Below are 144,179 nucleotides of genomic sequence, written 5' to 3'. Positions count from 1 at the left end.
TTATTTCAATAGATGCTCTATTAGTTTCAGATTTAATTATTTCACAATTTATTTATTTTGGCATGCTGGTTCCCGTCATGAAGTAAATCTCAATCATGTCGTCCTCTCTCATCAAGCTCAGTGGGTGGGAATAGCCCTAACCCAGCACCAATGAAATTGCTTGTTGCAGCATCAACTCTTCTGTGAGTTAATGACAGTATTTAGGAGATGTTATGACTGTTGGAGCGTTAACGTGTAGTTTGTGAAACAAAGCAATATTTGTTAACAATTTCATTCTGAAACAGAATTGTTTGTGAACGGGGTGGTTGTGTGCCGAGGTTCCATAACAAGGGTCTACTTCACCTTGTACTCTACACTTTACTTTTCAGTGGAAGTTATAAATTGTTAAAATGGGAAGATACCCTAAACAAATTCCTGTCCTGTACTTATTTGCGGCGCATTTACAATTGAAACCTGAAATGTACATACAAACACCGTCTAAAAAGAAACATTCCCTTCTTTCCTCACTGTCTGACATAAAATCAGACCAAATCAGACAAACTTTGCGATTCTAGGTAAATTAGTATCGTCAAAATTATTTCTATTTGCTAAATGCCAGGATATTTTTATTTTTTTTATTTTTATTATTATTATTTTTTTAACTCATTGACTCCCAGCCATTTTCACAAAAGCAATCCCGTTCGCTCCCGGCTGTTTTACTGGATTTTGACTGATTTTGCAAGGCCCACAGAATATTGTGTTCTATTGCTATAAAAGCATGGAACATATCAAAAGAAAGATTAAAGTCTCTTCTTTCATCAGGGAAAAAGGTATTTTTCTATCTGTTTCCGTTTTGCAGCAATTAACATTAGAAGAGAGCTAAGTTTCATCAGTTTTCACAAATCTATTTAAAATTGTAAGTAATTTAGCTTTTTATCTACGTGCCCTGGTTGATCTCCTTTGCTCTGCTGCCACCTGCTGGCCGTTTGTGTAAAAACTACCATTTCTGCAACCATTCTTTGCAGTTGGTAGACTGCATCAAAGCCTTCTGTATGCTCTAGCATAAAAAAAAAAACAAAAAAACGGATAAATATGTCTTTGGGACACTTAAAACATAAAAAAAAAACGTATTTACACGTTATTGGGAGAAAATGAGTTAATTGAGTTTTTCATTACATTCAAAATCAAAAGTTTACATTCCGGTACATTTCATACAAAGTAGCACTATTGTCTTTAAACTTAATTTCTTGGGTAAAACGGTTTGGATATGATTCCACATGTATGTTAGTATAGTTGTCATCCATTTTAGCGCTATCCTTTTGACAGAACTTGTGTAACTGAGCCAGGTTCGTAGGTCTCCTGACTTGCACATGCATGTTCAGGGCTAGCCATACATTTCCAATAGGATTGAAATCAGGACATGATGGCCACTCCAAAGCCTTGACTTTGGCCGTGTCTGAATGTGCACACTACTCCCCATATAGTACACTACTAAGGGGTCACGCCATTTGGTAAGGGTGTCCAAATGTCCAAAAATAAATAAATAAATAAATAATGTGGAGCAGTCAGTTACCCACAATGCACTTGGAATAGTAGTGAACATCGATAGTCACTCAACCAGTTAATATCGACCACAATGCATTGCGAGCAGGAAAACAAAAAGGTGCAAATGCGAGCATTAAAGCAGGCATTACCCATACACTATGGAAATAATTAATGTGTTCTAAATGAAAATATGTACAACAAAGGAAATAAAATGCAGTTTAAACACATTTTTATTCACAAATTATCTGAGATCTTTCACGCCGTTGCATCATGACACATGCAGTGGCCAGGTGATATGCGACGAGGAGCAAGTAGTTAGCTGACTGTCCAAATCGCCTAACAGTTTGAGGGCACTATATATAGTGCGGGCTATATAGTGAATGACGGGTTAGGGGATAAGGGTGGACATTCGGACACGGCCCTTGTTATCCTTAAAAGTGCATTGCGGAGTTTGACACCTTTTTGCTCGCGACTGCCACCTCTGGCCTGAAGCATAACTGTAGCCTCTGTTTCAAGCTTGTGCATGGTTCGCAAGCGAGTAGGTGCGCTCCAATAAACTCTTCGTATGTGCAGTTTTCTTGGAGTCTTAGCTCTGGAATATGGCCTGTGCTCGAAGCCAGCCTCATGTTTTTGTTTTTCCCAGTTTGCGTCCCAATTGTGTTGTACGCTAGCTAACACAACACTACATATCAGCAGGGACGAGCGTGACGCCATCATCCACCCCTCCCCACCCCCAAGAAACTGTCAAGTGTTCGCCCCAAACACTCCACACTGAAGGGAAGATACAAGCTGATAGGCGCAGTAAAAAAGTCGGGGCTATTTGTACTTATGTGTTGTTGGAACATACATGATGTGGAAAAATCTTTTAACATTTTAAACTCCGCAATGCGTCTTCAAGCCACTTTGCAACAAGTTGGCATTATGTCTCGGGCCCTTATCCATTTGGAAGACCCCTTTGTGCCCAAGTTTGAACATCCTGGCTAATGTTTTGATTTGCTTCAGTATTTCCAGATAATGTTCTTTTATCATGATGTCATTAATGTATTTTGTGAAGTGCACCAATCCCTCCTGTAGCAAAACCACCGCACAACATGCTGCTGCCACTCGCCTATTTTACAGTTGGGATAGTGTTTGCAGCCTTCAACACATTTCCCTTCAAACATAACGAAGCTCATTATAGCCAAACAGTTCAATTTTAATTTCATCAGACCACAATAAATGTCTTGATAAATCTTGAAAATTTCCCTGCAGAGCAGTACTACATTAAGCCTTTTATCAGGCCACCATGAGCCATGTTGTGGTGGCCCTGCCAGAACCGGTACTGGCGCTGTTTATTCTATTATTGAATAATTAAATACATCAGGAATTATAAATTTGACATCTTAACTCTTTATTCTTCAAAGTGGCATTCCTGATGCTTATCCAAACTGACCAGGTAGTATCTCCTACATTTGAGCTGTTTTTAGATGCTCCCGCATGCCAACTTTGTATTTGAGCTAATTACTTGACACCTCACGCCTCAGAAACCTGGGCAAGAACGGTCTGTCGACAAGCAACATCATCTTGGACAAGTGCCCGCCGCCACGACCCCCAAGCACACCCTCACCTCCCCTGCCAAAGGACAAGCTCAACCCGCCAACGCCCAGTATTTATGTGAGTCAAAGTCCCCGTTGACAAAGACATATGCGCATGATATTGTGCTGTAATATTGGTGAAACGGTTCCTCATTAGCCTCCCTGGAAGGTATCTTAAGTGCTGATTAATCTGTGTGCTTCCTCTCCGGCACAGTTGGAAAACAAGAGGGACGCCTTCTACCCTCCTCTCCATCAGTTCTGCACCAACCCTGCCAACCCTGTGACCGTTATCAGGGGCCTGGCAGGATCCCTCAAACTGGGTAAAAAAACAAACAAAAACAAAACAAAAAACACCTAATAAATCTTCTAACTTGTTTTACTTTTCACATAATTTATTTTCTTCCTGTACAGTTGGCAACAGTACCACCTGCAGGCATTAAATGTTACTGCAATATACACACACACGCATCTCGCACGCACACACACAGTCTCCTGCTATAATGTTCCTGACAGAATTTTAATATAAAATTTCAGGTAAATTGTTCTGTAAGCAAATTTCTATATGTTGGTACCAGGCAGCTCTGCTTAAGCAATGAGACATTATCCCCCTTATTTTATTCTTCTTTTTTATTTTATTTTTTTAGATGTACAACTCGGGTTGTGCGCACCTTTTTTTGTATTTTTTTTTTTATTTTATTTTAACCAGGAAGATTTACCTTTCCTGCCCATAAAGTAATGTGTTCAAATCAATGTATGACACAATAAATTAAAAATAATAATGACAATGTTGTACAAAAGCAGTGTCAGTCAAACATCAAACTCTGTGTTTAAAAACTCAACCATGCAGACATCAGTGCCTGACCGTGCTTTCATGTTCGTCCTGTTCTGTGCAGACTTGGGCCTTTTCTCAACCAAGACACTGGTGGAGGCCAATCCCGACCATCTGGTGGAAGTGCGCACCCAGCTGGCCCAGCCCACCGACGAGAACTGGGACCTCAGCGGCAGCCGCAAGATGTGGCGCTGTGAGAGCAGCCGCTCACACACCACTATTATCAAGTATGCCCAGTACCAGGCCTCATCCTTCCAGGAGTCACTGCGGGTCAGTAATAACGAGGACGTCCAAATTATCTTCCATTTTAATTTTCTATAGATGCAATGGCCATGTGTTAGGACACATACGTTTGTCCACTCAGTGTACATTCAAGTTGATACTGATTTCTGAAATAGGAGGAGAATGAGAAGAAGAAGGAGATGGAAGCAGAGGCAGCCTCATCTGACAGGTGACTTTCCTTTGGCTGCCTTGATGCAATCAACCATTTTCTTATTGCTGTTGCTAACGCTGATGCTCTTGTGTTAGTCGGCGGAGGAAATGTCCATTCAAGCACATCAAATTCGGCACCAACATAGACCTCTCGGATGAAAAGAAGTACGTGGACCATTGTATACATGAAAACAAGGAAATTAAGTTGTTAATTTATTGTATCACACTGGAATACAGAAACTTGTTTTTTCATCTATGTAATAGGTAAGTTTTATTTTGATCATATTCAAATTGTAGGTCTCGGTAACTACAGTACCTTATTACCTTATCTGAGTGTGAGTGATTGTCTATATGTGCCCTGCCATTGGCTGATGACCAGTCTAGGAAATGAATAAAAATATATGACCTTCCATTTGTGATCAATTATGACATTATGCCAGGAATTGAATAAACTAAAATTCGCTTTGACAGCTACTATTTTTTTTTTTTTTTTTTTTTTTTTTTTTAAAAGATAAATCATCCACCTTGAAAACATTGACATAGAATTAGTTACCAAGTGGGCTTTCTTTCGCTTGTATAGCCACAAGTTCTTTTGTGAAGATCTTAAAGATGTCCAGTGAGATACATTGTGGTTGTCTCTAGACATGTGTTTGTAGTTGTCTCATGCTCTTTGCAATGTTCTCCTCACTTATAGGTGGAAGCAGCAGCTCCAGGAGCTGACCAAGCTGCCGGCCTTCGCCCGGGTAGTATCAGCCGGCAACCTGCTCAGCCACGTGGGACACACCATCCTGGGAATGAACACAGTGCAGCTCTACATGAAGGTTCCCGGTTCCAGGACACCAGGTAAACCTGGGACTAGCATAATAGATCATGACTTGTCATTTTTGGTCACTTTCACTACTAATAAGGACTTGTGTGGTTATTTAGGTCACCAAGAGAACAATAACTTCTGTTCGGTGAACATTAACATCGGCCCTGGCGACTGCGAGTGGTTTGCTGTGCCTGAACCATACTGGGGCGTCATCAACAGCTTCTGCGAAAAGTGTGTGAGAAGCTAACATACTGCATGCTAGGTTGATCTACAGTTTTGATGCTGACTTTTGGTTGATTGTATGACAGGAACAACATCAACTTCCTGATGGGCTCCTGGTGGCCAAACCTTGAAGACCTGTATGCGACCAATGTGCCTGTGTACCGCTTCATCCAACGTCCCGGGGACCTGGTGTGGCTCAACATGGGTGCCATACATTGGGTGCAAGCTATTGGCTGGTGCAACAACATTGCGTGGAATGTGGGACCACTCACAGGTAATGACAACACTCTCAAAAGGACTGGTCATTCTTTCCCGATGTTGTTTTGAAGTGTTTTATCTGTTGATATCACCAGCCCATCAGTACAAGCTGGCAGTAGAGCGCTACGAGTGGAACAAACTGCAGAGTGTCAAGTCCATTGTTCCCATGATCCATCTCTCTTGGAACCTGGCCAGGAACATCAAAGTGTCTGACCACAAGCTGTTTGAGATGATCAAGTGAGAACTTGCTTCTCCTTTCAATTAAATTTCCTTCCCCTTTTAGCTCATGTCGATATTTACATGGCTGAGATGTAATTACCGCACTGCCTGCGGTGTCTTATGGTGCTTGGAATTCATTCGTTCCTTGCAAGGTTTGAATAGCGCTTGAATTCTCGGTTGCTTAAAATGCTGTTAATTGAACTATTGTGCTAGTTTGTATCAAGACAGTCATGCAAGGAAGGTTTTACCTGCAGACATTTATTTGCCATTGATGTAACCATGTGCCTTTAATTTTTTTTTATCGTAAAGTAGCCTGTACCATGGTGCTCCCTCCACCATGTCTGATGTTGGTGTGCTGTGCCAATTTTTCTCCAAACTTGGCAGTGTGTACCCCCCCCCCCCCCCCCCCCCCCCAGTCAGCCACTCTCTCTCCTTTGTTGTCGCTCTCAAAAACAAAAACAACCTCTCGTCCTCTTCGTCAGCGTCAGAATCGAACAGGTCGATTGACTTTAACTTAAATGCAGCGTCTTTATGCACTTCTCTGTTTCTTTTCCTTAATGAAGGCGTAAACTGTCGTTCTCTCCTACTGTATTTGGGCTCACTGGTTTGTTTTGCTCTGCCTGGCGCTCTTGCGCTTCCTTTATAGTGCACCCCCTCGTGACCTTGTGGATAAGCCGCACCGTTGTATTAGCCACAGGGTCAAATGCAAGTGAAAAAAGTAGCGGCTTATAGACCGGAAGTTACGGTGCTCATATATAGGGGGGGAAATAAATCCAATTTGGTTTGCATTTGCCTGCAACCTGGATGTAGCCTTAGATTGAAAATTTAGATGGTCAGCCTATGTTTTATGGTGAATTTATGCAGAAATTTAAGAAATTACAAATGATTCACAATACTTTTCCTTCTCACTAGTATGTACATGCACAATGTACAATTGTGCTTGTAAGTTATGAACATAACTATTTATTGTGAAAATAAGTCGTCATAAGCGCTTTCACTGTGAGATCTGAGCACTTTTCAATCCTTGAAAATGTTCAATAATGAGGAAAAAGAACAAATTGAGCGCAGCCACAGTCATTTTCAGGTTTCATCCAATTTTTTTTGGTATTGCTGCATAGAGTTGTGCTCATTTGCTAGACATATAGCTATGTGTGCCTGTGTGTGTTGGGTTGGGAGAATTATAATTACTGTATTCCGGAATTTTATTTAATACTATTGTGATAAATAATGGTTGTTGAATGTTCATGCATTTTAACTCAAACTCTTTCACTGTCATTCATCAATCAGGGATACCAAATATGTGTTGTAACTAGGAAAGTTTTCTTTTTTTGTCATCCTACAATTTACCTTTATCATGTAATTGCTTCTAAAAGAGAAGATATTCATAATCAAATAAATTGGATAGTAATTTAAAATTTAGAATAAATGTGTCATAACTGTTTGTTACAACATATATGAAACACCTTTTATTTTATTTTATTCAACTCTGCAAATCCTTTTCCTGTAAATCTATCCATTCCAGAGTGTTTTTCTGCTATATATAGCTGAAGAAAAATTTGAAATCTGGGTCATATATCATTGGGACTGTATTTTTTAAGATTTATGAAATTTGTAACCCAAACCAATGCGTCCATGTTAGGTATTGCTTGCTGCGGACTCTGAAGCAGTGTCAGATGCAGAGAGAGCTTCTGTTGGCTGCCGGGAAGGAGTTAGTATGGCACGGACGCACCCAGAACGAGCCTGCGCACTACTGCAGTATTTGTGAGGTAAACCACATGGACCATAATGTATCTCATCCTCCACCTGCAGTATCTGCTTTTCTCATACTGTCGTGTCTTGTCCACACAGGTGGAGGTGTACGACCTGCTTTTCGTGACCAGCGAGAGCAACAGCAGGAAAACCTACGTGGTGCACTGCCAGGACTGTGCCCGCAGGGGGAGCCCTAACCTGGACAACTTTGTGGTGCTGGAACAGTACAAGATTGAAGAGCTCATGCAGGTGTATGACCACTTCACTCTGGTAAGTGTCTCACACAGAGAGACGTGCATAATATCCTTTTCCATTCCAGTGGAACCATTCCTCCAACCTGTGATACCACTTTCATCTGATACAGAGGGAGAGAGAGAGAGGGGGCACATATAAATACTGCACATATAAATGTGTAGTTTGTATTTTCAACTTGATATTACTCTACTTATAACTAATAGTAGGCTATAATTTAGTGTTTCTTGTAACTGCATATTGGGAAATGACATTCTATTAGTCACGTGACCACCCATAAGACTGAATGAGACAAAATGGCCAGTTGGCAGTTGCGACTTGCAACTCAAGCGCATTGGGCACCCGCAAAAAAAAATAAAAAAATGCAACTAATGAAATTTGGCAACATTTTGGCCTCAGGCCTGATGGCAGGAATGAGCACGTCATTGAGGCCTGTATGCAAAATCTGTGTGAAGACTGTAATGGCGAGACATGGAAATACTCAAAATCTCCTGACTCCTCTGAGGAACAAGCCCACTGTAAGATGCTGTGCTTTTGATTTCTGTTGATTAAGCTGGAAGTGCACTTTAACAAACATAAAACATATCACAAATCATGCTTACCAAATACAGCCAATAAGAAAGTGTAGGTGGTCCCTGGACCAAAAATCCCAAATTTTGTTCTACTCTCCTGCACCTGTGCACTTTAGACAGCACGCCGTTGAGCATTCAAGTGATGATTTGCCATTTTCTCCTCACAGGCGAGTCCCTTGCCTTCCTCGTCGTGATGATATGCTTAAAGACGTTTTTCAACCACAACGGACTCTCCACGCATTTTTCGTTGTCATCATTTAGGAAGTAAGCCGTCAGTCCTCTTAAAGCACACTCTGTAGCGTTCCCCCAAGGCAGCTAGCTGTGCGTAAGCTGCGCGTCTATGCAACTCGCCTCCCCCCGGTGGACTGGAGGGGGAAGGCGGCTCCAAGGGATGCTTGACTCATTGAGCCATTTTCAGCAGTAAAAATGTAATATTTTGTCCGGAATGAATTTGATAACTTCATTGTTTTTTCATATACAATTAATACCTTTAAAAACAATTTTTTCCACTTGCTGTCAACTGAAGATGACATAACCTGTACTGAGGAAGTAGGTGACGACCAATCATGGCTCAGTTTTCTGACCAAACCCAGAAAACAGGTGAGCCAAAATTGGTCATTATCAACTTCCTCAGCACAGGCGATGTCATCTTCAGTCGACAGCAAGTGGAAAAATTAACGCCCAATCATGGTTCACCTGTTTTCTGGGTTTGGTCAGAAAACTGGGCCATTATTGGTCGTTACTTACTTCCTCCCTCCTCACAGGTGATGTCATCTTCAGTCGATAGCAAGTAGAAAAATTTGTATTTAAAGGTATTAATTGTACATGAAAAATAATGAAGTGACCAAATTCATTCTGGACAAAATATTAACTTTTTGCTGCCGAAAATGGCTCAATGAGTCAAGTATCCCCTTAAAGACTGTTCCATTGCTTGACTCCCTACATGACTTCATGAAATCTAACCGTTGTACATATATGGTTTCAAATCACCTGACTACTGACTCTTTTGTTCTCAGTTATTTTTTGTGACATTTGCCATCATGTAGTTGGTCTTTTGTACGTTAGTTAAGACAAAAGAACATGTTTGTAATGTGAACAGTTGAGTGATGCAGTCTTTGCAACATTTCCCTTTTTTATATATATTATATAATTTTGCTGGAACAATGTTGATAAATCATTGTAGACATAAGGCCACGTCACCAATAAAAAGGGTTGCACATAGTTAATTAGTGTTTTTGTTGATGTAAATGCACACTATTTATAAATGCATATTTATTGCTTGGAAATATTTGTTGATGGAATGCTGTCTTTTTTTTTCTTCTCCAGAATACCTGCCATTACATTTAATGGAGCCTTGTGATTTTTGAGCAGAGCTCTTAATATGTTTTGTATAGAAATAAAAGTGCTTATTAAGCATTGTGCAGAGACCTGATCTTCAATTGGGTTTGTTGTTTGAAGGATGTTTTATGCGTCAATAAATGAATTGTCTCTATTTATACCTGAGGTTTTTTTGAGTTATTACAATTGCAGGTGGAGCACATTGAAGTAGTGGTTGTCCCCTCTTCCTCACTTTTGATGGGTCTGAATGAGTTTGACAGTTGTGCTCTTAATTTTCAATATTGGTTTGAACAGGTCAGTTTCAATCGGTTCCACTCGGGCCCTGCCTCACACGGTCACACCACACCACATTGTTATAGACACGTCTTAAAGGGATCCCAAAAGATATCTAATCCAAAGCAATATTTTTTTTTAAAAAGTCAGTAAATAGCCATCTTTAGTACAACATATTTTCAGTCACTGACTTTACCTTCATACATTTTTTTTATACAGACACCAATCAAGATGATTAAAGTGCACCTTTCATAAAAATAGAATTTTCTATTAAATTATTTCTATTGTATGTGGTTTCCTAATTTTTGCAGGGTCTCAAAAGTATCATTGTGAATACAATTGTCTGAATACTTCTAGACAACAAAGTACATGATTTCCAAAAGAAACTGCTCTCACTAATATGTGTTGCATTACAGGTATATGACAATTATGATCCTCTTGGAAACGTCAATAGAGGGCGCTATGGTGGCAGCCTACTTCACAGCTGAGTCACAATGAGCAAGCCAAAAAATATATACCGGTACATTATTAACTGCCAAACATTACGAACATTTACTGTCTATGGTCAGCATATGGTTGTACTGTATTTTCATTTTATGAAAAATACACACACACACACACGAGAACGGTATCCAGGAGATGAAATGAGGAAGTCAAACAAGTGACAGTTTGGAAAAGAGGAACATATTTCCTACCTTTTAAATCATGAATATAGATGACATGAATAAACCAGTAAATTCATGCACATGTACTTGTATCATTTAATAAAATAGTTTCCATAAAATCTGTGACCCTAGTGAGGAAATGTGATATAGAAAAAGAATGGATTCAACAAATAGGAACCTCAGTAGCATGTGAACCATTTACAGCAGCGATATGTTTTTGCTCATCACTCTCCCATCTTCCTCCTGTTTTCTGTTTTTCATGTATACAATTCTGAGTGCTAATTAGCGAACTGCCAGGCTTCCCTTTGTTTGCCTCTGTTGGTCATTATTTTTTCATGTTTTGTGAACTGGTTGTGACTCAAGAAAAAATCTTCACGTGTTTTTAAATACTTGGCCATTAAATCTGATTCCGATAAACCAAGACTTAATATGGAAGACAGTTTATTTATCGACTTCAATTAGACCTGTGTCCTTCATAATCACTTTGGCTTGCAGTCTTTTACGTGTTCGCTTCGACAATTCTCAAAACTCTACCAAACAAGTGTGGCGTAAACATAAATCAGTAAGTCATCAGTCAGATTTCAACAATAATGCATAGAAATCTGTGGCTTTATCACCTCAGCTTTTCATTTTTCATTTGGGCTGCTTTCCATTAAATAATGGTAAACCACCACAGCAGCAACTCAATTTTGTGACGATTACATTGCATTGTTTAAATCACTCCACCATTTCATCCAACAAGAAAAGTACAAAAGAGGCATCACATGTTATGTTTGACGCGTCTTTTATATGAGCACCTGAGTGCAAATCTGCATGCATAATGATGTTTGGATTGATTGACTGACTTATTGTAATTTCTTCACAGGAGCGTTGAGCGCTACATCCCACGCTTCCATTTCCTTTCTCTCCAAACTTAAGGTGTGAATTTTTGTGGACATGCATTGTTCCCGCGTTCATTGTGCTGCGGCTTAAAAAAAAAAAAAAAAAAATGTAACGTGTGGGATGGTTGGCTGTTCGGCGAGCACGGCACTTGACAGTTAATTTATTAGCACGCCTGCCAACAGGTGAGGTGACAGACTGAAAAGCACCTTGACTTAAATGGATGTATGACCCCATTTGAATGTTCCTTTTTTTCTCCTTTTAAGTAATTCCCCATTAAAAGGACATTAGAAAGAAGACTGACATTTTAAAACTTATCAGCTCAGAAACTTTGACAGTTTAGAGTTTGATGAGCAGCCGCTGGGCCACATCCAGCCCATAAGTGCAAAAACAAAATATAAACATTTAACATATACACTCTATATGCTTATAATTAGGGATGTTTGATACCACTTTTCTTTTTTTTTTACGGGTACGAGTACTCTTTAGTAGCCACCGATACTAAGTACCAATACCAGTAGTCGTTTTCATAACCGATACTTCCCCAAAAAAACAATGACGGGCCATTTTAAAGAAAGACCTACACCATATGTTGCATATCCCAATATAGCATTTTCCTTAAAATTGCCTGAAACTAATGGCAATTATTATTGGGGGTGAATAAAAAAAAAAAAAAAAAAAAGTTAAACTCCACAAAGCACCTTCAACATGGGAGTCTTGTGGCGGGTGACCAATTAGGTTGAACAAAAACAAAAAATGTGGAACTGTAAAATACAACTTTGTGGGAAAGTCGCTCCCGCCCATATGGGGTAAATTGTCCCCACATGACCTTCCCCAAGCCAGTTTATCATCATTTGTTTTATGAAAACAAAGTTGTAGTCTTATGTGCTTTAATTACCCTACAGTTGACTCAATTTTTTCTTAAAGTGACACCTTAACAAGATCTTCCTGCTGTCTATATAATAATAATAATAATAATAATAATAATAATAATGATGATGATGATGATAATAATAATAATAATAATGCTACCATATGCTCGTGCTAGCTGATCAATGTAATGCTACTAATGTGAGGCAGAGTTAGTAGTACTTGTGGCTACATAAGATAACAAAGCTAGCTACATTCTCCTGGCGACATTATTGTCGGCTTATTGTTTGTTTGTTTGTTGCTTCTTAAAATATAGGGAAATGCTGCATTTTTTTTCTTTTCTTTCCAAAATTAAAAGTAACCCAACTACTAAGAACGCAAGTGCTGGATAAAGCTATGAGGTCATCTGCATGGTCAGTTCAATCCCCTCAAAGGCTGGTACAGTATACTGTTGTTAGCTTGTTAACTAAAATGCTAATGTAATGGTCTTGACTGTGAGGCTTAGTTTCTGGCTCTAGCTACAAATCCAGCTACGTGCTAAAATCTTGGTAAATGCCTTTTGTTTTAGCTGTTTTTGTTTGTTTGTTTGTTTGTTTGTTTAGATATGATTGAAATGCTAAATAAATTAGGAATGTGCTAGCTAGCTAGCTATAGTGGTGTCCACCTTCAGGCTATGCTTTAGCATTCACTTCGATCTTGATTTGTTTTACGCGAGTGTTCCCCCACCTTTTCACATCTTTTTGGTGAACCTATCCACCTTTATTTGCTGAAAAACACACATATTTGCTGTTTTGTGCTCAGGCCTAAGCCCTGTTTCACAAAAATACTGCTTTTGCACCATCTTCTAGCATCTTGGTCCAAAGGAACTATGTTGAAATGCTCTTCTACCATCTTGAAGCATCTATAGGTAATTATAAATCTATTTTGAGTAGCCTGTGGGCCTGTTATAAAAATAACTCGCCAGTGAGGGGCATTGTGATTTTCTCTGAATGTTGTAGAAGTGAACATTTGAAAAGGTACACATTGAGAAAGATTTATAGAAATAATGTTGCATTTGTTATTTATTTGTTTGCCAATATCAGAAATGTGAGTCGTGCATGTTTTTAAATGTAAAGGTGGGAGTTTTTCTTACAGGAAACAGATTGTGAAGGTGTGTCCTGACAGGTGAAGGCCACATGTAGAATACCCCAGGAACCAGGAAGTGATGAGCGCCAATACAAACATGCCCTAATTGATAACAGAAAGTACACATAATGGGCCGTAGAGCCAGCAGATGTCACTGTAGTTATTAAGGAGATGCCACACACACTCACAATCGCACCCATCTCAAGGTGTGTATTCCAGTTGTGTTAGTCACTCATTTGACTCATGTGGTGTGTCTTCCTCTTCAATTTGTTTTCACTCAAAGTGTATGAGTCAGGCAGGATTTGACCAATAAGAAGAAAAAAAACATGCGGTTTGATTTTAGAAGAGGAAATACAAAGTTATCATTCTTAAGTCGCACGCCGTCAAGTGCTTCTTTTCATTTATTTGTATTTTTTTTCCCTTCTTTTTCATCCGAGGAAACCACAGTCAAAGTTGTGGAAGTGATGGATCGCGCAGGAATGCGCGTCTGGATCCACCACCGCTCTTACATATTCTGACTCATTCTTGCAAAGTGCAAACTTGAGACCATTATTATGACAGCCAGGTCATGCTACAATTTGGTTGTATTTTGGAACGACTCAGCCCACAATCTATTTATCATAGCACCTAGTGAATATTTCATACAGATTGTTAATCACTACTGGTTATGTAATATGACGTACTCCCGACAAGTTCAACATCCAATCTATGGTTATCAGCGCACTCTTTTTCTTTTACCTTTCCGTGGTGGCACCACAGAATGCAAAAAAAAAAAAAAAAAAAAAAGGACACTTGTGGAGTTTGTCCTTTAGTTCACTGAGCTGAAGTGTCACGGAGGATTTTCTGAAGCCAAACAGCAGCATGTGTCACCGGCTTGACTGCCAACATGGCTTCAAAGTATCCCTCTCAGCCACCCTCATTGTTTGCATGTGCGCGCGTGTGCCAATGAAGCGCGGACATCGGTAAAAGTCCCCCAAATTCCTTACGGATGAGTCCAAGAGCTGTTGGAGCTGTGAGTCACAGGAAGCATGGCGTTATTTTGATGAACATCTTGTGATCTTCTTACACGCACACTCACATGCCTTCGCACACACATACACATGTTTGTCAGCATTAATCATAATAGAGAATGTAAAGTAATAACCTGATTCTATGAAATCTAATTCTGCAAACTGAAGTACTGTGTTGGATGCGTTTTCTTAAGGGGTGTGGCTTAGTGAGTGACATCAGGAGCTGGAGTCAGGTGTCAGTTTCATGTTTCAATTATTTGCATGAATAATATCATTTGGATTTCTGCTCTCGTTTACTTTTTAAGAATATATATTTTTAATTAAAAAAGAAAAAAGTATGAATAATTGCAGTTGAAAGTTGAGTTGATGCATTATTGAGTTGAGGAAATGTGAGTCATGTGATGAAAACACGCAGAAGGAAAGTGCATTTGTGGTCGTCTGCTTGCAATCAAACTGCATTGTTTTATTTTGAAATCCTCTCATGTTTTCTCCCTTTTCACCTGCATCTATAATTCAAAAGTCTGCATCTGCTTGTCCCACAGCCAATAATTATCATTGATCTGTTTTTCCCTTTTCACACTGTTTTTAATTTAATTTGATATTTTGACTGATGTTCCATCTTCGCCTACACGGCACCTTTAAAAACATAACACGGCATATCAATTACATCCACATCGTTTTGCATAATAGCAACCTGCTTTTAGATGGGAAGACAAATCTTTAAACGCCGTGTCTTTTTGTCAAAAATAAATAAATGGCTGTTTCTATTCAACCGGTAGGTAAATAAGCTCATTTATATGCCAGTGAGTACAAGCACCTTTGGCTAAAGAAAATTGGCAGGATTTTTACTTTCTGGATAATAATTATTGTTGTTACTATTATTGTTGTTGTGGCAGGATTATGCATAAAGTAAAAATCCTGCCACAGCAACAATAACAGTAATAATAATTATTATTATTGTTGTTATTATTATGTCTCAGCATAGGCGTACATAGTTGAGCAGTCATTGTTTGTCATACCATCCACAGTCGGGGTTTCATATCATTTATAATAAATGCTGAAAACACGACTATGAGGGAGTGACAGCCTCCTGGAGCAGAGCCACATGTTGGCAGTGACATGCTGTGTGATCACATGACTAACAAATGCAGGTTTCCGTGTCCTAAATCCTCCATGTCCGTCTAAAAGACTTCCTGACTCATTCATTCAGCAGCCTCATCTTGCTCATTTGAATCAGTGCAGGTTTTTTTTTTTTTTTTTTTTGACATGTCTGTTTAGTTCAGAACTTGGCACCAGCACCAAAGCAGGGGAAAGTTCACGATGAGGGATAATGAAGATAATGACTAGAATGTGACTCACAAGTATATTTAATTTGAAAAATACACATTGTTGACATGAGCCAGTAACGGAAACGTGCTGGGCAGGTGCTGCTGCGGTGGGACTGCCAGGGAAACTCCACTACTCCAACGACTCACTGACACATTGTAGTAATGAAACATAACTCATAACCACGGTGGGCTGTGGAGGTCAATGCAGGATGCACCTCAAGCAAAACTGTTTCATTTTTACATTTGTGTTTCGTTTTTTTTTTTTTTTTTTCATCGCCCACTTTCAGACGTCCACACTCGGACCACACACATCTGTCAATGCACCTTTCAAGCAAAATATTACAGGTTTTCATGCAACTTTAAAGACGATTAGAATCTACAACAGCGTTATTGGTTAATTAATGACAACTAACACAGTAACTAAAATCCAAAAACTTTTTTTCCTGAAATAAAACCAAAAATGCTAAAAAAAGAAAATAATTGAAACTACATTTTACATTTATAAAAGTAACTTCTATTACTATAATTACGGTGAAAATATCTTTCATCTTCGTCAATATCATGCATGAGCTTTGAGCTTTCAGTGTTGCACTCGACAAATACTCCATATATTAAAATAATAATAATACTTAAAAACTAAACTAAAACGAAGTATATCAAAGAACTATAACTTTTTTCTTTTTTCTTTTTTGCTTCTCACATGTATCACTACATTTCAATTTATTTGAGACTTCAATTATCCTAGTTGTTTTTGCAGTGTAGCACACGTTTTTTGTAAATATCCAAGATGATTCCTAATGTACAATGAACCTAATTAACAAATTTGTCATTCTAACGTGATTTTGTAAACATCAAAGGAAATTCATAGACAGAATCTTTCTAACCTATTTAGTTTGTTGGTAAAAATCCAATAAAATTTGGAGTCTTTATACCTATGGCTTTTATAACTTGGAAAAAACTTTCATCAAATACTAAATACCATTAAATCATTACATTGATGAGTCAGGGTTTCAGCAAGAGCCTTGTAACCAATCTCGAAGACATTTCTACATCATACTATCTCATTTTCAGCGTCATCTCGTTATCTGGCATTGCTTCAAGATTCAAGAGCATCATACAAGAAGCAATACGCGACAAATACTGTCACACTCTTAAAATAATTACCTGTCCTTTTTGGGGGATTTTTTATTTTTTTGCTAAAATCATCTCATGATGCAAATGCTTCCATTTTTTTGTGTTTCCTGTTAAATCTAAAAAAATGACTTTGTCAACGTTGCCGTGCAATAGTCACATATTTTTTTAAGTTAATCTGCAAGGTTTGTGTGTGTGGCATCGTGAAAGATGGCATGATATATTAAAAATAAATATGTAAAATGTAAAAAGTTCTTTATTCATAAATGGAATAATCTAACGCCATCATTGTTATTGTACGTTAAATTTGTTTCCTTACAATTGGTTTATTAGTTTCAAGGCTCAAAATAAGTTTACAGTATGTTTTGCAATCGTGTGTGCTTTCCCAGAAAGCTTGCTCTTCGTCCTTTCATGAAAATGCCATTTGCACATAGTTAGAGGCACTGTTGTTGTCACACCTTGTCACAATATAGGTGTCTAGACAGATGAAACGCGTAATGACTTTTATTTTGTAGGCGCCGCAGGAAGCCTGTCACGACGGTCTTCCTTCAAAATGAACTTATTAGCTAGCATTTAGCAAGAAGCCATGCCGGTAGCCTAGAATTGATTCGGGGTTTTGTTGGTCAAAATACTATAACGTTTCGTAAAAACGCCACCAGCAATGTAGGTTGGGATGTCACCCGTTTATTCCTCTAAAGAAAAACGCCACTTTTGGCAGTGCCGACGCCAGATAACAGAGGACAAACTCTCGAGTCTAGCAGTCCGAACAAACAGGAAAAAAAAGCCACAACAAACAAGACGAACGTCTCCTCCCCTCCCTGCTGCGAGTCATGTGTTGCGTTCACGAACAGTCAGTACTTAAAATAAATGGCAACCACAGAACACACAACTACTTAGTTTGTTACAATACATTGAGATGTGCCAAAAAATATATATATGTGCCACAAATCACCATATAGCAAGTATTTTTATTTTTAAAATTATTATTATGATTTCTGTAGTAATTGGCAGTGGATGAACATATATGATATCTGTCATTATGGAGTAAGATATTTGTGGGACAAATAATCACAAAAATCCATGAAAATACCCTATATAACCTGGACACAATTTGAATTTCTCATGTATATATGTATCCGAATTATTTAATATAAAACATTTTTATTAAGTAGTGTGAATAGTTCCTTGCCTGGTAACAAATATTGTGAAGGAATTCAATTACTAACTCAGTTACTTTTGTGAGCAAGTAATGAGTTACTATAACTAATTACTTTATAAAGTAACATTCCCAACATTGTTTACACCTACCGGTCTAGGAAAATATCAAAAGAAAGAAAACTCCACATATGTAAACAGCTAGACTACCATCAACCATTTGACTACCATTTGAACCCATTTCATACAGAAAAGAAAACACAACAGCGACAGTGCATCCGCATTATTGGATTATATTATTGCATTATAAAGTAAGCACTATCAGCAGGGTTGTAATAATAAATGCCGCCGCCCTCCCCCCACCTATCACGGAATGGCTGACCCTTACGTGGTCTACTTCTGACAGATGTTGTTTGGTCATTGGGGTTGAGCCAGACCGTTGCCGTTGACCTGTTGTTGTCCTCTCTGACGCACGTGTTGCACAACATTTTCCTCACTCATGGTGGCGTGACATCATCAGGAGCTACCCGTGATGCACTCTCCAACAACTACACTGTTTTGTGTAAATAAACAACACACATACACACACATGAATCCTGTTTAGCTCATGCCTCGCTCTATCTCCACCGGCACCTGTCACATGTGACGTCACATGAGAGTCAGGTGCATGCATGCATGCGTGCGTGTGCGTGCTGGATGTGGGCTGTTTGCATAATCAGCACAGCAGCACACCTTTGTCACAAAGTAAACTTTCCACTGACCTCACACGTAAAAGCTTGTCCGGAACATGGTCCACTTTTCTTTGAGACAGAAGAGAGCTTTTATTTTTTATTCATGGTTGTGTTACATAATTCAGAAAGGACATTTTTTTTCCGTCAAAGAATCTTCTATGACATAAGTTTTTGTTTGTTTTTGTGAACATCATAGACTAGCCGTCAATAAAACTATCATAAAGGTTTTTGCTTTTGTAAATGATTTCATAAACATATAAAGTTCATTGTTTTCTTTTTTGTTTTTTAATATTGAAGAAAATCCAGACAATGTTTCCATGGAAATGTGTTTAAGTGTATCCGCAAAGAATTATCATTTCTGTATTTAGTCCACTTGGAACTGTAAATGAGGCTTCAGTCAGTGATCCTAACAGTTTTTAAATTGTATAGCTTATGTTTTCATAAACACAATTTAGCGTTTAATAAAACTAACAGATACATTTTTGTAAAAATCACTTGAGGTCCGTGTTTTCTTAGTTCATTTGGAAGTTCATGTCCATTCCAGTTCAAAATTGTCATGCATCATGCAATTAAATTAATACAAGCTCCATCAATGAACCTAGGAAGTGTTTTCTTGCGTTTCAAACACCATTTCATCTTCAACTAGACCAATTATTGTCTGTCATGCCCCCCCCCCCCCCCCCCCCAGTAAAAAGAGTAAAAAAAGAAAAAGAAAATATGGACCAACTTACAACAAAGAATAGCTTTATTAACTGTAACAGAAAATATTTAAAGTGCATCTGAAATTCAAAAATAAAATGAAATCCTTAATTAAACTATAAACAGTTTTTGACTGACCATGTCAAACCATATGATACGGAAAAGTAAAATTACATAAAATCAATAAATAATAATGCATTCAAACTGATCACCAGCATTAACTCAGGAGCACAATATTAAAAAAAAAAAACCTTTAACCTGCAAAACAAAAATATATAAAATAATTTGTGTTGATTTTTTTTTTGCTGTGTGCAAAGCACGCATGCTCAGTGCCAGCGAGCGAATGCTCCCTGCGCACACTCTGCCAATAATGAGAGCGCCACTGCCCCTAATGTAGTGGAGGGGCAATTGCACATTATTCTAGGACAGTAAAAACAAATCAAAATAAAAAAGCATGTTCCCCGAGGTCAAACGCGCCCCCCGCCCACTATTTGAGAAGCACTGAACTAGACTAAGTACAATTTCTGGAGAAATTGTGTGGGAAAGCAGAAAGATGAATGCTAAGATTTGAATGCATGTGGAATTCTTATGAAGTAAATTGAGAGCTAAATTATGAAATTCTAACCTCCTGGTTACTGGACAATGTGCTTTACCAACTGTGCCACTGAGCAGTATCAGACACCTGGTAATGATAAGTTATATGTATGGAAGTGGGCGTGGAAAGTGATACTTGTAAAAAGTTCAACGTCTGTCCCATTGAAAATGAATGGGAAAAAAGTTGATATTACAAGTTAAATTGTGCAAATTCTGTAAGTAATGTGGAATCAGACGATATATACCCCAGGAGGCGGAAGTTAGTTGAAATTTGAACAATGTAAATTGGAAGTATTATGTGGGAATTGTTATGCGGCAAAAAACTGTGGAGCATAAAAATCACAATAACATGTAATGCTTCACAATGAATGTAATGATTTGTTATTCATAAACAATTGATTCATTGAAGACTACTTGCATGTTTTCAAAAATATCAAAAACAGTTTAAAAGTTATCCATAAACACAACTTTCAATTTAGAATCATTTCCAGGTAAGCTGACCTTAAAGTATCGCAATCAATGTATCAATGCGCCTCATTGTACATTAACTATTTGAGTGTTCTGTTTGTGTGCTTTCCAATGAAGGCCGCACTCAAGTTCACTCGCTGGACGTGGACGGCGTGTCGCTTGTTTGCCGGTGCGACGCAACAGAGAGCCATCTGTTGCCGCTCTATGAATGATCATCAGGTCAGACGGAAGCTAAATATAGCAGGCCGGCACAAATTAAATGCAAATGACTCAGTCGCTCGATGACCGCGACGAGTGACTGATTCCCCCTCCTTTTACCGCGACGCTTCGCTCCGCTGGCCGTCGGTCCGTCAGCAAACAAGCGGGAGTCACTTGTTCCACTCCGGGTCGCCTCGTGAACTGTTTGAGGAAGGAAGTCAGGCGGGGGAGTGAGAGAGAGAGTGAGAGAGAGAGGGAGGAAGGGAGGAAGGGAGAGAGAGCGAGAGAGAGAGAGAGAGAAGCTAAATCAGTTGGCAGGCGAGAGGAAGCGCTGTCATGTCCAGGAGGAAGTGTGAGTCAGTGCTCGTACATTCTTGGTGGCTGATTCAGCGCAGTGCAGGAAGTGGGAATGCTTACTCCTGGGCTTTAAAACAGCGCCGGGGAAAGAAGCTCGTCTGAAGCGGTAGCGGTGTAACCGTAAAATCAGTCGTGGGTAAAAAATTAAACAGCAGAACGTTGCCGCTGGCGTGCATTTGGTAATGGGACGTTAGCGGGACTTACCACCAAGCATATCGACACACTCACGAATATCAGTTTCGGACTACGCGCAAAAAGTATTGCAATCTGCGCTCACGCTAGAGCATTTGATTGAAAATATCCAGACTATATTCAAGTAAATATACAAAGACAACAAACAAACAGCACCTGTGTTTTGACGAGACAGCAATTTTGCCTGCTGGAGTGGTGTGGGGATCAATATACTTTTGCCTGCTTCTGATGCCACTAAAATTCTCAGACTTTTATAATGATACTTTTGAGTCATTTGAGGCAGTACCAGAAAGGGAAGCGGAAGCCAGTACAGTGTTCCCTCGTCCTCGTTTTCCGCTGGGGTTAGGTTCCAAAAAATACCCGCAATAAATGAAATCCACGAAGTAGTTAGCTTTATGTTTTACAACTCTTATAAATGTTTTAAGGCTCTAAAATCCCCGACCGCACAATTTATGCACTTTTCTCATTGAGGCATTTACATGTTCTCACATTTCTCTCTTGTTCAAACATTGACAATGTTCACACCTTCATAAATTTTATAAAATGGGTATATTACTGTAAAAAAATATGCAAAATTGCACTTAAAAAAAATCCGCGATACAGCGAGACCGCGAAAAGTGAACCGCGTTATAGTGAGGGAAGACTGTATGGCTGATTATGAAGGCCATGGGCAAATTAAATAGAGATTTCATGCCTGAAATTTGCCAGGACAAAAAACACCCCATAAAAAAACAGTGATAAGAAAAAAAAAAAAAAAGAGAATGTAAACAAATGATTTGTAAAGCGTAATTAAGCCATAGTGACACACATTCACACACATGCGCACAGCCACACACTACAGTGTTTGTCTGTTAGTGTCTTAATTCAGTTTTAAGCCCAATTCACACTGACTGCGGAAAGGACGCTGTGCGTTTTCCATACGGCTTCCGCAAGGACAGAATGGTGTGAATTGACACGTAGACTTGAATGTGTTCTATCCTTGCGGCGTCCGTACGGCCACCGTAGGGAAAATGCACCGCATCCGTTCTGCAGCCAGTGCGAATTGGGCTTTAGTCTGCACCATGCACCTTGCAAGTACTTTCATTTTGCCCAGTGTTTGTCCTGTTCAAATGGCTAAAAGTGCATCAGTGACGGCCACTCCTTTTTTTTGTCACTTCACTTGAAAATAGGTGTGTTTGAAGCTTGCTTGAAAACAAACATCAACCAAGAGGCGGCTCTGAACTTGAAAAAGTCAGAAAATGGTACATTTGTAAGTCAAAGTACCACTTTATTGGAATGACATTTATAAATGCATGCCTGGAAATGCCTCATCTCCAGCCAAATGAAAATGCTCTCAACCTGGGGGCGGCACAGTGGATGACTGGTTAGCGCGTCCGCTTCCCAGTACTGAGGACTCGGGTTGGAGTCCAGGCTCAAGTCTTCCTGGGTGGAGTTTGCATGTTCTCCCCGTGCCTGTGTGGGTCTTCTCCGGGGCGCTCTGAATTGTCCTTAGGTGTGCTTGCTTATGAGTGTGGATTGTTGTTTGTCTCTGTGTGCCCTGCGATTGGCTGGCAACCAGGCCAGGGTGTACCCCGCCTTCTGCCCAAAGCCAGCTGAGATCGGCTCCAACTCCCCCCACGACCCTTGTGAGGAATAAGCGGTCAAGAAAATGGATGGATGGATGCATTGCCCGGATAAATAAAGCTGAATAAAACAAACAAACAAACAAATATATGTCAGTGGTTCTGATCGGCCAGTAGAGACCTTGCTGACCCAGACGCACCACCCACTAGCGTGTGCACTCATGAATGAAAGCAACTCGGTTAGGAAGTGAGAAGTGAGAGCAAAGGCTTTGTGCCAAAAGATGGACATGTTGGTCAAAATGGGAGCACATAAGGAATTAATGCTCTGGACCTTCCTCTTTTCACATTTAACCTTTTCCTTTCTGTCACACATGCATTAACAAATGCAAAAAGGGAGAAACAGCTTTAGTCTTAGCTATTAACTTCGCATGTCTGCTTGAAAAGACAATTTGGAGATTTGATCCAAATTTATATTTGCGACAATTCTAGTCAGGTTGGCTTGCATACTGCAAAAGTCAAACCATTATTAAATTACATTTATTTATCACAAATCAAAACAAAATGAGTTTTTCTGTGTAAGCGCATTTCACTTGCATCACGTGTTTTTTCCTTCAAAAACTTAATAATGTATTATAACTTTTCATTGAGATTTAATTCCTGTTTATGAATATTTTTTTCTCTCAAAAATACCATAATTATACTCGTGAGTGGAGTGTTTTTTAAATGTAAATTAGTCCCTCTTTTACTTAACATTGTGGTAGAAGTGCTTCCTCAGACACATTTTCAGGAAGAGGCAGATTACGAAGGACTTACTTGGTTGTTAAATTTCACACTTGATGGGTGGCTCGGCACATCTCTTTGCATACAAGCAATTAAAAAGTCCATTTTCCTTCCACACACACAAAAAAACATGGGTCACTGAAGGCTAAATTGTCTTCAGCATTTACAAATACATGTAAGCCATGTTCAGTGAAGTCTTTAAATTGCCTTTGAAGTTGACAAAAATGTACTTTATGTACATTGAACAATTTAAAAATGTCTTTGATGTTGAGAAAAAGTGGTCTTTCCCTGGTAATTGAAGACCCGATGACTACGAACACGGTATGTGAATTGAATAGTCATTAAGTCATCTTGGAAGGTTTGGTCATGTGACTTTTGCAAAATGAAGTGTAATTGGTTGTTAACTGAGCCCTGAGCAACTGTGATGTCATTTTCAGTCAACAACAAGTGGCAAAATGGCCGACCCCTGAGATGGACAAAAATGTAATGTTTATTTATTTTATTTTATTTTACTATAAGCAAGAGGATCCCTGTGAACTGAAGAAAACAGACTATTAGGAATAAACTAATAGCCTATTTCACTTTCAAGGAACAAATATTAGAATGTGGTTTGTAAATGCAGGTCAGCAGAGAAAGCCTTGCTGGTCCTGACCATTCACCGATGAAGACAGCAGCCTCCGAGTGGGGCTGCTGTGCTAACAGGATGTGTTTTCCCCGTTTGAACTCTCGTGGAACCTTCATGGTCACTGAATGTGTCCCTGTGACACGACAGCCAAATGCTTATCACCACTTTCCATTCAGCTTCTTCATCTAATGCAACGTCAGGAAGCGCTGTCCTCTGTGAATGAAGAATTTACACTATGTGTGTATTTGTGCTGTGCGTGACAGGTTTCCACGTGACAGTAAAGCAAATGTACAACAGTGGAAAAAGCGTGCTCAGCTTATTAGTGGGCACGCACTGACGCAAACGCATACACGCGTTCATACACTTGTGTACATCACTCTCACTGTTTCGGTGTCTGCACAAAAGCATGTTGAATTGTGCGCCTTGTTGCTAGGCGACCAATTCCAAACCAAAGACACGCACACAAAGGCGAGGCCGCACTCGTTTGGAAGCCGTTAAAGAAAAAGCGTGAACAATAATAGTGGACATCGTCATCAAATCGGGTTCCATGGATTGACGTGATTAAAAGTTCAGACAAATCGTAGCATAGTTACATTGGCATATTTTGATTAAATGTGTATTTATTTATTTATTTGTTAATAGTAAATTTAACCTGTGCTGATAGTACATCATTTTTGTCTGTTTTCTGGGCTTACAGTGTTGGGACACGTTTTGTTGTGATTGTCTATGTTGACTGATTTTGGTATTATGAAGCGATATAAATCCTATTTTCAATACATCTTGTGTTTGGTTAATTTCCCATGCTGTACATTCGCACATTCTCGTGTACTTCTGTTACAGTAATCTGATACATAACTCTGCGATTGGCTGGCAACCAGTTAAGGGTGTCCCCCGCCTACTACCCAAAGCCAGCTGGGATAGGATCCAGCACCTCCCGCGACCCTTGTGAGGAATAAGCGGTCAAGAAAATGTATGGATGGATGATACATAACTGAGAGGTAGTTTGCTAGATGTGTTTTAAATTTAACACAGCAGTGTGTAACTGGAGTTATACCTTATGAAACGTGAATGTGTCATATGGTAATATAAGATGGTTTATTGTGCATATACTAGTTTTTACTAGAGTGTTTAATTTTGGACAGGGTGTAAGATGTTTGGCATTTTGTGTGCACGGTTGTGCTAATTGCAAGTAGTGTTTTGAAAATCCAAGCCCTGTTTTCTAATTTGTTCATAAGCAATCATTTAAAAACAAAAACAAAAAAAAACTATTATATTCACTTGATGCTGAACTATGTAATGTTTAGCATACAAAAGGGGGAAAAATACTAATATCACAAAAGAAAGCATAACATTTGAAGTATATGAAAAAAATGTCACATTGACTAGTTGTAATCTTATGCAAATCACGTAATTAGCAGACAAACATTAGCTAAATGCTAGAGTAAGGCAATGCTGCAAAGAAAAAAAAAATCCTAAACTACTTTTCCCCCCTCATAACATTATGACTTAATTTTTGACAAATAATTACAATTCATTCCCATTTAAAGATTTTTTTTCCCCCTCATAAATTATTATTTAAGTTGCAACATTAATCAGGTCAAATTACATGACTAAATTAAGCAAGCTAACAATAATATTCAGTTTTATCATTGCTATCAACCAGTGACGTTCTTAATCGTAGCAGCTAACAGACAATGTCCCATGCATCAGCACACACATACTGTATAGTATCATGTGCTCTCCATTTCCATCTTCTCATTGCTCAGTCGATGCATTGCGTCCCCATGACGACCCGATGGTGTCACATGTCACATGACATGAGGTCATGGCTGTCCGTCCATCTGTCTAACATTGACAGCTGACGTGCAGCCTGCTTTTCTTTCTCTCTCTCTCTTCCCGCGGCATCAGCACTTTCGACGTGATCCAAGGAGCGTGGTGTTGACCTCAGCGGTCGGGAGGGTCGCGGTCCCGCCGGGAAGCTTTCGGGAGGCTGACATAAAGCAGTAACGCTTAACCTTTGCAGAAATACCTCGAGGTCACCTGGCCGGTTTCACACGGCCATGTTCACTCGCATGACAACATGACATTTATAGGGCTGCAAGCTGCAGTTATCAAATATTTTGGTATTCAATATCCTACTGAAAATGATATAGAATAATCAAGTATTTGGATAAATAAAAACATGTTTGCCTAGTAAAAGAACAATTATGAATACGCAAGAGAAAATAAGACATTTCACGTAATGAACGACCTCTGTGTATTGGTATGTGAGATTTTGGGCGATGGGACAAAGTGACCAGAACGAAGTGAGTTTGTCAGCTAAAACAGCAAAAGAGTAAGCGTGGTCTTAGTAATCATTAAGTAAGTAAGTAAGTAATCATTCCAAACTGTCATGCTGGTAGCATCAAAGTGTGTCAAGTCACTTTCGCCTATTAAACTTCCTTTGAAAAGTCAGATGGACCTGCCAACCTATATGGGGCACTCACTTTAGCTGCTAGCCGCTAACGCTTGGAACAAATGCTACATTTTACAATGTCAGTGTAATTAAGGCTGTTTTTTTTTGGGTTTTTTGTTTTTTTTTAGTGTCCTTAATTAGTTAGCAATCGAACATAAGTATTCGGAAAAAAATCATTTTGAAGCTGGCCTTCGCACCATGTTGGCGGCGTGTTCCGTCGTACATATTGCTACAGCTAGCTTGACTGGCTTCCTGACCATGCTCACCAAATAAAGAAGCACCCGAGGCAGAAACAATTCCCTTAATTTTTTTTTTAATCGAGGTGCTCAAATTACTTGAGGACTCATTTCACCCCAAGACATTTCTCATTTTAGCATCAGTCAGAAAAGATGTTCCAATTAACGAATATAATAATGTCAAATTGAAAACATTTGATGGATTCTTGTCAGAGAAGTACAGAAGAACATGCAAACTCTACACAGGGAGGCTGGAGCCTGGATTCAAACCCCCAACCCCAGCATTGTGAGGCAGTGTGCTAATTACTAAATCACTGTGGCACCATTAAAGTACAGATACAAAGTATCGTCAGTTGTTGAGTAATAACAAAATCAGAATGAGGCTGGGATCTGGTGCTTTTGTTTTCATACGAAGCTTTTGTCATCTTGGGTCAAGATTGTTGGACGCTCGTAAAGGCGAGTCAGCGTGTTGGGTACGAGACGTGCCGTGGTCTGGTTTTCTTGCCACGCGTTTGCCGTTGCTGGTGAAAATCAATGGAAGAGCAGCAGATGCATGCCTATGATTATCTGGAAATTTTCATTCGAAGTAATGTTTAGTCACCTCAACGTTTGATGAGTCATTGCGCGTCAGCAATGTACCACACTCACTAAGTGAAAGGGATGATTGTTTAGATAAGGATGTGGTCAACCCTGTTTATTATTTTTAGCACACACATTTTCCCCCTTTATTTGCTGAATCATTTTCAGGACAGGAGCAGGACCTGGCCTAACTTCGTAACCCTGTATTGCCACTCAACTATTCGTTCAGCAGCCATGCAGTTTCGAGCTGTTAAAGGGATACTTTATTTAGCCATTTTTGGCAGTCAAACATTAATATTTTGCCTATAATAAATTTGATATTTTAATTATTTTTCATGTACAATTAGTACCTTTAAAAACACATTTTGCAACATGCCGTCGACTGAAAATGACATCACAAGGACTCAGGTAACCAATCACAGCTCACCTGTTTTCGAGGTTTGGTCATGTGACATTCACAAGCTGAACTGTGATTGGTTACCTGAGCCCTTGTGATGTAATTTTCAGTTGACAGCAAGTTGCAAAATGTGTTTTTAAAGGTACTAATTGTACGTGAAAAATAATGAAAGTTTCAAATTAATTATAGACAAAATCTCAACTTTTTATTGCTACAATGGGCTAAATAAATAAAGTATCCCTTTAAATGCAAATTCAAGTTTCCTGAAAACTAAACAAAGACAATTTCCTGTTGTGTATGTAAAACAACCAGCTTTGCCTTTCGTACACTAGCTTAATGCTAATCCTAGCACATAATGAGAAACGCATATATTTGAACACAAACGGTGGAGCAACACATTTAGAAATCCAATATAACGGCACTCATAGCCAAATATTCTTTATCTTCTGTGAGGAGCTGAGACGAGTTGAGAGAAGCTAAGATGTCTACACTGTACAGTAGTAGTACAGTACAGTATAGCAATCTGTCGGACTTGTACTGCCCCCAGGTGGCCAAGGCGAGCAGCACTAGCACTACAATGGCCATTCAAATGATACAAAATGCAACAAAAACGGTTTCATTCTTTTTAATTCGATTTGATCATGAAATTTACAATTTCATAGCGTGTTTTCATAGCAGACATTTTGTTTTGTCTTTGGGGAAGAGGCTGGAACATATTAATGGTGTTTCAATCATTTGGGGAAATTTGGGAGATGAGTTATTTCAGTTAAGAGTCTGATCACTGTACAAATTAAAGTCATCTCAAAGCACCACTTCAATTAAATAAATAAACTATGCGACCAATTAAAATTCCATACAACCTAACAAATACATACTGCACTATTATTATTTTTTTCAATTCAACCATTCACAACATTATTTTTGAGATCCAAGACAATACAATACAACTTCGGCCTTGACAAAAACAATAATGCACAGTTGTTATTAGCTCTGTCAGAGAACTATTCATTTATTAATACTTTTTTATTTATATATTCTTCTTCCCATTGTTTCTGAAAAAGTTTGACTTGTAATACATTTTTTTTATTGAAAGGAAATCACACTTAATTATACATATTCAAAATATTTCATCATGTTATATATAGTATATATGGGGAGAGCAAAGGTAGTTTTTTTAAAATTATTATTATTTAACTAATTTACTACTACAATTTCACTATATGCATATATTTCTTTTCAGGTAACCAAGTATTATGATTTAGAACTCATCCATCATAGATGATTTGAACGCCACGTAACCATAGTAACAACATCAATGTAAAAGTGACACTTTGTCAAAAGACCTTGAGTGTACAAACATGAATTCAACGCCAACATGGTTGTGTTGTTTCAACGCGTGGCCTTGACGGCGGCGCACATCTGAAACAAAATGGCCTCCAAATGCTGTCACACTTCACACACGCGTCACAAAGACAAACCACCTACCAGAAAGCCTTCACCATCATCATCATCATCATCATCATCATCATCATCATCATCATCATCATCATCATCATCATCATCATCAAAAGAAGTATAAGTATAGTAGAAAGACAAGGACATGTGTAAGTGAGAGTTTTTGGGTGTGTATGACTTTTTTGGTGTGAATTTCAGTGTATTTGATTGTTTATTGGCCAAGATGAGAGTTTTTATGGTGAGTGAGAGATTTTTTATTTATTTTTATTTTTATTTTTATTTTTTTTGGTGTGTATAAAACTTGCCTGAAACAGTTTTGTGTGTGAGTTTCATTGGTGAGTGAGAGTCTTGATTTTGGTGGATGTGAGAGGCTTTTGTTGACTGTAAGGGTTTTATTGGGGTCTATGTGTGAGTTTGGTGAGTGTGAGAATGTTTTTTGGCGGTGAAACTGGGAGTTTTTTTTAGTTTTGTTTTTTTAGTGTATGTGAGAGGATCTCTCTCTCACTTGCTACCCCCCCCTCTCTCTCTCTCTCTCCCAATTCTCCCGGGCACTTTGAGGGCTCACAAGGAAGAGATGACAATGGAAATTTGTACTTGAGCTGCCACCGTAACGGTCCTTCTATTTGTATTTAATAAAGGACAGCAGCTGTTATGAGAATTAAAAGTAAGAAATTTTAGGTTGACAATTAAACCCCAATTTTAAAGGAATACTTTACCAATTTAGCCATTTTCAGCAAGAAAAAGTTAATATTTTGTCTGTAATGAATTTAATAACATTTCATGTACAATTAATACTTTAAGAACACATTTTGCCACTTGCTGTCGACTGAAAATGACATCACGTGTGCAGGGCTCATGTAACGGCCAATCACAGCTCAGGACGATGATTAATTGTACATGAAAAATAATGAAGTGATCAAATTAATTATAGCGAAAGATTTACTGCTGAAAATGGCAAAATTAAGTAAAGTATCCCTTTAAATTTGCCAGTTTGTGAGTGGCTTGGTACAATAACACTCATTGCTATCAATATTAGCTTCTTAGGTTAAAACCATACCTTGTCTTAAAATACTAATTTGAAACCCTGACCCTGGTTTGATACCTTATACATTAAAAGTCTAAGCTAAGCTTGTTTATTCATATTCCTAAAGCAGACATCAAATTTACAACACATCATCATTGGTCCAGTATGAATCAGCATTAAATGTCGTTACTGTCTTGACATATTAAAAAAAATAAAAATAAAAATAAAAAATATTTAATCTGTGATATCCAAAGCACCAATTAGCGTTTTATCAGCTGTAAGCCTGCAAGGGAAAAAAAAAAAAAAATCATGTATTGAATATTAATTCTTTGCAAATGAATGCATGATTTGCTTTATTAGAGAAAGGTCCAAGACACAGACATACAAGATACACAATAATGATATGCAAATATACACACACATCATACAAGAGGCAGTCTACCAATGCTTCCAGATCTGGGACATGCAGGTATTGTGCAGTGCTTAAGACGATGTTTGATAAATATGCAATTATTTCATTATTTGAGTCATTCAGCTTTTAAATAAATTTGTACATCACAGGGATTGACCTTTTCACTCGCACTGGTCCATCTCGCTGTATCGAGAAATAATCTTAGGTCATCATTATTGGAGAAGTTTACTCTGAACAAAGGCGTGCATGAAATTTGCGTCCAAACATGTTGGCTTTTGATATACTGTGCATTGTGTTATCCATCCCTCCATTTTCTATACTCGATCAGGGTGTCGGGTGAGCTGGAACCGAGTCCAGATGACTTTGGGGGAGAGGCGGTGGACATCCTGGACTGTTCCAGGCTCATTTTCACAACCAAGCATTCACACTATATAACAATGGACAATTGCAAATTCAATGAAGCTAATATGCATGTTTTTGGAATGTGAGAGCATGCCGGAGAGAAGGTGGTAATTCTATAAGCACCTTTTAATGCCACAAGCCACCCCAAATTCATCTTTTCGGTTTGCGATAACATGATTCCCGAATCCTCAAATGCAAAACAATGTTTCAATGAAACAACATTTTCAGGTGAGTTCTTTTTGGGGAATTGAAGGTCTTATAACCTTTCCTTTTGTTTGCAGTCTCCATTTTCTAAATAAAAGACTTCCAAGCTTCCACATCTCAAAATTGTTATCCTTATTTTGTTTTCTTGGCTGTGTTGCAATAAATCTATATTTTGTCGCTGGCAGAGCGCTGACACAACTCCCCGCTGATTTGACTCATTTTCATCCTCTCTCCTTCTTTCGCTGACTTTTATTGCTCCGTGGCCAACAGCGCACGTGCCCTCGGCTTGTTGTCTTGTGGGTTTGTTTGGTTTTTTTTGGGTGGGGGGGGGAATTAAATCCGGTGTCGTCGGTTGTCAACATCAGTGTAATACAATGAAACAAACACCAGAATTATATTGGCATGGAAGTAAAATTGTAAGTTTCTATTTTTAAGGAGAAAAGGCAGACTTCCATAAGTTTCATGTCAGGAAATATGTGACAAAAGCTTGTGATTTATAATGTCTGCATGTGTGAGTGTGTGCAGGCAAGACATTGTCACGGTGTTAATAAGCAGCCAACGTGACAGCAGTCTGGCAACCGCCTTTGTGCTCCTTATTTGCCACACTTCTCTCTATTCCGTCTGCCATCTTTGTCTGGCATGTGAAACCATTTTAAGATTAGTGGTCGCCAACCTATGGATTGTCGGCCATACGTGTGGCAAACATGCAATTAAAAAAAATCCTAAGCTAAGTATGGTTTGTGAAATATCTCTATTGAATGAAATGCATTTGTAATTACCAAAATAGTTTAATTGTTAATACATTATGTAGAAGCGCCTTCAAACAGAATTATATTTTCAATACTAAAAAAATTACAGTATAATCATTATCTATCAATTTACATATGCATTTTTTAAATTTTGATTTTCCTGAATAGAAAATACTTTGAAATGCCTCATTCCTGTTCAAAATCGTGTTTTGACATGTTATTTTGTATGAGAACAAAATAAGCAGTTTGTTAGATCTATCTATCTATCTATCTATCTATCTATCTATCTATCTATCTATCTATCTATCTATCTATCTATCTATCTATCTATCTATCTATCCATCCATCCATCCATCCATCCATCCATCCATCCATCCATCCATCCATCCATCCATCCATCCATCCATCCATCAAAATAACCTTGCACCTCAGAAATAGTCACTCTTCAAGACACCCCAAAAATGGCATGTTTGTTCAACCATTAAAATCATCATCATCATCATCATCATCATCAAAGAGAGTAAGCCATTTTCAGCACTTTATATTGATCAATAATTTGTGAAAATTAACACCCACATCTGTGGCCTGACCAGTAGTATAGATTTTTTATTTATTTATTTTTTTAAATATGAATTTAACCAAATTGTGACTTGTGAGGTTTCGGGCCCATGCCAGCGATATATGCGTTCTTATCATGCTGAAAAAATACATAAAGTAAATATGCAAAATGAAATAAGCAAATGCAAATTCTGATATTACCCATCACTATCACTTTAACTAAAACAATATGATAAATCTGTATATAAAAAAACAACTCAATTCCTGATTCCACAGAAATGAATTCTTCAAATCCATAAATAAATCATAAGCAAGACATTCACTCGAACAAATGAAACCAGCAACAATTAATGTGCAAAATTGTATTTTTATTGTAGGAATGTTTTGGTTTTGTTACATCACAGCTAGCTTACCTTCTTCCTACTGAGGCTCATGAATCAGTTGCCGATTATATTGCTAGCCAGAAACCCAGCAGACAATGTAGCTGTAGAATTGTAGCACACAGAAATCTACATTGTATGCCAGGTTCAGGACAAAGCAAATCGATGAGTTTCCAAACAGGAAGCCTTTAAAGAAGGATGGTGGATACAGACACAAGGGCCCCTTGTGGAGATGTGACAGAGAACATCCTGTCTGCGGGAGGTCACAGGATGGAGCGCCCCTCGCCACCGCCTCTCCAATCAGGAGGCTGGCGCCCAATGCGAATGGAACGTAGCGGGAAGCAGGCCGAGCCGCCAGAGACCCAGTAGCCAGATGTAGCTGCTGATTGCTACACAGGATCTACACTGCCTACTGAGCAAGTGACGGCCGGCCGCCGTGCGCAACCGGATCCGGGGGAGAGTCCCGTCTGCGGGGGGAAGAGCAGGGAACATCCCTTTAATACAACTCATGGGGCGCAGCCCGAGGGCGGGGAAGGATATGGGAGATTATCCGCTGACGAACATCTCCAAGCGTGGCATTATCAGTCGCCAGATTCCTGTCATTCTTTCACATTAGCCCCGAGGCTAATGTGGCCGGCTCCAGCGACGACGCATAATGGAGCCACTGAGCCGGTTTGAGTAAAATGTCACGTATAGGTGAAGAGCCCAACGCCGCATACCTGAGAGCTCGTGACCGCCACGTTGATCAAATAGATGGCGGCCAGCTGACGGTCACTTGACTCCAATGTTGCTTTTATTAAGGACCAAATGCGCTGGGCTTCTCCCCAAACGACACACATTCCAGCCATTAAGGCTCTTCCTCCGTCACATTGTCATTGTCACGCTGCAATTTTGTGCCACAATCATGCCAAATGCTGGAATGTCCGAAAGGCTTTCAAGGCTTATAATGGAATGCTATAAGAGGCTAAGCTAACACCGTCAACATTAGCCCCTATAGGAACTCTCCTGTTGTTTTTGTTGTTTTTTGTTTTTTGTTTTTTTTGTTAATTTTCAAATAATTGCTGTGGGAGATACAGTGAACTCTCGCTGTATCACAGATTTTTAAGCAAAAGTTGTTTTTCCACAGTATACATGCAAATACAAATTTAGCGATCAGATCAGAGATTTAAGGTAGCAAAATGTTTGTTCTTGGTCGAACATTTTGTCAAGAAGCATGCACGCTTGACCTCTTATTTGGAGCACGGTGGGAGTGAGAGTGGATTTTTGTTCCTTCAAAATGATATTTGAAGTTTCTTGAATGCGTGACAGTGACATGAGGTGCTCAGTAATACTTTTAAAAACATACATGGGGTTTCACTGGAAATGCTTCTTATTGAAAAATTAGGATTTATTTTCATGTCACTCAAAACAACTTTATTTTTAATCCAAAAACTAGTTTTTGGCATTTTCTAGATGAAAAGAAACATGCAGCATTTGGACATATATATATATATATATATATATATATATATATATATATATATATATATATATATATATATATATATATATATATATATATATATATATATATATATATATATATATATAGCGACCCGACCTCGGATAAGCGGTAGTAAATGGATAGATGGATGGATGGATAATAATAATAATAATATCATTTTTATATATCTATATATAATTTTTTACCGAATAAATATTTGTCAATCTACTGTGGAAAAATAAAAAACTATTGAAGATACATTCTTTTAATTGATGCAATTATAATGTGACGCAGTGAAAATTATGTTGCTAAAAAAAAATGTTTTTTGTTTTTCTCTTTATGTTTTAGACACAAAAAAGAACCTTTGGCGATACATGCTTCTTCTTTTTGATCAGTATTGCTATGAAAGTTGGTATCTATTGCATCGCTGTGGGATAAAAAATCAAATAAAATGTGGGTCTTTAAATGTAGTTTTTAACGTAAAAACAACATTTGACTTTATGGTATGGGAAATAAAACGATTCATGCATTTTAGGTTGGCCATCATGCATTGCAAAGCCAATTATTTTTTTTCTTCAGGTTTTGGATGAAAAGAAAAACAATACAAAACTTGGAAGATACTTATTTGGACCCTAAAAAAATAATTCTTCATCGACAAAATGAGGACACAGGTGGATATTTACCTCTCTTGAAGGCTGTGTTCAACTAACGGCTCTGGGGGGAAAAGCTTCACTGTCTTGCGTGACCTGAAACGAAAAAATAAATAAATAAATACATAAATCAGCCACAATAGGCTCCATTTTTTGTAACGGTTGTAAATCCTGCACGGCACGTGGCGTAACTGAGCGAAGACGAGTGAAATCCGATGTTGCTAATTTTGTCGGTAGATCTCTGAGAGGGAAGCTGCACCGTTGTGGAAATGATTACAGTGAGTTCAATCATGGCCAGTCAAAGTGGCTCCCTTCATTCCCTTGGAATCTCACACGCAAGTTGCGCACGGGTCTTGACATAATGGAAGCACATCTACAGTACTCCATGAAGTGGACAGGTGGAGACCGCCCCGCCACCCCAAATTGTTTGTGTGCCCAACCCACCCCATAGCTGTGCCAGCCAGTGGGATAACAGTGATTCAGAGGCTTTGATGCCCTCGTGTTACATTGACTTTCTGCCACCAAATTGTCATTCCATCAGGCACATCTTCACCCAGCTAGCCTTGCACTCATACGAAAATCAGGATGAGGAAAATAGAGCCCAGTGTGCTAGCATTTGTTAGCAGCATTGCACCAAAACTACTTTGGGCCAAAGAAGAAACTAACTAACTAATTTCCAACATGACTGACATGGCTACTTGTCCTTCAGCAGTGAACTAGAAGAAAATGAATACTGAATGGGATACAACTGAACTTGGTGCTTGTCTGTTTCTTTTGTTAGCATCAAACGTTTACAGATTCTCACTGTCAAATGAATAGAAACAATCTCCATTTTCTTTTGTCTACAAATGTATTCTTGTTGACAGTTGTAAACATTTGATGTTTCCCAAACACTGTTTTGCTCGTCTCCCCTAAAAACACGTTTTTTGTCAATGTTTTCAATAAAAAGAAAAAAGAAGTCACAAACTATGGCTACGTATGCCTTACAATGTTGTATTAAACATGTCGTCAGCGTTACAGGTTCAGGTGTGATATTAACTCGACCAGATCGTCACGGTTGAGTTTGCTCTCAGGAATGAGAGAGATAAGTTTCTAATCTCTGAGCTGCGTCTTATCTCGGACTTTTCTTTCCATGCTTTGGTGATGCTGACACCTTTGCCGTGCCGGCACATGAAACTATCCCGTTTTTTTCCACTGGAAGTGCGGAGTGGAGTCGCGATAGCGGCCTGAGGTCAAGGTTCAACGGGAGAAGAGAGGAACTAATACAAACATGTATTTCTAAATACTTAAATACGTTTATTTATTTATTTATTTATTTTTTTAGCTGAAATGCATAGATAGTATTGTTACAGTTTTAGGATATACATTAAAAATAATACATTAAATAACATATACATATACATTATTAATAATAATAAGAAGAAGAATTATTTCTCTCTCTCTCTCTCTCTCTCTCTCTCTCTCTCTCTCTCTCTCTATATATATATATATATATATATATATATATATATATATATGTTTATATATTTAGATATCAGGCAACCAGTTCAGGGTGCACCCTGCCTACTATTTTTTTTTTAAAACTATTTTTCCTGCTTCATCAAAAATATTTTTCTTAATTTATCCAATAATTTTAGGGGTGAAAAAGATGAAAAAGGAGATGTTTTCTTTTTCTTTTTCTTGTTCTTCTTCTTCTTCTTTTTTTTTTTTTACAATTCACAGCTATTTCTTTCATATAGTCATACTATTGTGTGCTTCTAATATCAATTTTGTTTCACTGCTGTAAAAACAGGAGATTAACAAATGCTTATTTTATGAAAGCAATAATGTCAAATTATTAACTCATTATCCTAAATTTTCTGAAATATAAGTGGATAAAAAAGGATAAATTTTGTATTGACTTTTTTTGCCCCCCTGAATAGCCAGTTTAAAAATAAAATAGTTGATACATATTTCTGGACTGGCCAGCTACTGTCCATTTTGTTTATGAGACCAGCATTTTTTCAGGCTACCCTGCAAACATTTTTTAGAAAAATAAATGCAAGAAAGAAGGAATGAAAGAAAAAAAAACAAAAAACTTTTTTTTAGGTTAAAAAACAACAACAACCTGCAAATACTTGGAGATTCCATTGGACAGTGGTGATATTCCATCCCAGACTTATTTATTTATTTATTTTTGGTAACATGAATAAGCTACTCGAGACGATCAAAAACAATAGGAACAGCTTTTGTGATGCACTGCAAGCTGTACACTGGGGAGGGGCGGGGCCAGGCGTGCCATTCCATTCCTGCCTGCACTGGGCAAGTCTATTCCTAGAGTGTGGTGAATGGCAGTTGATGTGGCTTTCCTCTGAGCTGCCTGGAAGATGACTGGGCCTGACCACATCCACATTCGCACACGCAGACACACATGCATTCACAAAGTGACAACTGCTGCGAACACGCACACACACGCACGCACACGCGCGCGCGCACACACACACAAGAGCAGCACATTGTGGGGGAAGTGAAGAGGAAGTGAATCAGTACCCTGCCTAAGCCTCAAAGTAGGGGGTGACCGCTGGACAAGAATGCGTGTGTGCAAGCGTACGTTGCATTTTTGTTACAAGTGACACTGGTTGGTGTGTGTGCGTGTGTGTGTGTGGGTGCGTGGGTGTGTAGGATGTGTGAGCTGGGTGTGGATGCATTCCCTTTCTCTCTACTGCGTGCGGTACACATATAACTCCGCTGTTTAATCTAATGGGAGGTAACCGACAATCGGGAGACACGATTGTGGAGTTACAATAATACCACGTGGCATTCTATTCAATGCATTGAATAATGACACATCTACTATTCATTCATTATTTTTAGGGAATGTTCTTAACTCCTTTTTTTTTCACGCCAGTGTTTTATATCTACTTGTATATGAGAGTAATTTAACAATACCTGTGCAGATTGCAGATACAAGATGCACTCCATTTTGACAGAACTGTTTCACAGTGCGATCAATTCCACACCATCAACCACTTAATCATACAGAAGTCCATCCTTCCATTTTCTTAACCGCTTGTCCTCACAATCGTCGCGGGGGTGCTGGAGCCTATCCCAGCTGGCTTCAGGCAGTAGGCGGGGGACAGCCTGAATTGGTTGCCAGCCAATCGCAGGGCATAATCATAAAGAAGAGAAAAATATAACAGTAAGCTTAATACATTTATATTGTTTGCATTTAAAATGTGTGAATATAGGATGTAACAATTCATATAGTTTCATAGTTGCTACTATACAATTGCGTCACAGCTTTGTTTGCGTCTCAGCCCTCTGAAATGCTTCAGACAACTGAGACAGACACACTACACACTCGCACCGTCGCTGGAAACACGCAACCGAGTGGGCACAAAGGCGAAAGCGCAAGTACTGGCCCAGAGGTCACAAACAGAACCGGAAACAAAGCTGTTGTGTGAAACCCGGAATTCGGAAGTCCCGCCTCCTCCACTGCATATAGCCCATTACAAACCATCATAAAGTGCCAAGGTTGAGAATATTCTCAGTCATCCTGCTCATATTATTCTCAGGGCATTGATTCGGTTGCAACTGGACTGTTCTGGTTGTCTTAGAAAACGTTTCGCCTCTCACCAGAGCAGGCTTCATCAGTTCATGTACATAAGCCAGATAGGATTTCTTTATGAGCAAGGTGTCAATAGGCCAGTGCTCTCCCAATCCACATAAAGAAGACCTAAGTGTAACGTACCATTGTGTACTTCATAAAATTATACCTGAATGGGGTAGACAGTGTTCCCTCGTTTTCCGCTGAGGTTAGGTTCCAAAAAATACCCGCAATAAATGAAATTCTCACATTTCTCTCTTGTTTAAACATTCTCAATGTTCAAACCTTAATAGTAATAAATAATAAAATAATAATTGTTATTGGTGGTATCGTGGAAGCATTTGTAACACAAGACTTGGTTTTGGGGAACAGCACAACGAGTCCAAAATACAAATGTGGTTTTCACTGTTGAATGACATGACAATAACCCATTTGAGACCTCCAAATCGCAGACATTCAAATTTGACTCAGGATTGATATTTTTTGGATAACAGTTTCTCTCTATACACTAAAAGTGGGTACATGTTAAAGTGTGAGTTTTAAGTGTGGAGTTTGAATGAGACAGTAATGATGGAACACAGCGTGCAGACACACGCTTCATAACATTTACTACACAATTTATGCATTGTTAGCCGCAGCCATAGAATATTTGCTAACTAAAATGCTAAATTAAAATATATCTTCGTGTGACACAATGACACATCAGCGCAGACCCGTAACCAGAAAGAAATTGTAGGGGGGGCATTACCTTTTTTTTGGGGGGGGGCACACTTTCTCAACCTAAATCAAATGTTCATCAGGTTGAACAGCGGCAACTGCAAAAGTGTTCAGAAATATTTTCTGTCACTTAAAAGCGGCAGTTCATTCTGAAATCTCAAAGACAAACTGAAAAAAAAATGTGTAGTTCATTTTGCATTTATTCAACTCAAAAGTTCATTTGAAACAAATCCACTCTTCACTTCTGTAAACAACTATGTCCGAATGAATGACTCTGTGACCCAGCCCCTTCTATCTGGAATTGGCTAGCAGTTGCCTTCATTTGCGTGTTGGATTAGGGCTGTACGATATGGACAAAATTTCCTTTCATTTTTGCCAGACATCTCTCTTCTTTGATCTTTGACTCAGCATGAGACTTCACATCATTTTACTTTTTTTTATGGTGCCTTCTGTATTTTGTGTTATTTTATTTATATACTTATAAAGAATATTTTTTTTTTAGTATTTTATTTGCGTGTATACTTATCTACTTATATTTACTCGAATTAATTGTATTTTGTGTTATTTTTAGGGCTGTCAAAGTTAAAGCATTAATAGATTAATTAATCACAGAAAATTGTCGCATTAATCACGTATTAACGCAGATTAATCGCACTATTTTTTTTTTTACCGCACTTGAGCCTTGAACGTAACCGCGGATGGTTACATTGAAGGCTGCGCAGGTCCGTGATTAGGTCAATGCACGGCATTTCCTACGCCTGTTGTTCCAAAATGAGCGGAGTAACTCCAGTTGGTGTGCTCGGTGGTAAATTTCGCTTTAAAAAACACCCCAATAGATAGATTTAGATAAAACAAAAGTAATTTCCGTTTAATTAATAATTGCTTAATTGCACCCAATTGATATGATGCTGTTACGTTTTGAACAATACACGCATGCATGCAATTGCGTACATGCATTTAATCAATGTTTGCAAATGACATTCAGATAATAAAATGCGTTAATGTCAAAATATTACGGTATTTTGTATTTATTTTATATTAAGCAAATAATTTAGCTGATTAATCGTGATTAATCAAAATTAAAAAGTGTGATTAATCAGATTAAAAATTTGAATCGTTTGACAGCACTAATTATTTTATTTCACTTGTGTCTACTAAAAGACTAATTTCTATTCCATGCACAGCACTTTGTATGCAGCAATGGCTGTTTTAAAGTGATTTAGAAATAAGGTTGAGTTATGTCGATGATATACAGAAACAACATATAGGTTCAGTGAAAAACTAAGCAGAATATCAATCCAAAAGGATGTGTAAAGTGCTGTTTTTTTAATTAGAACTTAGTGACATTCATCAACTTGAACAAACTTGGCAATAAAAAAAGAGAATTCAACTCACATTGTACTGCAACTGCTTTAGTGATAAATAATTTTATGCTCCATAGTTGTTGTTGTGTATGTGTGACTGCTTGGGTCTGTTAACAGCATACTGTGTATTGCTACAATTCATCCGTGCCGTGTGGCTTGACTAATTAAAATAAAAGTTTGACACTCACTTGTAAACGTAACCAGTGGACTCAGGATTCCCATTGATATCAACTGTGTCATCCTGGATCAAGGTTTGGCATTTGGTGGCTTCCATTAAAGCGGCACGACGTGCTCACTGCTCAGTCTTTGTGCCAGCGCCAGCCGACAAATGCGCACTATCTACCCGGAAGTAGATTTGGCTAAGGCACGTCTGCAGAGCGCGCGTCTCCCCCCCGCCCCACCCCATCCCTCCTGATCCTGATTGTCATTGGCTCGCTTAGTTGTCAATCACAGCCAAACTTGAAAGGAGGTATGTGGTTGGCTGGCACGCCATGCTTTACTTAAAACAGAAGGCACAAGTTTACGTGACTGATAGGACGAATAGTTGGTGAGTCATCTTGCTAGGGCGGGCACGGCTGACTGACAGGGCGGGCACGGACCCCCAAGGCCCGCCCATGGCGACGGGTCCGCGTCAGCGTTAATGTTGGTTAAACTGAGAGTCAATTCTACAAAGTGCTCTCAAGGACTCCCACCAGGCCAGTAACCAATAAATCAGATATATCAACAATGAGATATTCAGGTCCACTAGAAGCCGACTGGTAGAAAAAGTATTACAAAGCCCTTTTCTGTTGCCCAGCCAAAGAGTTTTAGCTAGTATAGTCGATCAAGCAGATGGTTGCTGCCACACAGGCTGGTGAAGTCTGTTTTCCTTCTCTCTTGTGACACTGCTTTTAAATGCCTCGCAGTAAAACTGAACCCAGAATGCTTCCAAGTGGTGGTCTTGAGAGTCTCACATCAGGCCAGAGCCAAGGAGAGTCTCCAGAGGGAGCCCCTTCCTCGTACCCCGGACTGCAGATACCCCTTTCCGGGCCCTTCCAGTGGGCTGGACTGATGGGAAGGAGCTGGCACGTAGACTGAGGAAAAGCAAACTTCTTCCTTTAGCTGCTTCAGGCCTGGCAAACGCGAAAGGAAGCCGAGTGAGGGCAGGAGCAGGGATAGAAACACACGCTGAGACGAGCGATGGTCAGATCGGCAGTCACGAGAAACTCCTGTGTTCCCCGTCACCTTTTGGGGGGGGGGTCACAGTATTTTACGCTGGGACCAGCAGTGCACTATGGCAGCTATAAATCTGCTTGATTAGGCTCAACACAAGGCATCGTGGAGGCTTTAATGCTATAATGCACGCTCTGTTTGCAGCGCCATAACCTGGCTGCCCATGCCTGACCTGCCCCCACCCGGAATGCTAACACCACACTGATAAATGCACCTTAGAGAACCTGGACAGTCGGTCCGTTTACATGGGTACTTTATTCGAGCTATGACAGCGCAGTGGCCACAGAACGTGAATGTCACTGTAAAGCTTGTCAATCTTTGCTGATCTACGTCAACATAAATATCTTAGATGAACTATGACATCTTGACTATCTTGCTCAAGCTAAGATAATGTAAAAAGTCAATCAGTAGAACTATGACAATACAAACATCTTTGTTGCATTAGCAAGGCTACGACAAAGTGAATGAAATTTCTTTCCAAGCTACAATAACATGAATTTCTTACTTGAGCTTTAAACTACGTTAACGTCTTATGTGAGTTACAAACACATGACACTACGACAGCATGTTTGTTTTACTGATCTTCATCAACAGATATCGCTAATGCTAAATGTTATCTGACAGTTCAGCAGCGCTAAACAAGTCAATGCACTCTCCATTATCCAACGTTTTTTGCTCTGTCCCAATAGCTATTGGAAGCTGGCTGTGTCGTATACCTTCACATTGTAACACTGGAAATATATGGAAATATATATGGAAATATAGGCTATATATAATATGGGAGCTTGCGTTGTCGGACCGGCAAGTGATGACTGTGGTAGATAGTAGGACTACATTTCCCATGATTCTTAGATGCAAAAGCAGGAAGTAGTTCTGGTCAATGTCTGGTCGCGTTTAGGTGCAGATGTGAATGAGAATGCAAATGTGAATTTGGAAGTAAGTAGGAAGGATTTTAACAGTTAAATTCTCCCTTAATGGGTTCTCCTATAAATCGCTATGACAACTGTTTGACTGACATGCACATGGAAAAAACGGGGCCTGTGTAATATTGGGACAACACAATGAGGTTGGCGAACTCCACATCATGTGGGACCCAAGGTTCAGAAAGGAGACTGTCCCGGTCAAATTGGACGTCTGGTCACCTTAATTTACCCATCCCATCAGGTGGTCTTGAACCTTATGACATCATTGCAACATTATTTCAGCTCGAGTGCACGGCACGTCTCTCTGCAATCACCCTTCTTGCGTACTGCGACGCGACACGACGTTCTGTCCTCGTGCCCCTGCAGCACTTATACAATGAATAGTCAATAGTGAACTGAGCATTACTAAGTGCAGTGTGAAAAGGCCTTTACTTGAACTACAATAACACAAACGCTTTAGTTAAGATCCAACAATTTAAATGTCGACCAAACAAAATGTCTTAGTGACAGTGTAAATATCTTCAAAGTGGACCTCTTTGATCTGAACGGAATAACGGCAATGATACGCATGAATACCTTTAAAATATAACATAAATCTGTTCTGTTCAAATCTGAGCCACGGACAGTTTCATTTCCTGTCCTTCAAGGTCTACAGGACTACAACTTTTAACTTGTGCAAAGAAGTTGGGGAAAAAAAATCTTTGGAAGCAATCTTTAAGAACATTAATGGGGCTTGAGGAAAAACATTAAACTCACTCATATCGGCATGTTCGCTCATGCCCGGTTAATTGTTGAGGAGAAAGAGGAGAATAATCCATGACTGCTCATATTGTGCTTTTGTTAGACTCAGCTGTAGCCTCACAAGCTTTTTGGGTCGTTTTGAGTGACAAATTGCACCCGTGTCAGCTGGCCTGCTTGTGCCGGTAGACAGGTATAGGTGGTTGTCAGTTTCCAAATAGATGTGATGGGAAGCTATGTTCCATTTTAGCTTCCTTGTAAAGGGCCTTGATGGTATCAAGTTAGACTACTGGACTGACAACTTTGATTTTTCAGACTAACGCCTTCATTTGCATCGTAAATTGGTTTTACATTACGTGAGCCAATTTATTTATTTCGTTATGTGATCCAATTGGGACTTACATGGAATTAAATATCCAATGATCTGAATCAAGCCTCAATTATATGTGGCTAAAAATTAGATATGATTTGGAGTTCTACCCATGTGAGTGCATTGCAAACGGACAGATCGCATTGTCCGTGTCAGCTGGATTGTTGAGTGTAATTTTTCATTTGAAAGGGAAATTGGGTGTTTTTTGGGGGGAGGAGCTGGAACATATTAATTGCATTTCCATTGTTTTTAATGGGGAAAGATGATTTGCCATACAAGCTGGTCACAAACCAAATAAATGTCTATCTTAAGGCACCACTGTCACATTTTCTAATCCCATAATCCAAGTTTTTCAGTCCCCAAGAAATTCTTTTTTTTTTTTTTTTTTGCATCACGTGCAACAGTCTGTAACAGCCCAGGTGCCAGTGTGAACCTGATCAGCAGGCATCACAGCTTGGTGGCGACGTTCCGGTCGTCTCGTATGCTATCTAGGTGAGTGCAGTATCACGACTGACATGCTTCCACTTTGTATAATCAACCTGGCTGAGTCACGCCGTTCACTGATTACCTTCAGAAAACAAAAGGAACACCTTAAGAACAGGCCGCCCATTTATCCTACTTTTCCATGACGTGCATCCGCCATGGACACACACACACTTGAACGCACCGCTTATTGGAATTCAGAGTGGGGACCAGGTAGGGGAAGCTATGCCCATATATGAGCATAGGAGGAACCGGGCCAGGTGTGTGCGCACACACAGACAAAGTGTAACCGTGACGTCGCCGCTGAGCTCTTAACTCCAGCCTGAGAACGGCGTCCTGCTTTGTTGCTGTATAAACAAATGCGGCGTTACGCGGCCAGCGAAGTGAGAGAAAGTAACGAGGGAAGGAATGAGCACCAGTTGACATTGTTCTGCTGCTGAGCACACTTTTACTTGCATAACTACACTGGGGGGGGGGGCTTTTTGGCACGTCTGGAAGACATGACCTCCGTGACATCCTTCAGCGCTTGCGTGTGTCAATGAGAGGAAAAATGTGGGTCAGATGAAAGGCTGCCACAGGTAAATTATGGCTTGATTGTTGAAATGCGATGACTCAACAAAGTCAACATAGCAAAATGAGTATGTTTAACAACGCCGTAGTTAAAACAAAGAAGTCATTAAAACATAACAGGACTGCTTAGATGTCTTCAGAAAAATTCACAGGAAACTTCCTTTTTACGTTTTCAACTTGGTCATCTTGTGTCTGCCTTTAAAACTTAAAATTGCATGTGAACGCTGTTGCTAGCCAAAACAGCAGCACCTACTGAGGTGTGTAAACAGTCTTCCAGACAAATTATGAATTAAAGTGTGGAAGTTTGTGAGTCCGTACACATTATTAAAGTATTAAATATTTTCCAGTAGACTCTTATGTTTTGGTCACTCCACAATGTTGTGTAACACTTATTTGTTTCATCCAGAATGCCTTAATTTTTTTCCCCCATAACAGTCATTTTATTTTATTTATATATAAATATCATACACATAGATATTGTTTAATATTATTCTAATACATTACATTCAGTATTACTCCCACTAGACTCCACGCATTTGTATTTGAGGAACTAAATTCCCTGTCCACTATATTTCTGGACGGAGTGTCCTTTTAAAAAAAATAAAAAAATAAAAAAATGCATAATAATTCAATAAAGTATAAATCATATTATTATTAATCCTAGGAATGCGTCATACCAGGTATTGGTATCGGGCCGATACTCAGCCTAATTTCAAGGCATTGGTTCTCGTGACCCTCTTGTGGCCGTTGTACAATCACTAACTAGAAGAAAAGAAAATTGTTATTAATTTCATGCAATTTTACGGAAAAATGCTATATTGGCAGACATAAATCTTTCTTTAATTAAAATGATCTGTCATTGTATTTCGGGGGGGGGGGGGGGGGGGGGTTATGTATCAAGATATAGTGGTATTGGTGCTTGGTATCAGTGACTACTGAAGAGTTGAGTATTCGTACTGGAATTGATTTTTAAAAAAGTGGCATTGAACATCAATACACACACATGCACATTAGTCAAAGCCAAAATTCATCGCACTGTGGTCACACTTTGAATTAAAGTCTTTTTTCTATTGCTTTGTAAAATGTAGGCCTATTCACTGTGGTCAACATCTGAATTTTAAATGATCATTTTATCATCATTTTTGAGGAACTGCTTTTCATTTATGTCCTCAGAGGGCCATAATAAATTCACAAAATATAATATGATACAACCATATAATCATGCATGTTTTGGGACTTTTTGTGGTTTTATTTGTTTTTTAGAATTGTGTGGCTGTGGCTTTCCCACTTTTGATCTCAAGCATTCGCACAGCTTTATTGTCAAAATGTGCAAAATGAAGAAATGAGCAAATACTGCATCACCTAACATGTAATAATAATTTTTCCTTCGTTTCATTTCTTGCTGTAAAATTATTAATTATTTTTGCATATTTTAGAGCCATTACGACAAAATAATCCAAGTGTATAAATTGATATTTTCCTCACCCCTTGCACCTCCCTGAATGTGACTGCAGGAAGGCGTCAGTCCTGCTTCCTGCCTAGTAGGACAGGGCAGGGTTCATTCCATAAGGCAGTGTTGATAAGGCGAAGGAGAGGAGGGAAGGAACAGGGGACAGATTCCACACTAATCTCATTGAAATTCCCGCGAAGCATCTCACCGCCAATTTCCATCGACGTGGACGCTTATCAAAGTGCTTAGACCGTAGATCACACACATGACAACGCAATGTGTGGAATTCCAATGATAGCCTGACGTGAGCTATATTGACAAAACCGTAACATTCCGACTCCATTGAAAGTTTGCGGGAACGAAGTAAACACATTTTAAAATGAGAAATAATATTTACCCATCTAAAGAATTGCTGAGATTAGGATTTAATATTGAAGACAACATCTGTTTGTTCTGTAACAGAGATATGAAACGACCATGTCCAATAGTTAAACTATTCTGGGAGATCACTCCTATGTTCACTTCATTTCCAGCCTCTTTATCCAGAGATCACATAACTTTTGGACTCAAAACAAGAATGAGGAAATATCTACGAACCTCATTTTATGTAAGGCAAAATACTTTATTCATAAGAAAAAGTTTTAAAGATCTAACCCCATTTTTCAAAATTTTGCAAACGAATTTGAATATTAAGTCTTGAAAATTGATTAAAAGACCTAAAGTACAAATCATACGCAATATTTTGAAGAAATTCCCTTTTGTGTTGAGTTGAATATGTCCTGATTTCATTTCTGTAATGTCATTTAATTATTATTATTTTATTTATCGTTTTATGTCGGCCTATATAATTTACAATTGTATGTAAACATTGTATGTTTGATGTTTGGATTTTTTTGTGAACTACTGTTCCCATGGCAGTTATTGTTGATTTGGATTGAAAATTGATTTTTGCCAAGCGTGTATGTCTTAGTGCAAATAAATAGTGAAAAAAAAAGCGACAACTCGCGATTAATTGCAGTTGTCGGAGTCACTATGAGTGTGAGACGTTTGCAAGAACAACATCAGAGAGCATGCAAACACATAAATAGACACACAGTGGTGGTCAGCTGATGATTAAGCCCCCCGCTGACCCTCACAAAACAAAGCCCAAACACAAGCACGTCAAACCTCGGCATAGCCAATCAAGAGCCGCGTCCATTCATAGAGCCCGCGCTGTGCGATATGACAAGCCCTCCTCCTCCCTTCCGCCTCCTACTCCAGCCGCTTCATTCATGCCGCCACCGCCGGCGAGCAGAATGAACGCTATGTGTGTCAAACCAAGGCAAGAATGAGAGAGGGGAGGGCGGGGGGTGGGGGCTGTTTCAGCATGACCGAGAGAGGAAGCGGCACCTCCATCTGTGGCGCGTCGAAAGCCGGAATCAGCTCGAGCGCTCAATGTCACCCACTACACCGGTCATATGATTAACTAGAATCAAAACGCGATTGTGCCAACCGGAGAAAAAAAAAAAATGACAGCTGAACCATTCTTGGCCCCCCAACCCTCAATTTGGAGACCAATGTAAAGTTTAACTTAGAACATATGATAGCCATCAACAGCAGCATGCACACGCAAGTCTGGGAACTTTTTAACCCCCTCCCCTCATTTTTTTTTTTTTTTTTTTTTTTTTACTTACCCACGCTTCTGCCTCTTGGCCACTTGCGGAATGAAGGGGGGACCCCCCCACATCCTCCTCCCCTCCTCCTCTTCCCCAGTCTCCTCCGAGAGTCCTTCATTTCATACTGTCCCGGTGCTGTCCCGTGCTCCTCTGCCTCCGATCGGGATTCCGGCGTCACTCTTTAAACTTTTGCCTGGTCCATCAGTGGGCGAGAGAGGAGGAGGAGGAGGAGGAGAGAGAAAAAGAGAGAGAGAGAGGAAAGACGCGATTGGGTAACAAGTTCTCACCCACATCCTCGCTTGGACAAATCACACACTCTCACTTTCTAAAAAAAAAAAAAAAAAAAAATTCTTCACTCGTCCGCCTTTTATTCCTGCTGTTGCATTCTTCTCAGTGTAATCAGTAACAGGCCAGTGACACACACACACACATATATATATCAATATATGGTAGCGTGTGCGCATGCGCGCGTTTGTGTGTTCCGCGTGTCCCTCTGGGCTAAAGGTGCTTTCCCAGCGCTCTGGAGTCATCACAGCCGTTAGAACTCCACGAGCCAAAGTAGCGCTATCACATGTTTCCTCTCTATCTCCCTTGCTCGGCCCCCCAACACACACTGTCTCTCCACACACACATACTCAGGATCAGTGCTGCAGCACTCTCTTTATAGCGTGGCTCTTCAAATGAAGGGGAAAAAATGGAAATGGGGGTGGGGGTGGGGGGTGTTGAGGGGGTTCTGTGAGCAAGCGAAGGGGAGTGTCTTGTTACACAGCTCTCAATTGAGGTTAGAGAGAGGACATCCATTGAGAAAAAAAAAGACAGAAGGGAAGACGAAGGAGGAGGAAGAAGAAAAAGAGGGGAGGGGGTAAATTGTGTGAGTGCGTTTGTGTATCGTCAGGAAACCCCCGGCAAAGAGCTGGGACGCCTGTGGAAATGGACCTGAAGGGTGGAGAGCGACATAAGAGGCTGGGGTCTTCAGCCACTAGAACGACACATTAGTAGAGATCTCCACCAAGGCCAAATGATCCCGAGATTTAAATCAGCACCAAATTGTACAAGATGAACATCTTCACTGATGACCAGCTCCTGAATTTTGTCATTTGGATTAATGAGATTTTGAAGTATTCGAAGTAGTTGTGCTACATAAAATGGCACTATTGCTGCTGCTGCTTTTCAAACTCGCGAATGCAATATAGTCTCACTGCCAGATGTTGTGAAAATCTTCATTGATTTGTGACATCTGTCTACTGATGTAAAACTGGAATTTCCCCATTGCGGGACTTATGAAGTATATTGTATATTATTCTATTGTAGGACAAAAAGTTACAGCATGTTAACTGTCTTTCAACAGATTTTGACTGTTTACATTCAGGTTTAAATCAAAATTCCTGTTTACGTTTGTGAGCGTACCACTTATATAGATATCCCGATCTAAACCCTGACACACGGATAACGTCATTATGCAAATAGACACATTTTTGTTTTTAACATTCTATAGAATACATTATATTCATGTCACTCACCACATTAATAAATTAGTCAATTTCCTCCTTGCTTCAATAGTGTCATTCTGCCCTGCGTCGCCATGTTTGTTTACCTCTGCTTGTGTATTTCCAGTGGGTTGCGTGCCAGATACACAGACTAATATGCAGGCACACATATATGTGTGTATATACACACACATTTTGGCATTTTCATAAATAACGTGAAAACGCAACAGAGTAATTGGTTGTCAATGTAAGGCTCGCTTCGTGAGTGGCAACATAAGATGGCTGCTGCGTACAAATACTTGTATATATATAATATAAGAATCTAAACTCTAAAATATTTGTTTTTGTAATGTTGCCAAACAAACAAACAAACAAACAAACAAACAAACAAACAAACAAACAAACAAACAAACAAACAAACAAACAAACAAACAAACAAACAAACGCTAAACAGTTGGACTCCAAGCCACACTTCTTACTTGATCCGAGTAAAGTAGTGACATCATTAAAAGACACACGAGGCGACCACAGCGCCTGAATAGGAAGTAGCTTACAACACGGGCGGAGGTCCCTGCCATGTGTTGACCTGAGTACAACCCTGGTCCTCGCCTCTGTTGTGGCCCCCCCATCCTCCGCCAGCCTTCACTTACTTCCTGCCATTGTACCCCCACGCACGCCGTGGCTGCCAACCACACCTATCGAATAGTGCGGACCCTCTCCACACCCTTACCCACCCTTCTCCACCCACTCGCTGGCTCTTGGGGGTTCAGGGCGGAGGGCGGGAGTTTCAAACCTCCAGGAATGACATAGCAAGTCGCTTACTCACAGGAGGTCGTGTGACTCATCAAAGGCAATGCTGCTGCACCCATGTTACACACACATTGCCACACATACACACTTCATTCATAACTTTTAAATACACTCCCTGACTCACTTCCCAGGACATTTGACCCAAATAGCCGGAGTTCTTTTCCAGCTAAAAGAACAAGTCCCAAGCTATGAATTCCATCCGAATGTTTACACCTCACCCAATTGAGACAGATTTTTTTTTTTCAAAGAGAGAATTACGCTTGTTTCCCACCCTGGCTACGATGAGCTCATGTGGCTGTGGAGGTCCCGACCCAATGTGTAGCATCATGATCTTATATCATCTTTGTCGCCCAGAATAACAACAATGTGACATAATGCTTCTCACAAACACCCCCCCACTCTTTCCCAATAATGCTAGTGTAATCTTCGGCTACGCGATAATCACACATCACAGAACTGGAAGAATCTACTCCAATTGAGTTGGTCTAAATCTTATTTTGGCTTGGTCTAAGGCTCAGCAAAGTGTTGTTGGTCGAGATCTTGTTAAAGGGGAAGTCAACCCCCCCAAAATTTCTTATCATATGTTCCATTCAGCCCCACTAGTCTAATATAGTATTCTGGTTAATATTGTGTTAGTGTAATATGAGTTAAGCAGCAAAATCCAGTAGTTTATTTATTTATTTTTTTAATCTATCAGAAAGTGGTCATTTTGCCAATTGTTGTCAAGTGAAAATGACATCACAGTTGCTCAGGTCTCAGGTAACAACAACCAATCACAGCTCAGATTCAGAAAACAGGTGAGCTGTGATTGGTCATTGCCTGAGCCCTGAGCAACTTTAGTCGACAGCAAGTGGAGCAAAATTGCCCTGAGATGGATAAAACCGGCTGGATTTTGCTGCATAACACATATTCCACAAATGTAATATTAATCAGCATGTCATGTTTAGACTAGTGAGGTCACATATCGACAACGCCTTCTTAAAATAATATTGCCTAAGTCTTTTTTCAAAATTTTCAGGAAACACAAAATTAAACCATCATTTTTTTTATTTTTTTTTTGCAAAAAAATGACAATTATTTTAAGAGGGTGACAATATAACATATTACTGTAAAGAAATGTTTAAGTTTAACTTCATCTTTAAAGGTTGTTCTTTCTAAGCCAGAATGCAGGATAACATTTCAGTGGGTGTGTAACCTTGCATCTATTATTACTTATGTGATACCACTTTTGTAGTAGTTGAAAATATTGAAGATGTGCGTAACATAGATAGGTTTAGCAACTGCTGGTCGATAATACTGTTATGGTGTTCAAAATGTGGTCTATGGATTGGTCAAAACAAAGTCTTCGACTGGTCTAAACCTAGTTCAGGTTTGGTCTAAGCAAAGTTTGACTTGATCTTGGGGTTCCTAACTGGCAAAGGAGATAACATTACAGGCGGTATTGGTTTGGCACTTTTCAAATGTGGTATGAATTCATTAAAATGTTTCATTAAATTGGTCTTCCTCATAAAAAAAGTACATATATTACTTTTTGGGATAGAAACAGGTAAATATGGACTAGTAAAGAAAAGGTTGCTTTGTTCAAAATATCATCTATAGATGAACATCAACAGTCATCATTTGGCCACATTTGGTCTAAACTGCAGTTCGCATGTAACATTTCTAGTTTTGTGAATTTAGTATCAATGTGCACCCAATATCTTTGAATAACATAGTAAGGGGAGAGATAAAGATTCCTTTAAATGACTTAATGTACAGCACAATAATGGTGAGCTTCGCATGCATGCACTTTGCACCCCCAAAGAAGAGTGCCCAGAAGTATTTTTGTACCATTTACAGTTATGAGCAGGAAGCACAAAGATCTACAATGCGGGGTGTCATGTGCACTTCAAAGACTCCGTGGTTGGGACTCGGCAGTGATCCGATTTTGGCTAAAAGCCTGAGCCTCCGGCGCGGCGCTGGCTCGTTGTGACGACAGAGCGAGTGGGTGTGCGTGAAGTGAATCACGGCCTGTCGCGTGTCGATGCGATGAATGAACGGGTTTGTGTTTGCATGTTGCTCGGCGTCGGGTCCGACGGGCGCTGCTGAGCTGCGGCGGCAGGCAACGCTCGAACGACAGATGAGTCAAGACCGCAGTGGCGCAAATGATTCCAGAGCTGCCAAAAAACATCAGGAGTCACATAAACGCCGGTCATTCGTCAGCATTCTGTCACAAGCAGATCGGATCTGGTGCAAAACAGCACCTACTAATAGGAAATTTAGACTTTCTTCTTTCTAAGTATTTTAGTGGTGTTAAATGTGGTGGTTTCAGCATAGAATGGCCGCCACGCTTGTGGAGTGTCAGCATGTCTGCCATGTTTATAGTTTCGGTTGTGGCACAATTCAGACACATAATTCATCCATTCACTGGTATGAGACCATTAGAGTGAGTGTGCAAATGACAAATGTGCATGTGGGGGTGTTCGTATCCAAGCAATGTCTTTTTCATGCTTATTTCAGCAAGACAATGCCAAGCAACATTCTGCACTTGTCACAACAGTGTGGTGTCATAGCAAAAGAGTGTGAGTACTCGACTAGCCTGCCAGCAGTCCAGACCGGTTTCCCAAACGGAGACCCTGGACTGCTTTGCAACTGAAGGTGTACATCAAGCAAGAATGGGAAATAATTCCACTTATGAAGCTTTAACAGTTTTAATGTCCTCAGTTTCCAAACGCTTAATGAGTGTTGTTAAAGGGATAGGTAATTAAACACTGTGGTAAACATGAATTTAATTGGTACACATTGCGGGCGTCAAATTTGAAACGAGTGGACATTTGCGCAAGAACAAAGGGGCCTATTCACTAAAGGTTTGCGTCGCCTTTTCACAGCGCTAAAAATTGAGCAATCTGGGAGCGCCTAATTCACTAAACACGCGCAGATGGGGAAATCCGTCACTAAGTACGCTGCCAAACAGATTGCGTCACGGTGCGCCGGTGTTATTTGCACGTATGTAAATTAGGTAATTTGCCTACATTTGATGCAAAATATGCCCACCCCAATGCAAATGAGCCTCATTGATATGCAGCGTCTAATTCACTAACGGCAGCGCAAATAGCCACACCTCGTTTGCATGACGCAAATATCGTTTTTGGATAGCATGTATTAACCTGCTGCAACCTCAATCCTGGGATCATGACAGCAGTGCATGGCATGGTGCATGCCGCTCTCTGGCTGTTCACGCAGAGAGGAGAGAGAGAGAGAGAGAGAGAGAGAGAGAGAGAGAGAGAGAGAGAGAGAGAGAGAGAGAGAGAGAGAGAGAGAGAGAGAGAGAGAGAGAGAGAGAGAGAGAGAGAGAGAGAGAGAGAGAGAGAGAGAAAGAGAGAGAGAGAGCGAGAAGGGTACATTTCTCAATGTCGGTTTAGTACACATAACGTAACACCACTACTACTTTTGAGACATAACATTTCTATTAAAGTAATATCATTTTAAGTATGACATTTATGAAGTGGAAAAATAGGGCTGGGGAATATGGCTGAAATATATATCCCAATATAAGAGGAAAAATACCATTCATAGTACAAGTACAAAAAAACGGAGACAACAGGTGGTTATAGCTCTCTGTGTATATACACGAGTAAGTAAATGCTCTAAATTGCTTGTACTGCATACAACAGGAAAATGTTCATCCACATTGATGCCCATGAATGTTGAAGTACAAATTATGAGCAAAATGCTCATCAATTTTTTCCAAACTTTGATTGTTTGTTGTTTTGAAATTTCCATGTAAAAACACAAATTGACATCTTATAATAATGCAGAAATAATATTTGGGTTATTTGTGCTACAGGCCTCTATCAGCATGGAAAACTGAATCACCTGGAGCTCTTTGGATCTCGACATTAAAAGTGACATTTAAAATTACGATGAGGTTTGTTGCAAAAAAAAAAAAAAAGTTTTTGTTCTAGCATAAATGAGCAGTTTTTGCCATTTGAGAATGTGACTCAGCCTATTGTGAGAATAGAACTGCCTGCTGGCTTGTGGATACAAGGGCGGAGATGTGCATTTCAACAGGCGGGGGCCCTTCCTTCATGTTGCCACACACACACAATGGAAAGGAAGCTGGGGATTCCTGAGATTCCTGTGGACCAAAAAGGTGTGAACTCGGGCAGCCGAGCAGCCTGGGAATTCTACTGCGGCGCGCTCGGGTAGCAGTTTAATGGCCGACAGAGGTGCTGGTGACACAGCCGCAGATAAACACGACTTGCACAGATAAGACTCGAAGAATTCAAACAACAGAGCAAAAGTAAAGGAGGAGTGGGCGGGATGCAACAGATAACAAAGACGACGTTAAAATATTTGGGATATTTGGGAAGCTAGCTTTTAAGATATTGCTAATCACTTCTCAGTCTTGCTGCCTTGTCTTCTTCTCATGCCTGATTGACAAACTGCGCAATATTGAAGAAACACCAAGGGAGCAACGTCATCTGAAGGTGCTTTTCGATTGGCTGCTGCTAGATGACGTCACTTCTGTGTGACACACTTTCAAACCTCTTTATTCCGGTTAATATAAAAAATAAATCTACTTAAAATCACATTTAAAATCATCCCCAAAGGCTCATGCATGAAATTAATTACCAAAGACTAAAGCGAAGGACATTTTTGCTATAATTATAGTATGCTTGTAAACATTAAATGTAGTTTCGGTTAGTTTTCGTTTTTATTTTATTTAGTTAAAGAAATTGTTTATTGAAATTTATTTTTATTTTTTTTTGTTAGTTTTAGTTACCTAAAATAACCTTGCTTGCCCCATTCGATCAATGACAATGTGACGTCCCCTAATCTGAATAAAGTCGCTAACACAGAGAAAAGTGAAATGAAAATATTTAATGATTTAATGTTCCCCCAACCTAACCAGACATTTGTGACAAAAGTGTTGTTTCTACGTAAAATGGCTTTCATTAAAAATTCAGCACTTGGTTCAGCGTTTTTTTGCTGGGCAGATTTCGAAGAAACTCCAGAGAGGGCTGCCGGATCTTCCAAATAGGATCCATTATGCATTTCTACATTTTTTTTTGTTACTGTCTACTTTAATTGGGGCCAAGTGGTGCAGTAATTAACCCCATACAGCAGAAGGAGGACTGAAGTGAAAAAAAAAATATCGTCATATGATCCATGAATATGAATCTGCGATTGGTTGGCAACCAGTCCAGGGTGTCCCCCGCCTACTGCCCAAAGCCAGCTGAGATAGGCTCCAGCACCCCCAGCGACCCTTGTGAGGAATAAGCGGTCAAGAAAATGGATGAATGGATGAATCTGAATATATATTTTTTAATTATTCATTCAAATATTCCACAGAAAATAACAGACATAGAACCTTAGAAACTACCAAACCGCTTATTGATCATTGTGGACTATTCATATATTGCACAGATTCTTCATGTGTTTTGCCGTTAGCAACTAATTAGTAATGCACATGATTGCTACCTACATTTGCAGAATAGTTGCTTATCTAGCATTATGTGTTTATTTATTTATTTTAAGATATTGTTCCACCAACTGCAGAAGGTTCGTTTTCCGCTGAGTGCCATTTGAGTTAAACAAGTCACTGTGGTGTTAACTTCACAAGGGGCTTGGGGGGGCATGCCCGAAGGAACCACGCTGACTATATTAGGCCAGTATGTTTGTAGCAAGCACCCAGTCCAACTGTGATGTCATGGTCACGCTGGCGAGGCATGACTGCATGTCTTATCTGTGCCCACTGGGGTTGCGCTCCATTCGCTGTCTGTCTGACCCTGACTCCCCCAGTGTGTGTGTGAGTGAGTGCATTACCCGATAGTAACCCCGCTGAAACAGGTAAACCTCTGCAGCTTTACCCGTGATGCGTTTGGGTAACACAGGAATTTTCCATGATTATGGGAAGAGTGACACACAGGCTTCTATTTTCATGCCGCAAAAACAGTGAAACTATTTAAGGCAAGCGTATCGAACATCTGGCCCGGGGGCTATTTGGGGTCCAGGTATTATTGGCCAACAAAGCTTCCTGCATGGGCCTATTTGTTGAGATCTGGCTCTGGACCAATCCTTTTCTGCCCAGCAACAAGTTACATTCATTTGCAGGTATGCTGTCACCAATACGGTACCTTCAGAAGATTACAAAAAAAGATTGAACATACAATAATCTCTAATTGCTACTGCAAATGTCAGCCGAATCTGTTGTCATTATTATTATTGTATCACATCATCATCATCATCATCATTATTAATATTAGTATTACTACGACTATCATAAACTTGGTTTATGATCCAACAACGAGCAATACTGTTCTTTATAAATTGACTTTCTACTTGATTTTGTTGTTGCCCAAGAACATAACTAATATTCTAACATTTATTTTACACATGTCCACTTTTTTTTTTTTTTTTTTTTTTTAACATCCTGTTCGGGCGTCATGGAGGGATAAATAACTGAAAACACGTTTTATATAATAGATTCTTCCCAATAACCATCCATACTCTTGGCACTCTTACCTCTGGGAACTCCTTACAGACTGTTGGAAAACCATTTCAGGTGACGACCATTTGAAGCTCACCGAAAGAATGCCAAGAATGTGCCAAAAAGTAAACAGAGAAAAGGGTGGCTATTTATTTATGTAGGTTATGTAATTTATTATTTTCAACTTTTTTTGTTAACTACATAACTCCGTATGTGTTCGTTAGTTGACATAGTTGTCGTCAGTTTTTTTTTAGTGAGAATCTACAATGTACATAGTCATGAAAATAAAGTAAATGTATTGATGTATGATTATATCTTTTACACCTGCTAAATGGCATTTAAGTTAGAATGAAAAAATAATCAGATGATAAATTTTGAATTTATCAGATGATACATTTTTGAATTTAGCTACGCTAGCATCTTGCTAATGTAGCCTTTTCGAGCTAGCCTTGCTTGCTAATTCAATCCAGTCGGAAGTCTGACTCAAGGTAGTAGTTTCTACATTTATTGACAAATTGTGATCTCTACGGTACACACCACAACCCCCCCACCCTCTGACGCACACACAAACACGTATAGACTCAAACAGTTTGCGTGTTCACTGTTGTGTTTGCAGTAAGCAGTACTCATACGTCTTTGCACAGGGTTAATTTGTATGTTATTGGAACCAGTAAATTCTATTGACATCTCATTCTTTCACTTCACAGGCATGTTTGAGTGGTTCCCACCCTCACATTTTTAAGACAGGTGATAAACGGGGTGAAAAGGTTACATTTCTGCAGCGTGAGTCATGTTTGATGAGTTGTTTGACCAGCAGCATGTGAACACCCATGAAGCATCATATCATCAGACAACATTTCATGAACATTTTGTTATTAAAACAATCCAAATTTAAGAGATTACAAGGTAGTTTGTTTTTTAAAGTCCAGTATGACGTAACAGGTTTCTTTTTTGGAACTTTTTTCGAGAAAATCTGACAAATTGTGTGAGACCTAGAAGGAATGCACACAACATTGTGTGATATGCTGCTACATCATAACACTATTAACAAACGTGTGACAAATGAATGGAACTGCACAATTACATTACTTAAATGAATGCCCTGGAGTAATTATGGGCATCCTTTGGCAATGCTAGAACAGTCACAACAGAACAGAAATGTTCCAACATCAAAACAATAGTGTGACAAATTCATGGTTCCGCACCATTAGTTGATGTTATTGGGGTAAACCCGGGGTCGTTGTTCAAACTACGGCTTGCTGTCCATTTTTTAGTGGTCACGGCATGTACTAAAGATATTTGACACGGCTTGCAACGCTGTCTTAAAAAAAAAGTGTGTTGGGGCAGCATGAAGGTCCCTGACAACTACTTTTACAAATAAATTGCTTTTATCTTCAGCTTTTCGAAATATGTAAAGGCACAATGAAACTCTTTACAACTAATAAAGTAACATTTCTTTCCATTACAGTGAATAAAAATAATTTCACTTCAGAAATAAAAATGTTTCTTCCACATTCCACTGTGTCAAAGTCTGATTTGTGAACAAATCACATTAAACAGTGCTATAACGTTTGTCGACCTGCTCTAGGTTGCTCTTCTTTAGAATCGGAACATGGAGGTCAACTCTGTGCAGGGGCGCATCTATTCTAGTCGGCTACAGGCACGTCGCCCACCCCAAAATCTGGAGAATCCTCAACTATTTGTCACATTAAAGAGAAAGCTGTGCTGTATTAGTTTTTCAAAAATAACTGTAATTTATACTCTATAAACATTGGTTTTAGTGTGTTTGATAAATAAAAGTGGCAATTGCATTCTTTGATTTTTCTGTACGGGAACTTGAGAGGAAAAGGTTTGATATGTTGCAGTGTCAGAAAATCATCAAGAACTTGAACAAAAATTCATGCATCGGCTCCCAAATGTAACAAATGATTGTTGTTATGTTTGTTTTGTTGTTTCTGTAAAGCGCTTTGTGACAACAAAGGCTGTTTGAAAGCGATATATAAATAAAGATGACGACTTACTTTGGACACAATGAAAAAGTTTAAAGAAAGTATGCTTAATTTTTATTTTATTTTTTTAATCACAGCATGTGACTGCACAAAATCATATAAGATTTGATAAGACAGTTAAGTCGCTAAGTATGTCAGCATGAATCTAAGCCTGGCAATAAGTGACTGTGCTTTAACAGAGATACAGTGTCCACCCTGTCAGCGGAGGCATGACGGCAATGTGACTCGTCTAAAGCAACGACGCACCACTTGGTCATCGCGGCACAACCCCCGCCTCCTGTGTCCTCCCCCTTTCCTCTTCCTCTTCCCTTCAGAGGTGCGAGAGGGAAAACATCTCCAGCGAGTGAATGAGCGACTGTGCTGCCTCGCAGGACACGAGAGCGGCGAGCTCTGCCAAGGCGGTGAGGGGTCACGCCGCCAGGAATGCGTGGTCTCCGAGGACCGCTGCGTCGCTCTCCGGCTCCCCCGGTGGTGAGCGAATGCCATGGCGCTAAGCGGAAGCGCTCCTCAAGGCGTTTCCTGCTCTCACTTCCACCTGGGCCTACCCTACACGCCCATGCTGTCATCCACCACTTCCTCACCACTCCCTCCCGTGCCGCTCCCCCTTGGCGCCGACACCCCCGCCCCAGACTGGTGGACTCCCTGCGACTTTCCCGGAGAACCACCTTCCATTATCTTCGCGATTGGCGCACCCCAGGAAGTGCAGTCAACGGCGCTGAGCTCACTGAGTCGCGCTGGCCCCGAGCCCGACTGCCACTTCTGAGAAAGCTTGATTGAAGTACCCAGAAATGTAAAACTCGTGTCGAAAAACAAAACAAAACAAAACAAAACAAAACAAAACCAAACAAAACCAAACAAAACAAAACAAAACAAAACAAAACAAAACAAAACAAAACCAAACAAAACAAAACAAAACAAAACAAAACCAAACAAAACCAAACAAAACAAAACAAAACAAAGAACAGTTACACATTTTTTTTTGGACGAAAGTGTTCTTTCTGGTATGTTGCTCCCATCAGGGTTATTTTTTTATTTTTCATTGTAGTTAGTTTTATTTATTTTATTTTTTAAATACTTTATTTAGTTAGTTTATTATTCTTTTTTAGAGCAAGGTTATATTTTATCGTTTTATATTTTTAAAAATACTTCATTTTAGTTTAGTTTTTATTAGTGTTATTATTAGTAATTTAATTGTACTTTAATTAAAATATATGGATTATTTGTCATTTGCAAGATGAAAAAGGTCACTAAGTATTGAGTAATAACGTAAAGTACAATTTCCAAATTACTGTTCGAACTTCTTTCTTCTGTACAGCCGTACAGTACTACCACAATACAATTAAAATCAACCCCGACAGTTCATGTATGATAATATTAATTGACAAAAATAAAAGCAAAGGACATTTTCATAATTATAGTTATTTTTAGTTAATTTTCCACCACTTCCGTGTCCTGTCTACTTCTGGGTCCAAATTACGTACCTCACATGACATTTTCAGTTTTATTTTATTTCATTAATAAAAACAAAAATGTTTTTCAATTTTCATTTCAGTTTTTTCATTGGTTTCCATTAACTCTAATAACCTTGGCTCATACTGTCAGAACTTTGCCAAAAATATACAAATATAAAAACCTTTAGTTGACAGTTTTAACAAGTTATTAACATGTCCTTGATATCCTCATTTCGCTCTAAATATCCTACTAATTATAACCTCAGCAGGATGAGGTTTGCCTTTGATATACATCTGGCCATATTACATTTACAACATTGCATAAACTAGATTTATTACAGCTTAAAGAGATACTTTACTTATTTAGCCATTTTTGGCAGTCAAACATGAATATATTCCTTATAATACTTACTTTCATTTTTCATGTAAAATTAGTACCTTTAAGAACACATTTTGCAACTTGCTGTGAACTGAAAATTACATCACAAGGGTTCAGGCAACCAATCACAGCTAGCTTGTGAACGTCACAAGCCCAAACCTAGAAAACAGCTAAGCTGTGATTGGTTACCTGAGCCCTTGTGATGTCATTTTCAGTCGACAGCAAGTTGCAAAATGTGTTTTTAAAGGTACTAATTGTGCTTGAAAAATAATGAAAGTATCAAATTAATTATACACAAAATCCACTCCAATGGGCTAAATAATTGAGATATCCCTTTAAATTTGGTTTGCGTTTACAATTTTAGAACATGCGCATTCATAATAAGATTTGATTTTGGAGATGCGATTTTGGGCTGCGTACAATAGGCCTTTGTTTTTGTTTTGTAACACCAGAGTTTCATGTGATGGAGGATTGGATGAAAATGCATAAGTGAATCAAAACTGAAGAACATTTGAGGTAATTCAACAATTCCTACACCTCTATGTCGATCAAAGTAGTAAACAAGGAGGCCATCACAAACTGATCAATTGAGGCAGCCACCCATTGAGTCCCCATCAACTTACTTTACAATTATTGCTATGCAATAAAAAGCATGTACCCCCAAATTTTTCAACTCCCATCCTTTCGGACAAAACAAGAAGAAAACGTATTTTTGCTGTTCTTCAAAATTCACAAAATTCCAGTGTCATGTCTATGACTCCATGTTGAACATCATTCCCAAAATGCATTGTCACCTCGCATCAGCCGTCTTAACAGAGAAATGCTTGTTTCTACCTCACATGAAAGTCATGTCTGAGCGCACGCAGGCCGAGGAACCGCTTGTGAAATCGTCTTAGCGCGTGGCGACCCGGCACAGTTAGTCCCCCTGATGTCACTCCTGATTGCTTACGACTTAGCGAAGAAATACATGCTCAAGTGCGGCATGTGAGCGCGCCGCTCACGGCGGATTAGATTGGCTCGAAGGTTTTGTCCCCAACAACGAGCAATTAAATGTGAGAAAAGGAGCGAGCCGTTCCAGCAGAGGCCTCGTCTGTCTAAAAAACAGGCTGTGAATGGAACGCAAATGTCTGCTCACACAGAAGATAAAGAACCAGCATCACACACAACAACAAAAAATGGCACCCAGTTGCATTGTAGGCCTCTGCCACGATTTTACAGTTAATAAATTGTGACGGTCCCTATTTAAGGCAGTTTCTGCAATCAAATAAGCGCAGTTCAACAAAATTGATGCAGGGATGTCAATAAATATATGTTTCCCCCAGTGCTTTATAGGCCTTGGCGGGTCAGCAGGTTTTCTATCCCCCAACTGCCAGGCTAAGCGTTACGCCGACCCATCGAAGATTAGTAATCAATTGCCAACATGCATAATGAAGGACGAATAGTAAACACTGGATGTTGTTGAAGGGGATATGCTCTCAATTTTAACCGTTTTTTTTTTTTTTTTATAAGTATAGTCTATAAAAACGCCCTCTTTTCGAAACAGTGACATGTATGAATTATAAAGCCCATCAGTACTTGCTCACAATAACACAATTATCATGACTTGTTAAGAACAGTATGGTAACACCAGCAGCCTGAAATAATGTAACATGTATTTATAATGAGGCAAACAATGTATGTTATACAACAAATTACAATATCTAGTGAATAATGAACAAAAATAGTAAAAAGCAACATGCCACGGAAGAGGCGGGACGTGATTTTGCACATCAGTTTATTTCCGGTCCGGGTTGCGAACGCGCAGCTCAGGGCATAAAGTCGGAAGCACAAGTATTTTTGACGCAGCCCACACGTCGCAAACCGAACCGGAAACAAACTGTTGTGCAAAAAATAGTCCCGCCTCTTCCGTGGCATATACCCCATTGTTTTGTGCTGAATCTTCAACTATTTGTCCCTATTCTTGTTTAATTTACTGGTACTTAAAAATCAAGTACCAGCCTACAGTTACTATAAAACTTAACTAGAGCATGTAGTTAGTGTGTAACCCACGTCCCGATCAAGTATCTTGTGTACGAGGGCAGGTTAGTTTACCTGAGCTCAATTTCTAGGTCACCATTGTGACTCGGGGGAGCATTTGGAGGTTGGTCTTTTCGACATGACCCGCCCTACTCTGCCTCCAATTGGCTCATCAGTTCTCATGCTAAAAGTTAGCCAATCTAATCAGCTTATAGGGAAAACCAGCCAATTAGAGCCATGGCTGGAAGGTGTGTATGGCGGGGGGGGGGAGTTATAAGTGGGTACACTCAATACTGACTGAAAAAGAAGTAGGTATACCCCTTATACCCGCGTATATCCCGGTTCCATACCACTGTTACCTGTATAGCACTGGTTGTCCGCAAGGCGATGAATATATCAAAGTTAGTCCCTGACCACCAGGCCTAGCACATTTTCTGGGGAAACCCTAAATATACAACTTATTTTTATCATTAAAACACATCAAAGATTGACATACAAAGGACTGAATAAGAGAAATCATAGCACACAGAGGATGACGCAAGATGGAGGGACTGTAGCGTGGAACACGTCCAACGTGACTCAACAACAAAAAGGCAACTTCCTGCTTGAAGAAGAATGATGATGTGAAACGTTGAGGGAAAGTGGGGACAGTTTCGTGGTCAGACAGATGGAGGAAAAAAAAGAAGTTCTTTTCACTTTCTCCAAATAGTCATCCAGCGGCGTCCTCTCATTTTGGGGTGCGCGGCAAGCTGACTCACAAGCGCCGGCCCACTCAACAACAACAACACCACCAGCACCACTACAACCGCGCGCCGCCTCCTCTTCCTCCTCCTACTCTTCAGCTCAACCCCGATCGTACCCCAGCGTGGGAGGCAGCCCGGCCCGGGACCAGAAGAGAGCCTGGGGCGAGGCACACACACGCACACGCACACAGCCAGCCAGTGCGGGCCCACAACTCTGGAGCCGATTTTTTTTTCATGCACCCACGCACACATTAACACACACTTCCAGCCCACACGCGGTATCCACGCTGATTTTTAAAGCACCTCTTTAATGATGTCATGTGCGCACATGTGAAGGGATCATGCAAGGGAAACACGTGGGAGTGTGGGGGCGCTACACTGAATAGATGTGGACTGTAGCTAGTGTTACAGTTTTTTTGCACACACACTATGCGGTAAGGAAACACTGCAAAATGTCCTACACTTCTGGGCCACTACATTAGGTACACCTGACAATCAAAATTCCAGTATTGATGCTCAATTCTGAGGTATAATTCAACAAAATTCTTGTTATTGTCCTTGCAGTGCATCATCCTGCATCACATTATGATGGTGTGCAGTCAAGCAAGAACACAAAATAACATTTATGTGTTAAATGTTTTCATAATATTGGTCGGCAACCAGTCCAGGGTGTCCCCCGCCGACTGCCCATAGCCAGCTGAGATGGGCTCCAGCACCCCCTGCGACCCTTGTTCGGAATAAGCGGTCAAGAAAATGGATGGATGGATGGATGGATGGATGTTTTCATAATATCTTACAATTGCGTCTCATGAGGTCAGTATATGGCGCACAGGCCTTGGCCATCCTTGCCATCATTTTCTATATTGTTGAAAAATGTCTTCTCCAATTTTAACGTATTAATCAACTACGTTTCTAATCATACATTTGGAATAATAATAATAAAAAAGAAACATAGTTGCAATTGATTATCAATTTCACTGATTTCAACTTCCAAATACCACATGATTACAATGAATAAAGAACCATTTACGTAATACAACTTCAACTTTACATTAAAATAAACTCTCACTAACTTTAACATATTAACTTTTAAAAAGACAGAAAATGTTGTTCTACTAATGTTAATTTTTTAATTTTAATTTTATTTATTTTTAATCTCTGCGATTGGCTGGCAACCAGTTCAGGTTGTAAGCGGTTCAGAAAATAGATGCATATTTTTAATCTTCAAATTGAACAGACACCTTTTATGTTTTTTTTTTTTTTGGCAATTATTTATTTATTTATTTATTTATTTTTTGTTCACTGCTTCGCCTTCTTTTTTATGCTGGATCAAGTAGGCTACTCATTCTTACACCTTTCTTTTTAACATCTAAGAAACTCGGGGAGCTAATTAACGAACCACCAGGCTTCCCGTTCTGCCTCCCTCTGTTGGTCATTCTTATTTTTCGTGTCTCTCAGACCGAGAAGACAAATTACTTGCGTATTTTAACATTCTTGGCCAAGAAATCTGATTCTGAACTGCTAATTGTTGGTAACTTAAGTATACTACACCAGCCTTAAACAAATAGCTCTCTGATAGTGTCTCTTGTATTATGTCTAACAAGATCCTCCTTAATGTGTGGCCAGTCAGTGCAAACTAATAAATTAGATATAACTTGTGTGGCACTTACCAGCAGGACGGGAGTCTGTGAGGGTCATCCGTGAAGAACAGGTGCAGGAGGGGCACGTCACTCCCACCTCGTGCTGACACTGTGGCGGCGAGATCCTTTAGATTGGCTGGGTGTCACACATTGTGGGATGGCGGTGCTGTGAAATGGGCCAGATTGCTCATTAGAATATCTCACATTGCGCGTGGGCGAGCATTTAGCGAGCCCGCCCCCTCTCCGCGGGCTCCAGGAACACTCGTTCTCCATCCAACGCCATGCGAGGTCTTGACCCGCTGAGTCTGTCCGCTACCAAGCCAGTCCAAGTTACACAAGTACACAACATGATGGCAACTTAATCTCTGTACTGTATTCACTTTTTGGACATAAATTAGCAGAAACATTGTAAACAATTCAAATTCAAAAGACAACTTTGTGTTATGATTTGGAAGTAAATCAGTCGTATCAGTCGTATCCATCATCCATCCATCCATCCATCCATCCATCCATCCATCCATCCATCCATCCATCCATCCATCCATCCATCCATCACACACAATTTGATATGGTTTTTAGACCCGTCGGATGTGAAACGATCCAAGGATTTCAAAGTGGAACGATTCGATTCAGTTTGGCTCACTGGAATTAGATTCAATTCAATATTGAGAGGCTCAGTTCTGGAGGGTATGATGCAATGACATTTTATGTACATGGGATGAAATTGTTGTCAGTCGTGTGAATACGCCATTTCCTTCTTAGATATATCTTAGTTAAAAATGATTTGATACATATCTTGGTTTGATGCATTTGTACCTTTTAAATGAAAAAAAAAAAAGATTTTTCCGGTTCAAACCAATTTTTGTTACACCCTTGATATAAAAATTTAGTTTGGCCCCCATTGAGCTTACTAAAAAAATGCTGCGTGACAGGCAAAAAGCTGCGCATCCCCATGTTAGGAAAAAAAATGGTGGTACCTGAGCACTTTGGTCTTGATTCATACACCTTCGGCGGATGCAACATTGCAGGATCTGTGAGGCGCACACACACGACAGAAAGTCACAACACAGCTTGTGAGGGTCATTTGATACACTGCAGGCTTTTTCAGTGCGCCCACTTCAACATCCCGATAGAGATGGCAAACGGACTCTCCCCCGCAAAACAAAACAAATGTGTCACAACAAAGCTCAAGAAGGGCACTCAATGTATCGCCTTTGCTAAACGTTTTATGCCATGGCCAATTCAATTAGGTGCACCCCTCTCCCAACTCAAAAATGAAATACAAATGAACTACAAGTAAGCAAAGCCTGAAACGGTGCTCCTACAGTATGTACAGCATCACAGGGTTTCAGGGTTGCCACTATACTCCTGACTACCAGGAAACAAAATATTGTCCAATCATGTTTACTTTGATATTCCACAATCTTTGTGAAGTAACTGGAATACTGCAAAAGATTGTTTTTGTTTTTTTTGTTGTTGTTTTTTTTTTTAGCTATAATGTGTCCACTACAGTGGACATTAGAACCCCATTCTGCCGAAACTGAACTTTGTTGGCAAACAGTTTAGTGACTTTAGTCCAACAGGAAATGTCAAGAAGGCTACATAAGAAAGGGTTCAAAATAAACATAAGTGCCCATTATCTCTTTTCGTTTGTTTAACATTTGCATTTAACATTTAACATTTTTTTTTTTTTTTTTTTTTTTAGCCAGATCTGTAACACCTTGACACGTGTGTTTCGTCCACTATTTCTGGAAGCTAGATGGCAGCATAGTGTTAGCCTGGAAATCCAGAATCTCCAGTCGGAGAGAGTCTGGTCAACCGTCCTATCAGTTGCATTTCTGAGGCAGTGCAAACCTGAGCTGACAGACAGTGGACTGAACCAATGAGAGAAGAGCGGACGTGACGTCAGAAAAGCGACTTATTGAAGTATTATATTTGTTTATTTATTTTTTGCGGAGACGGAGTAAATATCCAACATGGTTACTAGCCGAAGAGAGACAGTAGTGAATGACGTTGCGGGAAAAACTAAATGATTGAAGAGTGACATTGCTCGCTTAGACGAATTTGATTGGGCCGAATTGCTGTCTATGGCCGTCTGTCCAGACCAACTTTCTTTAAGTGGGTGTGGCTTGCCAGGCCACCATTGTGTCTCAGAGCAAGCTGCATTTAGCGGCAATTTTAATTTTTGACATGGGAGTTGTATAGCCATGTTTGCTTCACTTGCGATTCCTACTTGGGCTTGAACAATTAACTCTTCACCAAAGAGCAGTTTGAAGGAAAGCAGCATATGTTTTTTTGCCCAGAAACTGGCAGCCACTGACTGATTGATTGGCAGGTCAAAACATTGGAAAACTGCACTTACAAAAAAGAAAAAAAAAAGAAAAAAAATCTGTATCCCCTATGATCCCGCAGTCCTTTGCAACCCTGTTATTCATGAGAATTCCAGTCCCTGTCAGCCCTTTTGTCATCAGGGTATCATAGGAGGCTGATTGTAAAGTAACTGTAAAAGAACAGGTGGATGTCTTGGGAAACAGACTCAAAAGTCAAATGAAGAACAGTTTTTTCTCAGATGACCGTTCATCCTGTAACTGTGAAGGTAGTCTTGCTTTCGTAGACCACAAAGCCCAACATTAGACCAGTTGGTGCAGCCAAGACAAAAACCTTCAGTCCAGTTTGGTTTGGTTTGGTTGGGTTTGCTCGGTACATACTGGCACTCTGGCCACCAAAAAAGGAAGTATTTGTTTGTCACTGCAAATTTTTAATCTTCTAGGCAGACTGAAAATATCCTTGTCTTACTTTGGTCTCCACAAGAGATCACTTTTTCCTCATCTGAAACATCAAGGGACCCTTTCTTGTCATTTGGGAAAAACAGAGCAAAAATTGAGAAAATAAATACAAATGTCCACTACAGAGGATATTTTTTTTTTAACTTAAATGTTAGGTTCAAATACAGTTAAAATAATTCAAACAACACTTTAATGTGTTCTTAAGAGTCTTATAGAAAACATGCTAACAACATTTAAAGCCTAAATTTATTCAATAAAAAGTGTTAATACACTTACTTTTCCTCTTCCCTAAAAAGTGCTTGCACTGAGAGAAGCCATTTTCTTTTATGATGCAACCAAAGGTAGCAAAGCCCCACCCCTAGACTTTGGTAACATTGTAAAGCTTTGAATGTCCTCTATAGAGCACAAAAGGAGTTAATGCAATTGTAAGCAGTGGGTGGGAGATATTCAGATTTACAAATGTCCACTACAGAGGACAAATTTGAATTGCTGGTAGTCTGGTGGACAATGTTAGTGCATCCACTTTCCCCCGCTACAAAAAAACCAAAACTAAACAAAACAAAACATAAAAAAACAACAATGCAAAGCCCATGATTAAGCTATGTACCTCATTTTACATCATACAGCAGGTGCAGCCCTCTCCTCCTCCAACAAAACAATACAAAAAAATGCCACAAAGCCTGTCAGGGTGCACCCATACTGTATATCGCAGCCTTTCCCAAATCATTTTCACCTTCAGCATCCTGACGGAGTAGTGTACGCCCTCTTGCTCTTCCAGAACAAAACATACATAATGTTTAGGAAAAATGGTGTGAGGGTAATCCTACATATGGCAGCCAGAGTTTGTGCACCCCTCTCCCTCGCACACAAAGAAAAAAAAACAACTAATTCATTAATAGCCGATTAAAGTGTGAACCAGAACACTGCATCTACGTTTCACAATGTGTGTGAAAGGTTCCATAAAATACAGTAGAACCAGAAATGTCAAATTTGCAACAGTCAACTAATTAATGCAACAATTTTATCTTATACTCTATGTTGCTTATATATAAGTTTCTTATTGATTGGGAATAAAATGCAATTTTTATAAGTAGCGCTGCACTGCACTTTAAATCTCACAGCAATTTATATTCCCTGATACGTGGCATCGTTACGAATCACTATGGGTGGAAATTGTTATACGAAAATGATGGAAATTGTGCAATTGCGCAGTAATCAATATACTGTATTAAAACACAATCACATCATGGTATTCAAATAAATAAGAGAAAACGACTTCCCTATATGTTCTTTCGCAAGATTGAACTATTACCATGCACCAACATTTGAATATTTGCTGATACTGTAGCCATGACAATACGTCACATTACTTTGTCCCACCCCTTGCTCTGTATTGATATCATTTTAAATAATTTCCCAAAGTGTCTGACTACTGGGTCGGTCCGGCAACATTCCGAAGTCCATGAGACATTTGCAGAATTCCTTTCATCATCACACTGTCGGCTTGGCAGGTGAATCTCATTCCTCACACATTAACACACACATTATCACATATGGGTGAGGACATGCATGCAGGGAAAAAAAAAAAAAAAATCCCCAGAGCTCTGCGTGGAAGATCCGAACTTGCAAAATTGGTGTCCAAAGTCCAGCGTGGGAGGGATTTGCAGTATTGGGTCTCATTAAAGTGTTGAAGGTGTGTGCATATATCACAGGTCCTCAAGAGGTGGACTCGGATCCGGTATTATTTATTTTGATGATCACATGTTATTTAACCTGCTTTACATATTTGAGGATTTATATATTGTCAATTAACCACTCAAAATGATGTATTATCTAAAAGCACAAAGATTTTGATACACATAAAACATGTTTTTAATCAGTGCGCTTGAGACATGCTGAAGAATATCACTTTATTAAAAACTACAAATTATCATATAGTGGCGGGACAGAATTTTCATTTGACACTGTTGAAAGGCTACTTTAATAGATTTCTTTTCTCCATTTTCAGACATCTTATTCCGTCGCACTTTATTTTTCAACATGACGTTTTGATTGACACTTCTGGCGGTGACTATAAATACATGTTATAAAGGCAATGTTATGTAAAACGTTCTCATTGCTTATATGACAAGTATATGCATGAGATCATAAAGAATCTCATTATGTTAAAAAGTCAAAATGATCGGAAAGTAGAACAGGATTTTCATCAGACAAGGACAAATTGTTCACGTTTGTTTCAAGTATTTAGGCTACTGTATTATTTATTTATTCATTTAGGGTGAACCTATTTATTTATGTATTTATTTATTTATTATTACTTTTACTATATTATTTGTAATTAAAGAGTGGAAAAACAACAATATACTGTATGTTGGAATTCTATTACAGATGTTTATCTTTTCTTAGTGAGTACACTAGTACACATGTTTATATTTTAATTTTCCTGGAGCGGACCTGTTTCACTGTAAACGGATGCCGTCCGGCGTATGTGTTACACCATCATCTGTGTAGTAGTTCATTCACAGTGAAAGCGAACAATCACAGTGGCCTGTGGTGATGTCGTCAAAAGGGGAAATACACCTGTCGTGGGACTTTACCGTCTCACTACAGCAAAAAGTCGTGACTTTTCCCTTTCAAGCGCCTCGTCATTTTCACTCGGATTAGTATGCATCTCGTCGCGCGGCTGCCAGAAGCCGGAGAGCAGCGGAGAAAGCCGAGCGACGCTGTCGCCACAGGATGTGAAATTCCCTGAATACATTTTGAGGTAGCCCACTCTTGTCTGGTTATGAGTGCAGGGAAGCTTTAGGGTTTTTTCTCAACAACATTTTTTCCCCCCCGAGCAACATATTCTCAATGTACTATTCTCAATCTTACACTGACAGTTTCAATTCCTTTGTCAGCTCATCATTTTTACAAAAAACATGTTTGACATCTCATCAAGTAGGAAAAGGTGTCATTCAGCCCTCATGCATGTTTCATACTAAGGAATCAAATGAAAAAGAGGATGATTCAAGACATGAATCAATAGTTAAATAAATGCAGAGAAAGGAAGATGTCATTTAAGGAATGCGGCAAAGAACAGATGTATAGGATTAGATAAGAACAAATAAGACTCAGTCAAAAAGTCAAGATGAAATAGGAAAACGTCAGATGACAAACAATTAAAACAAGGATGATATGATAAGAGAGCGAGAGAAAAAACAAAGGCAGAAATTGCTGCAAAATGAATGAAGCCAAAAACTTAAACGGCAATTGCATACATTGGATGAAAAAAAGCAATCAGATAACACTTTTAGGTTAAAGACTGACATTAACTGACAAATTTATTAAAAAAAATAAAGATGGGAGGATGTGAGAATTAAGTTAGAATACAAAAAAAGACAAAAGTACCGAGACAGATGGAATGGATGCAATTTTTTTTGTGCTCAAAATAAATCAAATCTGAGTTAGGACGGTTTGACAGCTAAATGAAGAGATTTGATCATATGAGACTTTGCAAAATAAATCAACATAACAGCATCACATCCATCCATCCATCCATTTTCTTGACCGCTTATTCCTCACAAGGGTCACGGGGGCTGCTGGCGCCTATCTCAGCTGGCTCTGGGCAGTAGGCGAGGGACACCCTGGACTGGTTGCCAACCAATCGCAGGGCACACAGAGACGAACAACCATCCACACTCACACGCACACCTAGGGACAATTCGGAGCGCCCAATTAACCTGCCATGCATGTCTTTGGAATGTGGGAGGAGACCGGAGTACCCGGAGAAGACCCACGCGGGCACGGGGAGAACATGCAAACTCCACCCAGGAGGGTCCGAGCCTGGACTCGAACCGGAGACCTCAGAACTGGGAAGCGGACGTGCTAACCACTCGACTACCGTGCCGCCCACAGCATCACATATATTGACGTATTCAAATATATAAAAAGGTAAAAAAATTGGCGATACGACAGCAAGAAAAGGGAAAGGATGATATGAGACAAACATACAAACAGATATAATTATTTTACAATTAGTAGAAAACAAATGAAAGGATGAACATCATGATTTGATACTTAATGAAAATAATAAGTATATCCTGAATGATATGATTGTTGATTAAAGAATACAAACAAATATCATGAGTCTTACTAATATATTATATATTTATATTAGATACGAATATAAATAAAATATATATATTTTTAAATTATATTACAGTTTTTAGAATTACACAGTAAAACACTATGATAATTAATTTAAAAAATGTTTTTATTATGTTATTAAAACCCTCAAACTGAGGATGCGGAATGTTTTAGTGTCAGAATAAACTTTTTTATTTATTTATTTTTTTAAAGGAAAACAAGAAAAGTGTTTTCCTATTGTTTTGCCGATACATAGCAGTGTAATGCATATGGATTCCGTGTTGACACAAATCATCAGCAACGAGAGGCGGGCAGTCTCGGGTCATCAGCGTGCACTGAACTCGACCTCGGACAAACACGTGAACGTCGAACCTGACATGGCAGTCGCCTTTCAAGCTCCCGACAGCAACAAATAAAAACAAGGCGGGCGGACATTTTTTTTTCTTGAAGGTACGAAAACGTGATTCTAGATTGGTGAAATGTCTTTTCACTGACAATTGAATTGTCAACTTGCTCCCAATCCCAGGAAGACCATATGAAGGAGGTGTTTTCACCGTATCCTTCACTCTGGGAATTCCCCTCTTGGAGCCGCAGCTGTACATTGGTTTGTGTGTCAAGGCATGTGTGTGTACATATGTGTGCGTGTTTTTCCTCTCTCATTCCCAGGCTTCTGAGTTAAAGCCTCTTAAATGTCCCCCTTTGCCTTTTGTCCTCACGTTTCATCTGAAGTTTCCCTGCATTCATACCACCATTCCGACTGTGTGCGCGTTTGTGGGTGTGAGAACGCTCCGGAATGCACTTTTGGTTTGACAGACGCCTCAACTGCATGCAATAAGCAGCTTCAACACAAATAAAAATATTAATAAGGCAAGGCTAAGAAATTAAAGGTGAAGTTTCACTTTTTTTTTAAATTTTTTATTTTTGCACATGCATGCTTTTGGCCCTTGTGCAAATTCAACACTTACACGCACACACTTTAAATATGTGCTCTGGATCAACGAGAGCTCTGCACCCACTCATCCACACAGCCACCCACACACTCACGTGCACTGCCAAACAGCGCTCGCTCTTGAGCCACCCACCGCATCCCCTTCCCACACCACCCACCACACACACACACGCACACACTTCACACACTTTTTACGCCTCATCTGGTTTCCTCGATTTTGTTTTTTTTTTGCCGGCGATAAAATAAACACAAAAATGCGATAATCACATTCCGTGCATATCTCTCCCGCCAGTGGGAAGTTGCGACTGGTTTTCTGCAAAAGTTGTTTGCCGTGCGTGTGTGTTTGCGTGTGCGCAAGTGGATGGGTGTGTGTGTGTTGTGCAACCCTGGACCCAGAAGAAGAGAGAAGAGGCAGAATGAGTGCGAGGGAACAAAGAGATCTGGGGCGAAGTCTCACACATTCCTCAGGCTTGCCAATATCCTACCAAGCACCATCGCTGCTGCTGCTGCTGCAATTCACACACACTCTCACACACGCAGAGTGAAAGAACCTCACACCTAACTTTTTTTTTTTCTGCCAAAATGTTCCCATGGTGAAAAATGGCTCCACCATAAAAGGTGATATCATGGATTGAGCCACACAACAAGTGAACAAACACACAAACATAGTCAAACATTTTTGTTTTATGGACCAGCTAAAATCCGTACCAAGGAAAAACAACCCCACAAAAAAATGTGGGATGTTAAAGGTCGTGCACACAACGATAGCAAGAAAAGAACGATCCCACAGCATGTGAGATAAAACATTTGTGTCATTCATCGTGAATGAATCATAAAAGTTACGCATGCAACTTAAACACAAACAAACGCTTACAAATGCTTGACAAGCAAGAAGAGGCCGTCCTACCTTGTGATGTTGTTTTTTTTGTAGCAGAAGAAGGGATGCAATTAGACAGAAAGAAAAGCAGTGAAAAGAAATTCATGTTGTGTTGTTGTTGTGTAAAGAGTGAGCGCTACCTGAGCACATGGCACGCCGCGCCGCACTTCCTCCACGCGCTTTTGTCTCTGTGCTGCTCGGCTCGCATGCGTCTCCATCTGCCTGTCTCTCAGAGTCTCTCCTCATGCCTTCCTCCCTCCCTCTCGGCCTCTCTCTCTTTTTCGGTCTCTCTCTCTCCCCCCACCCGAAACCCTCTCCTCCTCTGTTGAGGAAGCAACTTGGCTCACTTGAGGCAATCAAGTTAAGTTGTCCCGCTTAATGCTAACTGTATGTAGCTAATGATGTGGCAAGTGTGTATTAAATTGAAAATGACACGGTCAACGTACAGCCCATAGCTCATATATGGCTAAATAGCATAGCAGGCTCAATTTTGGCGGTCATCAGGTGAATTCCCTTGGAGTAGGACTTGGAGACTAAAATGGCCGACTACTGTGAGTCTCAGAGTATCAACTCACTTTCCGTGCGTACTGCTGTGATGAACATACATGTGACGTTTTGTGTCAATTGGACACACTTGTAGCTTGTGGTAGATTTAGAGCAGCAAAAACAATTTTGTTTGATGGCCGTATACACAAAAATGGAAGGATGGAGGGGCTACTTTGAATTTATTTGACTTAAAATGATTAAATATGTTCAAAGTGAACGCTCTGAATTGTCCTTAAGTGTGATTGTGAGCGTGGATAGTTGATTGTCTCCGTGTGCCCTGCGATTGGCTGGCGACCAGTTCAGGGTGTGCCCTACTGTCCGAAGCCAGCTGGGATAGGCTCCAGCACCCCCCACGACCCTTGTGAGGAGTAAGTGGTCAAGAAGATGGATGGATGGATGGATGGATGGATGGATGATTAAACATGCTAAAATCAATCAGTAACCAATTATATATTGTTTATATTTACTGTTTAATTTGATAAACTTAAAAATAGTGAAGGGTTTTTCCAAATTTTGTGATGGCCCACAGCCCTGCATTGCACTAAACTTGATCCACCCCTGCACTGAAAAGCAGCCGAATCCCATCTCAACATTCAGAACCAAAGCAAGAGCAAACATTTGTAAGCTTCTACTGGAAAATTGGATTAGATTTATTTACCAAAGTGTTTCGAAAAGTAATTGTTTTAATCGTAAATAATTTATTTCTATCTTTGTATATTTATAAAAGCTCTACTATTTTCTTCACACTCTCCCTTGTCACTCTGCTCACCTCCAGCCTATTTTTTAATTCTATTTTTAATTTTTTAAGTAACCTTTCGCACCGTGTCAGATGTCATTTTTATATGTATCATAGAGACCGCAAATGGCCGCGGGCCGTAGTTTGGGCACCATTTATTCAGAGGGTTGTTTTCAGGGCCGCTAAAATACATATGCACATTTCTGCCCGGATACACATCCATCCATTCATGTTCTATTGATCTCATGAGAGTTTCTCTGGAGCCTATGCCAGCTGACTTTGGAAGAGAGGTGGGGTATGTCAATCACAGGGCCACATATAGACAAACAACCATTCACACTAACGTTCACAACTATGGAGAATTTGGAGTCTTGAATGAGCCTAGTATGCAATACTTTGGAATGTGGGAGAAAACCAGACTAACAGCAGAAAACCCAAACATGTACAAAGAGAGTGAGACAGGTTTGCTCACCACTAGGGCAGGATATAATTGAAGGAGAAGAGGTGGGCATTCCATCAGTCTGTCGTATCGTCAACAAAACGAGCATCCGTCACTGACTTTTTTTTTTCTTCTAATTTATCATCCGTCACTGACTAACTGAGAGGTCCGTTGACACTTGGCTTGGGTTAGTGACGAGTACACTGATGGACGAAAACCCACTTCCGTCAGTACTCAATCCATTATTTTTTCAGTTTCTCATTCTTCGTCAGCTAAACGGACGTCCGTCAGTGACGGACAGCTAACACTCAGAGGAGTTAGCTACGTGCTAGCAAGCTGCTACGACAGACATGAAACAGATGGATTTAAAACTTTACCAAAAAGCAGGAAAACACCCATTGGCCACTGTCAAGTCAAGTTTATTTATATAGCCCTTAATCACAAAAGAGTCTTAAAGGGCTTCAAATGCCCACATCCCTGACAACGACATCCCCTGACCGAACCACAAGAAAACTAAAAAACTAACTAATATCAGGGGGATAAATAAGTACAGAGAGGGATCCTGGAGGTTAATGTAAGTTATTTTTAAACTAAAAATGATAACCATTCGCATATATTCACTTTGATATGTTTTCGAAAAAAAGTGAAATTTTAAACTTTGGACAACATAAGGTGTCGCCAAAGTGATCAAACTGTATTTGCAATATAGAGTTGCTCATATCATATGTTTATCGTATGTGGTTCAATCTTGATAGCAATCTGACAAAATCTTTTTTCAAAATTTCAAACTTTCAAAATTTCTTTTCAAAGGGCCTTTGGAGTGAAAATGGCCAATTCAGACAGTCCCTTGTTTTACAGATATCTTAATACATATTTGTAGGGCTTCAAGCATGTAGTTTTTTGAGAGATTCTAATCCGCTTCCTGTGATACAATAGAAGTGGACCTGATGCAACCCCCACCCCCCACCCCCCATCTTTAGAGGTACAGTACGGACCCGCTTTCACTCTGACAACTCACATTGCATGCCTGCATGTGTTTCATCTTGTTCTTTGGTGCAAATTTTTCAGAAAGTGAGTATGTGTCCCCTTGAGGGATTATAATGATGGTGGCATGCTGGCCGACTGGTTAGCACGCCTGCCTCCCATTGTTGAGGTTGTGAGATTAAATCGGGGCTTCAGCCTTCCTGGATGGAGTTTGCATGTTCTCCCTGCGACCTCCTGCAAATCCGTGAGTCCATGACCCTTGTGAGGATGAGCAGTTAAGATGATATTGAATATAGACTTTTAAGTATTTTAAATATGGGGAAGCCCTGAAAATGGCAATTTAGTTGTCAAATTTCAAGAGGGTCTTCATAACATGTTCTCAGGCCCTTAAGGTATAAATCCGTTTGAATACGATCCTCAAACGCATCCATTCAGACATCCCATTTTCTGTAGCACTTATTCACACTACAGTCACATGTGAGCTCAAGCCTATCCCAGCTGACTTTGGCTGAGAGGCAGGTAGCACCTGAAATGGTTGCTGTAGCCAAACTGCAAGGCACATAAAGGCAAACAATCACCCTTAAGAACATTTTAAAGTCAACAGTTAACCTAATAATGCATTTGTTTTCGGTTCGGGAGAAGCTCCAAACGAGAACTTCATAGAGGAAGGCCAGAACCTGGATTTGACCAATCTTAGAGAGCATAGTGAGAGCTGTATCTAATATTTTGAGCCTCTTGTTTAGCTGAAGTTACGACTATCAAGCTATCTACAGGAAGCAAAAGTAATGCGTCATTACTCACCAAATTCCATCCCACCTGATTTATTGCACAACATTGCAATCTACATGAAAATGAAGCATTTTACAGTGAGTCACTAAAAGCTTTTAAAAGGCACATTGTCGGTAGGCTTACGATTATCATTACAGTTCTGATAACTGTATGCTAAAATGTCTTATATTTCTCAACATTTTTTTGCCGTCACATTTTCCGATTCAATTACACTGAAAACAGCAAACTCAATTCTTCATTCAGTTTGGTGAATGATAGCTTTAGAAATAGAAATGAGTTGGCAATTGCCAAAAAATTTGACAAGTAGAAATGAAAAATGATTCATACGATTTTTTTGTTACAGTATGACAAAACCCAACTCATAAAGCGTTATTCATCACTAGCATATTCAATAGTGTAAATGTGGAGTTGATTTGACTGATCTGATTGTACAAGAAGTTAACCACATTCCTTGAGTTTATAATTAGTCATGTTTGAATCCAAATGTCTAAAACGTCTGCTCACCAATCACATGTGTAATAACCACACCACAGAGAGTTTCTCCATCAATGACTTAGCAACTAAAATGGACAAACTTCCAGAGCAAAAGAACCCCTTTGAAGCATTGGGACGATGCACCATCATGTCAAAGCCTAAGAATAAGTTTGTGGCGATGTGTCCATGCGCCACAAAAATCATCCTGGCGCATGCTTGTTTTCCACATTGTGGGCTCAGCTTAACCAAGAAAAAGAAAGCAGCCGGACGCAGAGCACACTGCCGCTGAGCGACGTTGCAAGAGGAGATGGCCAAACGTCGGATGGAACGCGAGCGTAGTTGCCGGCCAAAATCCATCCGAGATTCAACCAAACTCCCACCCGCCATTGGCTCAAAAGAATATGAGGTGGGATGACCGGCCATTAGAAAAGGAAAATGCTGTACAAAAAATGCATATTCATTCTGTTTGTTACAGCTGCATTATTTTTTAAATGATTTATAAATAAATTTCAGTTGTTTTTTTTTATTTATGTTTTTGTGTTTTTTGAGTGTGAGCATGCATATTCAATATAATCTATTTTTTATTTTGCTAGTATTTTTACACATAATTTGGAATTAAATTATTGAAAGCAACAAAAAATTTGAGGCCCCTCTTGTGAGCCAAAAGCGTCAAGGGTTAGTATTAAAGGCTTAATTTAAGGGTTAGTTCAAGAGATTGTAGCTCTCGTACCTCTTATGAATTTGTATGCCAAAAAATACTTAAATTAATACTATAGTAAAATAAATAAATAAGTAAATACTAAATACTAAGTAAATACTTAAGTTATTGTTGAAGAGTAACTTAAAAATTTTGGACTTCTGTTTTGTTGACGATTTCTGTTTTGTAATTATATGTTAAAAAAAAAAAAACAGACATCAGTGAAAAACCTTTTCAATAAAAGCTATTTTTTTTCTAAATTAGCCAGACTTTTAATTGCTTAATCCTAGTAACTTGGAATAAACAACATACAAATGATTGGCTTTAACCTGGAACCATAATAATAATAATAATAATAATAATAATAATAATAATAATAATAATAATAATAATAATAATGAACTCATTATACTCAATTCACAAAACATAGATGTCTGCTTTTGCATTTGAACTCTTCCAACGTTTTTCTTGACGAAAAAAAAATAATCCCTATAGACACAGTTAAAAAAAAAATTGTAGAACATCTTCCCAGAAGAGTGGAGGCTGTTATAGCCTCAAAAGGGGGACACCAACGCCATAAATCCACTTCCTGTCGATGTAACGGCTCTATGCACAATGCGAGAGCTTGTCACACTCTGCAGGAGCTGACGAGCAACAAGTTTCCCCCCACTCAGGATGCAGCAAAAATAGGAAAACAGGCTCATGTTGACGTTGCAATCAGAAATTCCAAACATGGTTCAAGAGGGCAGCGGCAACCCAAACACGAGTCACGGGGTTGCGAGAGGTGATGAATGTTGTTCATCATCTGTTGTTGTCTTTTCCATCCCCCCGCCAGCCCAAAATATTATGGAAAGGAAGTAGATGGGCAGGTTGAGGGATGAGCTGATCATTTGTGTTTTGTTGTTTTTTCAGAATTTTATGAACAAATTATTTCAAACGACTGAGGGAATCCCGAACTTTTGCTTGCATTGATTGCTCCGTGGTCCATATTGTGAGGGACACATCTGGGTGTTGATGGGCAGTCTGTCAGCACAGGTCCGTCAGTCTGTCATTGACGGACAAGAGTTTCGCTGGCAGACTGGCGACTGACAGAAACTTTGAAATACTGACGAAATAAGCATCGACGGAAACTATTTTCAGCCGTCACCCGAACTGAAGATGAAGGACAGTAGAAGCAGGAGGAGGAGGAGCAGTAATAGTAAAAGAGTTTAGAATTTGTGTGTAAATTGGTCCAGATGATAACTAAATGAATAAAACTGTGTGCTGTTAACTTTGTAAACAGTTTTTTACTGAAACTCCTGACTTTAATTTAGTGATGACGGAAGTGCGGTTAAAATAACCAGAGGTGGGCACTTTTCTATCCGTCGGCCTCGTTAATTGACAAATATCCATATTTGATATATTTTCGGTAAGTGCTTTATGACGCAAAGCCTCGAAAAAATACACAAATTGCCCACCTCTGTTGATGGGTAATAGCGGACTTGTCGACTCGACGAAAACCCAAGAATATTCTTTATCCCATTTTGTTTAGTTCTTCTGACGTAACACCGTCAGGAAAAGTTCTTCTTGAAGGTTCTTCTGCTGCCAAAAACTGGATTACTTGTGTGTTTGGTTGTTTTTTGAGAACTCTTTGCGAAAATGTGGTGTCACACTTGACCAAATTCTGCGCTTCCAATCCCATTGCACTGGCAAATGCTCAATTTTCCATGGGATGCATTGGGGTTGATGGTTGATAATAATATGGTCTATGTAGCCTCACTAGTCTAAATACGGTATTTTGGTTAATATTGCGTTAGTGGAATATGAGTTAAACCGCAAAATCCCAACCTTGCTCTGCAGGATAAATTCAGTTCACAAACCCCGGAAAATACATCTTGTACTGCTCCCGTTGATTTCCGCCGATCCGGACCACCCAATCACAGAGCGATATTGTATTTGGTGTGTGATATGCAGCTGTGAGGAAACCAGGTCGCCAGTGCCGACGCCCGGGCGATCTAACAACCTAACACGGACACTGCAATAAATTCTGTTCTTGTAGAATTACTCACCGTTTCCTTGTTGAATGGTGAACAGCGAGAGGCGCTTCATGCATTTCTATCTGGTAAGATGTTTGTGCTTTATTCCCCCCTTCGACAAGAACGAAGACGACATTTTCATCTGTTGCTGTGATTGGTCAAAACAAACGTGCACAATGCCGCATCGTCCAATCAGCTCAAAGTATAGTACAGAATGTCCCGCCTTTTCCCGAGCAAATCACGATGGAGCAGTCCCAGATTGATATTGTGGAGAACTCCTTTGAGTGAATCACCATATCAATCTGGCTATTGCCAGGTTAGCAAAATCCAGCCGTTTTTAAATCAATATCAGAAGGCGGCCATTTTGCCACTTGCTGTCGGGTGAAAATAACATCATAGTTGCTAATGTCTCAGGTAACAACTAATCACAGCTCAGTGCAAAAAAAAAACAAAACAGGTGAGGTTTGAGTGGTCTCCTGAGCCCTGAGCAACTGTGATGTCATCGTAAGTCGACAGCAAGTGACAAAATGGCCGCCCGGTGAGATCAGATAAAATCGACTGGATTTTGCTGCATAGCTCATATTCCACAAATTAATCCGAATTTCATGTTTTGACCAGTGACGTCATAGGCTATGAAATATATTATTGTCAAGAAATGTTTCAGGTTGACTTCCTCTTTAACACCCAGCTAACCCTTAAGGGATGTTTCTTACCATTTCAAGCCAGAAACCCATAAAGATGCTTGATCCCGTATTGTTCCTTATGCAACGGTCTCTCGAAAGCAGATTCTTCTTGAAGGCTTGACACATTGACAAGTGATCAGAGCACTTGTTTATTTTGTCTTTTTTTTAAGACTCTTTGGACAAATGATAGCAAACTCAACATCTCCGCTGAGGAAATTCTGAACTTTGACTTGGATTGGATAGGTGCCCATATGCTCCACTGTCCACATTCCGAAGGATGCATCAGGAGAGCCTCAAGGGATGATGGGTAATACCCAACTAACCCCATGAGGTTCAGACACTTTTCCTGCCTCTTCAGCCCTTAGCTGTGAAACAAAAAAAGATTCTTCATCCTTTCTTGTTCAGTTCTTGTGCATTGGCCTCTTCGGGAAAAGTGAATCTACTTAAATGTCCATCGTGTGCGCCCACCTCCTCTTCTCCTCCACCAGTTGTGTGCGTGTGCGAGTGTAGGAGTACGAGGGTGAAGGAGGACCACTCTGCGTGGGCTGAACAGTGCTCGGGCTTTCTCTGCCGTGGTGTTAATAGGCCTCTCTCTCCTCTCAGCGGGACAGAAAAGCCGCCGTTTGCACCGAGGTAATGGAGTGATGGAGAAGTGGAAGGAATATGTGTGGGCGGTCCATGATGAAGGCCTCACACCTCTTTCTCTCTCTTTTAGCTCCCTCGCTCACTTCTCCCTGCACTTGCGTTCTCTGTTTTCTCACTCATCAAGGGCATTGCCGTCGCATCCACAGACGCAGCGGAAAGCGAGCGCTAAAAATCCTTGTCAGAGTTGCATATGATGAGCGCATGTGTTGCTGAATCAAAGAGACGTAAACGCCTGTGCATACTAATTGGATCGCTCTAATCGCGCAGCTTTTGTCTAGCTTGGCGGTGGCTTTGCGGCCGCATCCAAACACATGGGAGAGTGAAGTCACTCTGTGGGAGAGTCAAATCGCCTGTGAGGAAGACGGGGCAAGCGTCCAGACAAGCTGCTATGAATTTATTTGTACAGTCACATGACATGAATATTAATTCGAGGGTCTGTTTCTTTTCCCTTCCCCAGTTTGGTCAGCAGTTCCTCAGACACAGCATCAGGTTTGCGTCTTATAGATTGTCGGGTTTTGGAGCGCGGGTTGGTGGGAAGTTGTGAGAAGGCCTGGGGGTGAGTTGTTCATTCATAGCCGTCTTCACATATCAAGCATTTACTCGCCTGTGCTTGAATACTAAGAATGGGCCAATTTCCAGTTTGACAGTTAACCGTGGTTTTTAAAGTCAAGGTTTCAGTAACTGCTAATACTGGTTGCCACCGCAAGCGGGCATGCCCAGCTTCGCGTCACCTTGGCTGCTTGCAGAGGTGAATAAATAAACCACCTCTTTAAAGTTAATTGCTTCCAATTAAGTGTTTTCTCCTTCTTGGAGAGCAATTACGTACGAAGGAGGGAGGGAGCAATATGATAGAGACACAGCAACAATGGACTGATGCCTTTTTGCGCTGATAAATAGGCATTGTCCTAAAAAAATAAAAAAATGGTGCCAACGGGTAGTAGTTAGCCCCAAGGACAACATTATTATGTTATTTAAAAATAACAGAAACTGTGTTCAATGGAAAATAAATGTTTATCCATCCATCCATCCATTTTCTTGAACGCTTGTTCCTCACAAGGGTCGCGCGGGGGGGGTGGGGGGGGGGGGGTGCTGGAGCCTATCTCAGCTGGCTTTGGGCAGTAGGCGGGGTACACCCTGGACTGGTTGCCAGCCAATCGCAGGTCACAGAGAGACGAACAACCATCCACACTCACAAGCACAATAAATGTTTATATTTGCCCAAATATTTCAAAATAGTTCAATTTATAGCTGTAATTTTAATACAGTGGTATTTTTGCTTCTAGTTATCATACCGGCAGAATCTAATATCAGCCCATGCATGCACAGAACCCAGTAAAGAAAGACTTTGTCATAATTGTGCGCGGATGTACACTACAACAACACTGTCATCAATTACAATTAGGGTTGTATCAATGCTAATGTCTTGTGTTTGTTGTTTGAAATGAGATCCACATTCTTCCTTGGGGTCCCTTGCAAAAATTCTACAAAATCAAAATAAAAATTAGTGCAATACTTCACTTAAACAAATTCATTTGTGCTATCATCATCCTTTATCCATTCAACAGATACATTTGTATACAAAGTTATACAACAACAATCACAATTTTTTCTTTTCCATGTACTTTTTTTTAAGTTTACCTTTATAATATGCCTGTAATAAGTTATGGGAGGGTTCTATTATGAAGCCATTTTGGGCATGACGGGTGCATTAGTTCTCGGGAATAGGCAAAGTCAAGCGATTACTGAGGGCCTGTCTGATGTCATAGCTACACCTTTCATGAGTTGGAAGCCGCTGTAAAAAAAAAAAAAAAAAAAAAAAAAAAAAAAAAAGCCAGGTGCAGATGCAGTAGTTCTTTCTAACAAGACTGCATGCCAGTCTCCTCCACCATCATCCAAGACATCTTGGCATGCATGCATCAAATTGAACAGTGAAGGGCAAGGAATGCTGCTCTATTTTGAGTGATTTGAAGATTTGCAAGTTCTTGTTTGGATGCACAAAACCAAACTGTTGGGCACTAGTCAAAATGAGACAAGACTGAAGATTGAATGAATAATTTGACAGTTGTTTCATTTCGCAGATAGGTACTTCTTCTAATGTGTGATGTAAAATAGTTGTCAACATAATAGTGTGAGCGAAGTGGCGTATTGGGTGCGATTCAGACACTCATATCTGCCTCACAGGCAGAATCCAGTAAAAACATTTGGGAGCATTTTAGATAAAACAGCAACACCTGAGTATTTTCTAGCTTTTACAGACAAGCGTGAAAGGTTGGGTTAGTGAAGTAATGTCCAATTTCTCAAGTCCCTGTTGCACTGCCTCTTCAAGTCAAGATTTATCCACTTCATTTGAATCGTTTACAGACTGTTGTTCTGGTTCGACAGCTTGAACACATATTGGAAGTAGGGGTGGGAGAAAAAAATCGATATCGCAATATATTGTTGCGATCTCTGTTGCAATAAATTATCAATACACTGACGGTAGATATCGATATAATGTGTCCAGTTGTGCAGTGTTATGTTATAAATGGTTATGCACTTTAATTTGTCTCACTTTACAATGTTTACAGTTAAAAGGCTCAGAGGCAGTGAGGCACTACGCAGAACTTTGTACATTGTACAAAGTTTTGGGATTGAATAAATGCATAATTAGACATTTTCCTTTTTATGGGCATTTGTGGCTTTTTTAGTTCATATCGTCATATCTTGCAAAAAAATTTTTGACACTATATAAAAAATCGGAGATATCGGGTATCGTGATATCGATATCATGAGCCAGATATCGTCACAGTATCGAATCGTGGTTTACCCGTATCGTCCCAACCCTAATTGGAAGGGATGGTATCAAACAACCAATGCTGCGAGATCTGAAGGTAGTAACAGAGACAGTTCTAAATAATTGTATTGTTGTAAATAGTTGTAATGAAATCTGCAATGCTGATATTATTTTTCTACTAATCTTCAATTACCCGAATTGATAGATTGGGAGCATTCAACAAGAAGACGTCAGATTTCTGAAATGGCTAATAAACGCGTCTTTCTAAAATGCTAATTAAAATTACGTTCTGGCACTTGTCTTTTTCCTGGTCGCTCGACAGCTAACGTTTTCATTTCCCAAATGACAAGAAGCCATGATCTATTTTAAATCCATGACCCAATTTAGATGACAAGTTCAAAATTGGCAAAATGTTCCAAAAACAAACTAACAAATATTCGTAAAACCATTTAACAAGCAATTGCCCCCGAAAAAAGTTCAACACGAGGACGTTTAAGTGCAAACAGCTGAATGCAAACCAAACAATGATTTTTGGTTTGCTTGTTTTGCTCTTGCGCACATAATGTGATGGATGCTGCTTCATTGTCTTCATCTTCTTCTCTGCCTCCTCGTGCAGAGGCGTCGCACTCGCCAGCTCTTTTGTCCTTGGGAAAGCTTGTTGCGATGATGACAGCAAGCCACTCGCACAATACGCTCATCTTTGGGCGCATTGTGATCGTTGTAGTGCAGACAAAAGACTTTCTTATAAATGATCCACAAATGTAAACAAGTGGTGCCATCGCAAATATAAACACAGTAAATGTCAAGATTTTACACTTTCTATCGTGTTGAATGTGAGGGGTCAGGCGGGGAGTTCTTCTGTCAAATGAAATATTTAGTATTCCTCTCAAAAAATACAGCACATATATTTTGTAAAGCTTGATGTTTGGTTGCACAACATGCACAGATGGACCCAGTCTCCTTGAGCCACTGGATTAAGACGGAAAATGTCTTTATTTTCAGAAGTAAACGGCAGCAGATGAATATTCCTGATGCTGATGTGACTTGTGTGATATCAGGAGAGACACATGGGGCTTCAGTGGGGCGCTTCCCCTCCTTTTCTGAGAGAAGGGTGGTCCCATCGTCTTGTCATTGACAGGAAACACTCACCACAAACCGTTTTCTCCTGTCCCGACCAATAACATACACACACCTACATGCACACGCATGCACACACATGGGTGGCATTCACTTTACAAATGACTTTTCACTTCACACTCAAATGTCCACATGACTGTTAGAATATCAACGAAGGGGAGAACATTTGTGTTTGTGATTTCCCTTCACCTTGAGTGAGGAATTCCCCTGCTGGTTTTCCCCATCTCTAACTCCTTTGACTCTAACGCCTCCATAGAGCCCAACTAGGGGTTATGACGTTCTCGGCTTTGTCTCGTGACTTCTCGGATGTCTAAAGGAAGGAACAAGATAGTCTTGCATCATTTTATTTCGGTAAAAAAAAACAAAAAACACACACACACACACAGAGCATGGCAAAAATTCACAGACTAAATTTCTGCCATGAATGCAGTTGCAACGGCCAGGTGTCACAATAATTTTTTCCAATCATCTACATCACAGCCTGCAAAAAGTCACCTAAAGTAATAATCACATTTCAATTTTGTTCTTTGTATCTCTTTGCATGCGGACTCCCCAGTGTGACAGAAATACCATAAATGTATGGTCAACCCCAAGAGAAAGTGGAAAAACCCTTAGTGACTAAAGTATGCTTTTTATGGCTGCATCCTTTGTTTGCTTTGGGGAATGCCTGTTGCACATTGAAATATATTTAGATATTTTTCTGTAAATTGATTGAATTAAATTCAGAGAAACAGTATGCAGTCCTGTGTGGTCCCCATAGTAGCAGTGATGAAAAACTGAGGCCCCTCCCATCATTTAAGCTGCCCGTCCCCGCTCTACAACATCACAAGGACACAGGCCTGGGTCATCTTGAGGGACGGGACAATTCCCGGTGGGCCGGCAGAGGGCGCTATTTATTTCGGGCCGTCAATTCGTTACAAAATCGCCCGTAAATAAAGAGCGTCCATGTCATCTTCATTTGACTGTCTCATTGTAAATCAACGTTAGCGCCGATGCTGCTTACATAGACCATCCATCATCCATCCATCCATCTTCTTCCGCTTATCCGAGGTCGGGTCGCGGGGGCAGCAGCTTTAGGAGGGAAACCCAGACCTCTCTCTCCCCAGCCACCTCAACCAGCTCCGTCGGCGGGATCCCAAGGCGTTCCCAGGCCAGCCGAGAGACATAGTCTCTCCAGCGTGTCCTGGGTCGTCCCCGGGGCCTCCCGCCGGTGGGACATGCCCGGAACACCTCCCCAGGGAGGCGTCCAGGAGGCATCCGAACCAGATGCCTGAGCCACCTCAGCTGGCTCCTCTCAACGCGGAGGAGCAGCGGCTCGACTCAGTTTGGTTATTTTACAGGTAAAGAAACGCTTCCAAAATGTGGCGAGTTGTGCTTTGTTTTGTTCCAATGCTTCTCTGTGTTACACACAACGTGGCTTGATTCTCTTCGTCCTCATGTACTTAACCTCGCAGCTCACCTGTCTTTCTCTAATGAGTCAACAGTGAAAGCTGCAATCCTGCCGCAGGAGCTGCGTGGCAGCTGTGTAGATGCGCTTGGATGAGGAAGAGGAGGACGCGGAGGAGGAGGAGCACCTAGAGGAAGACATCTCTGTGGAAATAAAGCCTGGTCCACCTTTGTGCGTCAGCTTTGCCTCCTCCTCCCAGCTGCTTTCTACACCTACGTTGTCCTCCACCTTCCTGCTCCCTTCGCTCCATCCTCCCTTTCCATCCTCCTCACATCAAAGACACCGATGCTCTTATTCCAAATATGACTTGTTCATTGTTTGGCTGAGTTAAACAGAGGGTTTCAAACACTCTTTCCATTTCACCCAACAACCGTTTTTTTTTTCTTTTTTTTTTTTCCCTGGATTATGTAACGTTACATAATTGTATCCGGATATTTGAGAGAACTCTGTCAGTCTTTCACTGACAAAACTTTTATTCTCGCTCTGATATGATCGCAATAGATGCCGCATTGAGGATGAAGATTTCTGGTATTCAGATGTGGCTGCTTCTCTAGTGAAGTAAATAATAAGAAATAGCTGGAGGTACATGAGTGAATTTCAATTAATAGTCATTCTGGGATGCGGCCATATTCCAAAATACACACTTTGATTTTTGATGATTTTACTTTTACTGAAACTTTTACATTTCCAACACTCTTAAGCGTGCCCATCATTCTCAGGTGATGTTTGCATGCACATTGTTGCCATAATTACCATTTAAACAGCTAAGTTAAATTTGTAATTTTTTTTCTTAAATACGATCTTTTTATGTAGTCATTTCCATTACAAAAACAGACTTCTAACGTGAACGGAATACAATGGTGAAGTGACGTACACAAAACGTGACTTAGACTTAGACGACTTTATTGATCCCTTTGGGATGGCTCCCCCTGGGAAAAACGTCACGTAGTGCATTGTATACAGAAGTAAATACAGCCTCACGTCAGTATTGATGCATTGTTAACAATTTCAAGGATTTTATGCTTGTACTGAAGACATTTAAACACAAATGTGCCTCCATCTAGTGGTCAGAAGTGAAATTACTTCCAAAATAAATAAATAAAGCTCGATATTGAAAGTTTAAAAAAAAATGCATCACATATAAATTCAAGTTCATTATTTTGATATTAATACTAAAAAAGTGAAAAATCAATAGTAACAAATTTGTAGACAAGTTCAAACAATTCACTCAAAAATAACTGTTATAAATGACAACAAACAATCATCTGAACAGAACCACTTGACTGAGGAGAATATATTTTTTGACTGCATATTTAATTAATTGGTAGTTGGAAAAGCGTGTCCGTTGGGCAAAAATACTCCCTAGTAAGAGCTGTTGCTGAAATAAATCGGCAGTTTCCCTCTCATCAAATCAACGACAAGTCTGCCCTCCTCCCATGTACCTTCCTCTTATGATAGGAAAATGCTCTTGTGTTTAATAATTTGTTAATACAGTAAGTTTTTGATATGCTATTGTGTTTAGTTACAGTATTTGTTTGTGACTTTTTTCTTTTTTAAATAAACTATTGTGTCAAACTTTGCTTTATTTTTTGCTGAGCAATTTGTTTTTGTGTTGTTGATATCGTGTTGTTCAGTATTTTTTATTTTGTTATTTGTATTTGTGTTTTCTTAATTGATGTTGAGTTCATTTTTTTGATATTGTTTTTGTCGTTATTTGTTGTTTTGCACTTTAAGGTCCCTACAAAATGCTGGACTTTCTGTAACATGCTGATGAAGTTACTTTGTACAAATTCTGTGCGCAGTATCAGAGATAGTGACATGCTGGGTGGAAACACAGATTTATGACAATAACATGAATCTGGGTTCTTCTGAAGAGTGTACAAAAAGGCAAATAAATCTACCGTAGTTACGGGTCTGCTTTGGAAATTTTGAAAGAAGCCCCTGCCTGTAACTACTGAAAGTGGGGACGAAGGTATCAGAGCAGACAGGGTAGCAGGTGGATAAAAAAAGGGGGGAAAAATACCAAGATATTAGTGTTAAAAAGAAATTTTTGTGGGGCTGTCCTGGTTTAGGGACAGTATATTACACTAGTAGACACTGAGCTAATCATCTGGTTGTGGATTGGAGAGTGTCGTCGTGTGAAAGCTGCAACTGCGGCAATCTATCACCTATGCTGGGTTCTGTGCACTTTCACATGGACTACCCATTAATGACATTTTTTTTTTCTGCTCCAGAAAGTATACCGAGTAGTCTTTATTTATTTGGTATCTCGCACAAGCATTGAGTGGCTGAGTTCAGTGAATGGATGGAGCGGCTGAGGTCACTGCAGTGTTTTTGTGGGTCACTTGCCCCCCTCACCAGTTCAACGCCTCTCCTTTTAACAGCAAATCATAATGAAAGCTGAAGGTTTTGCAGCCACAAAGAAAGCGAGAGAAAAAAGTGAGAATGGCTGTTTGGTTCCTAGGCAACAGTGAACGCCGGGCCGCGGCGAGGGGCTGCAGGGTGGGTTTCCGAGTTCCCATGTTTTCTGCCTTGTCTCCACATTCTCTTCCTGAGGAATGTGACCCACCTGACCCCTGTGAATGCGTCTGGATTGAGCCGCCCCTCCCTGTGTACAATCACAGTGCACTGTAATCGAAAAGCCTTTATGAAAGCAAACCTTGCGCTCCCTTTTTCTTGCCCCTTTATCGCAGAGGTAGACGCCATGTTAACAACTGACCGATTGATTTTGACGCACGTTTTTAATTTTAAATTGTATTCACTCCTTGCTTTCTGATTTTTTGTTTTGGCAATTTTCTTTTTTAAAACACATTTTTTGTGGTAAATGTTTATTCATGTAGCCTATGCACCCACTTTTTAAAGAATTTTATACAGTATATGGGCGGCATATGTTCGCTGACTGGTTAGCACGTCCGCTTCCCAGTGCTGAGGACACAAGATCGCTTTCAGACTTCGGCCTTCCTGAGGGAGTTTGCATGTTTTCCCCGTGCCTACGTGGGTCTTCTCCGGTACTCCAACTCAGTCTCCTCCCATATTCCAAAGACATGCTTGGCAGGTTAATTGTAGGGATGAAACGATACCGACAATATAGTGATATTGTGATATTAAAACTGCCACAATATCGTTGTTGTCATGTTCACGATATTTAGAAGCTACACATCTATTAAAAAACTCAGGTTGATTTACATTTGGCCAATTCTAGCACCCTCTGTGGCTACTTTTTTTTAGTGCAGTTTAATTTTCATTAAGGATATTTTGGTTATTTTATGTTTAAAATCTACGCTCATGGTCATATGAAGGGGATTGCAATATGCTTGTGACGTGAGTCAATATGTGGAGGAACTCAATGTGGCCTTGCATTAGGTGAGTAAGTGCCTCAATATTAAGTCTTATTAGAGATTATATGTGGTTTATATGCATTGCTGTTATGTACAAAAGCACAAAATTGTGCTTTTACTTTTAGTATGAGCTCATTTTTTATTTTTTTTTTACAATATTGCGACCTTTTTTAAATATCGCCAACCTCCCCACAATACCGTGATAATTGTCGTATCGTGAGCTTCACATCGTGATAATATCGTATCGTGATATTTGGATATTGTTACATCCCTGGTTAATTGGGCGCTCTGAATTGTCCCGAGGTGTGCTTGTGAGTGTGAGTGGTTGTTCGTTTGTGTGCCCTGCGATTGGCTGGCAACCAGTTCAGGGTGCACTGCCCAAAGACAGCTGGGATAGGCTCCAGCACCCCCGCAACCCTTGTGAGGAATAAGTGGTTAAGAAAATGGATGGATATACAGTATACTGTATTGTGGAGAGTAAAGTGACATGACTTGTCTTCGTCTCCTCGCATTCTCAATTACTGCATCTCCACCCTTCAGTATATTTTTGTCAATGCAAATATATGGGTGTCAATTTTTTGTTGATTTTGGGCTATTCGGGTCGGCCCTGTCCCTATTCCCCCCAAATAACAAAAAACTGTGAATGATATGATATACTGTATGTAAACACAAAAGAAGCCTAAAGATTGGATATGGTTATCTTTGGTAGCTCTTTCAAACAAAACATATTACTGTATAGACGTTTGGGATTTCCACATGTGCTTTGTCCCGGTCTACTGCTACAGTGCTCCGCAAATGACCTAAACTGGAAGGAAGTGCTTGATTAATGCAAAAGTAAATTTTTTGTAATATCCTATCCCGTGTTGGCAAAAGTTTGGAATTTCTAACCAGACCATTTGTCATTTTAATTGAATAAATGAAAAAACAACATCAATTTTCTGAATGTTCCATCCATTATTGATCATCTTGACAACATTTTGTAATATTTGAAAATTGTGAAATTTAATGTATAGCACTGCTTCTATTTGCACATTTCGTGTTTCTGGTATGTTTAGCTCCACATTTGGAGCTAAAGGATGTTTATGATGCTATTTATATTAAAGATGGTCATTAAATTTTCCGCCAATTTTGACTGTGGCGTTATTTAGAATTTCCTGAAAATCGTGACATTTTGACAGAAGATAGGACCATTTATTGGCGTTTCCAACACAAATGATGCCTCGCCAGTTGTATTTCCCTTTCCTATACACTCACAAAATATTTTTTACATTTACCACCAATTGACCTTGTGAGCTGGCTTTCCAGCTCACAATTTTCCAATAATAAAATGTACTTTTAACTTGTCATTGCAATTATTATTCAGAAGGACCCTTGGAAAGCTTAAACATAGGATAACGTTCCTTGTTGTCATCAAAATCTGAGTACATAATATTCTCATCATAGCTGAGCCAAAGTGTGTTCACTCATCGGCACGTGCGAGTTTCACATCAAACACATTACAATATGTCACTTCGGCAAAACAAAAGATCCGGGTGCCAAGATATCGTATAACCCCTATTAATGTTTATTACTAAAGAGACGAAAGGAGAAGGGAGACAAAATCGTATACGATATAGTATAGGAAAATATGGAAAAAATATCACAAATATAATTAGCGCTATCCCTTGCTACTCCATCACACTACAGTCAAATGTTGATATTTATTTTGTTAATTATGGTCCAAAGTCTAAAATGTTCACAAATCAACAGAGTAGACAGTTTGATAAGACAGTCCAATATAGGGTGTTCCAAAATGGTTGACCCCATTTGGTAGGCCAATAATTTTGACAATTTTCGTTGGAATGACCTCAAATTTTCACAGCTTGTGTAGAAACGTTTCAAGTTTTTGTGTGTAACGTTTGGCATTTCTATCTTTTCAGGTTAAGAAATGCCGTTCACTTCAAAAGAAAAAGGCATTTTGCGTGTTTGAGTATGATCGGACTCAGGCACTGAAGACAGTGCAGTGTGCCTTCTTCACAAATGTTCTTTTCTTTGTAAATTTAACCAATAAAACTTATGACCTTCAACATAAACTGTATTTAGTTTCATTAAGACCCATCAAGTTGTTTCCCCAATATGGGCATTTAGAATGGGGTCAACCATTTTGGAACATCCTATTACGAATATAGGTTACGGCAAAGTATAAACACTGACTTTTAACAAAACGGTGATACACCACAGCTAAATGTTGATCTTTTTTTGAAATGGGTTTTCCACCACGTGGACTTGCAGGGAAGGGAGAAAGACGTGCAAAGCAGCACAGCTGTGAATTTGTCTACTGTCCACGGAATGCTCTAAAACCATGCCCTGCTCAACTGGTAACTGCCAATCTATAATATCATGACTGAAGATAGCTAGCTACATGCAATAAGAAAATGATAGCGTACATGATGTAAAATCATGTTAGGCTCACTTTCAAATGAAGTGGTTGAGGACTATAAAACTACTAAACAACTCGAGTTCTTATTTAGTGGGATAAGTGCGACTCATTCTTGATCTGTAATGCGTCTCAAGGCATCGCATTAGCCACGCCCAAAAATGTGAGAAAAAGACACGATAAGAAATAATTTTCTTACATCATATTTGAGCAATTACACCATCTTCAAATATGTATAAAATATTTATAGAAAGATCTGGAATGTCACTTCACAAGGACTATATCTTGTGAATATTACATTGAAACGAAACACAATACTGTACGACAAATCATCATAACACTTTCTTTTGCGATATATGGAATTGATATTCTACACCAAAATATTAATATTTCTATAAATAACTCTACAAATAACAGACGCAGAAGACCATTGCGGTTATATCTTGCCAATTTACAGGTTATGGAGGGGAATAAAAATGCTAATATGACCTAAAAAAACAAAAAATCATACAACTATAGCAATATATGCAAACAATTTCTACATACGACAGCCAAATTCCTGTTTTGTTAATTATGCTCCAAAGCCCAAAATAGTCCCTATTAAACAGATCAACAAATAAAGATCTTGTCAACATTGTCAGTGGGACAAAATATCAGAAATATCAAAGTATTATGATCATGTGCAATTCAATATTAATTAGATTAAGGCCTAATATTGTGTTGATTAAGTTTACTACCAAGCAGACCTACGGGGAAGGCAACATTAAGATCTTATGAATATTAGTTTTGGAACAAAATATGATATGGAAAAATATCATGCCACTACCCCTTTCAATGCAAAATTGACACATGACCAGAAATGTGAAATTCCAGTCCAGAAAGTAAAAACCTTGCCACAGTTTGGCTTTCGCCACAGGTGCTTAAGCAGGTAAACGAGCTTGTGTGAGTAGGAGCACCTGTGGCCACAGACAAATTGTGTGGCAGGGTTTTGACTTTCTCCACCGATATTTTCCATCTCAGATATTAATAACAGATTAGAGAAGGGTTATCTTTTCAATATCATGGGTTAGGCCAAAAATATTGATCTGGCAAAATTTCGTATCACTATCAGTTGTGATTACAGTAATGATACACTGCAGTCAAATAGCGATATAAATAATCACTGTTGGGTTGGAATTTGTTTTTCTTTTTTTGTTTTTTTTTAAATTTAGGGTCACAAGCTTTCAACTCGTTAAGAGTGCTCCACTATTTATTTTATTTTTTTTAAATAATACTAGCAAATAAAGTAGATACAGTACATTAAGTGCATTTGGCTTGTGATAATTAATTTACATACTGTATTGTGTATTTTATTTTATGACCAAATATGATTAATATCAATGCTTTGCTTGTCTGAATTAGCTACAGTGTGTGATTGTTGTTATTATAATAACACTTAATTGTGCAAGCGTACCTAATGCTGTGGCCCGTGTGGCAAGTGATTTTTCACGTCAAATGTGTTTATGAGTCTGAGAGAAATAAGCGACAGCAAGTGTTGGCTCACGGGCCGCCTGCAGTGGGGTGCAACATGGAGGTGTACGGAGGACGATGAGACAGAAGGCCACGATACACACTCCATCTGGACACACACTCTGCGAGCGAGAGTGTGAAAGAAAAAGAAGAAGAAGAAGAAGAAGAAGAAGGAGAACAACAACACCTAGACGCATAGAGACAAAAGAAACATTACGCCATTATTGATTTGGAAAGCAATAAGCGATGTTGCCTTCAATATCCAAAATGGAGGAATGAAGATTAGCAAGTGAGCAGTCTTTTCCCCCACTTTTTTTTTTTTTTTTCAAATTACATTTGATATATGCAAAAATAATCCTGAAATAGGTGTTAGGATGTTTTTATATGCGCTAGCTGAACAAACTCTACCCCCGCCTGAAATCCTGCAAACTCACACATGCAGAGGTGTTGAGCAAATTGACCCGAGACCCTTGCAAAGAGCTCATGCTCGTTCGCAAGCGTTACATAAAACATAACAGGAGAAACAGCAGCGAACGTCAGTCGCATCCTCCTACAGATGCCTTAACAGTCACGACTTGTTGCAATGCTCTTCACATTCGTGTGCACGCATACAAGCACAAGCGCACGTGTGTGTGTATGCACATTCTTTTCTTAGCACGTTTATTCTCCATATGTAATAAGATTGTTACGTGTGTACGATGGACAACGTGGGGAGCAACATGAGACATGAGACACGTCCACCTCTTTTAAAAACGTGTATTTTTTTAATGCATTTTGGTAGCTAACTAAGGCCCTGTTCACACGAAAGCCCGTTTCAATGTATGTATAACCGCCAGTCTGTCAACAATGGTAGCTAGCCGTATCTTCGTCATTTTGCTCAACCTCCTTAGCTTTTTTATGCTTTTACAACAAAATGTTTTTCCGTGATGTTTTACTTGAATCGCCCGGCATTGTCACTTCTCCTGTGTTATGTTCGTCTCTCTGATCTGCATATATTACTGGATAGCCAATAGCCCATACACGCCTGTGCAAGCTGTTAAAGCCACAGGACAGCCATCTTACTACTCCCATCACGCGAGCAGATTACTGTTTAAACTACTTTGAAGACCCCCTTTTCTTTTACCGCTCAGTTCCTAGTCCCCTGTTGTTTCCATACTGTCTTAAATGTTCCCTAATTTTAATAGTGTAATGTATGTACAGTGATACCTCAGCTCACGAACATAATTGGTTCCCAGAAAGTGTGTGTAAGTTTGTCTTCCGAACATTTATTTCCCATAAGAAACCATTAAAATGAGAATAATCCGTTCCCAAGTCCCTATAAAACATAATTTTCTACTAAATAAGCCTTAAAACTACACAAAAAATATACCTTATTTTATGTATAATAAATGTGCTATTGTATTGTAATTAAAGAAATACACTGTACTGTATAATAAAGTCGTTTTATTTACCTTTGTGATGGTAGTTCTTAAGGATAGTAGCAATGGTAGACTTACTTCATTCGCGAGCGTTTCACCGCGTAGTGTTTATGGAACGGTTGCCGCTCATTCGCACTTTCGTGCTCACTGGAGTGGAGGAGGCGTGTCCCTTGGTGAACAAGGAAGTGGAGCACTTTTAGCGAGTCAACAAAAAGTGAGCACCGCCAACTACTTTCACCTCTTTCCTGGGACTAAACTGCCGTGGCATTATTTTCTCCTTTTTTGAGGTACGTGATAGCACTTTCGCTTTTTTTAGTGGCGCAAACTCCATTGACTACAATGCAAACGCGCCGCCGTCCCTCGCTTTTGGTGAGAACGTAGCATTAGGCTTAACACTAGCCTGTGGTGGGGTCTTTTTCGGTCCCATAATAGCAAAAGTACACTCAATATGGTCCAAAATGTCTATCAAACACAAACCGCGTCCGCACTAAAAGAAAGGGGGTGACGAACTGGGACGCTGTGATTGTGCGTCAGCTTCTCGTGGCCGCCACCGTGGTGCTGTTCGACCGCGTGGTTTGGTTCGTCCGCCGAAAACTAGTTCGTCAGCAGAGACTATATGCTCGCGAATTTAATGTTCGTGAGGCGAAAAGTTCGTGAGCTTAAGCGTTCGTCAGCCGAGGTATCACTGTATATAGGATCGTATGCCGAGAAACGTTTCTTGGGAGGAGTAATATGACAGCCTCGCGGCTTCAAAAGTCTTGGCCTATCAGCTATTCTTTGCTGATTCTTCTTCTAGGCTTTCCGTTAACTCCCTGTGGCAGCGCTACAGCGCCACTCCAGACTTGGCATATATACTACAGCCGTTAAACGTTATCTTTTGGACACTCGCATGTATTGAAACGTTTCAGTCTGTACAAGATTTATTTGAGGAACGAAGCCGGCTTTGCTTCCGTGTGAACAGGGCTAAAACAGAAGCAATGATCCATCAATGACAGGAAGGAAGTAGCGAACTAATGCTGCATTCGAGAATGATCGGAAGTCGGATATATCCGAGTTGGTTTTTCCCAGTTCAAACCTGAAAGCGTTCGATGTGAAAGTAAATAACCAAAATGGCGAATAGTGGTAAATTGCTTTTTATTTTGATTGATTGAAAACTAATTTTTGATCTCCAGCAAAGTTATCTTCTCGTACTTTTGCTTCATTTATTTATTTTTTTATTTTATTTTATTATTATTAGTATTTTTAATCTTATTTCATAAGCATTCCATACAGTTTAGTAGTTCACCATATAATTTCATGCATGGAGATAGCGGCATACTGTCACGTACGTTGCGTTACGGGAAGTTATGTTGACTAAGCTATCTAGTTTTATACTCAAGTAAATTGTGTTTTACCATTCACGGTCTGTATTTCCAAAGGGGAAACCATTGTAGAGTGACGTCACTTGTAGTCCGTCGGTCCTTCTTTTTCTCCGACTGGAATTTCCGAGTTCAAGGAGGCGTTCCCGTACACACTTCCTGGTTTGAACTCGGAAAAGTCCGACTTCCAACAATCCTCGAATGTAGCATAAATACAAATGAAATAAGAAACACCTTGATAAGAAAAGTGGCTGAAGAAGGTGATTGGTAGACACAAGGGCTGCCAAGAACAGGTGGACACAAAACCCTAACGAGACAGACCACAAGTGTTAGGTTCTGAGGTTGGATCCCAAAAGCGCAGACTCAAATAAGAGTTTTAACACTTCATTCGCATAACATCAAAAGGCATGGAACTAACTTGACTTGACCAGAAACAACGAGAAGGCATTGAGGAAGAGAGAAGCAGGTGGCCAGCTGGACAGAGGAATAATTCGACAAAACACACATTTCTCAGACAGTTTATACAAACAGTGAATCGATCTGATTGGTTGTGGACTAGATAAAGAGATTAAAGATTCCTGACATCACATAGTTACATGCCGATAAAGATTCCTGACATCACATAGTTACATGCCGATAAAGATTCCTGACATCACATAGCTTCCGACATCACATAGGGTATTACCAGTTGAAATGAGATGCCGATTACATCAGTTCAAAACAGACACTTGACCTCACGGTCATGACCCAAACATAACCCCTGCATGATCCAAACTTAACCCTGGCATGACCCAGTCATGACAACAAGAAAACAATATTTAACATGAAACAAAGCAATATATACACTACTCTAAAAAGAGAACTGTTGAACAAATTAATTGAATTGCTTCAAGTGGTAACACACAATTTAATTAGGTTAAACAAAGTTAATATATTAGGTTTAATTATGAGGTCATTAAATGTAATTAATTGAGTTCATTAAACTTAACAAATTATGTTTGTATAAACTTAATTCAATCGTGTGTTACCAAAGACTTGACGCAATTCAATTAAGTTGGTCAACAATTCTTTTTTTAAAGTGTAATCTAGACAAAAACACAAATCATGACATACGAAGAACAATTGGTTTTAACAAGAGATCAATAGTTCAGAGATTATCTCCAGATTTACATGTTGATTAGGAACATTACACACTTTAGAACAAAGCACAATTTGTAGTATTTTTCGTAGTTGTATTTTCCTCCCCATGATAAGACCAGCTGATTCTACAAAACACAAAAGGTGCTCACATTCCCTTTGGGTGTAGGCTGGCAGGTAGGTAGGTAGGTAAGTAACTTCTCCTCATCCACCAATATATGGGGTATATGCCATGGAAGAGACTGTTTTTGCATATCAGCTTTGGTTCCGGTTCGGTTTGCGACGTGTGCGCTGCGTCAACATACTTGTGCTTCCGACTTTGTGCCCTTCGGTTGCCCGTTCGCAACCCGGACCGGAACCAAACTGATGTGCAAAATCACTCTCTGCCTCTTCCGTGGCATATACCCCATTTGGAAAAGGTGCATGCAGTATTTTCCTCCTTATGATAGAGCCAATTGATTCTGCAAATCCCTACAGGTGCTCACATTCCCTTTGGATTTATGTATTTTTTGCTCTCAAACATAAAGGTGACTTCACCGGGGCCGCCTTTTGGGAGCCAGTTTACAGGCTGCAGGCTGTGGCCGAGAATAGCAGGCAGTGCGATGCTCCTCATGCAGAGCGAGATGAATAAATATGAAGATAACCTGGACCTCTGCTGCACTTTTTTGCTGCCCTCCATATGCTTCTACTGAAGAGAAAAAGCACACCAGCCCCTGGCCATCATTGTCTATGTGCTCACATGTTTGTTCCTCTTTGTGCCTCGCCATCTGACTTTGTGCATTAGTGTGTAGTTTTGTGTGCACGTGTGGGCGGCCGTGTGTAGGAGTGCAGTGCGCTTGCTTTTCGACAGAGCTTCCAGTAGCACATATTTATGAATCTTTTGTTATATTCTTCGTCTCCTATTCAGCTCGCCACCAGAGCCGGCACCGCTCAAGTGCTGCGTTGCCCTTCAACGAGGAGGGAGGGAATAAAAGAAAAAAGGGCTCGTTGGACTTGGAACAGGTGATTCTGCCTTGCTAATGATGAGCAGTGTGCATGAAATGATGAGAGATCCAACCTAACATTGAACATTTCATGAATATGAACGATAAACATTTGTTCTGAATATGTAAAACGTTTGGCTTTGTGGATGTGGTCCAAAAAGAGGTGTGGGTGTGGATACATTTTCCTTCTTTTGACTATCAACAGCTCCAAAAAAACAAGATGAACAAAGTAAAAATAATGCTTGGAATTACAGCAAGCAAATTATTACCCAAGTAATTTATCAACACACAAATCCATCCATCCATCTTCGTGCACGCTTACTCCTCACAAGGGTCGCGATGGCGCTGGAACCTATCCCAGCCGGCATCGGGCAGTAGGCGGGGTACACCCTGGACTGGTTGCCAGCCAATCACAGGGCACACACAGACTAACAACCATCCACATTCACAATCACACCTAAGCAAGGCTGGACTGGCCATCTGGCATAGAGGGCAGATGCCTGGTGGGCCGGCGTCTTTTGGGGCAGATGCAATGATTTTTAAGCTATAATTGTCCTCCATTTTACCCCAAGAGACTGGCCCACAATTTAGAGGGACTATAGTCCATTCATCCATTTTGAATGTAGGGAGTCCTCGAGTTAAGGCACACTCGACCTAAGGCGTTTCAACTTTACAACAGTTACACCATGTCCGCCATTTTGGCCTCATCCGCCATTTTGGTTCCTCGTCTTCCATATTGTCCGCAGTGTTTTCCTCTGTCAACACACGATCGGTGACCCCTGCACGATCGGTGACCCGCATGCGCAGAAGATCGGCCATCTTGAATCGCCAACTACAGCAACCACACTAGAACAAATACCTTTATATGCCTGCGCGTTTGTAAAAAACATGATACAACATAAAAAGAAATAATACATTATTGATCCATGTTAAAGTAACTAAGTAACTTTTAATCCTACAAGTATAAGATGAAAATGTTCTTTTTGACCTCATTACATTATAGTGAGTCTGCATTGTTATACTTTACAGTAAGTCTGTGTTGTGTGTGGTTTAAATGCCAATGTCTGTTTCATTTTCCATGTGTGAACGTGTTTGGACCTCTGTAGTTGCCCTAGTTAGCAATCCACGATAGCCGATTATCTGCGCATGTGGGTCACCGATCGTGGTCACCGATCGCGTCTTGACATCCCCTCGTCCGCTATTTAGCCCTTAGCTAGTGCTCGCCCTTGTGCATTTGTTGGAGTATCTTTGGCTTTTTCCACATCATGGCCCCAAAGAAGAAAACCACGTCTTCTATAAATGTTAGTCTAGCCAAAAGAAAAGCAATAACCATGGAAACAAAGCTTAAAAGGTCGCAGAAAGGAGACACCGACGAACATCGGCAAAGACTTGTTCAGTCGTACAGTATCTTATTTATTTATTTATTTATTTATTTATTTATTTATTTAAATGTATTTTAGTTTTTTTTATGCAAATTATTTTGATGTAAATATTGACATTAATGGGGAAATTTGACTGAAGTCGAAATTCAGGTTACATCTCTAGCGAAGGAACGGAACTCCGATGTAACACTCAAGGACTCCCTGTATAGACGACAAACTGAACCAACAGCAGTTAAAATATCAGTGGCAGAATAATGTTTTAGACAGGTATGGTCAGGAGTCGAGCCGGGTATACGTTAAAATGCCAGGGCCGTTTTTTTTTTTGTGCACATCCAGCCCTGCACGCAGGGACAATTCAGAGTGCTCAATTAACCTGCTATGCATGCGTGCTGCCCTCAACACACAAATGATATTCTTAAAACAATCAACATACACATCGTGACCATAGGTGCGCATTCTGTCAATATTGTCAGTCTGTCTTTGGCATTCTTTTCACATTCTATATTCTCAAAAATTAAGTAAGTCATCATTGTTTAGAGTATTTTTATTAATTATGTCTGCAGTGCATGATTTCTGTTCTGCACCCCCCCCCAAAATAAAAAAATAAATAAATAAAAAAAATTGTCACAGGGTATTTACTTGCACATGTGCAAGTCGATACCGTGTGACATTATGGGAAAAAAATGCTGTTTTTAGCATTTAGCCTACATTTTATCAATACATTCGAACGTGTTTTCAAAGTCATTCAAACGAGTTCACAAATACACCCCACAAACTGCAATTACATTGTCCTATATTGCCCAAGCATGGTTAAAATAACGATGACGGACTGCCGGGCCAGCCGTTAGTGAATGATGAATTGTGGACGAGTGAACTTTACTGGAAAGTTCACCACTGCTGTTTCCCTTGTATACTTATTTTTTACTGACAGTCCTAAAATAGGGATGACGAACTGTAATTTAGCAATGACAGAAGGGCGTTTAAAATAACAAAAGATGGAGTGACGGACTGATGATGACAGTTTGGTTCGGGTTGAAGTAATGATGGACTGAAAAAGATGGAGAGATGATCCGACTGCGACCAAATGACGGACCTGCAAAATTGACTGACTCAGCCACCTCTTTGGAACCTCGATATCAAGTTGCACAAAACGTGGATGTCAAGCAGTTGTGATGTCATGCAAGATTTACGTAATATCAATAAGCCAAAAGCAGAAAGTCCCCAACTTCTTAATGGAAACATGGTAAGATTACCCCATCCTGAGTACAAACAAACATAGTTTGAATTTTGGATGATGATTCAGTAAAAATAAGTTTGTTTGTTTTTTTTGTGGAGGTAAAATGTCTGTTTTGTGGAACGTTTTTAGTTTGATATTGTCTCCTGAAATTCTGGGGGGGGGGGGGGGGGGGGGGAAGGCCTTTATACTAGAGCAAAACACTCAATATAACTTTATGATTTCTATTAAAACAAAACAAAAATCTCCTCCACCCTTTGGTTTCATCTGCTACTCGAGGAGTTCTCCGATTGGCTAAAACTTTCAGTTCCACCAAAAACCCTTCTGAGTTGCTATACTGTAGTTTTTGATTTAATTCTTACTGCTCACATGCTCCATGAAACTGGTTGAATCTTGTTCAATACTACTACTAGTACTACTACTACTAATAATAATAATAATAATAGGGTGGGCGACCCTTGTGAGGAGTAAGCGGTCAAGAAAATGGATGGATAATAATAATAATAATAATAATAATAATAATAATAATAAGAATAATAGTAATAATAATAATCGTAAAATGTCATTCTTCTTCTTATTCTTCTTCTTATTATTATTATTATAGTTAATAATAATAATAATAATAATAATAATAAGCACACAAGTTGAGTATAAAACACTAACACAAATATAGTTAATAATAATAATAATAATAATATTTGTGTTAGTGTTTTATACTCAACTTGTGTGCTTCATCTGTAAAAGTTGATATTAATCAAGAAGAATGATAACACTGAAAGTAATTTGTTTTTTGAGTTAATTACAATCAATGGTTCACTTATGTCACAGTCATAATCAAGTCATCGGGTTTTGATCCGCTATTCTGCAAGTTTTCCAGCATTTAGCATTTTCGATGTCAAATGTAAATCTTTCAACAAGATTTTATTCTGCCTGAAGGAAAAAAACATAAAAGGGGGGGGGGGGGGTAGATATACAGATCAACTATGCAGACTCATACTGTATTTTCTTAAAGGCTAAATTAGTACAGTGTAGACAGTAATATAAAGCAATCATATACATGGCATATATCTTAATCTATCAATCAAGATCTTAACCATGGTTTACTTGATCTCTTTTTCCGTCTTTTTACGCCATGTCATTATTCATTTTTTTTGTATGTATTTTTGAATAATGACAAGCCGGAATGAAAAGTATTCAGCGCTTTGTTACTTAACACGCCTGAATTACAATGATCTCATTCGTCGAAAATACTTTTAATTACCCAAAAAAGGATGTTCTATGCATAAAATTTTATAATTCCTAAATGTCAAATGCTGCATTTATGTGAAAACTATTAAATTTTTTGAAAGAAAGTAGTTTATTCAGTGGCATGTTCTGCAAAAGCAAGACATCTTTCTGCTGCCAAACCTCTCAAGATTGCAGTTTCTCTCAACTCTGCTGCTTAATGTACTTTATTGTCAGATGTAGCTTAACTCAAGTACTTGCGTGCGTCTGATTTGTGTGTGTCTCAGACAGTGAAAGGCCTCAGAGAGAGAAAACGCAGTCTCTAAAAGCCATGGCGCATTGAATTGCGACGCTCAAGGTCAGATTGGAGCGCACCATGCAGCGACGGCGTGTGGGCGGATGGGCTGAGCGACATGGTGACGCTCTCATACAGGAGGGATGCATAAACCGCGTGACTAAGGTAGCTGGTCAATTACCTGGATGTCTGTGCTGACAGTTTTTTCCTCTCGCTTTCAGCCAAATATCATCTGGGTTTAAGTTCTTGTCACATTGCCCTCTCCCCCCCACACATTCCATAATAATAATAGGCTCCCAGAGGGAAGTGCACTGGAAGTCATGGCAGATATAGGAACAGAGATGTTGCTGGGCTGGCAGATGAGATGATGAATTTGTTCGCTTTGAAATCATTTGTTCATTTTCATCCACTCATTTTAGTGCTTTTGTTCATTAGGGTCACCAGCTGATTTGGGGCAAGAGGTGAGCAGAGAAGTAAATAAAGTGTCAGTATTGCAGATACCAATGGGCTTTATTTACCACCGATGCACCGTCAAATTGCTAAATCATAATTAATTTTCATGACCTTTAAGTGTTTTGTGATGTCCATCCATCCATCCATCCATCCATCCATCCATCCATCCATTTTTTTAACCGCTTACTCCTGACAATGGTCGCGGGGGTGCTGTAGCCTATCCCAGCCTGTTTTGGACAGTAGGCGGGGGACACCCTGGACTGGTTGCCAACCAATCGCAGGGCACACAGAGACTAAACAACCATCCACACTCAAAAGCACACCTAGGGACAATTCGGAGCGCCCCATTAACCTGCCATGCATGTCTTTGGAATGTGGGAGGAAACCGGAGTACCCGGAGAAGACCCACGCGGGCACGGGGAGAACATTCACCACTCAGCACTAGGATGAGGACACCGGTGTTTTGTGATGCTTCCTTTTTTATGATTATTTAACAGTTAAAAGCTAGGACCTACTGTAATTAGTACAATGTTGATTGCTAAATAGAAAACACTTTTCCACATACATTGCCAAACGCCTGAATTTAAATTTCTTAAGTAAACAAAGTCTACAAGGGGTTCAACAGAGAATTTTTTTCCAGATTCTGTTCAGAAACTACTAAACTAAAACATTAAATAAAAAAAAAAAAATCTCTCATCATTGCACTTTTTATCTAGATCTGTTTTTCTTAAATAAATAAGGGTTTCAAGATAACCTCGCCATAACAAATGTTATAAAACATTTAAGAAACCATTATTATTATTATTATTATTATTATTATTATTATTATTATTATTATTATTATTATTGTTATTATTGTTATTATTATTATTATTAAAGTGTGATGTGTGCTCAGAGAATCCATTGCAAAACAAAATTTTTCCACTTTTCTCTCTGGAAAAACAAACAACTGGCATATACTGTATATAATAAATTAATGCAAATAAATAAATAATCCTTGAAGGCTTTAAGCTAAAAAAAAAAAAGAGAGAGAAGTAAAGAAAGCTGCATCTATGCATTCCTGCCTGTGGTGCCTAGTGGTGCCTATGAATCTCTTGATTATCAGCAAACAAGACATTTGGTCTAACTCTGACTTTATAGAATGACTTTAATTAGAGTTTCGTGTTTTGTGGTAAGTCATCAAAGTTGACATAACAGCGACATAAACAATTGTTTCCCCCAATTCAGTATTATTCAGTTTTTTTAAGGACACCTGGAAATGGCTGAAATCATCTTAATGCCATTGTGTCTTTTTTTGGACATGGATTCTTGAGACTTCATCATCATGCTCATAATAAACATACCAAATTTCATGTTAATGAGTGAAACTGGAATTCTGAATTCCAACAGCCCAACTGAATCAAATTTGGGGGTCGCACCAAACAAAAAACATTAACAGGATGAACAAAGTTTTCGAATATGAGAAAACCATCACAATGATGGCCTGAGAAAGATAACAGAAATGAAGCGGGCCTTCACAATGCCTGTTTCCAGGCATGAATTACATTATGAGAGCCAATGGCTTCTCTGATTCAGTTGTTAGGCAGGACAACTGGTGGGCGGCATTGCGGTGAGACCATCTGACTGCGTGTGTGCTTGTGTGTGAGTGCGGGTGCGCTTTGCATGGCCTCCAAGAGCGAGCACCTGGCAATGAGGTGAGTCACACACACACAGGTAATCGCTCTGACATTCAATTCTAAAAAAGAAAAGAAAAAAAATAGCAGTAACATAATGGTACTTGGTGGCTTTCGAACTCACACACACCCACACACGCACCCCACACACGCATGCACACGCACGGAAGTCAAATCCTGAAAAACGTGACGTTAAGATGGTGGATGTTGAGGAAGTACACACATGCAGAGGAGATAGCAGAGAGACTGTCGAGAGGTGACACATGTTACATGAACCCAATAATTTAGATGGAAGCAGGAAATGAGTTCATAGTTTGAAACAAGGTGACCTTTGAAAGATAAGAAAAAAAAAAGCCCACTTTGCTTGACAATATTGCATTTCTATTAAAGACGGTGTATTTTGTCTGTTTACCACATTGCATACTGTGCATAACAGTCACACAGCTGTGCGTGGGGGTGTGCTCTTGTGTGTATACTCGCACACTCATCAGCATTTTTAATGTCATGTGTGATGTCATAGGGCTTCCCCTTGACTGGTGTTTGCACTCAGAGTGGTTTCCCATCTATGAGGGACATATCGGCCAACACATGCAATAATAATAAACTTGCTTGTAAGTTTGCCATGAATCAAACAATACCTATTTTCTTTTTATAGCCACAAAACTGCTATATGCAACCACAATCCTCTCCAGGAAGCTGGTCAAGCAGGATATAGTATATAAAAATAAAATATATTTTTAGTAAGACTCATTTGAGTTAAAAATAAATAAATAAATAAATACATAAATAAATAAATAAATAAATAAATAAATAAATAAATAAATAAATAAATAAATAAATAAATAAATAAATAATAAAAAGTCTGTAAATCCCCAGAAATGGAAATGGACTGCTGCTTGAAATAATTGCCTTGAAGGCTGATGCTTTGGTCTGGACGATCATCTTATAAGCCACCAATCTGTGGTACTGCTTAAAATGTATGTCAAAATGCTTCATTTCTAAACCTCGCTAGTGCTAACGCTAAGGTCAGCGGAGGATCTCATTCAAATGCTAACGGGAAATTAGCATGGACTTCGGGAATTTTGTTCCTGCAAATAATAAATATACACATACAAACGCTGTGGAAACATATATAGACAGGTTCAGATAAAAGGCACATTTTTTTTCCTAATCTGTGAAAAACGAGTTCTATTTATAGACTTCAATCTTCTTCTACCACATCTAACTCAATGCATGCACAGCATCACAGGAGCTGCCCCTAAGAGGCCAACACAGGCAGGAACAGTCGGTATTTGTTTTTCTTTTTTAATTGCTATTATTTTAGTATACAGTACAGTATTCTTATGTTACTTCCATCCATCCATTATCTTAGCCGCTTAGCCTCACAAACTTATATTTAAAGTTGAATTTCAAGGATTCAAGGAATTTTCCTTTCTTCAAAATTCACAGATACAAATATCCAAGGACTTTTGTTTTTTGTCAAGCTAACACATGCCATGGCACAAAATAAAATCCCTAAAGACGTGTGAATATAACAAGATAAAATAAATAAGATAAAGAGATAAGGGGACTATAATGCTTAAGAATGAAAATGCAAGATGCTTGAATTTCACATGATGCTTACAAGGTCATGTATTTGACAAAAATAATAGGGTGTTCAAAAATAAAGTTTTGAACATGCAGATGCGTCTATGATGATAGTTTTGAGCACCTAAGTTTGAGTAGTTGAATAATTACTACATTTAGAAATCAATGAACAATTGTTTTATTAACCATGATTTCAATCTCACTCAAAATAATCATGATTATTATTTATTCTATATTTGTCCAGCACTCTGGGTTAACAGCTTGCAATCGTTTCGCCCTATCAGAGGTTAAAAGCTCACAGCAATGCACAGCGGTGGCGAAGACCTATGAACTAGTTCATTTTTGAAGTTTGAAGTTTATTGAACATGTAAACATAACATATAAACATAAACAAATAGCGAGTAAAAATTGAGAGAAAGAAAAAGAAAAAAAACTCATAACAATCATTAGAAATGGTTTACATGTCCAAAGGGAGTAGGAAGAAGTTAAAAACTTATCTAATCCTACCCCTTATTCTTTACATCTTATTTCAACAGTAAATTAACACATCACAATAAAAGAAAACGTACAATTATACTCATGTGGAGAACCCCACTTCAACACACGTACAATTGCCAATAGCGCATGTGCATGAATTTTGGAAGGATGAACTTAGTTAAAAAAAATTCAATTATGAACATCTCAACAAGAAGGTGTCCAGGAGGCATCCTGATCAGATGCTCAAGTCACCTTATCTGACTCCTCTCAATGCGGAGGAGCAACGGCCCTGCTAGATGACGGAGCTAAGGAGAGAACCCGGACAGCCTGTGGAGGAAGCTCATTTTGGCTGCTTGTATCCGGGATTTTGTTATTAAGGTCATAATCCACAGCTTGTGAACCATACGTGAGGGTGGGAATGTGGATCAACGGAGTAAATCGAGACCTTCTTCACCACAACGGACAACTACAGAGTCCGCCTGTCAATCTCTGCTCCATCTTCCACTTACTTGTGAACAAGACCCCAAGATACTTGAACATTTCGGGCAGGACCTCATCCTGAAGTCGTCCCTCCCTTTTTCAACTGAAGATCATGGTCTCAGATTTGGAGGTGCTGATTTTCATTCGATCCATTTCACACTCGGCTGCAAATTCCTCCAGAGTTGGAGATTGCGGATTGATGAAGCCAACAGAACCACATCATCTGCAAAAAAAAAAAAATAGAGATGTAAAATGGGGCCAACAAACCGGACCTCCTCAAGGCCTTGGCTGCATCTAGAAACTCTGTCCATAAAGGTTATGAACAGAATGGGTGGCAAAGGGCAGTCTTGACAGCGTCCAACTTACTATCTAGTCCAAAATCTAAAGTAAAATTAGTATCAAATGATTTCCATACAGGAACGGGCACAAACTAGTTTATATGTCGTTCACAACCATGAAATACTTTCGGTTGAGAGTGTGGCAAACCGAGGGTATCCTCTATTTTGTTTTCTGTTAGTCATTCAGCAACCTTGAAAGAAGATGCTACAAAAGAGAAGTATAAGCCAAAGGGAAGAAGAATGATGATGATCAAGTGATGTTTTAAATTCCCAGTTTCGACTTTAGAATCCAGATTATGCTTCTTAAATAAATAATATGAGAAGTACATATGAGAACATTTAGCACAAAGAATGTGGAATCATTTGCATTGTATTCAACCATTGGCAAGAGTTTTAGTGGGAAATGTGTCGCTTTTGACTTCGTCAATCTTTCCTTGATAGGTTTCCTCCTACCCTTCCGGCAACAGCTGCCGACTGTCAAACGAATATGACTTTTATGGTGCGCTATACTTCTTGCCCGGGGCAACTTTTGCAACACTGGAAACGTGGCTGGGCTAATGGCGTAGACTACAAGGTATCTGTGCAACGTGCACTTGATCACATTTCGCCTGCGCTCCAATCGCATCCACCGATGGCCAACGCTCTCCGACAAGTTCCTGCAGAGGATTCTTTCAATGTTTTGACACGATCGCTGTCAGCTTAGCCTCATTCATACCATTCTTTTCATTCTTCCGAATGCTGCCATGCTTCTTTTATTTGCGTTCGTGTTTAGGAGCCTTTGCAGCATTAGTGGTCTCTACTGTCATCGCATCTTTTATTTGTATTTACAACGGGCCTTTCTCTGGAAATATGATTATTTTTTTCTTTCAGCACGTTTTTGCTGTAATTCAAAAGCGACAGTGCTTTTCACTCGGTTGTCACGCCCTCGCCATTGTGCCACTATTTGTTGATGAATCCATCTGACAGCCTCTTCTCTTTTAAAACAATTCACTTTTACTTTTAAATGTTTTCGCCCAAAAGAGCGAGTTTGAGTGGCGGCAGAGGTGAGCCATAATGAAGATGTGTTGGCGGAGGGAGAAAATGAGCGAAAGCGGGTGAGAGTGGCTCCATAGCGCTCCATGAGTGGGCTGCTGTGCATTCTTTTTGCCTTATTCACTCGACGAGCGTGGGCGGCTAATTCGTGTTTGCATTCAGCGGGTTTACCTAAGGGGGAAATGTTTTATCACACGCCGTCTTTGAAATCGATGACTAATTGTGCTCCTTTTTTTCTGTCCTTCTATTTCCATTTGCTCTCCAATCCGCGCACTTATTTTTCCCGCTTGTTGCTGTTACAGTGTGATAACGGACCCCCAAAATGAACAACAGAAATAGGGGTGCAGTCAGAGTCCATTTTGTGTCCATCGAATGACTCAGTGGTTCACAAACTGTGGTGCATGTGCAGCAGCATGAGATTGAAAGGTTAACGGTGGTCTATTATAACAATTATATTTTTTGTTCTCCAAAACCACTTACCATAATTTCTGTAAATGGCACTATATTCATTGGATGGGAGTGCACTAACTCAGTATCTCACTGAGCAGAGAACACTTGCAAATGTTGGATCCATCTACTTTTCTGAAGAACGCGGATGAAAACGGGATCACCAGTGTCATTACCTACATTTAGCATTTAGCAATGCAAAGAAACAATGTCAATGGTTGAGAAAGTGTTGGCGAAACATATGGTTACTAGTAACACTTTGGGAAAGTATTGCCAAGGTTAGCAACTATTTTCTACTCCTTTGAAACTGTTTAGGAATCTTTGGGACTTCTTGCAAACTCCTGGAGTGTTAGGTGACACTATGAACCCAATGTCACAAAAAGCCTATATCTCACTTGAGTGGCACAGGCTTACAAATAGCGAATATGTTGAAAAAAAAAATATGCCACAAGAAAAAGGGTTTGAGAGCATAAAGAGAATCTGAGAGCGTCTGGCAAGAGGCTTTGCAACATTTTGCAAAACTGAAGGAAGTATGCCGAAAAAGCAAATGGTGCAAAGAGAGAAAAACAAATATTGTGAATGCTACGTGCAAATGAGTTGACATATTAGAACAATGGTCTCTAACAGTGGTAAATGAAATCAAATGAAATTTCAGCGACACTTCTTATGACCGTTTACAAATTTTTACAACCTTTTTACAAACACTTGCCACTTTTGGCGAAACAATTGATTAATCAGTTAAGCCTGTATGTGCCTGAGCGGCCAACATAGTGAATTTTGAGTTTCGACGTGTTCGCAACAGTTTTAATTGCCGCATTGATCGAATGAACATTTCTCCTCTTGTATTTTATATGTTAAATAATATACCATCCATCCATCCATTTTCTTGACCGCTTATTCCTCACAAGGGTCGCGGGGGTTGCTGGCGCCTATCTCAGCGGGCTCTGGGCAGTAGGCGGGGGACACCCTGGACTGGTTGCCAGCCAATCGCAGGGCACACAGAGACGAACAACCATCCACACTCACAAGCACAATAATATATCATAATATACAAAAAAATATATATATGTTAATCATGGAAACTATTTCGGCAGAATTATTCTGCTCAATACAATATAGAGAGAGGGAAACAGAAATCCACATAATCAAATTTCTGAGATGTCCATCCTAAAAACTACATAACCATAAATAGATGGCTTTCAAAAGATGGAGTTCTGCACAATCCACGCAATAATTAAAATCAATGAAGTGGCTTGGTCATGTCCATCTTGTTACGGGTGCAGAAGCATCACCTTGGAAGCCCAATGTTGCAACATTGTACCCTTTAAAAGGCACAATGATGTGCTTTTGTCTGTAATGTGAAAAATGTGTGTTATTCCATTCTCGCAATCTTACAGAGAAACACACAAAAGCCCAGGAGACCAGTGCCTGCATGGCCTTGGGAACTGGGGAGAACAGAATACTCTGAGGTCTGAAGAGAGTGGGATTGAGACAGATGAAAAAAAAAAAAAAGCAAAGAGAAAGAAGTGCATTCTCCCGACATGAGTCACCTCTCAGTGAAAGCTTTGTAATTTAAGCCACACATGGCGAGGAAGAAAGCGAGGGAAAGATGGAGAAACACAGAAGGAAAAGGTTAGCCATGGCAAAAAAAAACAAAAAAACCCCCAAAACACATCGATATTTAACCACAGTAGTTAATTGGGTGAGCTTACCTGACCAATGTTCATGCTGACAGTAATTACACATCCAGTAGCGAGGTTGCTGTACGACACTGTTGATTTGTTGGTCATGAAACATCCGTTGTTGTAAACCTTTCCCCACATCCTCATGATTGACTTTATTTTCATAGCGCTGCTTAGGGAAAACAGATCCACTACGAGCAAATTTACATCTCGACAATCTGTCATCAGAGGTTTCATCCGAGGGTAATCCTGGACTGTGATGCATGGTTTGATGGTGCCGGGCCAGAACCAGCTGTGAGACAGACCAGAACGTTGCTGACAGGACCGATCCGCCTCAACTTGTATGGAATACATTCAAAAAATATCTCACATTTCCCGAATAACTGCAACCCATTCAGGTCTATTTTATCGCCTTGTCAAAATAAAAACATGCTCAAAGGGGACATCAGTTCATTGGCGGTTATTAGTTATTAGAGAAGTACAAGTGCAGCTAATGGAATCTCCAAAAAGAATTTACAAAAGAATCATTAGTCTATGTCACAAAATTATCACAGCAGAAGCTTATGACATACAGCATTTACTCGCCTGTCTTCCACGCAGAACACAGCAACGAGATATTGACATGGCTGTTTATGTGTTCACAAAATGATGTCAGTGATAGCATGTGGTGTCACATATAAAACAACAGTGACAAGTGTTTTTAATGCCACCCTTTCACACAGGTGTTATCCCACCTCAGATATTACTTCCATAAAAGTGATATAGAACAGTACCATGCATGGAAATGCAATACAGGTAGTGTGAAAAGGGCTATTAACTCACATGACACAAGTCAACACCAAAGTTGTGCATCGACATTCTCACTCGGCATCAATGCTTTTTTATGAAGTGATTGGCGAGATGGGGAGTTGGAAGCACAAACACGCCGTGTCCGCATTTGATGTCTTTTAAACACATCTCAATTATCTGCCAACTATTTTTTTTCTTGTTTTCAACTTATTTAACAAATCTGACACATGATGATTTTATTTAATATCCAGAACAATATGGATGTGTAATTACTGTGTTTTGTCTGTGTTTTGTTTGGGGCAAGGGTTACGTTCGGGCCATGACTGAGTGGTCAAGTGTCTGTTTTGAACTGATGCAATCAGCATGTAACCGGCATCGAGTTTCAACTGGTAAGAAGCTATGTGAAGTCAGAAGCTATGTGATGTCAGGAATCTTTAATTTCTTTATCTGGTCAGAAGCCAATCAGAGAACTCCATGTCAGTCCTGTTACCCACATGTCTAGGCACAGCCAATCTGATCGATTCACTGTCTATATAAACCTGACAGAGAAGTGTGTGTTTTCGTCGGATTATTCTTCTGTTCCCCTGTGCACCTCCACAGCCCAAGTTAGCTTAGCGTCTCTTGATTCTTGATGCATTCTCATTGTTTCTGGTTGAGTCAAGTTAATTCCACGCCTCTCGACGTTATGCAAATAAAGAGTTAAAATCTTATTTGTGATCCAAACCCAGAACATAACAGGATGTGACAAGTTAGTGTATACTGTACATGTTACTATGGTAATAAAAAAGACAAAAATTTGATAGAAACAATAATTAACAGAGACCAAGCCTTCCACAGGGATAACGATATTTTAGTAAGGTAATTAACATTTCTTGAATATATTCAGGCCCCAAACCATTCAGTGATTTACAGACCAGTAGCTCAAGATGGTGTTTAACCAAAAAAAAAAAAAAAAAAAAAAGAAAAAGCCAATCAGTATTTGAATTTGTTTACTAGAAATAGTGCAAATACTGATAATTATAGAGAGTGCTTCTGTTGAGTAATACAATTAAAAATCCTAAAAGTACTATAATGAACATTACTACTGCATTCAGAGACTTTCTCGAATGCAGGGTCAAGATAATTCCGTGCCCGTCCAAAACAGCGTCAAAATGCTAGAACAGTGTTGCTTCAAGGTCCCACATCATCAACAACATTTGTATGTCTGGTTGCAGTTCTCTTCAACTGCACTGAATCACGCTGACTCATTTACCAGTAGATCATTTTACTTGTAATCAAATTACTCGAATCAAGTGTGGTACTGGATTGAGTCGATATAATTCTTCCTACACAAGCGACGGCTGTCATGTTATTGCTGGCTCATGCAAATGCCTACAAACTTGTTTTAAAAGAATTGTAACTGCAGCAAATTGACTTTCACAATTCACTTCCTATGCATACAATTTGGCGAGAACATTAAGCTGGACTGAAACCTATCATGGCTCCCGCTAAGATTTTAGGATTTGTTTAGTTGTGTTTGTTTGAACTTGTATTTTACGTCCATATGATCCAATTGGATTGTACCCCTGGTGAGAAGATTCGAAAACCTGCTTTAAGGTTCGCCCACTTAGATCAGGTGTTTGGCTGAACAGGTGGTCTGCTCTGTAAGTCATGTGGTATATTATTTTTTGTTCATATTTCTTTCGGACAATCAATTGTGACAGTTTTCAACTCACAGTTTACAACATGTATAACACTTGAAAAGAAAAAGGGCCGACGGGATGAAGCTGAAGATTATTAATTCCCGTCCCCAGAACATTGTCCCGCTTCACGCCTCTCCTGCCCTCCAACGTCAGCTACTCTTTTAATTCAGTTCAGCCTGTGTGATGACGAGTGTTCGGCCTGCCTGCTTTTGCACACTCAGTGTGCGAAATTTTCAAAAAGCAAAGCGGTGCTTGACAGCTGGTGTTTTCCAAAAAAAAAAAAAAAAGGTCAGTAGGCCTTAGTTGGGTGTTTTTCTTTTGCTCTTGAGGAACAAAAACACAGACACATGTCGTGAGTCACCGCAGTGTGTCACGATGTTCCATCAGAATATAAAAAAATAACAACGTTCCATGTTGGCGGAAATGCTCTCGTTTTTACGACCGGTGCGTCACTCGGCCAGGGAAGCAGACGGAACGAAGAAAAAAAATTAAGCTATAGCTCTATATCTACTTTAATAACACATTAAAGTTAGGAAATTCCCAGTTAACATCTCCTTCAGTTAAGATAAGCAAGGCACAGTTTTTTTTCATCCAATAAATTAAAAATCTCAAATTGTGTCACTCATAGGGTAGCAAATGTTCTAACAAATGGTGCTCCAGCTGGGAAGGGAGACTTGACAGAAGCGGGTAAGCAGATAAATACTCCAGTAAGCAACACCTTCCTAAAAATCCATGTGATATTCTGTGTGGTATTCTTTATGAATTATTAATATTATATGTTGTGTTTGCAAAGGTTTGACATAAACAACATTAACCATCAGCATTCCCAAATGCATGGAAAAACAACTATACAGGGCCAGTAGTTGCTACTTGGTAAAGAACCATTGCATTATAATTTCCTCCTGAACAATTTTGCCTTTGAAATCATCACCTTTCATCGGATCATTGTATGTAAATGGGGTCTATGGTAAATGACATGACTTTGATACACAACTACACTTTTAAAAAAAATAAATATACTTTGTTTGAGGATTGTGTGCACACGTACAAAGGTGTTATCCTACTTTTCGTCCCTCAACTACTTCTGCTTTTCTCGACCAATTCTTACAATTCCAACTTTAATATATTCCAAAAACTCCTGCCTTGCGGGTTTTTACTTTCCTCATTCAAAACATTCCCCCTTTTCTGTCAATTCCATGTTTTTCTTCCAAAAATTCCCCATTCATTTTCAATGAGACATTATACAATTGGTTCACATTCTAAATTCAGAATGTTCAGCTCATTCAATTCAGCTTGGGAACAATTATCAACATTCCTTCAATTCCCACATAGCATTTTTCACCAACATATTGCATATTTTTAACAACATATTTTTTTCTTATTCCACTGTTTTTGGTCCAACAACTACATCTACATTTCTTGACAGATTCTTGCCATTCCAACTTGAACACATTCCAACAATTTGTTCCTTCTGAGCTACCATTTTTCTCATTCCAAAAATGTATACTTTTTCCTCTATTGTACATTTGAGAAAATCCCCCTTCCTTTACAATGACATATTCAACATTCCAGATCTGTCTCTCTGACAATCCAAACAATTCCAACTTTGAACTCTTAAGCTCTTCTCTACCACATTTTTTTTTCAAACTTTCGAAATAAAAGTCAGAAAATTCAACATAAAGCCAACATGTTTATTTTTTATTATTTTTTTGTTTTTTTGACAAATTTCCACACTTTTTGGCCAATGCAAATCAATTCAAAACTGTTCAGCTCATCCTGACTGCAATATTTTTTTTCAGAATTTCAAAATAAAAGCTAAAACTTAAGGTTTCCCCCCCTTTTCTTCCCCTTCCATTTTTGACCATTATTATTATTATTATTATTATTATTATTATTATTATTATTATTATTATTATTATTATTATTATTATTATTATTAATATTGTTATTGTTGTTGTTGTTGTTGTTGTTGTTTAATGTCCACATTTTTTGACTGATTCAAAGCTTTCCAACTTTTAACATTGCACTTTCCTACTACATTTCTTTTTCAAAATTCAAGATGAAAGCCAAAAAATGTTAAGGTTTTCCCTCCTGTTTTCACAATGAGAGACCAATTCAAACCATTCCAACTCCATGTAATTACATACGGTATCGTATTCCACAACATTCAATATCATTCAACATTGGTCAAAACCATTCAACATAATTAATAACTCTCCACATAATTCCATGTCAAATATTCCATATCAATCATATCATGATTACAGAGCATTCCACATCATTTGACAAGCTTCCATAACTTTTCATTTAGCATTTCAGCATTCAATTGCATTTTCCAATTTCTTAAACTCTCAATCTTGCATTAGATTTATTATAGAGCTATTGAACTATTTTTCAATCACATTTTTACACCTTTTTATCAGTCTCATTTCCTGTGTCCTACATGAGAGCGCATGAGCTTGCCTTGTGATGTTTGCGACACAGATAAGGACAAAAGGTGAGCAAGTCGGTGTGACTGTGTAGTACTTTATCACCTGAGTGCACTTTGATACAGTTTCACTGACGGCCCATCAAAGCCGCCCGCCAACGTAATTTTGCTGTGTGGTGGCCAACATGGTCGCACCTCTGCCCTGTTGGACCTAAACCCTTGATTTACCTTCCAGCGATGTCACGGTAAAAAGTCCGCTATCCATATTTGGGATTTCCCTCATGTACAAGTAGTAGGTCAAAGTCCTTGATGCATCACACAGAAACACTGTATTGTTATTGGGAATCAATACAGTTGTATTTCCTTTTATTAGCTGCGTGGATTCTAATGATGATTTGAATAAAAAAAATTGTATTCCACCTATTTATTTGTGGGGGGGGTTTGTTTTTTTTTGTTTTTTTTTAATATGTTGAGGCCTCTTTATTGGACTTTTCAACATTTCAGTTAATGGCCTTCACTTACAACAGGGAAAATTATTACTCAGTTAATTGATTATCCTTTTGTTAGAGTATTTGAAGAAACTGGGAGAATCCTCCCTCTGACTGTTCTCAACGGTTGTTTCTCTGCTCGTTTGCATAGCCTACAGTAGATCAACGCAGCCAAATTTCCCATAGCTGATGTCATGTTGTACTTCTTTCGATAGCAAACTCACTAGGACCAGATCAACAGCGCCTCTGCTAGTTGCATAGAAGTAGTGCACTCTCCATTTTGCTTCCAAGAATCAATTCTACACAATCGACAGATGATCACGCGAAACATTTTTTTTCACGGAAAACTCTGCCTCATATACCTATTTGTAGGAAAATATATAGATCAGTGTCATTTTATTTTTCATGTAACCTTGAGTTATCACGGTAAGGCAATTGAGAGTGATATTGGTAAATTGGTAGTCAAATGCCAATCCCAAGTTATGACGTGGCCATTTTGCGGGATCTCTAATGGCTGGATTTGCCTTGTAAGGTTCAAGTAGTGACACAGTACCATTTTTTTGGCTCTCAAGTGGCATTTTGTTGTGATTATGGCAATGTACATAGAAAAAATACACATATGAAATTGAATTCAGCCAAACTACATTGTAAGCATATTCAATAAATACGTATGATATGAAGAATATATTACATTAGAGTCTGCCCATCCTCAAATAAGATAAATAATTGCAGGCAGTGGCCATTAAAATAATATCGCAGTTACCTTCATTTAAATCAATGGAAGGGAAGAGTCAGTCCAGGCCAACAAAAGATTATTTATGTATAATTTATTATACAGTGTCAGTGGAGTTACGTGTAAATTTGGTGTCTATGCATGCAAGTTGCTCATGTGTTACATGTAACACAGCATTTCCCACTTGAAACATACATAGAAATAGTCCAAAAATTGGAGATAGGCAATTAATCGGACTGGGACACTTTGACCTGTAGTATAAATCCAGCCGATGTAAAAGAGATGCAAAACATATACATATGTTATTCAGCTTTTTATTCTCCACACTTTTTTTGCTGTGTAATAACTCCCACATAATACTTCTGATTTACACCGTTCATATTTCAACTTGCTTCAAAAATTCATGCCATCTTGGGAATATATCGTCTGATTTCAAAGTACTTACAGTATTCACACAATTTAATGTTAAATATCAACTTTTCCCCATTTATTTTAAAAGGGACTGACATTGAACTTTTTCCAAGTCCCATTTTCCACGCCCACTTCCATACATACAACTTCTCATCATTACCAGCTCTGTGATACTGCTAAGTGGTACACTTGGTAAAAAGCATTGTCCAGTAACCAGGAGGTCATAAGTTTGAATCCCACCTCTGACTGTACATTGCAAATGTATCCATGGCAATTATGCTAAGTGATTACATGTATACCAACTATCTTAGTTCCACTTTTCCATCTAAATTAATGGCGGGTACTGCATGCCTAGGTGGTGCTATTGCGTGATTTTATTTTTATTTTTTTTAAATTATTATTATTATTATTTTTGCATTTTTTCATTGGATATCATTAGTTCCATTTTTCCATCTAAATGAATGGAGGGTACTTTCAGATAACACTTTTACATATTAAGTAGGCCATTAGCCATGATTGCCAAGTTGGCTCACATGTTAAATACTTGCCTGGTGTTACGGAGACATGTAAGTTCGTTGGTTCAAATCTCGCTTGGGAAATATTTGATTAATATTCAGCTTTCAGCATTCCCACAGAATTTCTGCAGAAATTTCACTTTGTCTAGTTTTCCACAGATATAGCGACATTGATGCTGGGTTTCAACGATCACACATTTATCACTCTTGGTTTTCCTTCCACTGATGGCGCAGCTTTGCTGATAAGGCTCCAGACGACAAATGTTGTTCATTGGCAAACGTGACCCGTGAGCCAGGAGCCGCGGCGCTCCACATTGGCCGTCTAATTGTCGACATCAAAGAGAACTTTCGCAAGCCACGTGGCGTCCCGCGTCAATGGCATCGACCCGAGCTTCATGACCTCCAAAAAGTACACCAAATAACAACCTGTGTGCCCATGAAAGCATGACACAGCTTTTCAGCAAGAAATTCAGACACACATCCGCTGCCACTGCTTTAAGAATATGTAAATTAAAAGGGCTCAGGTACATGAATGAAAAGAAAATATTCTGCTTAAACTTTATCAGTCAAAAGCCTTTCAAGGCAGGAAGACCTTGAAAGCACACAAGCATTTCAGGAGCCTTCTTTTCACATAGACAAGGTCTCGTCGCAGCAGAGAAAAGCTGTAATAGAAAGAAGTTGTTGCGGCTTTTTTTTCCCCCTCAAAGAGAAAAGTCACATACTTGTGAATAAAAGGCAACAAGGCTGCAATCATGTCTCTCTGAAAAGGCTGCCAACCTTTGCCCTTGCATATCTCTTATAGGTGAGAGAGGAAAGGAAACTCATAAAAAAGTAATTTTTCAACCTTTGCCTCACTTTTCACTTTATTTTCTCTCCATTCTTTTTTTAGCCCGTACCTTCTGCTTCTGGTTTACCACGCAACGCTCTCAAGGACATGCAGTCATGTGACAATGCGCCATCTATCCGTCCATGTCAGCTATTTGAGCAAGAAGTAAGGCCGAGGTATTGTTTCCCACGCTGAACATTGAGGGGTTAACGTAGGCGTAGGAGTAGTTTCGATCCATCAGGTAGGTCAGGTTTCTCTTAACGCGGCTGCATACCTGTTCCAGTGCATGTGTGGCCGTGATGACGAATCTGTGTGCATTCCTGCATGGATGACATGTAAAGGAATCCAATCATTTTTCAGGATGGCTTGCACAGAGACCTCGATATGTTTTCACAAGGATTTTTTTGTTCTTTTCCATTCATAATATCAATAGGGCCATTGACAACACAACAGTCAGTGACAAAAAGAATATACTGTATTGTCGCAGTCCGAAAACAACCCCTGAGATGGATAAAAATGGGTGGATTTTGCTGCTTAATTCATATTCCACAACAGCAATGGTAATCACAATCCTGTGGTTACAGGGGGCTATAGAGAACATATTATTGACTTCATATTTAAATAAACATTTATATCTTTAATTTTTATATGAAAGGTTTTTTTAGCGTGATTAAATGTTATTTTTTATTCATTCAGAGAAGCCCAATATTCATAATTTCTGCTTGAAACACTCCATTAGGGTCACAAGTTTACTGAAATTGGAATAGTTAGGTACAGGTATGTTTTTTTTTTTTTTTTTTTTTTTTTTTAAATGAACTTAATGTCATCAACAATGCCTGTCCGTAATAATGGCAACTCTTGTATTCACTTTCATGAATGTGGCCAAAATAATTTTTAATTACACTTTTACTAGAATATGTGTTAAAAAAAAAAAATACAAATACTTTTGTTGGTCTTTTAGCTACGCAGTTGACCATATTTTCAACCTTGGGGAAAAAAAGAATTACACATAGATATAGATATAAATCAACAGTTTTCAATTCTTAAATTCACACTGTACTTAATTGTGTAGAAGAATTTTCAGAGGGGCACTTTCAAAAACTAATATATATTTCACTTTAAACTTTGTGTTTCTGATTAGTGTTATGGCCTTTTAATAAAGCTTAGTTGATAAAAAAAAAATACTAATAAAATACAATTAAAAATATCTACTATAGATTTGAGAATATTTATTGCTACCTCAAGTCAAAATCAAAACTCAGTACTCTATTGCAAAAACAAATGAATAACATCACTGATAAAATATTTTATTTTATATTAACCTGCAAGGCGCCGGTGGAAATTCAGCTACAGTGGATCGAAAACGGACAACTGGTGTATTTATTGTTGGCAGCCTAACCACACCCGAGAAATAAGCATGCCGCCTAATCAGCATCATGATATGCCGAACCTGTGATGTGGATGGATTACCATCATCATTATTATTATTGGAAAAGTGCTCACAAACACAGATTAAACTAGACACATTTGTGAACAATATTTGCAAGAAAGACAGATTTTGTATGCAGCTAAAAAAAAAGAAAAAGAAAAAAGTCTTAGATCGTTGAGTTCAGTTCATGATAAATGGGAGCAAAGACAAGTGTTCTGTACATAAATGCTCCATCTGTTGTCTGCAATAACTAACTAAAAGCACAGAAGACTAATGGCTAATATTTGTTGGGGAAATTACAGGCACATAACGACAGTGTTTTATATAACATACGCAAAGTTGCAGTGACAGTTTGTCATTCATACACCCAAATTGTCTATCGGTTCTAAAGTGTTCTGCTTGGAAATGTAACAAACAATGTGAGCTCTGAAAGGCGCCATGCATTTAAGAACATTTTGCTCCCGCTGCTATTCTTTGTGCAAGGACAGTGAAGTGTGTGCAGAGATGTAACAAAAACCTTGGACTCTCACATGACCAACAACATCAAATGAACATCTTCACTTAAAGACACAATATAGATTGATGCAGGTACATAAAACTACACATCCTAAAAAAACAAAAAAACAAAAGTGTTGATGAGACCCAGGCTTGGACTGAAGAATATCGCAGCTCTGTTGTTGCCATAGTAACCTTGGATCAGCTACATTCACTTGGCAAGCCAGCCAAGCAAACAACAAAAACAAATCGCAATCTTATCAATATTGAAACTGTTGCAATGATAAAACCATTATTAACGTCGAAATAGCATTTAAAGTCGTACAAATATGTAAGCACAAGTTAAGAATTCTAATACTAATGTTACTAATGTTACTAATGTTACTAATGTACTAATGTTATAAACAGTAGGTCGACACTCTTTGAACACACTCTTGCACCTCACACATCTCTAATTTGAACATAATCAGTTACATTAATATCAGATGAAATTAATGATGCCTTGACAGCTGTTAAATTCAATAAGCTCTTTTTGTTGTTATTGATATATTGTTGATATATGATATATGCATTAGGCATTTAAAATAAACAGAAACTGAAAAAGCAAGGGTGGTCTCTTAATTTCTATGGCTGTATCGTAGCTAGCTAGTTCGTAGCTAGCACAAGATGCTAATGTAGCAGTCTGTTGTCTGTCTCCACTCAGTGCTCCTTCTTTCCAAACAAGATACACAGATGACCACGCACAGAAATCCAAATCCTTTCTTAACAAAACACCAACTCTGACTGAAAGTTTTACAAAGTATCATGTGAATGGTAATAAAAACAGGAAGTGAAAACTATCAAAATAAAACCACAGATACTCTTCTCATTGATTAGACGCTGGGTATAGTTCTTGGGTGAATTATTGAAAACTGGAGTATCATAAGTTCCACTCTTAAATCTTCTTTAGACAGTCTAAGCATTTCACAATTGGAGGTGAGACATCTCTGATTGTGGGTGGAACCTGTCTGTGCTGACCATGGGCCAGAGGCGGGCTACACGCTAAACTGGTTGCTAGCCAATCACAAGCCAATTGAGTATTTCTGTTTTCAATTAATCTGATTTTTTACGGTGAAGATTGTTTTTTCTCTACTCACGTTCTTTTTTTTCTAACCATTGTGCTTCTTTCACAAAAATAGTTAATCCTTTGATAGGAGCTCCAGTAAGGTGCATTGACAGCTTGGGTGAAATGCTGACGTTACTGGCATTATTATTATTATTATTATTATTATTATTATTATTATTATTATTATTATTATTATTATTATTATTATTATTATTATTATTATTATTATTATTATTATTATTATCAATGCCAGGACTTGAGAGTCAATTGCACAGTAGCAAGAGGCTGGCAGCACAAGAACATTTTTTCCTTATCTTCACAAGTCTACAAACGTTAACAAATGCTAAACAAATTGAAGCAAAATTAACAGATGAGTTCAAAAAGCAGACGTGTCACGTGAGAGGGCAGAGTTTAGGAAATGAGCCTAATACCTGTCCAAACAAGTCCTAAACGTGGCCTTGTATTTTGCAGATATAAGCACACACCTTGTTTAATCCCTCTCATGGCGGGTAGCTGTGCAGACAGATGCCATTTAAACATAGCGGGGCCTTGATGTGGGGTCTCTGGGGGCCGCAGTTTGTGTGTGTGTGTCTTTTACCCTGGATGTGAGTGTGTGCGCGTCTCACCCAGTTTTCTGGCCCTGGGAACAATGGTCCTTTAGAATGTGAGGTTACTGGTGCGCTGACCCCTGGCAAATAAGAGCCATGTTCTGGCATTCCAAGCCTGATTGGCACTTTGAGCCCGCAGAGAGCTCAAAGGAGACACAGGAAATGTGACCAGTGTAATTGGTTATATATTAGCGAAGCATTCTCCCCCTGTTGAAATGATGGAACATTCTTAAGTGACACTTTAGGATGGGGCTGATATTCTGCATGCTACATGGAGAAAAGGAGGTGGGGGCAAACAAGGGGGGAGAGAAAGCAAAGAAAAGGAGGAGGAGAAAAGCTCGCACACGTCTGAAAACTTGTAAAAATGTTGAGGAAAAACATGACTTAAATGTGACAAATGACTATTAGATGCGGAACGGTCACGAGACCTCATTTAATCCAGCATCAAAGGATTAAGACTGCATGTGTGTTTGAAGAAGCAGAATCTTCTTTATTCTCATGATATCATGAGTATTGATCACCAGTTGTCATGTAGATGGGCGCTATTACTGCTTTTATTTTGGCAGCTTTATGCTTTGTATATTACTTTTTATTGATAGGCCAACCAGAGCCTAGCAGGCGACTGGCTAGCCGCTATAATGCTTGTCACTTGCAAGCTAAGGCTTGAGTACCAGTTTTTATATATTGAAATACAATATATTGTTGGGAATGTTGGTTAAAAGTAATTAGTTATAGTTACTCATTACTTGCTCAAAAAAGTAACTGTGTTAGTAATTGAATTACTTAATAATAATAGTAACTCATTACCAGGCAATGTAACTATTTAACTACTTTTAATTTTTTTGCTTTATATCAAATGTATTATTATTATTATTATTATTATTATTATTATTATTATTATTATTATTATTATTATTATTATTATTATTATTATTATTATCCATCCATCCATCCATCCATTTTCTTGACCGCTTATTCCTCACAAGGGCTGCGGGGGGTGCTGGCGCCTATCTCAGCTGGCTCTGGGCAGTAGGCGGGGGACAACCTGGACTGGTTGCCAGCCAATCGCAGTATTATTATTAGGGCCCGAGCAGCGGCGGCGGCGGTGCCGCTGCGAGGCCCTATTGTTTTTGTAGGAATTCTTCTTATTAGGGCCCGAGCAGCGGCGGCGGCGGTGCCGCTGCGAGGCCCTATTGTTTTTGTAGGAATTCTTCTTATTATTATTATTAGGGCCCGAGCAGCGGCGGCGGCGGTGCCGCTGCGAGGCCCTATTGTTTTTGTAGGAATTCTTATTATTATTATTATTATTAGGGCCCGAGCAGCGGCGGCGGCGGTGCCGCTGCGAGGCCCTATTATTTTTGTAGGAATTCTTCTTATTATTATTCTTATTATTATTATTCTTATTATTATTCTTCTCCGCAAACAATCGCATTTTTGAGACGCTAAACGTGAACGAAAACTCACCAAACTTTACACGCACATCAGGCCTAGCGAAAAATTTGATATTTTAAAGTCGCCATACATGATAACAGAAAAATGGCTCCATAGCGCCACCTACATAGGTTAAACGGATCCCTGTCCCGCTACGATTGTCCTATGGCGACGAAAATTGTGTGGCACCCGTAGCACATCCAGATGAACAAAAACCTCTTTGATGTGTGTACCCTAAAATAGACAGAAAGTGAGGTATGATCATCTGACTGTCCAATTTTGGCCCAGTTTTGCACATTTACAGGGGTCATACTTTTGCCCGCTTCTCCTACACGGTTAACCCGATTAACTTCAAACTTGGGATGGACCATCTCAACACCTGGGACAACATCATTGTAAAAAATCTAAAGTTTTTGATATACTATATGACGTCGGCGACGCATCAAATTTAGAGTTTAAAAATTCTTACTTCATGAAGCATTGCCGGTTGTACGTTTAATCTAGAGCTACGAAAATTTGTACACATATGTAACAGGCTATGACCTACAAAAAACTCTTTTTGAACCATATGCTAAACCTCACAGGAAGTCCGCCATTTTGATTTATTTTGGAACGTGTTGCCATTTTTTTGGCCATTTCATTGGGGTCTTATTTTAACGAACTCCTCCTACAGTGTTTATCCGATCATCTTCAAACTTGGTGTGATTCATCTTAAGATGTTGAAGATGAAAAGTTATTGAAAGCTTTGTATTTCGTCGCACGCTGTTGTCATGGCATGCACTGTTTGCAAAGGAAAAAAAATATCCTTAAAGAAGCATTGCCAGTTGTACGAAGCAGCTAGAGCTACGAAAATTTGTAGACATATGTAACAGCCCAAGATGTACAAAAAAGTCTCTTCGTGCCCTGTGCTAAACCCAACAGGAAGTCCCCCAGGGGCCGGGCATCACATTTTAAGCTAAAAAACTCCTCTTTAACAAAGCATACCCGGCTGTACGTTTCACCTAGAGTTACCAAAATTTGTAGAGGTATATAACAGCCCTCGAGGTACAAAAAACTCTTTTTGAACCATATGCTAAACCTAACAGGATGTCCGCCATTTTTATTTACTTTGGAATGTGTTGCCATTTTTTGGGCCATTTCATAGGGGTCATATTTTAACGAACTCCTCCTACAGAGTTTATCCGATCATCTTCAAACTTGGTGTGACTCATCTTAAGATGTTGAGGATGAAAAGTTATTGAAAGCTCTTTATTTCGTCGCACGCTGTTGTCGTGGCATGCACTTTTTGCAAAGGAAAAAAATCCCTCTTAATGAAGCATTCCCAGTTGTACGAAGTAGCTAGAGCTACAAAAAATTGTAGACATATGTAACAGCACACAGTGTACAAAAAAGTCTCTTGGTGCCATGTGCTAAACCCAACAGGAAGTCCCCCAGGGGCCGGGCATCACATTTTGAGCTAGAAAACTCCTCTTTAACGAAGCATTCCCGGTTGTACGTTTCACCTAGCGCGATGATAATTTGCAGGCATACATAAGAGCCCACGATGTACAAAAAAGTCTCTTGGAACCATGTGATAAACCAAACAGGAAGTCTGCCATTTTGATTTACGATGGGATTTGTTGCCATTTTTTGTGGCCTTTTTCAGTTGTCATATTTTAACGAACTCCTCGTACAAAGTTCATCCGACCGTCTTCAAACTTGGTGTGTTTCATCTTAAGATGTTTAAGATGCAAAGTTATCAAAAGTTTTTTATTTTGTCGCACGCTGCTGCTATAGCGATGCAGTTTGCCAAGTGAAGTGCTGCTTTGTTTTTTTATCTATACATGTGTGAAAACTTATGAAACTTTGCAAACACATCAGACTTGTCATGAACATGAATTTTTAGAGATTTATTGTGCAATTTGCAATAAATAGCGCCCTCTAGACATTTTTATGAAGTATTTCCGATTGTATGATTCTGCTAGATTTGTGACAATTAGGACAGACCCCTATCAGCCTAATACCTACAAAAAAGTATTATGTAGCCATTTGCCAAACCAAAGAGGAAGTCCGCTATTTTGATTTTATTTTGGGAATTATACATCATTTTTGGCCTCTTTCATTAAACTTTGCACAGACAAGGCATGGAAAAAACTAACATTTTAAATGGTCCTTGTTCCATGTAACAGTACCCCAACGTGCCAGTACCCTGACGTGCAAGTAACCCAACGTTGTGCTCAATAGCGCCCTCTATGCATTTTTATGGAGCATTTCCAATTGTATGATTCAAGCGATACACAACTAAAGATGACTTGACCTAGATTTGTGAAAACTGGGAGGCATACCTATTAGCTTAAGACCTACAAAAAGTATTCTGTAGCCGTATGCTAAACCTAAAAGGAAGTCCGCCATTTTGAATTTATTTTGGGAATTGCACACCATATTTTGCGTTTTGATTAAACTTTGCACATACAAGGCTTGTCAAAAACATTTTAGATGGTCCTTGTCCTATTTGACAGTACCCCAACGTGCCAGTACCCCGACGTGCAAGTACCCCAACGTGGTCCGGGTTGCGAGGGCCCTTTATAGCTGCTCGCAGCTCTAGTTATTATTATTATTATTATTATTATTCTCCGCAAACGATCACATTTTTGAGACACTAAACGTGACCGAAAACTCACCAAACTTTACACGCACATCAGGCCTGGCGAAAAATTTGATATTTTAAAGTCGCCATACTTGATAACAGAAAAATGGCTCCTTAGCGCCCCCTACATAGGTTAAACGGATCCCTGTCCCGCTACGATTGTCCGACGGCTATGAAAATTGTGTGGCACCTGTAGCACATCCCAATGAACAAAAACCTCTTTGAAGTGTGTACCCTAAAATAGACAGAAAGTGAGGTATGAGTATTTAAATGTCCAATTTTTGCCAATTTTTGCACATTTACAGGGGTCATACTTTTGCCCGCTTCTCCTACACGGTTAACCCGATTGACTTCAAACTTGGGATGTACCATCTCAACACCTGGGACAACATCATTGTGAAAAATGAAAAGTTTTTGATATACTATATGACGGCGGCGGCGCATCAAATTTAGAGTTTAAAAATTCTTACTTCACGAGGCATTGCCGGTTGTACGTTTAATCTAGAGCTACAAAAATTGGTACACATATGTAACAGACTATGACCTACAAAAAACTCTTTTTGAACCATATGCTAAACCTAACAGGAAGTCCACCATTTTGATTTATTTTGGAACGTGTTGCCATTTTTTTGGCCATTTCATTGGGGCCTTATTTTAACGAACTCCTCCTACAGTGTTTATCCGATCATCTTCAAACTTGGTGTGATTCATCTTAAGATGTTGAAGATGAAAAGTTATTGAAAGCTTTGTATTTCGTCGCACGCTGTTGTCATGGCATGCACTGTTTGCAAAGGAAAAAAAATATCCTTAAAGAAGCATTGCCAGTTGTACGAAGCAGCTAGAGCTACGAAAATTTGTAGACATATGTAACAGCCCAAGATGTACAAAAAAGTCTCTTGGTGCCCTGTGCTAAACCCAACAGGAAGTCCCCCAGGGGCCGGGCATCACATTTTGAGCTAAAAAAAACTCCTCTTTAACAAAGCATACCCAGCTGTACGTTTCACCTAGAGTTACCAAAATTTGTAGAGGTATATAACAGCCCTCGAGGTACAAAAAACTCTTTTTGAACCATATGCTAAACCTAACAGGATGTCCGCCATTTTGATTTACTTTGGAATGTGTTGCCATTTTTTTTTGGCATTTCATAGGGGTCATATTTTAACAAACTCCTCCTACAGAGTTTATCCGATCATCTTCAAACTTGGTGTGATTCATCTTAAGATGTTGAAAATGAAAAGTTATTGAAAGTTTTTTATTTCGTCACACGCTGTTATCGTGGCATGCACTTTTTGCAAAGGAAAAAAATCCTTCTTAATGAAGCATTCCCAGTTGTACGAAGCAGCTAGAGCGACGAAAAATTGTAGACATATGTAACAGCCCAGGATGTACAAAAATGTCTCTTGGTGCCATGTGCTAAACCCAACAGGAAGTCCCCCAGGGGCCGGGCATCACATTTTGAGCTAAAAAAAACTCCTCTTTAACGAAGCATTCTCGGTTGTACGTTTCACCTAGCGCTATGATAATTTGCAGGCATACATAAGAGCCCACGATGTACAAAAAAGTCTCTTAGAACCATATGCTAAACCAAACAGGAAGTCCGGCATTTTGATTTGCGCCTTTTTTAGGGGTCACATTTTAACGAACTCCTACGAAATTTATCCGACTGTCTTCCAACTTGGTGTGTTTCATCTTAAGATGTTTAAGATGCAAAGTTATCGAAAGTTTTTTTTATTTTGTCGATGTAACAGCCCACGATGTACAAAAAAGTCTCTTGCTGCTTTGTGCTAAACCCAACAGGAAGTCCCTCAGGGGCCGGGCATCACATTTTGAGCTAAAAAACTCCTCTTTAACGAAGCATTCCCGGTTGTACGTTTCACCTAGCGCTATGATAATTTGGAGGCATACATAAGAGCCCACGATGTACAAAAAAGTCTCTTAGAACCATATGCTAAACCAAACAGGAAGTCCGCCATTTTGATTTACTTTGGAACGTGTTGCCATTTTTTTGGCCATTTCATAGGGGTCCTATTTTAACGAACTCCTCCTACAGAGTTTATCCGATCATCTTCAAACTTGGTGTGATTCATCTTAAGATGTTGAAGATAAAAAGTTATTGAAAGCTTTTTATTTCGCCGCACGCTGTTGTCGTGGCATGCACTTGTTTGCAAAGGAAAAAAATTCTTCTTAATGAAGAATTCTCAGTTGTACGAAGCAGCTAGAGCTACGAAAATTTGTAGACATATGTAACAGCCCACGATGTACAAAAAAGTCTCTTGCTGCTTTGTGCTAAACCCAACAGGAAGTCCCTCAGGAGCCGGGCATCACATTTTGAGCTAAAAAACTCCTCTTTAACGAAGCATTCCCGGTTGTACGTTTCACCTGGCGCTATGATAATTTGGAGGCATACATAAGAGCCCACGATGTACAAAAAAGTCTCTTAGAACCATATGCTAAACCAAACAGGAAGTCCGGCATTTTGATTTACGCCTTTTTTAGGGGTCACATTTTAACGAACTCCTACGAAATTTATCCGACTGTCTTCCAACTTGGTGTGTTTCATCTTAAGATGTTTAAGATGCAAAGTTATCGAAAGTTTTTTTTATCTTGTCGCAAGCCGTTGCCATTGCGATGCATTATTTGCCAAGTAAAATGCTGCTTTTTTTTTTTTTTGTCTGAACGAGCGAAAACTCATGAAACTTTACACACACATCAGACTTGTCATAAACATGAATATTTTAGAGATTTCTTGTGCAATTTGCAATAAATGGCTCAATAGCGCCCTATAGACATTTTTATGAAGCTTTTGGAAATGTATGATTCAGCTAGATTTGTAAAAATTGGGATACCTATCAGCCTAAGACTGACAAAAGAGTTTCTAAAGCCATATGCTAAACCAAACAGGAAGTCTGCCATTTTGATTTACTTTGCTATTTGTAGCCATTTTTTGGGGCCTTTTATAGGCCTCATATTTTCTACAAAACTTATCAGATTGTCTTCATTCTTTGGCGTGTTTCATCTGAAGATATTTAAGATGAAAAGTTATTGAAATTGTTTGTCACGCCTTTGCTCTAGCGATGCATTGTTTGCAAAGAAAAATGCTTTTTTTTTTGAAAGTCTAAACATGAGCGAAAACTCAAAACTTTGCACACAGATCAGACCTCTCAAGAACATGAATATTTTAGAGATTTGTTGTGCAATTTGTAATAAATGGCTCAATAGCGCCCTCTAGACATTTTTATGAAGTATTTCCGATTATATGATTCAGCTAGATGTGTGAATATTTGGAGGCACACCTATCAGTCTAATACCTACAAAAATTATTCTATAGCCATGTGCCAAACCATTTTGATTTTATTTTGTTAATTGTGCATCATTTTTGGCCTTTCCATGAAACTTTGCAAGCACAAAGCATGGCAAAAACATTTACAATTTCGACGGTTTCCTATAAAACAGTACCCCAACATGTCAGTACCCCGACGTGCAAGTACCCCAATGTGGCCCAGGTTGCGAGGGCCCTTTATAGCTGCTCGCAGCTCTAGTTAGGGCCCGAGCAGCGGCGGCGGCGGTGCCGCTGCGAGGCCCTATTGTTTTTGTAGGAATTCTTCTTATTATTATTATTCTTATTCTTATTATTCTTCTCCGCAAACAATCGCATTTTTGAGACACTAAACGTGACCGAAAACTCACCAAACTTTACACGCACATCAGGCCTGGCGAAAAATTTGATATTTTAAAGTCGCCATACATGATAACAGAAAAATGGCTCCATAGCGCCACCTACATAGGTTAAACGGATCCCTGTCCCGCTACGATTGTCCTATGGCGACGAAAATTGTGTGGCACCCGTAGCACATCCAGATGAACAAAAACCTCTTTGATGTGTGTACCCTAAAATAGACAGAAAGTGAGGTATGATCATCTGAATGTCCAATTTTGGCCCAGTTTTGCACATTTACAGGGGTCATACTTTTGCCCGCTTCTACTACACGGTTAACCCGATTGACTTCAAACTTGGGATGGACCATCTCAACACCTGGGACAACATCATTGTAAAAAATCTAAAGTTTTTGATATACTATATGACGGCGGCGACGCATGAAATTTAGAGTTTAAAAATTCTTACTTCACGAAGCATTGCCGGTTGTACGTTTAATCTAGAGCTACGAAAATTGGTACACATATGTAACAGGCTATGACCTACAAAAAACTCTTTTTGAACCATATGCTAAACCTCACAGGAAGTCCGCCATTTTGATTTATTTTGGAACGTGTTGCCATTTTTTTGGCCATTTCATTGGGGTCTTATTTTAACGAACTCCTCCTACAGTGTTTATCCGATCATCTTCAAACTTGGTGTGATTCATCTTAAGATGTTGAAGATGAAAAGTTATTGAAAGCTTTGTATTTCGTCGCACGCTGTTGTCATGGCATGCACTGTTTGCAAAGGAAAAAAAATATCCTTAAAGAAGCATTCCCATTTGTACGAAGCAGCGAGAGCTACGAAAATTTGTAGACATATGTAACAGCCCAAGATGTACAAAAAAGTCTCTTGGTGCCCTGTGCTAAACCCAACAGGAAGTCCCCCAGGGGCCGGGCATCACATTTTGAGCTAAAAAACTCCTCTTTAACAAAGCATACCCGGCTGTACGTTTCACCTAGAGTTACCAAAATTTGTAGAGGTATATAACAGCCCTCGAGGTACAAAAAAACTCTTTTTGAACCATATACTAAACCTAACAGGACGTCCGCCATTTTGATTTACTTTGGAATGTGTTGCCATTTTTTGGGCCATTTCATAGGGGTCATATTTGAACGAACTCCTCCTACAGAGTTTATCCGATCATCTTCAAACTTGGTGTGACTCATCTTAAGATGTTGAGGATGAAAAGTTATTGAAAGCTCTTTATTTCGTCGCACGCTGTTGTCGTGGCATGCACTTTTTGCAAAGGAAAAAAATCCTTCTTAATGAAGCATTCCCAGTTGTACGAAGTAGCTAGAGCTACAAAAATTTGTAGACATATGTAACAGCCCACAATGTACAAAAAAAGTCTCTTGGTGCCATGTGCTAAATCCAACAGGAAGTCCCCCAGGGGCCGGGCATCACATTTTGAGCTAGAAAACTCCTCTTTAACGAAGCATTCCCGGTTGTACGTTTCACCTAGCGAGATGATAATTTGCAGGCATACATAAGAGCCCACGATGTACAAAAAAGTCTCTTGGAACCATGTGCTAAACCAAACAGGAAGTCTGCCATTTTGATTTACGATGGGATTTGTTGCCATTTTTTGTGGCCTTTTTCAGGGGTCATATTTTAACGAACTCCTCGTACAAAGTTCATCCGACCGTCTTCAAACTTGGTGTGTTTCATCTTAAGATGTTTAAGATGCAAAGTTATCGAAAGTTTTTTATTTTGTCGCACGCTGCTGCTATAGCGATGCATTGTTTGCCAAGTAAAGTGCTGCTTTGTTTTTTTATCTATACATGTGTGAAAACTCATGAAACTTTGCAAACACATCAGACTTGTCATGAACATGAATTTTTAGAGATTTATTGTGCAATTTGCAATAAATAGCGCCCTCTAGACATTTTTATGAAGTATTTCCGATTGTATGATTCTGCTAGATTTGTGAAAATTAGGACAGACCCCTATCAGCCTAATACCTACAAAAAAGTATTATGTAGCCATTTGCCAAACCAAAGAGGAAGTCCGCTATTTTGATTTTATTTTGGGAATTATACATCATTTTTGGCCTCTTTCATTAAACTTTGCACAGACAAGGCATGGAAAAAACTAACATTTTAAATGGTCCTTGTTCCATGTAACAGTACCCCAACGTGCCAGTACCCTGACGTGCAAGTAACCCAACGTTGTGCTCAATAGCGCCCTCTATGCATTTTTATGGAGCATTTCCAATTGTATGATTCAAGCGATACACAACTAAAGATGACTTGACCTAGATTTGTGAAAACTGGGAGGCATACCTATTAGCTTAAGACCTACAAAAAGTATTCTGTAGCCGTATGCTAAACCTAAAAGGAAGTCCGCCATTTTGAATTTATTTTGGGAATTGCACACCATCTTTGGCCTTTTGCACTCACAAAGCTTGTCAAAAACATTTTAGATGGTCCTTGTCCGATTTGACAGTACCCCAACGTGCCAGTACCCCGACGTGCAAGTACCCCAACGTGGCCCAGGTTGCGAGGGCCCTTTATAGCTGCTCGCAGCTCTAGTTATTCTTCTTCTTCTTCTTCTTCTTTTTCTTTGTTATTATTCTTTTCCGCAAACAACCACATTTTTGAGACACTAAACATGAACGAAAACTCACCAAACTTTACACGCAGATCGGGTCTGGCGAAAAATTTGATATTTTAAAGTCGCCATACATGATAACAGAAAAATGGCTCTGTAGCGCCACCTACATAGGTTTAACGGATCCCTGTCCCGCTACGATTGTCCTATGGCTACGAAAATTGTGTGGCACCTGTAGCACATCCAGATGAACAAAAACCTCTTTGATGTGTGTACCCTAAAATAGACAGGAAGTGAGATATGAGTATTTAAATGTCCAATTTTGGCCAATTTTTGCACATTTACAGGGGTCATACTTTTGCCTGCTTCTCCTACACGGTTAATCCAATTGACTTCAAACTTGGGATGTACCATCTCAAGACCTGGGACAACACCATGGTAAAAAATCTAAAGTTTTCGACATACTATATGACGGCGGTGGGGCATCAAATTTAGAGTTTCAAAACTCTTACTAAACGTAGTATTGCCGGTTGTATGTTTAACCTAGAGCTACGAAAATTGGTACACATATGTAACAGACTATGACCTACAAAAAAGTCTGTTGGTGCCATATGCTAAACCCAACAGGAAGTCCGCCAGAGGCGGGGCATCAAATTTTGAGTTTCAAAATTCTTACTTAATGAAGCATTCCCGGCTGTACGTTTCACCTAGAGTTACCAAAATTTAAAGACATATGTAACAGCCCTCAAGGTACAAAAAACTCTTTTTGAACCATATGCTAAACCTAACAGAAAGTCCACCATTTTGATTTACTTTGGAACGTGTTCCCATTTTTTTGGCCATTTCATAGGGGTCCTATTTTAACGAACTCCTCTTACAGAGTTTATCCGATCATCTTCAAACTTGGTGTGATTCATCTTAAGATGTTGAAGATGAAAAGTTATTGAAAGCTTTTTATTTCGCTGCACGCTGTTGTCGTGGCATGCACTTGTTTGCAAAGGAAAAAAATTCTTCTTAATGAAGAATTCTCAGTTGTACGAAGCAGCTAGAGCTACGAAAATTTGTAGACATATGTAACAGCCCACGATGTACAAAAAAGTCTCTTGCTGCTTTGTGCTAAACCCAACAGGAAGTCCCGCAAGGGCCGGGCATCACTTTTTGAGCTAAAAAACTCCTCTTTAACGAAGCATTCCCGGTTGTACCTTTCACCTAGCGCTATGATAATTTGGAGGCATACATAAGAGCCCACGATGTACAAAAAAGTCTTTTAGAACCATATGCTAAGCCAAACAGGAAGTCCGGCATTTTGATTTACTTTGCTATTTGTAGCCATTTTTTGGGGGCCTTTTATAGGCCTCATATTTTCTACAAAACTTATCAGATTGTCTTCATTCTTTGGCATGTTTCATCTGAAGTATTGCCGGTTATACGTTTAATCTAGAGCTACGAAAATTGGTACACATATGTAACAGACTATGATCTACAAAAAAGCCTGTTGGTGCCATATGCTAAACCTAACAGGAAGTCCGCCAGAGGCAGGGCATCAAATTTTGCATTTCAAAATTTTTACTTAATGAAGCATTTCCGGCTGTACGTTTCACCTAGAGTGACCAAAATTTGAAGACATATGTAACAGCCCTCGAGGTACAAAAAACTCTTTTTGAACCATATGCTAAACCTAACAGGAAGTCTGCCATTTTGATTTACTTTGGAACATGTTGCCATTTTTTTGGCCATTTCATAGGGGTCTTATTTTAACGAACTCCTCCTACAGAGTTTATCCGATCATCTTCAAACTTGGTGTGATTCATCTTAAGATGTTGACGATGAAAAGTTATTGAAAGCTTTTTATTTCGTCGCACGCTGTTGTCGTGGCATGCACTGTTGGCAAAGGAAAAAAAAAATCCTTCTTAATGCAGCGTTCCCAGTTGGACGAAGCAGCTCGAGCTACAAAAATTTGTAGACATATGTACACATTTGTCCACATATATATATTTACATATGCATGTAAAAAAATTATGTCAGGCTAAACTAAATGGTTGATTAGGCCCCACACATTTTCACCTTACCATACCCGGCCCTCTTTGCAAAAGGTTTGAACACTCCTGGCCTAAACCTAGGTGTATACTCAAACTATGCACGCACATAAAGCCTGGAACAAAATGTGTAATTTAGAGGGTTCTTGTTTTGTTTTTTGTATTCCTTATATTTCATGTCATTATACTTGACACACTATTTTTACTACTCACTGAATCAGTTATAAGAACATTTAATTGATACAATCCAATCACATCCTAGAGAATTGAAAACACATTCAATCATGAGGTTGTTAAGACACATTTACTTCTGTAGCACTTAACCACAAACAAGTTGCGACATCCCCTGATCTAACCCTCCAACCGGGCAAGGAAAATCTTTCAGGGGTCATATTTTAACGAACCCCTCCTACAAAATTTATCCGACTGTCTTCAAACTTGGTGTGTTTCATCTTAAGATGTTTAAGATGCAAAGTAATCTAAAGTTTTTTATTTTGTAACACGCTGTTGCCATAGCAATGCATTGTTTGTCAAGTGCTGCTTTTTTTTTTTTATACACATGAAAACTCATGGAACTTTGCAAACACATCAGACTTGTCATGAACATGAATTTTCAGAGATTTATTGTGCAATTTGCAATAAATAGCGCCCTCTAGACCTTTTTATGAAGCATTTCCGATTGTATGATTATGCTAGACCTACAAAAAAGTATTATGTAGCCATTTGCCAAACCAAAGAGGAAGTCCGCTATTTTGATTTTATTTTGGGAATTATACATCATTTTTGGCCTTTTTCATTCAACTTTGCACAGACAAGGCATGGAAAAAACTAACATTTTAAATGGTCCTTGTTCCATGTAACAGTTGTCAAGTGCTGCTTTTTTTTTTTTTATACACATGAAAACTCATGAAACTTTGCAAACACATCAGACTTGTCATGAACATGAATTTTCAGAGATTTATTGTGCAATTTGCAATAAATAGCGCCCTCTAGACATTTTTATGAAGCATTTCCGATTGTATGATTATGCTAGACCTACAAAAAAGTATTATGTAGCCATTTGCCAAACCAAAGAGGAAGTCCGCTATTTTGATTTTATTTTGGGAATTATACATAATTTTTGGCCTTCTTCATTAAACTTTGCACAGACAAGGCATGGAAAAAACTAACATTTTAAATGGTCCTTGTTCCATGTAACAGTACCCCAACGTGCCAGTACCCTGACGTGCAAGTAACCCAACGTTGTGCTCAATAGCGCCCTCTATGCATTTTTATGGAGCATTTCCAATTGTATGATTCAAGCGATACACAACTAAAGATGACTTGACCTAGATTTGTGAAAACTGGGAGGCATACCTATTAGCTTAAGACCTACAAAAAGTATTCTGTAGCCGTATGCTAAACCTAAAAGGAAGTCCGCCATTTTGAATTTATTTTGGGAATTGCGCACCATATTTTGCGTTTTGATTAAACTTTGCACACACAAGGCTTGTCAAAAACATTTTAGATGGTCCTTGTCCTATTTGACAGTACCCCAACGTGCCAGTACCCCGACGTGCAAGTACCCCAACGTGGCCCGGGTTGCGAGGGCCCTTTATAGCTGCTCGCAGCTCTAGTTATTATTATTATTATTATTCTCAGCAAACAATCGCATTTTTGAGACGCTAAACGTGAACGAAAACTCACCAAACTTTACACGCACATCAGGCCTGGCGAAATATTTGATATTTTAAAGTCGCCATACATGATAACAGAAAAATGGCTCCATAGCGCCACCTACATAGGTTAAACGGATCCCTGTCCCGCTACGATTGTCCTATGGCGACGAAAATTGTGTGGCACCCGTAGCACATCCAGATGAACAAAAACCTCTTTGATGTGTGTACCCTAAAATAGACAGAAAGTGAGGTATGATCATCTGAATGTCCAATTTTGGCCCAGTTTTGCACATTTACAGGGGTCATACTTTTGCCCGCTTCTCCTACACGGTTAACCCGATTGACTTCAAACTTGGGATGGACCATCTCAACACCTGGGACAACATCATTGTAAAAAATCTAAAGTTTTTGATATACTATATGACGGCGGCGACGCATCAAATTTAGAGTTTAAAAATTCTTACTTCACGAAGCATTGCCGGTTGTACGTTTAATCTAGAGCTACGAAAATTTGTACACATATGTAAAAGGCTATGACCTACAAAAAACTCTTTTTGAACCATATGCTAAACCTCACAGGAAGTCCGCCATTTTGATTTATTTTGGAACGTGTTGCCATTTTTTTGGCCATTTCATTGGGGTCTTATTTTAACGAACTCCTCCTACAGTGTTTATCCGATCATCTTCAAACTTGGTGTGATTCATCTTAAGATGTTGAAGATGAAAAGATATTGAAACCTTTGTATTTCGTCGCACGCTGTTGTCATGGCATGCACTGTTTGCAAAGGAAAAAAAATATCCTTAAAGAAGCATTCCCATTTGTACGAAGCAGCGAGAGCTACGAAAATTTGTAGACATATGTAACAGCCCAAGATGTACAAAAAAGTCTCTTGGTGCCCTGTGCTAAACCCAACAGGAAGTCCCCCAGGGGCCGGGCATCACATTTTGAGCTAAAAAACTCCTCTTTAACAAAGCATACCCGGCTGTACGTTTCACCTAGAGTTACCAAAATTTGTAGAGGTATATAACAGCCCTCGAGGTACAAAAAACTCTTTTTGAACCATATGCTAAACCTAACAGGACGTCCGCCATTTTGATTTACTTTGGAATGTGTTGCCATTTTTTGGGCCATTTCGTAGGGGTCTTATTTTAACGAACTCCTCCTACAGAGTTTATCCGATCATCTTCAAACTTGGTGTGACTCATCTTAAGATGTTGAGGATGAAAAGTTATTGAAAGCTCTTTATTTCGTCGCACGCTGTTGTCGTGGCATGCACTTTTTGCAAAGGAAAAAAATCCTTCTTAATGAAGCATTCCCAGTTGTACGAAGTAGCTAGAGCTACAAAAATTTGTAGACATATGTAACAGCCCACAATGTACAAAAAAGTCTCTTGGTGCCATGTGCTAAACCCAACAGGAAGTCCCCCAGGGGCCGGGCATCACATTTTGAGCTAGAAAACTCCTCTTTAACGAAGCATTCCCGGTTGTACGTTTCACCTAGCGCGATGATAATTTGCAGGCATACATAAGAGCCTACGATGTACAAAAAAGTCTCTTGGAACCATGTGCTAAACCAAACAGGAAGTCCGCCATTTTGATTTACGATGGGATTTGTTGCCATTTTTTGTGGCCTTTTTCAGGGGTCATATTTTAACGAACTCCTCGTACAAAGTTCATCCGACCGTCTTCAAACTTGGTGTCTTTCATCGTAAGATGTTTAAGATGCAAAGTTATCGCAAGTTTTATTTTGTCGCACGCTGCTGCTATAGCGATGCATTGTTTGCCAAGTAAAGTGCTGCTTTGTTTTTTTATCTATACATGTGTGAAAACTCATGAAACTTTGCAAACACATCAGACTTGTCATGAACATGAATTTTTAGAGATTTATTGTGCAATTTGCAATAAATAGCGCCCTCTAGACATTTTTATGAAGTATTTCCGATTGTATGATTCTGCTAGATTTGTGAAAATTAGGACAGACCCCTATCAGCAGAATACCTACAAAAAAGTATTATGTAGCCATTTGCCAAACCAAAGAGGAAGTCCGCTATTTTGATTTTATTTTGGGAATTATACATCATTTTTGGCCTCTTTCATTAAACTTTGCACAAACAAGGCATGGAAAAAACTAACATTTTAAATGGTCCTTGTTCCATGTAACAGTACCCCAACGTGCCAGTACCCTGACGTGCAAGTAACCCAACGTTGTGCTCAATAGCGCCCTCTATGCATTTTTATGCATTTCCAATTGTATGATTCAAGCGATACACAACTAAAGATGACTTGACCTAGATTTGTGAAAACTGGGAGGCATACCTATTAGCTTAAGACCTACAAAAAGTATTCTGTAGCCGTATGCTAAACCTAAAAGGAAGTCCGCCATTTTGAATTTATTTTGGGAATTGCACACCATCTTTGGCCTTTTGCACTCACAAAGCTTGTCAAAAACATTTTAGATGGTCCTTGTCCGATTTGACAGTACCCCAACGTGCCAGTACCCCGACGTGCAAGTACCCCAACGTGGCCCAGGTTGCGAGGGCCCTTTATAGCTGCTCGCAGCTCTAGTTATTATTCTTCTTCTTCTTCTTTTTCTTTGTTATTATTCTTTTCCGCAAACAACCACATTTTTGAGGCACTAAACATGAACGAAAACTCACCAAACTTTACACGCAGATCGGGTCTGGCGAAAAATTTGATATTTTAAAGTCGCCATACATGATAACAGAAAAATGGCTCTGTAGCGCCACCTACATAGGTTTAACGGATCCCTGTCCCGCTACGATTGTCCTATGGCTACGAAAATTGTGTGGCACCTGTAGCACATCCAGATGAACAAAAACCTCTTTGATATGTGTACCCTAAAATAGACAGGAAGTGAGGTATGAGTATTTGAATGTCCAATTTTGGCCCATTTTTGCACATTTACAGGGGTCATACTTTTGCCCGCTTCTCCTACACGGTTAACCCGATTGACTTCAAACTTGGGCTGTACCATCTCAACACCTGGGACAACATCATGGTAAAAAATCTAAAGTTTTTGACATACTATATGACGGTGGCGGGGCATCAAATTTACAGTTTCAAAATTCTTACTTAACGAAGCATTGCCGGTGGTACGTTTAATCTAGAGCTACGAAAATTGGTACACATATGTAACAGACTATGATCTACAAAAAAGCCTGTTGGTGCCATATGCTAAACCTAACAGGAAGTCCGCCAGAGGCGAGGCATCAAATTTTGTGTTTCAAAATTCTAACTTAATGAAGCATTCCCGGCTGTACATTTCACCTAGAGTTACCAATATTTGAAGACATATGTAACAGCCCTCAAGGTACAAAAAACTCTTTTTGAACCATATGCTAAACCGAACAGGAAGTCCGCCATTTTGATTTACTTTGGAACGTGTTGCCATTTTTTGGGCCATTTCATAGGGGTCTTATTTTAACGAACTCCTCCTACAGAGTTTATCCGATCATCTCCAAACTTGGTGTGATTCATCTTAAGATGTTGAAGATGAAAAGTTATTGAAAGCTTTTTATTTTGTCGCACGCTGTTGCCGTGGCATGCACAGTTTGCAAAGGAAAAAATTCCTTCTTAATGAAGCATTCCCAGTTGTACGAAGCAGCTAGAGCTACGAAAATTTGGAGACAAATGTAACAGCCCACGATGTACAAAAAAGTCTCTTGGTGCCATGTGCTAAACCCAACAGGAAGTCCCGTAGGGGCCGGGCATCACATTTTGAGCTAAAAAACTCCTCTTTAACGAAGCATTCCCGGTTGTACGTTTCACCTAGCGCTATGATAATTTAGAGGCATACATAAGAGCCCACGATGTACAAAAAAGTCTCTTGGAACCATGTGCTAAACCAAACAGGAAGTCCGCCATTTTGATTTATGATGGGATTTGTAGCCTTTTTTTGTGGCCTTTTTTAGGGGTCATATTTTAACTCCTCCTACAAAATTCATCCGACCGTGTTCAAACTTGGTGTGTTTCATCTTAAGATGTTTAAGATGCAAATTTATCGAAAGTTTTTTATTTTGTCGCACGCTGCTGCTATAGCGATGCATTGGTTGCCAAGTAAAGTGCTGCTTTGTTTTTTTTTTATCTATACATGTGTGAAAACTCGTGAAACTTTGCACACACATCAGACTTGTCATTAACATGAATTTTTAGAGATTTCTTGTGCAATTTGCAATAAATCGCACCCTCTATACATTTTTTATGGAGCATTTCCGATTGGATGATTCAAGCGCGAAATAACTAAAGATGACTTGACTTGACCTAGATTTGTGAAAACTCAGAGGCATACCTATTATATTATTATTATTTTTTGTACCTTACAAGATTATCTCTTGTGCCACATTAAACCCCTTTGCAGGCCTGAGCCAAACCACGGTCCATACATTTGATACCACTGCTTTATTTCAATGGTCAAGTACTTCATAACCACACCTACTTATGCTTGTCCTTGCATATATAGTAGACAACAAAGAGCTCTTTCAACAAAAGACATTTCCATCTACAAAGTCATACAAGGTAAGCACTCTATAAATTCTGCAATCACTACACTTCTATTCCTAAATTATCACTTCAAATACCAACAATGGTTAATACAGCTACAAATTTCTTGTATGTTTATGAAGTATGATACTGTATTTATTTCTACTCCTTTGCTTTTCTACAGAACATGAACAAATCACCAAGCAAATTCTCTTTTGATAAAGACCCTCTAATCATCTCCATACGCAAAGATTGCCAACTTTTTTCCGTAAGTATACAATACATAAACTAAACAGGACAACTTTCTCAATCATATACAGTATGCCATACATATATGTATTAAGTTCTCATTTATTAACAGGTTTGTTAAAGGCACCTTTAGTGTGTTTTTCTGTTTGTAATGTTTCTCCACGAGCACGTCTAGCCATTGATATCATGTAGAACACATATGCTAACCTTTTAGAGACAATTGAAGCTTACTTGCACAGTAGCCACTATCTTAACCACTTAATTCACATGTCTACTTGACAACTTATTACATGTAGTGAAATGGTACTTTGTGCGTCTTATGCTTTTTTCTGAACACTGCTTTTCAACTCTTTCCTTAAAACCAATACATGCGGTACTGTTATACTGTATAAATATATATGTCCGTGTGTATATATTTGTATATTCTTTCAAATAAACTCGTTTTGACACACACAGCCATTGAGTAACATGCAACACGACCACAACGTTTTGCACCAACACGTTACACTTACATAACCATTTATGTACCTGTCGTATCCTTACTTTTATTCATCATTTCATCACACAATCCTAAAACATTGCTTTTTGACCCAGATGATTCAACTATACCATTTTTGCGTGTCTTATTACTTACTAGCTATATTATTTATTAACGGGCAAAAACTATGAATATAAGATCACCGTCAAATATTACGTCTGTAATATCCATATACAGTGCATTACATAATATGCATTTGTATTAAGACACTACCATGCTAAAAATATGCACACGACTGTTCTGTAAACTACACCTAAGACAACCAAACTTCACAGATCTAACATGATTCTTCATTCTTTTTTGTTCTACAGATGTATCAAATGCTGCCACACAGACAGAAGAAGCCACTGAGGACATGCACGAAGACGATGATCACAATATAACAGGACAGGTTAACCCCCCTGAAGTTTTAGCCCGCAGGTCAAAGCGTCCTAGGACTAATTCATCCATGGAGGTTACATTATCCTAAGACAGACTATGTGCTAACCCAAACTCTTTGACCCCAAGGGATTCATCTGTCCCAGAAAACTTTTACACTAAAGAGTTTATCTGTCCTAGGGCGCTGTTAACCCCAGGTTAAAGTGTTATTTAATCTGTCCTGTTACAACAGCTATACATAAACAGCTGCATTCCTCTCCTGTTCCATCTCTCGCACTTCTTTGATCTCTTTTTCTCCTCTACTTATACCTATGCTTGCTCATGTGCTTTTTTCCCCTTTAGATGATGTCATTGGTTAGCCTGCTTCAAAGCTACATTTTTTCTTGAATAACTGTCACACATTTACTGTTTGCTGGACCCTACAAAACTGTCACAATACTTCACTATGTCATGAATACATATGTGTTGCACAGCGACACCACATTAAGAGTCATCAAAAAGCTTTTTATTTGATCACACACCATCTCTGTGCCATGCAATGTTTTCAAATGAACAGATGCTGGTTTTGAATATCAAACGAGCGACTTTTCATGAAACTTTGCACACACATCAGAAAGTCCACACTTTTGAATTTATTTTGGGAATTGTGCATCATTTTTGGCCTTTTACTGCACCTTTTTACACACAAGGCACGGCAAATGCATTTCTATTTTCCATGGTCCTTGTCTATTTAACAGTACCCCAACGTGCAAGTCCCCCGACTTGCATATACCCCAACGTGGCCCGGGTTGCGAGGGCCCTTTATAGCTGCTCGCAGCTCTAGTTCTTATTATTATTCTTCTCCGCAAACAATCGCATTTTTGAGACGCTAAACGTGAACGAAAACTCACCAAACTTTACACGCACATCAGGCCTGGCGAAAAATTTGATATTTTAAAGTCGCCATACATGATAA

The 144,179-nt window shown here is 39.3% G+C and overlaps 1 protein-coding gene and 1 long non-coding RNA gene across 4 annotated transcripts in view; one reads left to right on the top strand and one right to left on the bottom strand.

Moving 5' to 3' along the window:
* Positions 1 to 8,993, top strand: part of kdm6a (lysine (K)-specific demethylase 6A) — a 48,439-nt gene extending 39,446 nt beyond the window's left edge. For 2 of the 3 annotated variants that reach the window (XM_077537670.1, XM_077537668.1), the window contains 12 exons: positions 3,048 to 3,177; positions 3,313 to 3,418; positions 3,992 to 4,197; positions 4,326 to 4,378; positions 4,456 to 4,524; positions 5,054 to 5,202; positions 5,287 to 5,401; positions 5,479 to 5,666; positions 5,746 to 5,887; positions 7,509 to 7,635; positions 7,718 to 7,888; positions 8,610 to 8,993. In XM_077537670.1, the coding sequence (XP_077393796.1) occupies positions 3,048 to 3,177; positions 3,313 to 3,418; positions 3,992 to 4,197; positions 4,326 to 4,378; positions 4,456 to 4,524; positions 5,054 to 5,202; positions 5,287 to 5,401; positions 5,479 to 5,666; positions 5,746 to 5,887; positions 7,509 to 7,635; positions 7,718 to 7,888; positions 8,610 to 8,636 (1,483 nt within the window). In that variant the 3' untranslated portion in view covers positions 8,637 to 8,993. The remainder of the gene's footprint in view (positions 1 to 3,047; positions 3,178 to 3,312; positions 3,419 to 3,991; positions 4,198 to 4,325; positions 4,379 to 4,455; positions 4,525 to 5,053; positions 5,203 to 5,286; positions 5,402 to 5,478; positions 5,667 to 5,745; positions 5,888 to 7,508; positions 7,636 to 7,717; positions 7,889 to 8,609) is intronic. The other variant, XM_077537671.1, reaches the window with a different exon arrangement.
* A 24,439-nt stretch (positions 8,994 to 33,432) lies between these two features.
* On the bottom strand, positions 33,433 to 74,438 carry LOC144030873 (uncharacterized). The gene is made up of 6 exons (XR_013287383.1): positions 74,362 to 74,438; positions 66,459 to 66,512; positions 65,512 to 65,647; positions 48,493 to 48,667; positions 35,440 to 35,502; positions 33,433 to 33,740 (listed from the first exon to the last, which is right to left on the bottom strand). It is a non-coding gene; the product is annotated as an uncharacterized LOC144030873 (long non-coding RNA).
* Positions 74,439 to 144,179: the final 69,741 nt, after the last annotated feature.

This window comes from Festucalex cinctus, chromosome 11 (genome assembly GCF_051991245.1).
Source record: "Festucalex cinctus isolate MCC-2025b chromosome 11, RoL_Fcin_1.0, whole genome shotgun sequence".
In the NCBI taxonomy this organism is placed as follows: Eukaryota; Metazoa; Chordata; class Actinopteri; order Syngnathiformes; family Syngnathidae; genus Festucalex; species Festucalex cinctus.
Note: the sequence above shows the minus strand (reverse complement) of the source record. Positions and strands in the feature narration are given on the sequence as shown.